The sequence below is a fragment of the Cibotium barometz genome, chromosome 17 (assembly GCF_041138505.1).
Source record: "Cibotium barometz isolate CiBa-2024 chromosome 17, ASM4113850v1, whole genome shotgun sequence".
Classification (NCBI taxonomy): Eukaryota; Viridiplantae; Streptophyta; class Polypodiopsida; order Cyatheales; family Cibotiaceae; genus Cibotium; species Cibotium barometz.
In genome coordinates this window covers 23,169,878-23,314,056 of record NC_141062.1, presented here as the reverse complement: position 1 = coordinate 23,314,056, position 144,179 = coordinate 23,169,878, and the positions used below count along the sequence as shown (strand labels likewise).

The 144,179-nt window shown below is 39.6% G+C and overlaps 1 protein-coding gene and 1 pseudogene across 2 annotated transcripts; both read left to right on the top strand.

Annotated features, from left to right (window-relative positions):
* Positions 1 to 35,314: 35,314 nt before the first annotated feature.
* LOC147629799 (MADS-box transcription factor 23-like) lies at positions 35,315 to 103,201 on the top strand. 2 transcript variants are annotated; one of them, XM_086810850.1, is made up of 5 exons: positions 35,315 to 35,664; positions 57,266 to 57,347; positions 102,598 to 102,659; positions 102,827 to 102,903; positions 102,996 to 103,201. In XM_086810850.1, exons 1-4 carry the CDS (start codon positions 35,327 to 35,329, stop codon positions 102,858 to 102,860), a joined length of 516 nt encoding a protein of 171 aa, XP_086666976.1. In that variant the 5' UTR covers positions 35,315 to 35,326; the 3' UTR covers positions 102,861 to 102,903; positions 102,996 to 103,201. The 2 variants fall into 2 exon arrangements, with proteins under 2 accessions (XP_086666976.1, XP_086666975.1); XM_086810849.1 differs by having other exon boundaries at positions 102,813 to 102,903.
* Positions 67,643 to 68,540, top strand: LOC147629800 (uncharacterized; annotated as a pseudogene).
* Positions 103,202 to 144,179: the final 40,978 nt, after the last annotated feature.

Genomic DNA, 144,179 nt, shown 5'->3' with positions numbered 1-144,179 from the left:
ACAAAGTCGGGGAAATGCATGTCATGCTAAGGCCCAAACTGTATCAATTTATCAACTTTGTAACTAACCACTTTAGATTGGCCATCTTGCCTCAATGATGACACATAATTTAATGCCTCTTGTCATGCTAGTTTTGGGAGAATCTAAGATTGAGGAAATAGAATTGTATTTTGTATATGACCAAAGGCACTGTTGCATTGACCCAGGTGTTTTTCATCCCAACAAACCTGGGGTGCCCTTACTTATGAAGTGCTATGTGGATATCCAACACCCGTATAATCCCACAAATACATTATTAATTAATGATACCCCTGAGAAGGCTATGTATAATCCCATTGGAACATGGATATCACCCCTTCCTTTCGAAGCTAATGCAGATGATGTTTATTTGGAAGAATAATTGATTCCATATTTAGATGGATTGTACAAATCAAAAGAATCTGTACAAGATTGAGGAAACAGAATTGTATTTTGTATATGACCAAAGGCACTGTTGCATTGACCCAGGTGTTTTTCATCCCAACAAACCTGGGGTGCCCTTACTTATGAAGTGCTATGTGGATATCCAACACCCATATAATCCCACAAATACATTATTAATTAATGATATCCCTGAGAAGGCTATGTATAATCCCATTGGAACATGGATATCACCCCTTCCTTTCGAAGCTAATGCAGATGATGTTTATTTGGAAGAATAATTGATTCCATATTTAGATGGATTTTACAAATCAAAAGAATCTGTATAAGATTATGTAGTAAAATGAGAAATCCTTTTTTGTAATGTAATGTCTTCAACTGTTCTATTTTCACTCAAGTAATGTGTCTTGGAAAATAATATACATTGTCTTGTTTTTTGAAAGTACTGCCTCGAACAAAAGGCTCTTGATTAATTATGTTAAAAGAGTACATTCAAATTTGTAATGTCAAGTAGGAGTATGATTAACAAGATAGACTGGATTAATTCTGTTAGAAGAGTACATTGTAGTGGGTATTATCAAGTAGGAATGATCTTTACTGTGTTACCCAATTCTTTACATTATATTAGTTGCTCCCTTCTAAGGAGGACATTTCTTCCATTGTGAATGAAATTAAAGTGTGCAGGCATGTCTTGCAACAAGGATTCAATATCCTTCCTTAGTTGTTGTAAATTGCATTTCTCTCGTATAGAAACAATTGTCACCAGTGTTGAAGCTTGAGTCAATCACTTCAATGTCTCTGACCTTGTCATCCATTGCACTTGCGGCTTCCTGATCTATTGGTACCAACTCTCCATTGATGTAACGGGACCTGCTATACCAGAAGGACAAGATAAAAGTTCGAGTTGCAATCATGTACTTCGCAACTACTGTCTCTAGTGCAATGTTACAATGGATATTGTCAAAAACTTTACTCGGCCATCCCTCATCAAGAAGTCTTGCTAAGAGGAATGTGTCCAAATCTTTGCAGATGAGCATGGTTCTCGCTATCTTCACCTGAAATAAGCTAAAAAGTTCCACGAGCATAGTAATTGGTAGGTAAATAATAATTTTTACTACGCGAGTTGGAATGCTCCCTCGTAGAGAGCGTTGCACATCCTTGAAGAGATTGCTCTTTGCTGACTCCATTATTGAGGGGTCCCGGATAGGCCAATCCATGTAGTTCCACTCAGCTTGCAAAGGTAGCTCTTCCAAGCAGCCACGATTGTGTTTCTTGTTTAGTAGATGGTAGACATGATCATAGAAAAGGATTCTTGCATCTACAAGGTTTTTGTTGCTCCTTCCCTCATACTGTAGCCGACCAATGTGTGTGTGAACCACATTTATAATTCCAATGATGCACTGAACTGGCTCCCACTCCTCATATGATGAGGGGTACACATCTACAACCATAAACGTGGACAGTTTACATAGTTCATTAGACCATTATGAGAAAATGAAAGATTGACAAGCGATAGATTAACTTACAGTTTGGTCTATGCGAGGGAAATTTTGTCATTTGGATTCTCAAGCAGAAGCTCATTATGCATATATATATGCAACACTAGGACTTCCTTGATGGTTGTCCTTCCAGCCTCTATCTTGAAGTCTTTCACTCTTCCTTTCCATGATGCCCTAAATGTATTCTTGTTGCTTGTCTTTCTTCTCTTCCTTGACTGCATAAGGACCCATGTGGCCTTGGTTGTCCTTCCAGCCTCTATCTTGAAGTCTTTCACTCTTCCTTTCCATGATGCCCTAAATGTATTCTTGTTGCTTGTCTTTCTTCTCTTCCTTGACTGCATAAGGACCCATGTGGCCTTGGTGAGGCCTTGGTGAGCACTTCAGCCCACTAATTTTGTGCATTGAGAGAGTTGGATACAAGTATAGCAAACACTGATGCTCTTGGTCTCCTTGCCCTAGGAATTGAATCATGTATGATGGCATTAGTGGGGCAAAATCAGGATGATATAAAACGAGATTTGCTACCCATCTTTTCAAGAAGAAATGGAGTACAAAAGGCTGAAGCTTTAGAAAATGGAGTGCAGCAAAAGGTAGAGGAAATGAAAAGAGCGTGAGATATTGTTTTTAAGCCCAGAGGAAGTTTGAGAAGGAGGGAATTTTCCCTCCTTTGCAAAGATGTGTATTTAATACATGGATACAAATAGAAGTTTCCCTCCCTACAAAAGTGTAAGTGTGTTTAATGCATTCGGGTGTGAAAAGTGACTATCAAGTGTAAGTAGAGTACATTTTGAGGTGAAAAAGAAGAGTTTTTGGATTTGGGAAAAAAAAACCTATTTTTCAACGTAACGTTGCCTTCTCCCTTATTGGATGCGCTCCTTTTTCTCTCTCTACTAAAAGGCCTTACGAATGACCTCCAAAATGTCCTAATGCTTGCAAGCTCTATGCATAGGCTTACATAAATCTTACATTTAATCTCCTAATTACTTTATTTCATCTTTTGTTTTGTAGCTCTTACACTAATTCTCTCCTTGGGCTTTACAAAAAATAGGTAAGCTCTCTTTTTATTCAAATTGATCATGCAAGTTCTACCTTTATTGCACCCTTGGTGCTAGGTATAGGTTTAGCTTAGGTTTATCTCTATGCATAGATTTATGCATGGAGATCTATGTGTAGGCTCTATGAATAGAGTTTCATTAGGAAAATTCTGGACTCAAAAGAGGGCTGTTTCAACAATAATATAATAATAGACACATAGATTGAGTGACGTAATCTACGAACGAGATTCACCGGTGGTGGGACCTCTGTACAAACCCACCCAAAACATGGAGAAACTATTATCTTCATGAAATATTAAAAAAAACCATCACCTTGTCTTAAAATATTTAAAACCGTTTTTTTGTCAGAAACTAACACAATAAAAGAATGTTTTCCACATTCCTGTGTTAGACATGGAGCACTAAAAAATTCTTTCCACCACCCCTAGAAAGCTAAGTAAAAGAAGAGAGCATCAGATCATTTGTAAAGATGTTGCAGCCCCACATGAATTGGAGGCACTAGAAGATATATGATGTGACCATGTATATGGTGACAATGTATTTTCCATATGCAATAAACTTATCTATTCAGAACATTGCTTTTGTAATGCTTTATTGTTTAAAACAATGTAATGAAGGCAAAAATTCCCCAATTGAATTTTTATGTACACAAAAAAGGCTTAAAGTAAGAAAACAAGCAGTGAAGGAACACAGTAGCAAATTTGATCCTCTAATTTTCAAATTAAAAGTGCATTTACAATTGATGTTCTCTCTCCAATAACACTAGATATGTGCAAAAAAATATAAATGTACATGTATAGCTGCATATTTACAAACGTACATTTGTTGGAAGAAGGAAAAAACTATTTATTACTGGAACCCATAGGTATCGGCTTCAGGATGGAGCCATGGCTCTTCTCCCAAGTATGGAGCCCATGTAAGAGGCTCAGGGGGGCCTATCCCCCCTCATGGATTGGGCGGGATGAAGTCCACTGGCCCGTCTGGAGGCATAACTTCAGCGACCTCGATCAATTTTGCAATCGTTTCCTCCCTAAACGTTTGGACGTCTAGGTCCACGTAGCGAGACATTGATGGAAACTGCCATCACAATTCATCAAGGCATAAATAAGATCAACATGACAATATATAAGAAGATAAACAAGAGTACGCATGCGTATGGGAGCTGAAAAATGCTTACATCCTCTGAAGGGAGCTGAAAAATGCTTCGTAGCAGGAACATTGCATTAAGTGCAACCCTCCACCCACAGTTGTAGCCATCTTCTTGTTTGGGGACACTAACCCTTCGGATGGTCGATCGATCCAGGATGTCGATGTCCATGCTGAGGCTCTCGTAAGTTGCCATTAGTTTCCTGACACCACTGTAAACAAAGACCAATCATTATCCTGATCAATCCGGACTTCTAACTCAAACAATAATATGTATCTTAATGATTTTTACTTACAACAAAACATTTCCATGGACACCAGATGTCAAATTTGCAAGGTAAATGACATTTTCTTGCACGTCGACTAGTAGAAGACTCCAATGGGAACTGCACAATAGATTTCTATTAGTTTCAATCCAAAGGAAGCACTATATAACTCGTGTACGGTGATTCCTATAAACATCATGCAAGAGAGATAGAGAGACAAACTCACTTTTTATGATATGCCAAAAAAAATACTCGGGCATCGTCCAGCTGGACCTCCCGAAACCAGTTCAGCACATCGAGGTACGGTACTGACTCTACTAGCAACAGTGTTGAGACCAGTGAATCAATCTGGAACACTCGTTGTGTACATCCTCGGGCAATTGCGAAATAACAAAACTTCACAAGGAAACATATCAAGAGTGAGGCATAAACTTTAAGAGCCAAGAATGAAAAATTGTGGGAGGACAGAGAAAAGAGTATACCTTAAAACACATCTGAGAACTTTGTCGTTGATTTCAGTTTTAGGATCAAACAAAATGTTGATTTCTTCAGCATGAATCGGGAAATAACATCTATGCCCTCTAATATTAAAGGGTACATAGAACTCCGGCAACAAAAATTGCAGCGCCTCCCGATTCATGGCGTGGAGTGCGCGAACATTTTCCCTTTTTGTTTGCAATGCAAGCATTGCAGCTTGATGTTCCCTTTGAGTGCTTGTCATTAAATTTGCCCGAGTCTGATGTTCATGATCTGGACCTCCCTCGATCACCTCTTCAATTCTCACTTTTTGTACAGGATGGACATCCAAAATTTGTAACATTCGTTCATCAGTAAACGTAACTAGTCTAAGTAACTTATCATATCTGAAACGAAGGGCTACTAGGCTGAAAAAATCTTTGTTCATTACTGTCACCCTGTGTGCATGGGTAGCAAGAACGTAACTATCCAAAAAAAATTTGATCATCCAATCTTCTGTGGCCTCCTGCAAGCAAAACAGGGCTGATGCCTTCCACCTAAACAAAATTCCATTCTGCTCACAAATTCTCCTGACAAGCCTCTGGAAAGGCAATCTGGGAGTAGCTTCATAAACTTTGTGATTTCTCGCAGAGCTGCCGAATGCTCTGCGAAACGCCTTAGTCCAGGCTGCGTTTTGGACAATCGGGAAGGACTGTTTGATTTCCTGAATCTTGAGGCTTTCAGAACGCCCATCTTCTTCCCAGTAGATGAGGGAGCTGCATTGTCAATGGGTCTAGCTGTATGCCTTACACGAGCCATCTGAAAACGCAAGAAAAAGCAGAAAACTTAGCTATTCAGTAGTACACGATTAACAATTCACCATAAAGCGAGAGAGGGTGGCCAAGAAAGCAATATGCACTTCCTCGCGTTATGGTGAATCCATTCACCATAACGCGAGATGAAGGCCCACAGAAACACAATAATCCTCCTCACATTATGGTGAATTCATTGACACCAATAAGAGGCGGATTATCGTGCATCCTTTGAGCTTTGATCTTGCGTTATAGTGATTTGATTCACCATAACACGAGACTAAGAGCCACTCAAAGCAAAACAATCCTCCTCGCGTTATAGTGAATCGATTTACTACAACGGGAGGAGGGTTCTCCCGAATCTCTTACCATTCGTCTTGCATTTTGGTGATTCGATTCACCATAACACATAGAGCAGTATTGAGATTCTAATGACTCGTCGTCTACTTTACGGTGAATCGAATCACCATGACAGAGGGCCAACAGTCGAAGAGAAAACAATGGCAGAGGGAAAACAGTCGAAGAGAAAACAATGGCAGAGGGCAAACAGTCGAAGGAAAAACAAAACAATCAAGGATTATACAAGAAACTCACAAAACAATCAAGTAATACACTTTCATCACATTCTATGAGTGGGAATGGATGGAGACTGTCATGTAGGAGGTGAATTAATTGACACCAATAAGAGGTGGATTATCGTGAATCCTTTGCCCTTTGGTCTTGTGTTATGGTGAATCGATTCACCATAACGCGAGACTAAGGGCCACTAAAAGCAAAACAATCCTCCTCGCGTTATAGTGAATCGATTTTCTACAACGGGAGGAGGATTATCGAGAATCTCTTACGTTTGCCTTCTGCCATGGTGATTCGATTCACCATAAGACATGGAGCGTATTAAGATTCTAATGGCCCGTCGTATGCTTTTAGGTGAATCGAATCACCATGGCAGAAGGCAAATAGTCGAAGAAAAAACAATGGCACAGGGCAAACAATCGAAGAAAAAACAAAACAAACAAGCAATATACAAGAAACAAAACAATCAAGTAATATACAAAAACTTACATTTCTTGCGTGAGAATGGATGGAGACTGTCGTGCAGGAGGTGGAATATCGGTTCAGTACAGTGGCGGTAGTCGGAAGTCACCTGGAGGCAAGCAGGAGGACGGACAAGGCAAAATCGATAAGAGGACGAAAAGGTGGCGTGATTAACGGCTTTGATTAGTCTTTAGAGCAAACACACGTGCTGGCGGGCTGCGAGGGCGACTAGGCGGCGCTGACGTGTCGCATAGCATTAAAAGGGCTTTGATTAAACTTTATAGCTTGTACACGTGCTAGGTACACGGCGGGCTGCCACGTGGCATTCATGGAATGGCGGGTGAAAATGCAGCGCTGACGTGTCGCGTAGCATTAAAAACGGATTTTCTAGGATACTCATCTCATTTATTGCCTCTCTTGGAGTTCGTATTCTCATTTATCTCCCCACCAACGGCCTTCATCTCCATCAACGACTGACTATCTCCTCCAACCCTCCTTCATCAATCATCCTCCTTCATCCTCCTGTATCCAATGTCAAAGACAAACCTCCAACCTCCTTCATCTCCATCTCCTGCGTCGTTTGTATACAACTCGTTTTCCTGGTATTTTTATCTCTTTTGTGCTTCCTTCTTCTTTTGTTATTTCGTTCTTTTGGTTTCAGTCGTGGAGAACTCCTTGCTTTGTCTTTTCATCGCGTTAAGGTGAATTGAAAACCTATGACTCCTCGCCTTATGGTGAATTGACTGCGAAGAAGAGTATTTTAATTCGTTTGACACCTCCTCTCTCAGTATGGGTACTTGAGAACTATCTTCATTTGTAATTCACCATAACGTAAGAGGCGTTGCCAAAGGATGATAAAGTCATCATGTTGCGGTGAATCAATTCACCATAACGCGAGCGAAGGTCCCATAGGAAGCACAATATTCCTCCTCACATTATGGTGAATCGATTCACCATAACGCGAGAAGAGGTCCTTGACTAAGCTGCAATTTTATTTGCGTTAGGGAAAATAGATTCACTACAACGCGAGGAGGAATACCTGGATTCCTCTGGCATCTCCTCTCGCGTTATGTTGAATCTTTTCACACCACACAGAGATTTGTTGTTTAAGATCAAGTGTCTCTTGATTCATTGCTTGAACTAATATTTTCCATGTCTTATCTACACCCTTGAATTCAGCCATGGCGCAAGTTCAAGTCGAGTTTGATGTGGACAAAGAGATTAAAGAAACACCTGCTTCCTCTACAAATGTCGACATCATGATTTACACCTTGCAATTTCGTTGATGTTCAATTGCGATTTTTCTCTGGAGGATACATTTTCTAGCCATCATGGATACTTTGAAGAGGCAAAGCAAGAGTTTGACGAGCTCTCAAATGAAGAACCAATGATAATTGATGGGAAAAATCACATTCATTTTAATCTCAAGGTGTTGCCGGAGAAGAAGCAGAGGTTAAATAGGGATTGGCACAAGGTACCATGTGATAAGAAGAGAGCTTTGCTATGCCCTTTTCACAAAAGAAAATGCCGCTTGATGGAATACTCTTATGCCTTCTTATGCTTCTTGCACATGAACGTGCAATTAACAGATGAAGAATGTACAGAGCCGCATGCAACAAATGAAAGCGAAGACACGATTTCTCGTCAGGCTAGTCCCACCATTGAGGATGTTGCTGAAGAGGAGGACACTCCTCATGTGATTGAGGAGTTCAATGTTGAAGAAGAGAGGAAGCTCAGTTCGGCGGTTGATATTGAGGCAGTTAGAGAACAAAACAGTGATATAGCTCAGCTTGTGATTGAATCAGATGACTCCTCCCCCATTCCAACGCCATTACTCCCCTCCTACCAAGTAGGAGATTCAGAGTATATATTACTGACAGACATACAACATGTATTTAACTTAAGGGAGGACCATTGCATAGCTTTCATAGCCCAAAATCTCGAGGTCGATGACAATTTTGTAGATGATGATGGGATAGATAAGTACTTACTAGTGGATAGCCATGTGAAAGACACCGAGTTCCTATCTGCAGCAACACTAAAGATGATATATGTTGATGCCCTTAAATATGAAGGAAAATATGCCACAGAGGAAGAGCTACAAGAAGTAAGGGAAAGACTGAATATGACCAACATGGGAGGGTTTAGGGATGTGCCAAATAAGTCAGCGGAAACCGTTCCTAGTTCGAGCACTAATTTATGGCAAGACGCCTTGCTTGAAGCAGATGAGAACCAAGAAGTTAGTTTTTTTTTGTTGTGGATTTGGCTTTATCAACTTTGTCCTGAAATGTTTGGTGATGTTGTTTCTGGCTAATGCTCCTTTATTTTTTCAGTTGGAAATATATAAAGACACATTCCTCAAACGTGCTTTAGGCAAGCGTATGGCGGGATTGGGCCACGATTCGACACTAGGAACATATATACATCACCTAAAATTCTCTCAAATTGTGATATTTCATGCTAGCTTCTCCAAGGACAATGCAAGTTTTCCTCTGATGGCGATAAAGACTCTATCCAGGTATTTAGGTGGCTATCACTTAAGGCTGAATGCAAACAAGGCAATACTTTTGGAGCGGCAAGCAGCTGTTCGAATTTTTGGAGAGGGACCTAGAGTATATTCGTTGAGATGTAAATATTATTTAACATATGTTGCTTACGGGCTGGCATGTGGAATCACAGATCCTAATCTGTTGAGTGATTGCGGGAAGAAGCATCTTCTTAGAACAGCAAGGCCAAAGGTCCCTGTTGTGCCATTGATAGAGGATGAAGAAGATGATGCAGAAACTTCATCAAAAAAGGCTCGGCTGGGGGAAGTCTCTGCTCCAGATTAACAGATTTAGATTGTTCCAATTGCTAAGAAGTTTCTTCATATTTCTCAATACTCTTCTTGCTTACCATTAAAAACTATGAAATGTATATATATTGGAAACATTTATATGGGACATAGATGAAAGCTCTTGTTTTTTTAAAATCTTTCACAGTTACATCATTGTTTTACAATATGTTTTTCAATGATCAATTTTCTTCCACACTCTGCCCTGTCTTTGTCGTTGTCTTAGCCATTCAGCATGATTCTACTTTCCCTGTGAGGAGACATATATTGAACGTCTCCGTTTAGCCTGAACCTTTCTTATTGCACATGACACAGCTGATTCAGCATGTTTTATCTTCACACAAGCCCTCACTTGAATCCGCCTATACCACCCCACTGACATAGTTGCTTCATGGGATTACTTTTCTTCATTCCTCCTCCATGTTGAGTGGCCCTTTGATAGGCACAACGTGCTTGCCAATGAGATCTTTCCATGCCTTGGGTAGACCAAATCCCAAGGCTTCCAAACTCTTCCGCAAAAAAGGTTCCATGTGCATGCAAAATGTGCTACAAATGCTCAACAACAACAAGACATTTAGTATCGTACAATATTTTTTGAACAACAAAAAAAACTCAAAGCTGTAGGTTTTCAAGTAATAACCATGTATTGTGTCAAGTTTGTCGCACCCCATGCCTTTTCATAGCTAGTGTAGAACTCTGTCACAACTGCCTCAAATTTCTCAACATCCCCATCTTCAAACCTTGCTTTTTGCAACAAAGGTGCTAGGCGATCAAGTGCCAACCACGCTTTGGCCTTTGCCACCCTTGCTTGTCCTGAAGAGTCTCGATCAGGTACAGCTGCATGAAGCTTCCTCCACACCTCAAAATCTGTACCCAGATGACCTCTCTGGGTATGATTAGATAAGAATTTTCTGGCTTTTGCACCTCCAAAACATGGTTTGCTAGGAACATTTCCGGTCTTCCCTGATCTTCTCAAGTCCTTCTTAATCTTCACTTGACCACAATGTAAACCTGCATCTGAAAGTACTTGCTCTATTTTTTTAATAGTTCTTTCACTCTCTACTGCTGGTTTCATATTCCATGAAAATTCGATGTACATGTAGACTAGTTTCTCAATTATTCTAACCAGCGCATGCAAAACACAAATATGAACTCTGATCGAAGGGATAGGAAGAATTGGATCCCAATTAGGATCCACTCCTGGAGCATCACGACTTGGGGGTTCACGCCTATTACTGATTGCATTTAGGCATTTCCATTCTCTCTCTTTTCCTCCTTTGGAGACACCTCGTTCGGTCATGCAATACAGGCAAGGATACTTGGCCATTGCTCCTTGGGAAATACCAAACATGCATTTCAAGGTTTTAAGATTTGCAGCCAGGTGCCATTCAACCTCATATTCACCATATCCTTTTACATAAAGCTTTTCGCCATTCGACTGCTGTGCTGGATAGTTGAAGGAAGCTTAGTCTGGTTGAAGTACCACTTTAGAATTTCATGGGTCTCTGTTGGAACCTGTTAACAACAACAGTTAGATTGTCTACATCATAACAAGAGGATAGCAACATAATATTCTTTTTTTAAAAATGGATAGCACGTCACCTCAAATGCAGCCAGCCACCAAATCTCATTTTCGGATTGTACACTAAAGTGCTTCTCATCAGCATTACTGATACTTGCATCCAAAGCTCTATTCATTAAAGTAATGCTAACCCTTTCGAGCTTTTGTCCTTTGATCACCTCACTCTCATCAAGTTTTAAAACAAATTTCAGCCTTCCATTGCACTCATGTACACTGATGTCATAAAATTTCACCATAGCCATTTGTAATTTTTGAACATCCATGATGAAATTGTTGAACTCTGTAAGCTCTATGATTTTCTGTTCCCCGCTCTTTTTAGTCACTGTCAATGTACTAGACACGTGACAAGGCTCTCCAACAAGTTCGACCATTCCAAAGTTGAGAATATTTCGAGCTTTGTTCACGTGAAATGGTTTTGGAATGGGAATTACTGTTTTTTTTCCAAGCTTACAATTGAAACCCTCTTTAACTTTATTAAACAACATTCTGTAAGACTTTGTGCTTATACCAGCCATGTCACATATACCTTGTGCATCTGCAGGCGTGAATGCTTCACTCACCTCCTACAAGGATTTTTTTGCTATGTCTGATCGAAGTCTTGCAAACTTAGGATGCTGTATTGCTGACTCCACGATGTCTTTTGTCAGAACTTTGCCAAATATATCAGAACCTTGCTCTTTTGGACCCACAACATCTGTGACCATCCTGAAGCAACAATGATAGCTATTTCAGTCCACCATTCATCTAACTATACCACCCCCACACCCAATCCCCCATCTCCAAAAAAGGAACTAAAGATGAAAATGAAAAGTGAGTGCTCAAAGAAATTTAAGCTCAAAGAAATTATAGATCCCATTACCTGCAAGCTTTTACACGACGCTTCCATTGGCCACCTCCAACATTGAGTTCTTCCAATGGTTTGATCTGTCTCTTGCGTAATCGAGCACCCAATGGCGTGTCTTTCAAATATTGTAATTTTTTGTTGAACTTTTCAAGTTGTTTTCGAAGGTGTGCATTCTCACTCTCCAATGTGAAATTGTTGATTTCTCGAACTGCCAAAATTTCATTCTTCTCCTTAATAGTGTCCTGCATCTTACAAATAGTCTGCTGCAAATGATCAAACTCTTTTTGTAACCCAGCACAAACTTTTGCTTTGTCCTCGTTTGAAGCTTGCAAAGCTGTTGTGATCGATGCCAAGTAAAAATTCGCACCTTCAAGAATTTTTATTTTGGCATCTCTATCACTCAAATGTCTTTCAAAGATACTTTGACATTGGCCAAACAGTCTTTTGCAATATCCAAGCAATCCATTTTCACCCTCACACACAAACTTGAAGAAACTTGTCAACCCAAAGAATGATGGAGATTGAGAGGAGGTTGGATCTGGTGGGTAAATACTACCATCCAACCATAGGTCCATATTTTTCTTTCCTTCATTTCGAAGCTCAGTAATGCGGGCTTCGCATGCTGGCCTAGACCAATTTCTCTTACAGCAGGGAGCATAATCGGGTTCTACTTTGGAAGTGGATGTCCACCTTTTTCTTCTTTTGCTGCACAGGTTCCATTGCATTGTTCTGTGCTTTAACAACACCAAAAAGCATCATGAACTCACACTTTAACCAAAAAAAACCAAAGATATTACGCTTATCTCTCGTGAAGAAGATTGCTTCATTAAAACCAAATGACAACATCAATAAATAATACCTCCTTGTCCATCAAACAAACTTGTTGGTATCCTGGATGAACCCAAATGTACAGAGTACTTGTAAGCACAACCCTCACTTGAAAAAGGTAAGAAATGGGATTGTTATTCATGCACAAGCAGGTATGGCGCATGAAGAACAAATACTTTTCCATCCTTTTTCAAAACTTGCCGCCTTGAGAAGAAGAGAAAATCAAAAACCTCCCGCTCAAAACAATTCAGATTTGGAGTGGTTGTGGTTGTGGAGTCGGGAAGACAATGAGGGAGACAATGCAAGATGATGGGTTGCAGAGACGAAGTTCAGTTCAAGTTTGGTTAGCAAAGTTGGCTTCGTTACATTCAAAAGTGTAATGAAGAAAGAGAGTGGTGTCTTTTTTCAATAAAATAAGGCACCATAGTGGGAATAAAAAACTATACTTAAGATGCATTGTTTTGAATTAAAAAACACCCTACATGTCAGTTAATGGAATAAAGAACTCAAAAATGACGCACGTACCCTCCAATATTATATGTGGATTTATTGGCTTGCTTTGTCCACATCACCATCCCAAGGGATCTCTTACAAGGCCCCTTTTTGAGTCCAAAATTTTCCTAATGAATGCACAACTCTCTATGCATAGGCTCTATGCATAGAGCTTTATGCATAAAGCTTTTATGAACAGCTATTTATGAATGTTTTATGCTTCAAGAAATTGACTCTTATGCATGTATTTGAGTTGGGTTATATGTATAGATAATGTCGATTAACCCACATCGCAGGACCCAGCTGTCACATAAATCTACTCAATAGCATGAAACCAATAATATGGGTAGCATGCTTTGACTCAGTTCAATTAGACACAGGTATGGTTTGACAAAACGTTTTCACATACACTGAGTTTACCCTTTATGCATTTTGTAAGTCAATTCATTTAATCTTATATGCAGGCCAACTTACCATTGGGCCAGTCGACTCCATATGGGTAATCTACCCCATATGGCCAGTCGTCTCCATGGGGACAGTCCACTCCTTTGATAGGCATGGGTCTGAGTGGTGCAGGTCTGAGTGGTGTAGGCCCATCATGCTATAGTTGTGATGAGCCTAAACCACCAACGTCTAGACCCACCCCCCGCTCCCTCACATCCATCTTCACCCACTATGACATAGTAAGGATTCGGGGGGGGACCAGAAAGCTTTTGCTTTGGCAAGAAGCACTAGGTCTCCTGAGTTATCTCCCCAATGGTGGGGTTCTTCATCTGGTCATTTTGAGCCACCTTCAAGGAGACCCATCCCACCATTTGATCCACACACCCTACCATGCAATGCGGATGTCGGTGGTGTCCTTGTGGTGGATGCATGAGGGAACCAAGTTATCAACCACATGCATGTACTTGCTAACCTAGAGTTCACAAACTCCTTTAAGAAGTGGAAAGCCCAGGATGAGCTCTCAAGGCAATATGTCATTGATGTGCTCAAGATGAGCTCCCTATTCCACATGTAGGTCTTTGCTTCTTGGAGGACTAGATGAAGACAAGGATAAAGCTTTTACTCTCTAATAGGAGAGAAAACATCAAAAGAGAAATTTGGAAAAGCCTATCGTTTTCTCATCGGAGGAGTGGAGGCACACACGAAGCTTTGTGAGAAAGCACCCAATTTCTTTTCAACAACAAGTGGAGGAGGCAAGTGCTTCCCAACTACAGAAGCAAGGGGCTTCATACTTTGGATCGGGAGACAAAGATGAAGATGATGGTGAGCCAAAGGAATCCGATGCGGTTTTTGAGTAGCCTCCTCTTCCTTGATTTCTTTTTGACTCCTCTTCCTTGATTTCTTTTTTGTATATGGCCAAAGGCCCAACAATTTGAGAAATATAATACATATTTGGCTCACTTGAATTCTTTTCAATTTATGTCTTTTTCAAGTTTATGTTTGTATCAAAAAATTATGACTTTGCTTTAATTTAAAAAAAGAGCTAGGCAGATTGGGGAATCCTGACTCCCCAATCTGTGTCCCGGGTTTTTTTTTCCACATAGTTGTATCGTTGCTCATCCAGTAAAATTAATAGATAATATTACTGTTGAATATCAAAGTATCTCTGCTGAGCAGCGATCCCGTTGAGCAAAAATAGCAGCTTTTTCAGCAGCAAAAATAGCAGCTTTTTCAGCAGCAAAATGGACCCAACATCTCCGTACCCTTCTAATTATAAAAGCGCTGCTATCTCGCTACTACACACTCATTCGGTTGTAGTGGATGTAGCCATTCGTGACTCATCAAGAGTTCTCACAGTAAGCTAACTTTTCTTATGTGAGGTCGGACATGTAGAACATCTTGACATGTGTCTCATTTTGCTGATACAACCCTTATTACTACCACATGTATTGAGGAACCATGTTCTCATTTTGATGCATTGGAGGATGATAATTGGGTTACAACCATGCATTCAACCTTCCCCTGACAATCAAAAAATTTAGCAAAAATTGGCCTTGATAAGTGTCTCATGACAGGTCCTGGTATAAGGGGCAAATTTCAACTTTAATCGTTGAACTACACCATGCATTTGCTGTTGTAGACATGGGGTTTTTGCATTATTATTTGGGTATCCCATTATTAGCACAGGCTATTGGATGCCTTATATATCTATGCACTACTCATCTTGATATTCAGCATCATGCAGTGTCATAGTTGAGAAGATTTGTGCATTGCCCTGGCACTTGACGTTGGCAAGCAGTGAAACATTTCTTTTGTTATCTTCAAGGCACTCATGAATTTGTATTGTTTTACAGCAATGCATCTTCTTTATGATTTCGCCTACACTGACAGTGATTGGGCATGATGTTATGACACTAAGGTGTCTATGAGTGAATATTTCCTTCTTGGAAGTTCATGTATTTTATGGCTCAGTAGAAGAAACTTTGTTGCGCCCAGCAGCTCAGTGTGGCGGCAGAAATAGTCACTCAAGAATTTGTATTGTTTTATAGCAATGCATCTTCTTTATGATTTCGCCTACACTGATAGTGATTGGGCATGATGTTATGACACTAAGGTGTCTATTTCCTTCTTGGAAGTTCATGTATTTTATGGCTCAATAAGAAGTAACTTTGTTGCGCCCAGCAGCTCAGTGGGCGGCAGAAGACACAGTCAACCCACTCCACACGTCGTGAGCACCACCTCCGTAATGCAAGTGTGGAGGTGGCAAACTGTAACCACTAGATAGCTGTTTGCCAAGAACATGAAGTCTAGCTTAAAAGTGCGACTGATCACACTACTGATATATACACATAGAGAGAAACAAACACTCAGATAGAATGAATGTATGAAGGGTGCAGATATTATACGCAGAACTTTGATAGTCTGTGTTGTTATGAAGCAGAGATAGTACTCAGGAAGTGATAGCTTGTATTGCTCTGTAATAGTCTCCAATACTTTTGGAATGTAATCAAGAGCAATTTTTTCATTTCATCATGTTTCTATGTTACCCTTTGCACTTTGTTGATTAAGCATGTTGTGTCTCTGTTTTAATGAACATGTTGTGTTTATGTGAGAAAGTGAGTGAGATATGTACTGGTGGTGAGTTGTGGAGCGTGAATTGAGAGAGTGTGTGTGAAGGTTTGCACAGTAGAGTGGTGTTCTGTGTGTCCCCATGACCACTTAAGAGTTGGTGTTCGTATCTAGGAACTCTGGCACGGGTGATTGCATGTCTCCATGGCATTACCTGACTGGTCTATCACCCGAGATTGCTGTCTTGCCATTCTATTGAGAGGGAAATCAGTGAGAAATACCTGGCAATCCTGCTAGGGAATACAAACATTGTGCTAAGGAAAACAAATTTCTTGCTAGGTCAAACGTCCTACTGAGAACAAATCCTTATCGCAACTCTATTGGACTATTACGACAGTTCCACAAGGAAATCATAACAAAGCAGGAAAAGCTCTGCTCAATAGCATTTTGCACCTTTAGAGGAAAAGGAAAGTCGTGGGTCCACTTAAAACAAGTCTACAGAGAAATCAAAACATCATGGAAGGAACTTTTTGAAAAAGTCAGTATGGAGAACCTTTCACCACACAACCCAACCGAATTCAAGCATGCTTTCTACATGTTTATGAATATGAGGATGGTGAAAAGTAATGCCTTCCAAGAGATCCTCTAAGAAGTTGACAACTGGGAGTGCCTCTCGCACCGTTTACAATCAAGAAGTTAGTGCAAAAACTTTTGCAACCTCTCATGAGCAAGAGGAAGTGTCAGAATTCAGGTAAAATTTAGACCAAGAAAAGGAGTGCCAAGAGCAAGAAGCCATGCATAGTCTAGGTCGTCCGGAAAGCCCAAAAAGGGTGGAGAAACAAAACTAAGAAGAATAACCACAACAAAACCCTCGAAAAAGGTTGAAGGGAGCCATGGCGTCATTAGCATTAGGCAAAATATGGATTCTCAATTTTGCCCCTTAAGGATTTCTACACCTCCTCTCTCTAGAAAAATGGGCTCATGGTGAAATTTTTACAAATCAACTCAGAAGTGAGAAGAGTTTGGAAATTTGGAATCTACTCTCTCCGATAGCTTTCCAATTATATATAACATGATGGGAAATTTTGCATATTAAGGAAGTCGTTACATGCCACATCATCACCAATTTGGGGACTTCCTTAAAATGTAAAATTGGTGATTATGTGGCATGTAACGACTTCCTTAATATGCAAATTTTTTTATCATGCTATATATCATTGGAAAGCTATCGGAGAGTAGATTCCAAATTTCCAAACTCCACACTTCTGAGTTGAGTTGTAAAAATTTCGTCATGAGCCCATTTTTTCTAGAGAGAGGAGGTGTGGAAATCCTTAAGGGGTAAAAATGAGAGTCCAGATTTCACCTAATGCCAAAAATTTCCCAGTGTTCTCAAGAGAAAAAGGGGAAGATGCACATTTGCATGTGAGGAGGTTTGAGCAATACTAGAAAGTGGCCAAATCTCGAGATGTGGAGGAGAAAGAGAGCTGAGCTAAATCCGCAAAGATGCTTTCATGAATACCTTCAAAGATAGAGCCATGGAGTGGGTGTCAAGATATTAAGATAACCATTTCCAGACCTATGAATAGGTCATGACTGCTTTTCTTGGAAGATTCCACAAGATAAAATCTGCAACTCAACTGTGTGATCAAATAAGAGAGCTCCGATAAGAGGACATGGATGTAGAAGCCTATGCAACAAAGATACTAAGCTTAAGGCAAAGAGTGGTAGACGAAACCCGACCCTCTATGAAAATTGTTGCTAATGGCCTTGTCTCCAAGGGATAAAGCCGGACATTCACAACAGTCAGCACAAAGCAAGATTCCACAAGATAAAATCTGCAACTCAACTCTGTGATCAAATGAGAGAGCTCCGATAAGAGGACATGGATGTAGAAGCCTATGCAACAAAGATACTAAGCTTAAGGCAAAGAGTGGTAGACCAAACCCGACCCTTTATGAAAATTGGTACTAATGGCCTTGTCTCCAAGGGATAAAGCCGGACATTCACAACAGTCAACACAAAGCTAGCGAAAACTGAAGAGGAGTTTGAGGAACTAGTTGAGCTAGCCAAAATGGCAGAAAAAAGAAGTCGAAAAAGGAGACATAGAGGAAGCCCAAGAAGAGTTTCACCATTGAAGAGGAAGATTCAAGCAACTCCTCGCAAGAAACTCTAGTGGCAATATAGAAAAAAAAATGAAAAAAAGAAGAAAACTAGGAAGGCACAAGCAAGCCCCAGAGAATTGATGCTGGAGGTAAACTTAGCTGATGCAAGAAATGAAAAAGAGCAAAGGTACAGATTTTCACAAAAATGTGTTTTGTCCCCAATGCAAACAAGAAAGTCACCTCAAGGAGGAATGCACTATGCCACCAACTTATGCCACCAACTTGTACCATTTGTAATAAGTATAATCATAGTACATGGAACTACATGTACAACATGAAAAATAGAGCTCCCATATGGTGAATAGCATGGAAGGAGCAGAAAGAAGACCCCCACAATGGGAAGGTATGAAAATAGAGACAGCAAAAATTACAAGAAAAGAAGAGACCAAAGACATGCTGGAGGTTCTACAACCTTCACATGCTACTATTCTCAACAGCCTCCTGGACACACCAAAGTGGAATGTTCCATGAAGAAAAAGCACAATGAAGAGAGATAAGCAGAATTGATATGTAGCTCAAAGAAAATCTGCCAAGTGCCAACATGATGCTGCAGAGATAGATGACAACAGATGGAGGTTCATGACATCTTGTCAATCACAAGGGCTAAAGTTAATGAATTTGGTGTAGTAATAACTTTGCTAGATAATCAAGACTCACCCAAAGTCCATAAAAAGGTAGTTGTGGATTGGGAATCGTAGGAAAAGGTAAGGATCCAAACTACTAAGGAAATAGAGAGAAGGCAAGGTAAGAAAAAGGAGGATGGCTCACACGAAATCATCACAAATCTTCCAGAAACAAGCGAAAGCAAGTGTGCAGAGAGCACCTTAATGGGGAATGCTTGCAAGAAAGCTAGAGGAATGTCGAGTGGTTGCAAATCAATGTAGTGTCAATGCTACTGGATAGATAGGTTTGGTTGAGACAAGTGCTGCTAGACTTATGTCTGCAATTTAAGCCCAAGATCTTGATGGCAGGCATTGAAGGAATAAGCAAGGAAGTGAAGGCTCACACAATAAAAGAAGAAACCCTGGAATACAACAATATGCAAGCAGAAGAACCCCCAGCATCCAAAGACGACAAAGTGGCCAAAGTCACAATTCAAATGGATAATGTACTTATCAATGATGTAGTGCTAGATGGAGGAAACTACATTGGGATTGGGCCTCAATTGGGAGCCCATTCCATTCATCATAAGAATGGCAGATAAGAGGGTAGTAGTATCTAAAGGAATCATTAAAAATGTCCCAATGAAAATCAAACAAGTTAACTTTAAGGTCAACTTAGTGGTTATTACCACAAAAAACCACACCAGGTCTTACCAGGTGTTATTGGGAAGGCTCTGGTTGAGACATGTTAAGGTAAAGCAGGATTGGGGCAGGAACAAAATCACCATAAAAAAGAGAAAGTGGAAAGTTCATGTTAATCTTTCCGATGCAAGGGGATCAATAAAACTTGCTTGGAGGCCAGTCCATGTTAAAGCATTCAACGTGTTAGAAGGCTTTGATGATGATGTGAGGAGAACATCATACTCTATGAACACCCAAACTTGGTCCCCTTATACATGTTATATGTGGATGAAGTAAGAAGGCATTATGCAGAAGCAAAGGGTGAAAACATAGAAGTAGAGCAGACAATCGAATGAAGAAAAAAGAATTAGATTCTAAAAAACCAGAGGGCTCAAAATTAAGCAAAACCTTGTAGGAGAAAGCCTCCAAAGAAGTTAAATGGGCCCGAAATCTGGAGCAAGAAGAAGAGATCCAAGATATTTGAGACTGGATGCAAAAGCAAAAGGAGAACCAAGAAAACAACGCTGCAAAAGTAAGCTCGAATAAACTACAAGAGGTAAATCTTGGGCATGGAAAAGAAGAAAAGCATGTAAAGATTAGTCTGGAAAACTCGAAGAAGAATTCAAACAAGATTTGGTGTCCTTGATAAAGGAATACCAAGATGTCTTTACTTGGTCATATGAAGATATGGAGGGCATCCACCCTAAATTCTTCCTACACAACATCAACTTAAAAGAGGGAGCGATACCTATCAGACAATTGTAAGATTCCTCCCTCTGGCTTTTGAAGTGTGCAGGTGTAAGAACCTCCCCTTTTGATCTTATAATTATTCCCCTCTCTGAAATAAAAGAAAGATCCTGTTTTGGCCTAGAGAGAGAAAATGTCTAGAGGGAGTTAATTCAAAATTGAGATATTTTTGGATATAAAAATCCTCCTAGTGTCTAAAATGGTTTCCCCTGAAATAGATATTCAAAAATAAATTTCCAATGTGCAATTGGAATAAATTGAAATCAGGTAAAAAAGACCTTAGCCTAAGGGTCCAGATTTTCTGAAATTTTCGAATTAAGGTTCCTATGGACCAATTAGATTAATCCAAATGTAGGGAGAAGATAAATGAAAGAATAGAAAGGTGCATAAAGAAATTATTTTTATTTCAAAAGAGTTATTCTCATCAATTTTGATTTTATGCATAGAAAGACGCATAAAGAATTTTTTTTTTCAAAAGAGTTATTCTCATTAATTTTGATTTTATGCATAGAAAGATGCATAAAGAAATTTATTTTTATTTCAAAAGAGTTATTCTCATTAAAAATTTAATTCATGAATAGAAAGATGCATAAAAGATTTATTTTTATTTTGAAAGTGTTATTCTCCTTAAAATTGAATTTATGCATAAATAGATGCATAAATGGATTTTTATAAAAGTGTTATTTTCCACTGAAGTTGTTTTTATGCATAAATAGATGCGTAAAGAATCTTTATATCAAAAATAAGAATTCTCTTACATTCTATAAAAAGATGTGATAGATGGGAAAGAATGGATGGATGTGATGAGAATAGAAGTGATGAGAATGAGAGGTAAATAGAAGTGATAAGAATGAGAGGTGAATAGATGTGATGAGATGGGATGCGAATGAGATAGATGGGAAAGAATGGATGGATGGATGTGATGAGAATAGAAGTGATGAGAATGAGAGGTAAATAGATGTGATGAGAATGAGAGGTAAATAGATGTGATGAGATGGGATGCGAATCAGATAGATGGGAAAGAATGGATGGATGGATGATGATGAGAATAGAAGTGATAAGAATGAGAGGTAAATAGATGTGATGAGATGGGATGCGAATCAGATAGATGGGAAAGAATGGATGGATGGATGTGATGAGAATAGAAATGATGAGAATCAGAGGTAAATAGATGTGATGATATGTGATGCGAATCAGATAGATGCGAAATGAATGGATGGATGGATGCGATGAGAATAGGAGTGACGAGAATGTGAGGTGAATAGATGTGATGAGATGTAATGCGAATCAAATAGATGGGAATGAATGGATGGATGGATGTGATGAGAATAGAAGTGATGAGAATGAGAGGTAAATAGATGTGATGAGAGGTAAATAGATGTGATGAGATGGGATGCGAATCAGATAGATGGGAAAGAATGGATGGATAGATGTGATGAGAATAGAAGTGATGAGAATGAGAGGTAAATAGATGTGATGTGAATCAGATAAATGTGAATGAAGAGATATTTAGAAGAAATGATGCATTTTTGACACCTCAGTGTGGGGAATTCCCCTCATAAAGGAGGCACCTATTTCACATGTGTGGTTGAGTTTTAAACTCACAAATAATGAGATATTTTCATCTCTCCTCTATCCTGCTTCAACTAGATCCAAAAAGTAAGCTAAACTGACCTAAAAATGATAAAAAATTGACCAAACTGATCTGGAAAATTCTAGAATTAGTTTGCTTGGTTAGAGGCTCTCTTTTTCCTATAAATGAAGCCTCCCCCTTTGTAAATGGTTAATAGTGTGTTATGCATTGTTACTCTACTCCTCCTTAGAGCGAAAAACAGTGAATTCATTGATAATTCATTTGTTTTTGGCCATTTCCTCTTCAAAAGAATTGGTGGCCACTCTTGTTGCAAACAAGAGTAGATCCCTCAACCATCAAGCCAAAGGAAAGCTCACAAAACTCATAGTAAGTTAGAAATTCTACTTTTTCTTATTCTATTTTATGGTTTTCTGATTTTTGCTTTCTTTAAAATGAAAATGGATGTTATGCCTTGCTGGAAAGGCTTTCCTCCTTCTCTTCATTATTGAATTTAGTCTTTCTTTATCCTAGATGTGTAATCAAATAGATGGAATTAAACTTTTCAAATTGTTTACACTTAATAAAGTGAAAATTGATTAGATTAAATAATTTAAATCATCTTGGATAATTTCTAGTAAATTTTAGAGTGAAAATTTTTAAAAATGGTTAGCCATACAAAGGAGGTTATGCGAAAATTTTCTTAAATTTGGTGAAATAAGTTTTTTTATTATTCAAAAAGAGTAATCCCCATCGCTTGTGTATTCTAAAAGTGTTATTTTTATTCTATGCATAGAAAAATGTATATTATAAATATTTTTATTATAAAAGCGTTATTTTTATTAGAATTAATTTCTATGCATAGAAAGATGCATATTGGAAATATTTTGATGATAAAAGTGTTACTTTCATCACAGTTGATTTTTATGCATAAATAGATGCATAAAAGAATTTTTTTTAATTATAAAAGTGTTACTTTCATTAAAACTGAATTTATGCATAAATAGATGCATAAAAGAATTTTCTTTAATTATAAAAGTGTTACTTTCATCAAATTTTGATTTTATGCATAGAAAGATGCATAAAGAAATCTATTTTTATTTCAAAAGAGTTATTCTCATTAATTTCGATTTTATGCATAGAAAGATGCATAAAGAAATTATTTTTATTTCAAAAGAGTTTTTCTCATTAATTTTGATTTTTTGCATAGAAAGATGCATAAAGAATTTTTTTTATTTCAAAAGAGTTATTCTCATCAATTTTGATTTTATGCATAGAAAGATGCATCAAGAAATTATTTTTATTTCAAAAGAGTTATTCTCATCAATTTTGATTTTATGCATAGAAAGATGCATAAAGAAATTTATTTTTATTTCAAAAGAGTTATTCTCATTAATTTTGATTTTATGCATAGAAAGATGCATAAAGAAATTTATCTTTATTTCAAAAGAGTTATTCTCATTAAAAATTTAATTTATGCATAGAAAGATTTATTTTTTTTCGAAAGTGTTATTCTCCTTAAAATTGAAGTTATGCATAAATAGATGCATAAACGGATTTTTATAAAAGTGTTATTTTCCACTAAAGTTTTTCTTATTTATAAATAGATGCGTAAAGAATCTTTATATCAAAAATAAGAATTCTCTTACATTCTATGAAAAGATGTGATAGATGGGAAAGAATGGATGGATGTGATGAGAATAGAAGTGATGAGAACGAGAGGTAAATAGAAGTGATAAGAATGAGAGGTAAATAGATGTGATGAGATGGGATGCGAATCAGATAGATGGGAAAGAATGGATGGATGGATGTGATGAGAATGAGAGGTAAATAGATGTGATGAGATGTGAACCTAGGACCTTAAGGGCCATATTTGGGTCCTTGAATAGAAAGAGGTAGTACCCATTTGGGAGGGCTTGGATGATCTCTACCTCAATACCTATGGAAATCCAATTGTCTTTGACCCAACCCGTAAGGAAATCTACTGGTGGTCTTGGCCCAAACATTAACCCAACTAAACAACGGGCTGTGTAATCAGTTTCCAACGAATGAACCAGCTCAGGTGGAAGACAAACCACAGGATTAATGGAAGAGGGTTTACCTATGTGTCCATTACCTTAGCTGGAGCTTGCTTGTTGATTTGAGTCTCTTCTTCGACTTGTTTCTGCAGCAACATTAGATTTAGCTCTTCCACTCGGGCTCTGGACTCTTCCAGCTGTTTTTTGGTGTCCATGAAGTCTTCTAACACTTGCTCATACTTCAGCATGGTTTCTCTATTGCCATCCATGGCAGGGGGCCATTGTAGGAACTGCTAAAAGGTAGCTTGTGTGTTCTTAGCAGGTTGAGATGACTTATTCCTAGAGCAGGTTCCCTGTTCTCTGAGTAGAGTAGGGGTTCCCCTCCACTCGGTGCCCATGAACCTAAGGGGGGAAAGGTGCTATGGAAAGTAAAGTACACAGAGGGCTTCAAGCCTCTGGGCAGGGCAGCAGCAGTTGTGCAGAGGAGAGAGAGAGAGGCAGTCAGGCGCGCAGCACTCCATCGTTAGGACTTGTTTGGGGTCTTCTTGGGCCCTTTTATTTGGACACTTAGTGAAATGCTTAAAATGCTAATCAAGCTTTGACCAAGCTAGTGGCCTAGGCCTAAAAATGCATTTTTCCTTTTCTACAAAAAAGAAAATAGGCCAAAAGGTGATCTAATCATTAGATCTTCTGTCCTTGGAAAGGAATATGGACCTAACTGCCTTTTTGTCTTGTAGTGAAGTACCTTTCACAAAGAATGTTTGAAAATTTTCATCACTTTGTTCCCTCCCTTTTTGGAGGTGCTGCAGATCCCACTCTCTCTCTACACTCTCTCTCTAAAACGCATTTAGGGTGTTTTACTTGGGTAAGGGCTTCTTTTTCTCTCTCTAGGAGCCATGGCCTACAGATCTGGACCTCCTACTCCATCATCCTCTCCACCAGCTCTCATGGAAGAGCTCACCATCCCCTCCACCAGCTCTCATGGAAGAGCTCACCATCCCCTCTTGTGAAGGTACAGATCTACACATCCTTGCAAGCTAAAGCTCTCCATCTCCATCACTAGCAAGCTCTCCATATCTATCATCCTCTCCACCAGCTCTCATGGAAGAGCTCACCATCCCCTCCTGTGAAGGTACAGATCTACACATCCTTGCAAGCTGAAGCTCTCCATCTCCATCACTAGCAAGCTCTCCATATCTATCTCCTCAAGGCCTCCATTTCCATCTCTGTATCCATCTGCATCTCCTCCACCTCCATCTCCATTTCCATCTCTGTATCCATCTGCATCTCCTCCACCTCCATCTCCATCACCATCTCTGTATCCATCTGCATCTCCTCCACCTCCATCTCCATCACCATCTCCATCTTCATCTCCTCCATCACCATCCACATTTCCATCCTCCACCTCCATCCTCCATCTCCATCATCTCCATCACCATCCACATTTCCATCTCTGTATCCATCTACATCTCCATCTCCATTTGCTAGGTACAATGGCTCTACGGGACATCACCAACAAGCAATCAAAGTTTCGCTTGCACGTGGACTTAGACGAGGAGTATGCCACAATGCGAAGTAATCGAACGAAGGGATGTATTCCTGCTGAGGTGCTACGACTTCAAGGTGCAAAAGCCATTGATCTTTGGACTGATGGAAGCATTTATCCCCTTGATCCACAGACTGGTGCACCTCCCCCTTTTCGTAATATCACGCAGGTCGTACGCTTCTTGGGTGATGGTTATAATGGTTTCTTAGGGTACTGTCAGAGGCTCTATTCTTTGTACTTACAGGAACTCTCAAATCAAAATCACCTCAGGAAGCTTCTAAAATTATGCAAGGCAGAAAAGGAAGAATGTGCGTCAACTTTCATGGCCATGCTGGCTCGAGTCAAGGATCTAGAGAAGGAGGATGCAGAGCAGAAGATGAAGCTTGATGAAGGTGTGGAAAGCAGGGATCGAGCTATAGAGAACTATCTCCGTCTTTGAAACTCAACTCGGAACCTTCGCCGACGTGTCGATCATTTCACTCACATCCCCGTGGGATATAATGTAAGGCAGCGAAAGCGCAAGCCTCTGAGTCTTCTTTCCAAAGATGGGGGGGCTCGCAAGCGACGTGTGCGTCAAACAAGGTAATCACAACTTCAAAACTAGCATTACATTCCTTTTTCATATAGTTATGTCATTGACTCTGAACTATGTGATGTCCAGGGAATGTGCTAAAGCAATATTAGGTTGTTCCAATACTGAGGAGTCTATCCTTGAGCACATTATTCCAGAGCAAAAAGTAATCAATATGATAACCAATCCAGTAAATGGTGCGTTGCGTGACAGGATTCAAAAGTATTTTCTCAAGGAATTCGAGCAGATTGTCAGTCCCGTTGACATGGTCACTGTGTGCGACAGAGCAGGGGGATACAGGGCTTTGTATACTTGCATCACAGCACGTCTACGAGGCAAAGGAATGACACGATCTATACTTCCAACACCATACTGTATAGTTATGGCAAGGAAGTCAGCAAACAACAATATTGCCGACTTGCTAGGCGGCTACAGATGGGTGGATGGTAGCATGCCAATGTCAAATTCAAAAGATTTTGCTTACAACAAGTTTAACAATGTTTACGTCAAGGTGGAGGCGCTTCAACGAGCTATGATTCAATTTTATGATATGACATTAGAGGAGACGGATGGAAAGGCTATATTTGTCCTCAAATTGGATGAATGTCAGGTTGTAAAGGGCCAAAGGGTGGAACGTACAAGTCTGACACTCATGAGCAGGGCATTGAAGCGAAAGAGCTTAGACGGCAAAGATGAAACAGGTGATGCGGAGAATAACTTGAACACAAAGCGACGCAAGCAAGATTACTTTGGAGTGCAGTCTGAGAAGAACATATGGTGGCAGGCGGCATGGACCCTTCCGCATGAGGACCATGACAATCTGAGGTGGTACTTCACCCGTACACGTATTCAAGGAGTGATACACAGGCAATCAAATGGTGAAGTCTTGCATGTGCCTGGCACTGGTCACTTTGAAATAGAGTGGCACCTTGGTGGTGATCTCCAGACCCTCAAATGCATGTTGGGAACTAAAAGCAGTGCTAACACTTTGTTTCCATGCATCTTTTGTTGTCATCCAAGGAAGCCAAGTGTCGCAGTGGGGAAGGCCAAACAAGCAACCAAGGTGAAAGGTCGTAAGCAAGCAAGTGCAAAGGGCTCAAATCAATTACAAAAAGGGAAGGGTATGCACGTCTGGCTCAATGGAATTATGAGCTGCAATCAAAGCAAGGCACCATCTCGCGCAGAGGAGGATGCTACTTGGAACCCTATTCTTTCAATTCCACTGTCGCGAGTACATGTGTGTACCTTGCACGCAAGACTTAGAATTCTGGACAAATTGTTGATGCTCCACATCAATTATGCTTGGAACATGGAGCCAGAGTCACGGCGAGAACAGGGCATCCAAGAGCTTGAAGTTGTTTTATCATCTGTGGGGCTTCACGCAGGTGCTGTCACCCTCTCTAAGGATCACAAAAACCCATCAAGTACCCAAGATAACCCTAATAAGATATGTATGGGTGGTGCAAAAGCAAGACACCTGCTCTCAAACTATGGTGAGGCTCAAAGCCATACACATTTTGAATTATGGAAGCAGATTTGTGATGTAACAACCTATCGAGGCAATGAGGTGACACTAGGATTGAAGCGTGCACATGTGTGGGAAGCTTGTGATGAGATGATGAGGCTTCTTGAGCGCCCGTATCTTGATGAAGCAGAGATAGCTACATTCAAGACTTCGATTTTGACAGATTCACAGAAGAAATGATCGATGCTTGGGGGGAAACTCATATAACACACTACATGCATATTCTCTATGCGCACAGTTCCTTCTTTCTAGATGAATATGGGTCTCTTGCACTCTGGAGCAACCAAGGCATGGAACGATCACATTACCAAGCCAAGGCGGCCTATTTTAAGAACACGGGTCATGGCGGTGGGTGGCAAGGTTCGCAGCAATGCGTTTCAGAAAATATTCAATTGGTTTTACCGTGCACTTACTGGGAGAAAGGCCCAAAAGCGAGCCGGAAATTTATCTTTGAGGCGCAAAATCATGAAGGTGGTAGGTGCAAGGCGAAAGAGAAGGGTTCAATGCGTCAATGGCACGTGAAAGAGCGAGGCAATGGCACAGCGGTCGACTAAGAAATGGCCGCGTGTGGTTACCCACCCAATAATTCTTGTTCACCACTTTTTGGCACGTTCATTGTAAATTGACTTTTTTGTAATTTTGCCCCCCTATAAATATCAGTGAGTTTTATAGTCATTTTTAAAAGTCTTGACTTGTGAGCTCTCTCTCTTCCTCTCCCCTTGACTCTCTCGCGCACACTCTCTCTCTCTCTCTCTCTCTCTCTCTCTCGCTCGTGCACTAATATCTCACGCACATGGAGCCCCCAAATGATCCTCCCTCCAATACGCAGGATGACATTTTCAAAGACCTTGGTGGCACATAGAACTGAAATCCCAAACATTTACCCACAAGCCCAAATGGATCTGGAAGCTGAGCGTGTGAGGCTTGAGCGAGAGGCCCAAGAATCCCAAGAACGCCAAGAAGCGGAGAGATTACAGAAAGAAGCAGAGGACATGGAGGCAGCTGAGAGAGCAAGAAAAGAAGTCGAAGAGACCGTCAGAACACAGGAGGAGGACGAGGCAGCAAAGAAAGCACAGGAGGATGAGGTTGCCAAGAAGGCGGAAGAAGACGAGGCAGTTAGGAAGGCGGAGGCAGATAAGAAGGCTGTAGAAGAAGCTCAGGCCGCCGCAAGCAACGAGAGAAGATTAGCATTCTTTGCTGCGGAGGAGGATTAGCTTAACAGAAAAGCTCGCGGATTTGTTGCTGACCTGCGAATGGCCGGATACGAAGATGACACAATTTTGGAAGCGGCTATACAAAGTCTTCGAGCAGAATATACAAAGAGGAGAAATGAAGACACAGTAGAAAGGGAGCACCTGCCGAGTAATAGGATTCTCAATGCAATGCTAGACAGAGTCTTGGCTCGTGCACTTGGTAAAGGAAAGAGAAAACTCTCAGCTAAGGAAGTAGAAAATAAGAGACAGAAGCTTGAACGAGAAGCTGGGGCAGCAAACACACGGAGGCTTCGTGAGGAAAAAGAAAGGAAAGATGAAGAGGAGCGAGTAAGGAAGGAGGCAGAGCAGAGAGCAGCTCAGAAGACTCCATCTGCAAAGGCAAAGAAAACTCCAACACCTGCAAAGGCTAAGAAGGGGAAAACCATTCCTAAACGCACAGAACCCCCTTCCGATAACTTCCAAGAGCAGCGACAAAAGTTCAAAAATGACACGCCAGCTTGGATTCGCCACGCGCAAGCACCACCGCCCCCAACAATGCAGAAGAAGCAAAGGTGGAGACCAGGGATAGTTGCCCTTAGAGAAATTCGCAAATATCAGAAGACCTGCACACCAATTATTCCGAAGGCACCTTTTGGGCATCTCGTCAAAGAGATTATCCACGACCAGCGTCGGGATGTCGATCGTGTGCAAGCGGCGGCACTAGGCGCTCTGCAACAAGGTGCCGAGGATATTTTGGTTTCGCTTTTCCAAGATGCGGTTTTGTGCATGGTGCATGCAAAACGTGTCACTTTGAAGCCATCTGATCTTCGTCTAGCTAGGCGTATCCGTGGAGAGGACGCTCTCTTTCACTAGATAGGGGAAGCCTTTGTAATGTAACAAATCCGTGTTTTGTAATCTCAATTTGATTAATGAAAAACCATGTCTATTTTCAAAAAAGTTATTTTCTATTGCAAGTGATTTCGTCTTGTCAAGGTAATTGTAGTCTTTTGCATGTAATTGTTATCGCTACGTACATTCAACCTCATGTGAACGCTCGTCTGCCACCACCCGTCCGACTTTGGCCCGACTCGACGGCCCGATTTCTCTTGCGTATGGCCCCAAAAGGGTAGATCAGATGTGCGGGGTGCGTCGGGGCCGACAGGGGGGGCCGGTGGTCGCGCCGTGGAACCTCTGTGCCACGGAGTGACTTTTGCCTGTTTGACCTGGTCAAACAGGCACGACTTTTGCTTGTTTGACCTGGTCAAACAGGCAAAAGTCGCTCCGTGGCACACAGGTTCCACGGCGCGACCAGCGGCCCCCCCCCGTCGGCCCCGGCGCACCCCGCACATCTGATCTACCCTTTTGGGGCCATACGCAGGAGAAATCCGCCCGTCGAGTCGAGCCAAAGTCGGACGGGTGGTGGCAGACAAGCGTTCACAAAAACTGATTGAAACATCATGATAGGACACGACAACAACATATAAACACATCAAGAAGATAAAACTTAAAATCAGCTCGAAAAACATCTTGATGTCATTAATTGTTTGATTTTCACAAAAGGCAAATGAGTACATTGGATCTAGCCAACTCGCTTGATGAGCTTGGTGAAAGCCTCGTGGGTGAGAGTCTTTACTGATGTTTTGTCACCAATGCGTTCGGCTATCTCTTTGGCATCAGTGATGCCTTGTCCAAGGCTAAGGCCACAAAATCCTAGGAAAGACCCTGCACTTTTATCACCAAAGCTATAGATAGCTGCTTCCCTATTTACAAGAATACATTTATGGGCATTTTGGGCTATAGGGGCTTCAGACAGGATGGCGCTTAGGGCTCTGCACTTCAAAAATTCAGCTTGTGCATCATTTGAGAAGTCGTTGTGAATCACGCGAAGCATCTCGGCATTGAAGCTCGGGATGTAGTGCCATAGCGCAGCATCTTTCCCCTCCACCTCCTTTCGTGCTCCACCCTTTCGGCTTGCGAACCAGTCCATTTCTCTTGCGTTCTACAAAGTAGATAGAAGAATGAGTTGACTTCAAAAAATTACAAATTAAGAAGGGAAGAAATTGGGTGTACTACCTCAGTGGCATCATCATGATCCGCAAGGTCTGCATCACTAATATTGATGCTCCCGAGGCTGACGGAATCCGAAATGGCAAGCGGCTTGTGAGGGGCAAAGCTAGTTTCTGGCACACTCTCGTAGAAATCCTTGCACTGGGATATTTGTACAAGAGTCTCTACCACAAGGGACTCTATTGAGGCATGATTTTCCGGGAGCGCAAGCACCTTTGTGACATCTGCGGAACTGAAGTCAATGCGGATGTCATCATCTTTGGACGGCTGTTGTGTGTCTCGCATGCCCGCGTACATAGCAATGACTGAGAGAGTTTCATCCTGGTGCAGCCCAAGGACATGGGCGATGTCATCCAAAAATAAGAACTCTACACCTTCTACTATGATGGGGTGTAGAGTTCGCACTTCGAGCTCTGGAACTTCATCCATGACATCGTCCCCTTCGATGTCCCGTTTCACAGCCTCAGCTTGCGGCTCTTCCGCCAGAGTCACAAGTGCAAGAGATGCTTCTTGCACTGGGGTGACAATCTCCTCCTTTGGGTCAGCTTCCTTGATCATCAAGAGATAAGGTGTGGCTTTCTTTGGAGGAGTGGCCTTCCTCTTTCCCTTGCTTTTCTCTGTTCCCTCCAAGATCAGGAGGGCAAGAGTCATGTCCCACCTCAAAAAACTTGTGCGGATGTTGCCCATTCCAAGACCTACCAGGTTATCTTCTTCCTCCTCCCTTAGATATGTGCTACTAAGGCCTTTGAGGAATCTTGCAAGCCTGAACCTGAAATTTTTGTCCGCTTTGTAGGTATGCTTGATAAGATCCACAGGCACCCAAGTCCCCTCCTCGTCTTCAAAGTTGACACAATATTCAGCCATGTATGTGTCCATGTAGCTAGTGAACGCCCCAAACACGTCATTATGGAGTTCGGCGGTGCCTTCCATGTCAATAGATTTCTGAAAGATGGGTGCAAGCTTCTCGATCAAGTGACCGAGGTCAAGCTTCTGCAATTGATATAGGAGAGCTTGGGCGGGGGTGGCCATGCTTGAGTAGCGAAGAAGGCGAGGGGACCGCAAAGATGCCAAGAGTGAGGAGATGAACTCAAAGTGGCCAAAAGTGACTTATAAAGAGGTCTTTAAAACTTTTTTTATGTTTAAAAATTCACTTAAAACCTCCAAAAAAATAAAAACACGCGACATAACTTAAAAGTGCACAAAATTGAACGCAAATTACGAGTAGCCAAAATTGTTTTGAATTAATCTCTCAAAATCTGTTACATAGCTTGCTTGATATGGATACATCTAGGGAAGGGAATGCTTTTACAAAAGTAAGATGCCTCTTTCCTCTTACGTAGAGGTGTGTTATCAATCACAAATGAAATGTCACCTTTCAGTGCAAACCTAAGGCCTAAGTACTCCCTTAGGTTCGCCATATTCCAATCAGCATTTACTACAATATCCCACACATCAGCTTGCGTGCTAACATGTACATCAAGCTGTTCTGCATCGTTGATGTCCCAATCGAGTGCTTGCCATTCGCCTCCAGTCAGCTTCCAACGTCTGTAAGGAAAGATAATAGAGAGTTGTTGCTTTCCAAGCTGGTACCGAACGACCATCTTCTCCGACACCACCATGCACTTTATCTTGTCACCCTGATGTTGAATAACCTTCAAATCCCACGAAGGTGGCAGAAAGGCACTCATTACTGTGCCTCCCTTTGCAATCCACATTGTAGGAGTCCGCCGGTGAACATTAGCCTCCTTGAACAAAACACAAACAAATGTAAAGGCATGAAGAACGTGAGAGTCGCACGATGTGACCCATAGGTGCACTTCATTGCATTGCACACATCAATCTCAATCCGACTTTTGGTTAGTGCAACCAAAGTATTGTCGGGCTTTGGCCAATCATGGTCCATGAGACTTGGTGTAGGGAGCCTCCGTAGAGTCCCAGAACCATCTCTTGACGTGGGTACAATATACTCTGCATGAAAGAAGAAAACTGAGCGCTCTAAAAGCTCTGATGCCGAACAACCAGTATATAGTAGCTTGCCGATTTCAAAGTGGTGCACCTCAAAGGTTCCAGAAAGGGCCTCTAAAGGCTCCCATTCCACAAATGTCGACGGAAAGATGTCTGCACAGAACATTACAAGAACACACTTGAAAAAATCAAGCTTCCGTAACATGAAATGATATTAGCATGTCTCAGTGCAGCCCATAAAACAAGAAGCACAAATAAAACTTACAATTTGCAGGAAAGCATTTGTGATTGGCATTGTCAACACGGAGTTGCGATGCCTTATAGACGTGTTGGATCATGACCTGCTTGCTTCTGTCAGCCCCCTGCTTGAGATCCACTATGCGACCCTTCCAATGGTGTGACTTTAACCCTATGTATCTGCGAGAGACTTTGTGGGCTCCCCTTGTGCTTGGACGCATCGTCGCCCACATTCCTTTTGCAAAGGTGCTTGTAACCCACAAGCCAGTGTCGTCTTGTTCGTTGCTGCTGCTAAAGGACTCCACCCTTGAACGAGGTCGGTGACTCATTGTGCTTGGCTAACCGATTAAGCTAAATGCTATGAAGTTGTAGGTGTGTGAGAAGATCTCTGCAACCTAATGCTAGCAGAGCATATAAACTGGCAAGAGGAGTCAAGAATGTGTATAAGCTAGCAAGAGGAGAGTGAAGAATGTGTGCAAGCAAGAGAGGATGGACTTGATGGGAAAAAAAGTGGACTATTTTCCAAGCTTTCCATAGCCAAGAAGATCTCTGCAACCTAATGCTAGCAGAGCATATAAGCTGGCAAGAGGAGTCAAGAATGTGTATAAGCTAGCAAGAGGAGAGTGAAGAATGTGTGCAAGCAAGAGAGGATGGACTTGATGGGGGAAAAAGTGGACTGTTTTCCAAGCTTTCCATAGCCAAGAAGGCACAGAAAGATAGATCTAACTTTAGGAGGGAAGGGGAAGGCAGAATGGGGAGGGAGGAGGCCAAAAAAAGACTCTTTTAGTTAGAGAGAGACTCAAAACCGAATTGCTAGTTTTAGAGAGAGGAAGAGGGAGTGGGGAGAGGGAAAAGTAGCTTTAAATGAGGGATAATGATGGGGGGGCGTTTTTGGCCCTAGCCCACTTTTTGAGGTGGGGTCATTTATGCCAGTTTGAGCTGTCTTTATTTAAAAAAGGTGGGAAATTTGATTTTATTGAAAGATTTTGCATTTTTCAGCCCAATTTCTTTAAAAAAATGGTATGATTCAAGTTTGACCCCTACATATTAGGGGCAGGGAAACCCAACATTTTTCTCCACATGGCCTTCTTCCATTGCACCACTCCTTAATGACTGTCATTAGGCTTGGGGCAAATTAAAGGGCCCAAGAAGACCCCAAACAAGTCCTAATGCGATCGCAAAAGGGACTCCAGGGAAAAACCGAGAACGCTGCTCTCCCGACCGTTTGTCAGTTCTTTTGAGTTTATTTGCCCTCCTCTTGAATTCCTTTAGAATACTTACTGCATAGTCTACAGTGGCCACTCGCTTGGAATAGCCTTTACTACACAACGTGGAAGTTTGGCTGTTGGAATAGCTTGGAAGTTTGTCCACTGGCAACATGGTGCCATAACGCTGATATAAATGATCATTGATTATTGATAGGTGATAGCTTAATATTATATATATATATTACCTATAAATTTTTTTTGACGAGTAACCTTCAAAACGACAGATTTTGTACAAAGTGAAAACCCAAAAACGTGCTAAACTCCTTGCAAAAATCAACCCTACTTGTCTCGCTTAACTTTTAATAGGTCATTCCTATGCCGTGGTTTATTGAGAATAAATATGGTAGCTAACTTTAAGAAAACTTTGGCCTTACCGTAGCTCACTTGGAAAAAGGTGTAGGCTAGCAACCCGAGGTTATTGGGTTCAAACACCCGTTCATTGGTGCACCTTGCCCGCTGTGTGTGCTGTATGTAGAAAGGACATGCGGGGTCCTGGTGCCCCTTGCCTGATGTGTGTGTGTTGTATGTAAAAAGAGGGTCTTGTCTAGGTGATTAGTCACCTATTTTTTTAAAAAAAAAAAAGAAAGAAAAGGATTCCTTTGAGGAAACTTGGTGAGCATGGCCATCCTATTTGCGTAGGCTGAAAGAATGGAGTACGGTTGCATGAGGATTGGAATTTGGGATGGTGCCAGCTGGTTGGAGGGAAATTATCGCTGAGTCCTGGTCACACAAAGCAATGTCCAATCATATCATACGGAGTACGTCAGCGAATCTGTGTGCGCCCAATCATATTTTACGGAGTACGTCAGCAGGGAATCTGGTTTCTTTCTAATGTAGGCGGGTGTCCAAAATAAGCCTGGTTTTTTTGTGGGTGGCTTGAAGGTTCACGAAGACATGGCGAGTGCCTCTCAGCTACTGGCCAATGATGCCACATTAGATGCTGGGTCGCAAGAGGTAGAGCATGCTCACGCGGAGACCAACGTCGACGGTGTATGCCGCGACCTTCTGCTGCAGTGCTGCAACAAGCACGTGATGGGCGCCACCAAGGGTGTCCCCCGCGGCAAGATCCAGATCCGACCGATCGAGAATACCGTCAGCCGCCACGTCACCTTCTCCAAGCGCAGAAACGGCCTCCTTAAGAAAGCCTACGAGCTCTCCGTTCTCTGCGACGCCGAGATCGCCCTCATCCTCTTCTCCAGCACGGGCGAGCCCTTCGAGTTTGCCAGCTCCAGGTTCGTTTTCCTCCCGTCCAAAATCTGAAGTTTGAAGGCATATTATTGTAGCTGTGGCCGCACAATATCCAGTCTCTTTTCACCCGAGTTCCAAGGCTAGTTATATTGCTCACCATGGTGACAATGATAGTATATGTGAGGTTAATTCCCGCTTCACGTTTCCAAGATCTGAGGAAGCTGTCTAGTGCAGACGTTCCCTTTAAGTGCCACGCTAGCAAGCTTACTGTTCGCCCCTTACAAATGAAGGGGGTAAATTATTAAGAAATGAGTGAAGGGGGAAATCGCCTGGAGACCGAGCCTCAAACTGAGCTCAAATATGGCTGAAAGCCTGACACTGAGCTCAAATATGGCTAAAAGCCTAAAACTGAGCTCAGATTGCAGATGCATTGCCGGGGAAGCTGGGGGGAGGGGGAGGGGGAGAAGAGGAAGAAGAAGGAGATGCCTTTTATAGAGAACCTAGATGCAGTTCTCTCCGCACATCATAAAAATTGTTTGTTTGTTTGACTCTGGAATTTTGAGACTTTTAAGCTAAAACTTAACTTAATTGTCCTCAATTTTGTAGTTTTACAAAAGCGCACAAGTCAAAGTGTGGGTTCATTGAATATAGATTGTCAGCAATGTCTTTTCTCTATACAACCATAAATTACATTCTATGTTTCGAATGTCTCGCTATTTTTGTTATATGCCCTTATAGATGTTTTTAATGCTTGCATAAATGTTGTTTTTTTTTGGGGCAAAGCTTCTGCATGCATAACTCAGTTTTCATTCTATGATGCACACTCCATAGTAGATTTATAATTGATTCATATGTTACTATCATGAGTAAATTTAGTATAATGGTGAGCATTATAATCTTGAAAATTTTATTATCTTGTCCAAACTCAATATATTCTTAACGTGCATAGATTAAAAATGTTAAATAGTATTTGAGTGAAATGGATCTAGACCAAGATTCAAGAACACATGACCAAGATTCAAGAAAAATGAAAAATTCATGGAATTATCAACAAGAAAGTAGAGTAAATCTATATGCACATGTAGGTATGTGGATAGGCCTAAGTGATTTAACTTCTCACCATGAGGATGACTATCAAGCTTGTTGTAAGGCCTAGACCATAGAAGGCCATCTTCAAGAAAGGAACCAAGGTTAAAGGTTCCTACAATGAACTCAAGACCCTATTTATAGTAGCCTTGCCCATGGCCCATCATTTACATATTTTTGGACCTTAGTCTTGCCACATTATAAACCGTCCCTTCTCAAAGATTTTGTCATCAAAATCATATAAGACATTTATAAGTCATAATAGCCTCAAATGAACTCAATGGGAAGTGGTGAAGGTCCAAATATTCTCTCCAAATGTAAGGAAGTGCATAAGTCTTTATCTTCAATGCATATGTGTGGGACTATTATGGGCAGCCCTTGTTGTAGATGAAATCCCTTGAAAGATTCTTCATGAATGAAAACTCCATGGATAGGCTACAAATGATACATATACTTAGCCTATCATGTCCCGCATCATATCCTTCTATTGTGATAGCTACAGAAGCTTGTTATTTAGGGTAGAGCATCGACCACAACAATGGACTTAACCAAAACTATCCAGAAAAATCAGAACATGCATATAATCCAAAGTACTGCCCATTTTCTCCATGCAAATCATGCCACTTGGTCAAGCAACATCTTCCTCAAAGTAGGTCATGTTGTTGCACATACTCCATATATTTTCAAGTAGCCTCATCTATGGGCAATTGCTTCCACTTGACAAGGAATTCTTCAATGTTCCTATTCTTCAACTCTCTTATTCTGTTGTCCACAATCTTTTCCGGCTCATATATAATCTTCCCTTCTTCGTCCATGGGTGGTAGCTCTTCTTGTGGAAGAGTGCCTGCAAATCTCTTAAGATTGGACACATAAAACATATGGTGAATTCTTGTAGAAGAAGGCAAATCGAGCTTGTAATCTAAGTCACCCACCTTCTTGACTACCATGTATAGACCTTAATATCTATGATCCAATTTTGGATTAGAAGATCCTTTGAGGATGTTATGACGGCTCTTAGGAAGCTTCAATAGTACATAGTCACCTTCTTCAAACTCCATCTTTCATCTATGCATATCCGCACTTGCTCTCATGACATCTTGAGCCTTCTTCATATTGTCCTTGCAAAGTTGAAGAAGTTGTCTTATTCTTTCTAACTCTTTCTTGGCCAAAGGATTAAACATTTTGTCCTCAATCATGAAAGGTAATATATGACACAGAGAGCCTCAAAAGGTGACATGTCTATACTCAAGTGCTTGCTTGAATTGTGTCTGAATTGAGTAAGATAAAGCCACTCATCCCAAGATGTTTGTATATCGTGACAATAATGTCTCAAATACACACTTCAAGCCATTTGTTTGTGCACTCCGTTTGAGGGTGATAGGTTGTAGATGGAGTGATTTTGGTTTCCAAGCTCTCATAAAATGTCTTTAAAAAAATATCCATGAACTTGGTATCCCTATTACAAACTATGTTGAGAGGCAAGCCATGTATCTTGAATACATATTCCATAAATTGATGGGCAATATTGTGAGAAGTCCCATAAGTAATCTTTGAAGCAATTAAATGGGTTGATTTTGTGAGTCTATCCACCACCACAAATATTTGATTCCATCCATGCTTTGTCCTTGGTAGACCCGTAATGAAGTCCATAGAAATGTGAGTCTATTTCCCATCCGGAATTGGCAAAGGATGAAACAATCCACTTGGAAGCTGATGGCTGTCCTTATTCTTTTGGCAAGACACACATTCCAACAAAAACTTTTTGACATCTCTCCACATTCCTTTCCAATAGAAGTTCTTGCTCACTTTGTCAAAAGTTTTAAGCACACTAAGATGGCCCAAAAGTGGTGAAGAATGCATCTTATACATCACCTTGGGAATGTAGGATGAGGTAGGAACCAAGTACACCTTATCCTTGTGTCATAAGAGACCATTACAAAGCTTGTAATCACGGAATTATTCATTATCTCTTCGTTGTAATTTCCTGTAAATATGGGCAGCACCTTCATTGATAAGATATTCCTCTTGAATTCCTTTGATCCATTCACTATATACTTCCATAATTGAAGTCATAGTGCAAGCCCACATTCTTGACAATGCATCCGTAACCACATTGTCCTTCCCGGGGGTGTAGAATATCTCAAAATCATATCCTTGAAGAGTAGCCAATCATCTCTTTTGTTTGGGAGAAAGATTGGGTTGGAAGAGGAAAAATTTCAACTCTATCATCACTTCTCACCTTGAAATGTGCACCATAAAGATAGTGATACCATTTCTTGATTGCATGAAGTATGGCCAACATTTCTTGCTCATAAACATGCAACCCCATTTCTTGCTCATAAACATGCAACCCCATCTCTTTCTCGGATAGCTTCCTACTCTCAAATGTAATGACACCATGCATTTGATATAAAACTGTCCCAAGCTCTCTTCCACTTGCATCCACTCTCACATAAAATGTCTTTGAATAAGAGCTGATGTAAGCAAGGTTTTGAGCTCATTAAAACTCTTATCAGCAATAGCATCCCAAAATAAAACTTCCTTCTTGAGTAAATCGGTTAGAGGTGCTATAATAGTTGCATAATGCTCCATGAGTCTTCTATAAAAAGAAGACAATTCCAAAAATCCTCTTAATTGTGTTGTATTGCTAGGGGTTGTCCATTCCTTGACACATACTACTTTCTTTGGATCAGCCTTAATGCCTTTCTCTTCCACCAAGTGTCCCAAGATATTCAACTTCATTAACCATGAATGCACATTTACTCTCCTTCACATAAATCTTGTACTTCCTCATCTCCTTTCACATGAGATAAGTGCTCTTCCTTGCTCTTGCTATAAATCAAGATGTCGTCAAAGAACACCAACACAAACTTGAATAGGAAGGGAGCCAATATCCTATTCATCAAAGCTTGGAATGTGGCCGGGACATTTGTAAGGCCAAAGGGCATAACCATAAAGTGGAACAATCCCGTTTTGGTTTTAAATGACATCTTCTCCCCGTCCCCCTCCTTCATTCTTACTCGATGGTAACTCGATCTTAAACCAATCATAGTGAAGCACTTTGCACCCTTGAGCTCATCAAGAAGATCATCAATGCCAGTAATTGGGTACCTATTCTTGGTAGTGACTTTGTTTAAGTCACGGTAATCAATGCACATACGAAAGGATCCATTCTTCTTCTTCACCAATAGAATAGGTGATGCAAATGGAGATTGTGAGGGTTGGATAAGACCCATGGTAAGCAATTCTTGTACTTGCTTTGCCACTTCCTCTCTTTCCACCTTGGACAAAAGGTAAGGAGACTTATTTACAACCTTTGCATTTGGTTCAAGCACAATAGCATGGTCAATCTCCCTCTTGGGTGGCAAACTCTTTGGCACTTGAAAAATGTATATCTATGTGGTGTCCATCAATACTATCCATCCCCTCTTAGATATTGCCAAGGGTCTTGACATCCTTCTTGAGCCACTTTGGAGTAATCAAAGAGAGCCCTTTTGATGCATTTACAGCCAATACCACTTGTTGTCCACCATGTGAAAAGCTCATAACACCTTGTGTGGAAGTCACCAAGAGAAGCTAACCAATCACATCCCATAATCACCTTAATGGGGCCCATGTCCAAGACCATTAAATCACCTCTCCAAGTGCCATATGAAGAAGAAAATGTCACTTGTGCTGCAGAAGGGCAAACCAAGGTAGCTTTCTCATTTTTCCCATTTGCCACTTGCACTTGGAAGGTTATGGGTGGCTTCGTTGGAGATAACTTGATAGAGTTGATGGATTTAGAGTTAATGAAGCTATGTGTACTCTCGGAATCCACCAAAATGTTGTGTGCAACTCTCCCATTAATGGTTTCCACTAATCTCAAAGTATTTGGGCTCTTGCAACCCGCAAAAATCTCTTGAGAAATAGAGCATACGCAAGCTGTCTTTTCTGCACTTTTTGGCTCTCCCCCCACCAGGATCAAATGGAAACTCATCCTCTTCTTGGATGAAAGAGTGATTCTCCAAAGTATCATCATGTGCCTCTTCATTGAAATCCTCATATTCCTTTACCTTATGAGATTTCTTTGAATCATCCACTTCATCCTCCATAAGAATCATAGTGGCCGTCAACTTCTTTGACTTGCAAACATGCTCGGGTGACCACTTTTCTTTGCATTTGAAGCACAACCCTTTGCTCCTCAACTCTTAAATCTTAGGATCATCCATCCTTTTGTGTCTTCTTGAAGGGTTGAAAAGTCTTCTCAACAAAACCATTACCTTTCTTAGCATCATTTTGAACTCCACTTTTGGGCTGTCCACCTCCAAACAATGATGAAAACCTAGAGGTAAAATTGGGTGTTGTAGAAGGAAGGCTTTTTCTAACATTTGAAGAAGTATTGGATGGTTTTTGAGAGGGTATAAAATGGGTTGAGATTTTCTGTACTTTGGTTCATAGAGCTTCGTCAACCTCATAGCCTCTTTGATTGTGCTACGTCTTTGTGCCGATACATCTGCCTTGATGTAGGAATCTAGACCATGCACAAACTTCTTCATCTTCATGACTTAATTGAGTCCATTCATAAACATAGAGAGATTCATAAATCTTTTGATGTACTCTCTAACCAATGTGCCCTTTTGTGAGAGTTCATACCATTCTTCATGGTATCGGTCAAGAAATAAGGATGAAACAAATGCTAAATTCATCTCTCTCTTCAATTCTTCCCAAGTATGAGGCATAGTCCCTTCTTTGATCACATGTCTCCACCATTGGTGGGCATAATCTTCCAAGTATAAGGATGCCAAATGCACTTTATCTCACTCATTATTTGGATATAGATGAAAATATGTCTTGATTTTTTTCATCCATTCCTCTAGTTCATATATGTCCTCCCGATCTTGCTCAACCACATCCTTATCCACATACAACTCTTCTTCAAGCATAGAAGGTTGATTTTCCTTAGAATGCAATGTTGCTCTTTTGGGTTCTGCAAAACTTGATTCCAAATGATTTGACCAAGAAGTATTTTGCTTCTCATGTTGTTGAGAGGGACCAGCTTGGAAAAATCAAGGCTTAATTTTCCTCAAGAGGTTTTCTAGCCTCAACCATGAAATCACTTGTGGCATTCCTTGTAAGATCTTCATGGTAAACCTTTGTAAAGGCTTCTTGCATATGTTTCTTGCCCTTGTCTCCTTGGTTACTACCATGCCCATTGTCTTACTCATGGTTGTTTCCGTACATTGTACGACCTCTTTTCGCATGAAATACCGTATGGTACGATGCCGTATGGTATTGTACGGGTTTGTGTGGTCCACAATTTTGATCGTTGGTGCCTGTGCGGAATTTCACCCCGTTAGCCGTTTCTGCCTATTTGATAGCCCGTTGCGATGCCCGTTTAGAGCCGTTTTCTGCGCTCGTTTAGAGAGCAATTTGGATGTCCGATGGAACTTGGCCTTGTGACTTATCTTTAGCCACTCATATGCCATATGGCATATGCTCATGAGTCATTGCCTATAGGCTATAGCCTCTAAGGCTCTACCTATTTAAGGCTCAAGCTCTCTGGCTTCTTCTCCATGCCTTCAAGCTCTCAAGCCTTCAAGCACTTAGCTCTTCAAGCTCTCTAGCCATCAAGCTGTAAGCCTCTAGGCTCTAGGCTTAAGCTCTCTAGCCATCAAGCTATAAGCCTCTAGGCTCTAAGGCTTAAGCTCTAGCCTCTAAGCCTCTAACTTCTAAGGCTTAATCTCTCAAGCCCTTGAGAGCTAGAGTCTAACTCTAAGGCTTGAGCTCTCAAGCTTCAAACCCTCAAGCTCTCTAGACCCTCTCTCTCTCTCTCAAGATCTCCATCTATGATCTCTCAAGCTCTCAAACTCTCAAGCTCTGAAGCTCTGAATCTTGAAGCTCTCTCTCTCTCTCTCTCTCTCTCTCTCTCTCTCTCTCTCTCTCCTTGCCCCCCTCTATCCTTTATTCTTGTATCTTCAAGGTTGCATAATCCATTGCCCAAGGCTCAAGTATCCCTCCTTCCCCTCTTTATACTCCTCTCTCTCAAGCCGCTTCTCTCTTCATCAATCACAATGATGACAGACATGAATGAAGATTTCATATTGCATGCCATCCATGTCTCACAAGCCACGGGAAAATCAAAATGCTATAGGTGGACATGCAAGTATTGTGGCAAGGCTTATGTGAGCGGCCTCACTAGGCTTTGGGAGGAGCACATTTGAAAGGTGGGGGCAAGTGGCACCATGCAAGGAAGTGCCTCAAAACATCGCTAATGAGATGTTTAGAGCCGTTAGGGGTGTCAACCGCCCAAGTAGGAATCAAGCGTCCATGATGAGGTCATTTTCCCACCATGAGATACTTCCTCTCCCGCCATCTCTGCCTCCATTGGTGACGAAGCCTCCGCAAAGAGGCCAAGGTCCGAACAAGGCATGAGGCAATCTTCTTTAGCTGAAGTTATCGGGGGTTCCATGGGTCCCCTATCCCATCTTTGAGAGTGTCAACGTCAAACGGAGAGATAGAGATTGCACACACCGTTATTGAGTGCAATATCTCCTTTAATGTGATCAAGGTGGAGCAATGGAAGACAATGGTGAAAGACATTGCAAATGTGGGCCTGACACAAGATGGATGGACTGGCATCTCATACCACGACATGCGCACAGAATGACTTGATGTGAAGAGAGGGAGAGAATTGATAATTCTCTAGCACCCGTACAAGCAGGATGGGCTAAGTATGGGTGTATCATCCTCTCAGATGGGTAGAGTGATAGACAGAAGAGGGGAATCATCAATATACTTGTGTCTTCCCCTCTAGGCACATACTTTGTACGAGCGGTGGATTCCGGGAAGAAGTGGAGGAAGACAACGGGCCACTTTATATATCGACATATCAAGCAAGCCATCATTGACTTTTTTAAATGTATTGGTATGTATGATGTAGGTTGGCCTAGAAAATGTGGTGGAAGTGATCATCGACAATGCGTCGAATTGCCGACAAATGGGTTGCTTGTTGGAGAGGGATTATCCCTGCATAGTGTGGGCACCATGTGCGTCTCATTGTGTAGACTTGCTCATGGAGGACATGGCCAAGTTGGAGTGGATGAGGACCATCATGCGGCAAGCCACCTCCATCTTCACCTTTTTCACCTCAAAGGTGAAGGTGCTTGCCATGTTCCGTGAGTCATTGCCTATAGGCTATAGCCTCTAAGGCTCTACCTATTTAAGGCTCAAGCTCTCTGGCTTCTTCTCCATGCCTTCAAGCTCTCAAGCCTTCAAGCACTTAGCTCTTCAAGCTCTCTAGCCATCAAGCTGTAAGCCTCTAGGCTCTAGGCTTAAGCTCTCTAGCCATCAAGCTATAAGCCTCTAGGCTCTAAGGCTTAAGCTCTAGCCTCTAAGCCTCTAACTTCTAAGGCTTAATCTCTCAAGCCCTTGAGAGCTAGAGTCTAACTCTAAGGCTTGAGCTCTCAAGCTTCAAACCCTCAAGCTCTCTAGACCCTCTCTCTCTCTCTCAAGATCTCCATCTATGATCTCTCAAGCTCTCAAACTCTCAAGCTCTGAAGCTCTGAATCTTGAAGCTCTCTCTCTCTCTCTCTCTCTCTCTCTCTCTCTCTCTCTCTCTCCTTGCCCCCCTCTATCCTTTATTCTTGTATCTTCAAGGTTGCATAATCCATTGCCCAAGGCTCAAGTATCCCTCCTTCCCCTCTTTATACTCCTCTCTCTCAAGCCGCTTCTCTCTTCATCAATCACAATGATGACAGACATGAATGAAGATTTCATATTGCATGCCATCCATGTCTCACAAGCCACGGGAAAATCAAAATGCTATAGGTGGACATGCAAGTATTGTGGCAAGGCTTATGTGAGCGGCCTCACTAGGCTTTGGGAGGAGCACATTTGAAAGGTGGGGGCAAGTGGCACCATGCAAGGAAGTGCCTCAAAACATCGCTAATGAGATGTTTAGAGCCGTTAGGGGTGTCAACCGCCCAAGTAGGAATCAAGCGTCCATGATGAGGTCATTTTCCCACCATGAGATACTTCCTCTCCCGCCATCTCTGCCTCCATTGGTGACGAAGCCTCCGCAAAGAGGCCAAGGTCCGAACAAGGCATGAGGCAATCTTCTTTAGCTGAAGTTATCGGGGGTTCCATGGGTCCCCTATCCCATCTTTGAGAGTGTCAACGTCAAACGGAGAGATAGAGATTGCACACACCGTTATTGAGTGCAATATCTCCTTTAATGTGATCAAGGTGGAGCAATGGAAGACAATGGTGAAAGACATTGCAAATGTGGGCCTGACACAAGATGGATGGACTGGCATCTCATACCACGACATGCGCACAGAATGACTTGATGTGAAGAGAGGGAGAGAATTGATAATTCTCTAGCACCCGTACAAGCAGGATGGGCTAAGTATGGGTGTATCATCCTCTCAGATGGGTAGAGTGATAGACAGAAGAGGGGAATCATCAATATACTTGTGTCTTCCCCTCTAGGCACATACTTTGTACGAGCGGTGGATTCCGGGAAGAAGTGGAGGAAGACAACGGGCCACTTTATATATCGACATATCAAGCAAGCCATCATTGACTTTTTTAAATGTATTGGTATGTATGATGTAGGTTGGCCTAGAAAATGTGGTGGAAGTGATCATCGACAATGCGTCGAATTGCCGACAAATGGGTTGCTTGTTGGAGAGGGATTATCCCTGCATAGTGTGGGCACCATGTGCGTCTCATTGTGTAGACTTGCTCATGGAGGACATGGCCAAGTTGGAGTGGATGAGGACCATCATGCGGCAAGCCACCTCCATCTTCACCTTTTTCACCTCAAAGGTGAAGGTGCTTGCCATGTTCCGTGCACATGGCACCCTTGAGCTAAAGAAGCCTTCCACCACACGCTTTGCATGCATGTGGCTTCTCTTGGAGAGGCTATATGATGTGAAGACACAGTGGTTAGCCCTGAGTGGATGGAATGGGATGAGAGAGAGACGAATGAGGCAAAAGACATGCAAAAACTGTGCTTGCATGAGGATTTTTGGGCCGAGGTGCGGAGCATTGTCATTGCCATAACCCCCTTCTATAGGGTTTTACGCATGATCGATGTGGAGGGAGCTACCTTGGGCCTCTTGGTCCACTTCATGCGAGATGCCACCTCCGAGTTGCGTGCTTGTTCTTCCCTTAATAAGGACAAGCGTGAAGGTCTTTTGCACATTGTGGATAGGAGATGGAGGTGGATGCGGAGACCTATCCATGGTCTTTCCGCCTTGCTACATCCGACCTACAAATCACCCTTCCTCTTCATCGACATTGAGTTGCTAGAGGACCGTGATGCCTTCTTGCCTAAGGCATTGCCACAGGAGTTCCATGAAGTTCCTGGAAGAGCTCATTAGCTACAATGACTAGAGGGGGGGAGCTGCACTTGCATTACCACCTACTTGGAAAAGGGAGTCTCTTGTGAAACCCCTTTTTGGTGGGAGGCATTTGGCTACACGCTCAGCTGCCTCCAAAAGGTGGCTTTGAGACTCTTGGCTCATGAATGTGCTTCAGGTGGCACGTCAAAAGAGAGAGAGAGAGAGAGAATCGGGCTGGTGAAGGCTCTTACCTCCATGCCTTAACCTTACGTGGCCCCCATCCAGCCTCCCTGCGTGTGCTTATTACGAGTCCAGCATGCCACTGTGTCTGGACCTCCGGGGGTGCAGTACTAAGAAACCATATGTATCATGTGCGTTCAAGGGGTATTTAAAAAACCTCTTACTTGTGAAATTCTCATGAATAAAATGACCCTTTTTCCTTTATAGATTTCAAAGTTTTTTTTTTTTAAATCGATTTAAAAAAAACCCATTCTGTAAATGTATTTCTATAAATTTACCTTAAAATTTTGAATTAAGAAACCCCTTCATTTGAACTCACGTGGTATACTTACATATTTTTAAGTGAACCCCCCAAGGTCCAGACACAGCAACAAGATCACCTCCCATCATAGAAAACCAATGCAAGCTCTAACCACCTTGGCAGGCAAGTTTCCCTCTTAGCCTCTTTATATATATAAAAAATAAAATAAAAAATCCTAACTATTTCCTCAATCGTGCTCTGGTTCATCCGTCAACTTCACCGTTGCTTCGTTCGCCATCCTTGGGTTCTTCCTCCAACCCTTCATCTGCCAACTTTCCTCCCTCTTGGTGGCGGACAATCCTCAACCCCCCGTGTTGACTCACCACCAACCCCCCTCGAGGACGTCCATATCAATCCACCCACTCGTGGACATCCATCTCACCCACTCGTGGACATCCATCTCACCCATTCACTCCTCTCTTGTAGGACGTTCTCTCTATCTCATCCACCCCTCATCTCGTCCTCTAACCTACTCATGCCCTCCCTCACGGATGCCCTCTCATTGTCAACATTCCCCCTTTGGCCCCTCACAGACGTTTCCTCATCCTGTCACCCACTCAACCCCCCCCCTTGGCGGACGTCTCCTCACCCTCCCATCATCTCATCCCCATCTTGGTGGACGTCCTCTAATCCTCTTCCCCCCCTTGGTGGAAGTCCTCTTGCCCTCTCATCATCTCACTCCCATCCTGGTGGACATCCTCTCATCCCCCCCTGGTGAACATCCTCTCATCATCTCATTAATATCCCCTTGCTCGAACGGCCTCTCATCCTATTACCCCCCTTTTGGCAGACGTCCTCTCATCCTCTTCCCACCCTCTTGGTGGAGCTCCTAATCAGCCCTCCTAGTGGGTGTCCTCACCCTTGTGGTAGACATCCTCTCAACCTCCTAACCACCCCTCTTGGTGAACATCCTCACCCTCTCTAGCGGGATATCCTCTCCACCTCATCCCCTCGTGGACATACTCACTCACCTCACCCCCTTCATTCGTCCCGTGGACATCCTCTAACCCTCGCCTCTTGGCGGCCATCCTCTCCATTTCCCCCTCACCCTCTCTTGGACACACTCACTCTCACCCCTCTTGAAAATATCCTCTTACCCCCCTTCACACATCCTAGTGGACATCCTGTAACCTTCACCTCTTGGCCGCCATGCTCTCTGTTCACCCTCACCTCCTAGTAAGCGGACATCCTCTACCCTTACCCTCGTGGTGTCCATCCTCTCCATATCACCCTCACCCCCTCTCGAAAACACACTCACCCCTCCCTCGCGTACATCACCCCACCCCCCTTGCAGACATCATCTTCACCTCACCCCATCGTGGTCAACCCGTTACGTACAACCAATCCAACCCTCCATCGTGACACCCTCCCAACCCCCTACCGCGATTGGCATCTTTATTCCATAACCTTACCACCCCCTGCTCTTTGCCCGCAGCACCCTTACCACCCCCTACTCTTCACCCGCCGCAGCACCCTTACCACCCCCTTCTCTTTGCCCGCAGCACCCTCACCGCCTCCTGCCCTTCATGGCATAACCCCCACCACCCCCTACCCCTTGCCCCTTGCCCCTCGCGGACGTCCTGTCATCCGACCCGCCCACTCACTTGCCCACCTCACCCAACCACCTCGCATGGGAACTCAAGTGTGCTACCATCTGTGCTGGTGAAGCATGCCAGCTCAGGCCATCAACATAGGCCTCTAGATACCACAAAAGCACTCCATGAGGCATGCAAAATTGTGTAGTGATAATGGTGTGAGTGCTCCATGAGCATGGAATGTTCAAAATGTGGGCCATGTTGACCCCATTATAAGGTTGTGTAGGTGATTGGATGTAGCCAACTGCTAACTTCTCCATGAGTTTGGGAAGTCAGCTTATATCCAAGTTCAGGCAGTTCGCTTTCGCTCTGGGTGTCCATAGAGTGATTCCTTCCTTGGTTCCTAAAATTACAACACCCAACAAGCAATTGTATTCTAGAAATCATTACATCATTTTCTAATGCTTTCAACATTTTCATTTTGGTTTACATTCTCTCTTTCCTTGGATAGCTTACTTACATGCGACTCGGTAGGGAACTCGTTGAGATTATCATCCGGACCTCAGGCAATCTTTCTTGCACTTACAGGCATCATAGTAGGGGCCTCATTGAGCCTCTCCCTCCGTCCTCATGCCTATTTCTCTTGGACTTACAGGCAACACAGTAGGGACCTTGCTGAGCCTCTTCTTTGGACCTCATGCCTTCTCTCTAGAACTTACAAGCGTCATAGTAGGGACCTCATTGAGCCTCTCCCTTGGTCCTCATGCCTATTTCCTTCGATAGCTTACATTCTCTCTTTCCTTGGATAGCTTACATGCGACTCGGTAGAGAACTCATAGATTATCGTGTGGACCTCATGCCTTCTCTCTTGCACTTACAGGCATCATAGAAGGGACCTCATTGAGCCTCTCCCTTGGTCCTCATGCCTCTTTCTCTTGGACTTACAGGCGACATAGTAGGGACCTCGCTGAGCCTCTTCTCTGGACCTCACGCCTTCTCTCTAGAACTTATAGGCATCACGGTAGGGATCTCGTTGATCCTCTCCTTTGGCTCTTATGCCTCTTTCTTGGATTTATAAGCAACGCGATAGGGACCTTGTTAGCCCTTTCCTCTAGAACTCATGCCTTCTCTCTCGGACTTACAGGCAGCATCAGGGTAGGGATCTCATTGATCCTCCTCTCTGGCCCTCATGTCTCATTCTTGGACTTGCAGGCGACGTGATAGGGACCTCGCTAGGCCTTTCCTCCAAACCTCATGCCTTCTCTCTCAAACTTACAGGCGTCACGGTAGGGACCTTATTGAGCGTCTCCTTTGGTCCTCATGCATCATTATTTTCAATGTTTTTATATCAAGGCAATGTACAACAATTGCTATATTTCTCAAAATTTATGTCCATTAGGTCGTCCTGAGTTTCCCATGGAGGTGAAGGATACTTTCCATGTATTCCATGCTGTAGTCATAGATGAGTTGGATCATCAAAGCCAACGTGTCATATGACATATGTGATTCTTTTAATGTGCTCATGAAATTATTTAGACTTTTATTTGTCTTCTTAACTTTCTTATGTGATTTAGATTTGTGTAAGGCATGCAAGATAACTCATTCTTCAATTATAGTGCATAATATGACTTTTGGTGACCCCTTGCATTGCAGTGCTTACACAAATAGAATTGACAATATTTAGTGTGGTGATTCTTGTCGTGACACAACTCACACTTTCTCCTCGTTTTTTAGTGTTTGATTTGATCTAAGTCCCCACAACTATGCACCACTCTAGTGCAAGACCAAGTGTGCTCCTAATAACTAGAGCTTGGTGCAATACCAAGGTTCTTGCCGTTCACACACAAGGCTGCTTGATCTTACATTTTAGTGCTCATTTAGTAAAAACAAACCTCTTCCTTATGTGTATTTCCTGTGTATGGAGAGGCATTATAGACCCATCATTCAAAGGTTCCCACCAAGGAATCATAATAACTATATCATCCTCAATGATGTGAGGATCATCATCGAGTAGCCTATGTGCATCATCGGCCACCATGGCTACATTTACATCAAAGAACAAATCATCATTATCCTTAACTATGTGAAGGATAGCATCAAGTACTCCATGTATATCGTTGGCCGTGGCTATATCAAGTAAAAAATCTGTATCCTCAGTAAGGTGAGGGAACCCATCTAGTAGACCATGTGCATCATTGGCCATGGCTACATCGTTACAGAGATTAACATAACAACATTAGCAAGTAAGGTGGTGGAACATTCTTCACCCCTCTCATCAATACATACAATATGAGTTGTAATAGACTCAAGATGGATGTGTGAAGCATGGCCATGGATATGTGAAGCATCCCCATGGATTTTCACAATAGAATCTAGCCACTCTAAGTAGAGTATGTACCATTGGCAAGGCCCTCACCCAAGCCAAGCAAATTTGTGCCTATCTCGCCCAACACAATGCCCATCTCACCGCCGGATTCAAAGCTTGTGGCAACATTCTGGACCTTGGAATGGAAAAGAGGATACATGAGATGTTCACAAGAAAGGCATGGCATCAGATGTCTTTTTTTTTGGCAACAACCGCATGACTATGTATAGCAAGTGTGGGAAAGTTGTAGAATCAGAGGATGTATTTAGTGAAATGTCTAGCGCACCATTATTATATTGAGTGCAATGTGCTGAGCATATGTTGAGCATGTCCAAGGCGAGATGGATTTGAAGTTATATAGAAAGATGGAAGAGGAAAGCATGAGTCCAAACAAGCACACATAGGCATGTGATATGCTTATAGATAAGGAAGAATATCTTGTTTCTTTGATACAATCAACCTACATGATGCCTTTGGAAATTAGATAGGCATTACATGGGCCGTCTGTGTGACCGACCTACTGCCAGAGGGGGTGAGGTTTGATGATGCGATTGGCGATGAGCCATAGTAAGTTGAAGCCGAGGAAGCCTTTGAGATTGGCGATGGAGAGGATGACCCAAGGGGCACTTTGTTGTAGAGGAGGCTAACCAAAATGTCCACATTCTCCCCAAAGTCCTTGTAAAGGGAAAGGTAGTTGAGCTACACCTGGTTCAGCTATAGCACCCGACTTGAGAGTGGCAGTGTGGTTGGCGTAGGTGACTATGTTGTCCACAAATGCTTGCACCCAGATGGTCGTCACAGTCCCATCCACTTGCAAATATCCACCATTGTACCAAGCTATCACCATGAATCCATTGTTAAAAGCCGAGCACTTAAGGGAGTAATAGAAGTTTATGTGTTCAAGGTAGAAGAAAACAAAACCTTGTTGCAGAGATGAAACCCAAAGCATGTGGAAGACAATATTGGGGATACACAATAGGGTGCACAATGAGGTATTGGGCATCATTTCTCCACACAAGATGCAAGAAACACATAAAGATGCATGATGAAAAGATCAAGAATCACCAACAAGCATGCTAACCTCCCTTCTTATGGGGTTTTTGTTGAGGAATGTGGTGCCAAAGAGCACAACGAAGAGATAGGGAATGAGTTGAGTAAGCCAAACAAGAGAAAAGTCTATCATGAAGCCACATGAGCAAAGAGAGTTATCCCACATGCAAGAGAAGGCCAAATTGTACTCTCCTCATATAAAAGGGGGGCATTTCAAGCAATGGAAACAATCACAATATCTCAAGACTTTTTATGAGTACAAGTTTTTATTATGTAATCTCATTGAACTTGAGTATAATCTTTATTTGCACAGACACTCACAAATGAGTCTTGTTCATTTCTATCCACCTTAGACTAGCAATGTTATTAGAGTAGATTAGTGTGTGATTAGGATGTGTAGTTAAGAGAGCTCAATCCATCCTTTCAACATGGTATCAGAGCCTAGGACTAGCTCTCCTAGTTTAGGTTTAGCTATTAGAAAATGATTAGGATTAGGAGGTTTTAGGATTTGAGTGTTCTTTCCTCTTCTTCTCTCTCAAGCCATCTAGGCTCTTAGGAGATTATACTCTTTTTTAGGTGTTTCTATCATCATTCGGAAGTCTATGATTAGGTTCATTTTCTTTGTAAGTTATCACTAGCTACTAGCTTAGCGATGTAAACTTTCACTCTTATAGCCTTGACAAATATAAAAAAGGTGCTTTACTCAGATCTTAGTAAGTAGAACAATAGGTTGCCTCAGAAAATATAAGCATATCCATGCATCCACAAAAGGTGCAGCAAAGATACGAGGCAAATTGTAGCAACTCTATCCTTGAACAGTCTCACATAGTAGAGAGGTTTGAAGCAGTTTATTGCAGGAGAGAAGGTGAAGCAAGAAGAAGAGGCAACTCGAGCAAGAGACCTACACCATAGCCAAGAGAAATAAGAGCATTACGAAAGGATCTAGCCTGCCATAACTAATGTGCCTAGAGTGATAAGAGAAAGAGGTGGTGCCACCAACCAGCACAGAGGAGTAGATAACAACTACCAAATGCTAAAGGAAACCACATTACACATCTTTAATCAGCAAGGTCAGCGTAAGCGAGCAGTAAACAATAGAGTAGATTGGGAGAGAAAGAAAGATAATACAATGAGTGTAACAACAGTAGCCGATCAGCTCCATCCATAGCGTAAGCAACATTTCTTGTCTCTACAGTAACAAGAGAGAGTCTCTGCAAAGCAGACTAGTGGAAAGTAGCCAAGCCATAGCAAAGTAGTCGGGATGGCTAAAGCAACGTAAGGTAAGGTTTTTTTTATGAAGTTGTAAGAACCCTAAGGTCTAAAACCCTTAGTGTGAAGTGTCTTATTGAAGGGACTATTCACATGGCCATTAAAAACATAAATATATGTGCAAAGAACAAGGTGTTAGATCATATGGGATTCACTATCTACAACAAAATCTTCACACCAACTGTGTCATCAAAGGAATTATCATCAGTATGGGTGTCATCAAATATTTTCATAACAGCAATGTCATACTTTCACTAAAAATCTCTAACCTTTTTAAGTAGCCTAATGAGCACACTAACATGTGTTTGTATGAAAGAGAAGAATGCAACTCTTGTAAAAATGCCGCAACCAAATGAGTATGGGAGCATATGTAAGCAAAGCATAATTGGCAAAGAGCAAAAAGATATCAAGCAAGTAGGAGCTACCAACCACTACCCTAAATCATATGCTATAAAGGGCACCAAATGAGTAGGTCAAAAATCATTTGAAATGTTTTAACACTCGACTACCAGAGAGTAGCCAAAGTAGCACCCTAGGAGAGTGAAAATCAATCCAACCATCCTTAAGATAACCTTTTAGCTAGAGAGTAACCAAGCCAAAAGAGTCTGTGAGTTACCGAATCACGTTAGAAATGACGGGGGTTGATGACATGTTGTAAACCTCACATCCGACCACCTTGCATTAGCCGAACAATATGGCACCAAGGGGAGGTGTTGAGAAATGTGGTGCCAAAGAGAACAAGGAAGAGATAGGTAGTGAGTTGAGTAAGCTAAACAAGGGTAAAGTATAGCATGAAGCCACATGAGCAAAGAGAGTTATCCTACATGCAAGAGAAAGGCCAAATTGAACTCTTCTTATATAAAAGAGGGACATTTCAATCAATGGAAACAAGTACAACAACTCGAGTATTTTTATGAGTACAAGTTTCCATCTTGTAACCTAACTCAACTTGAGTCTAATCTTTATTAGCACACACTCACAATGAGCCTGCTTTGTTTCCATCTACCTTACTTTAGCAATGACATTAGAGTAGATTAGTGTGTGATTAGGATGTGTAGTGAGGAGAGCTCGATCTATACTTTCAACAGTTTTGAGGGAGAGCATAATTGAATCAAGAAAATCATGAAAGAAACATGCACGCTACTAATTTTGGTTAGAAATGCTTTAGATTAGGCATTAGATTTCTGATCAAGAGCTTGTGGGAAAGAAGAAGATCAAAGCTTTTCGTCCCATCGTGATGGCCAAAGTGTTAGCATAGCCTTGCTAAGATGGTGGAAAACACATGCTTCTACATACATAGCCATGGAGTACACATTCTCACATGAGCATGGAGTGAAAGACATGGATGAAGAATAAGATGAAGATATAAGAAAAATATCAGTGTATTCCATTTCATGTCTAATTTGCATACAAGACGGGCTTTATATAGACATTCAACCTTGTGACTCTTGGGATACCCATGTGACTATTGGGATCCCATATCCTCCAGAAGATCCTAACTCCCCACCAGCCCTCTTGTAACCACTTCTTGATATGACATTTTTTAAATGACCAAATCCCACAACTCATTAGCCTAAGCTAATGCTAGTACTACTAGGGGGTGTTGACACCTTAGCTAATGGGTAAAACAGAGATTAAGCTTTCAATATTTGGTCAAATCTTGTGTTTCTTGGCTTAATCCTCGACTAGACTCATTGCTATTGATGCCTTTGAAAGCATTTGAGATCATTTGAAGTGGAAGGCACCAGATCTGGACTCCCCGCATACTCTGTTTTTTGCACACAAAACAGAGCATTAATTTACTAATCAGTGATTAATCAGTGCTAATCATTGTATTTTGGTGCAATTGAGGGTTCAAATTAACTATTAGGTATCTGATACAGATCCTTATAACTTCAGATTGCAATTCGAAATTGGTTTGATACTCCAACCATCCCGTACAAATTGGTTACCCTTGATTTAATGTAATTTCTGGGAAAATTGTGCTGATAAAATTGTGAAAATCATAATTTTGCATTTAACCCTTGGTTAATGCCTATAAATCTCACTCAAATTCAAGATTATTCACAGCCAGAGTTGCATTTGGAATGTGCATGAGAATGAATGCTATACGCATTATGTATTGGACACATTACATCAGTGTAAAAATGGGAACAGACACTGCCCTTGTCCGGAATAAGGCAAGAGGTAAGACCTCCCGCATAATTTTGGGTTTGCATTGCATAATGATACAAAATAAACATAAAAAGCCCAAAGGAACTGTCAGCAAAACATTGAAACATGTTGCTCACATGGAGCAAAATGACTTGACGGACGAGCTTATGGCCCCAGCCATGAAAGAAGAAGAATATCTCTTTCCAAGAAGAGGATCCACACCGAGAAGAAGATCTGAAGGAAGACATGGACACGAGAAGAGAAGCTGCCACGAGAAGAGAAGCTGTCCCAAGAAGACTGAAAGAAGAAATGGACGCGTGGAGAGATGCTGCCACGACAAGAAGACTGAAGACAAGAGAAGATGTGAGGCTCCAAAGAATGAGGAGCCATGTGAAAATCTCTGAGAGAGAGAGAGAGAGAGAGACTCCACAACCCAATGTAACCTGCCCCAACAAAGTAAAACCACCTCTGAGCGACCGATGATGTAGGCCACGTGGTAGATGTATATGTGAGCACTTTTAGTCAAGGTCGCGGGCACTTATAGTAGCCTTGGACACATAGAGAGAGAGAGTGTCAAGGACTATGGAGTTTAGGGACTTGAGGCACTGGTCGCGGACTGTCAAGTAAGAAAGAAACTTGATACAGGGTCCAGGTTTGCTGAGATAACTTGAGGGGAGGAGTAGACACTGGTCGCGGACTACCAAGTAAAGGGGAGGCAAACTTGGTATAGGGTCTAGGTGTACTAGGAGTATTCACTTAAGGGGAGGTGTTGAAAAATACAAGTGAATAGGGTGTGTGCGGGAACAAGCTCTTGGATAGAGGCTGTAAAAGAGGAGATGTAATTATGAAAGAACCTGTGAAAAGGTGAGAAGAATCTATTGGGAGAGAATAAAGGGTAGCATGAGAGAATTTAGGAGTGTGGAGATATTCTGGGAGATATTCAGGGAAAAGAGAAGAGGTGGAGAGAATCAGGCAAAAGGTGGAGATATTCTGGGAGTGAATCATGGAGAAATCAACGGGATTAGATGCTTGATGTAAACTCTATAAATTGAGGCATAGCCCTAATGAGAATTTGCTAGTTTTTGAGTATCCATGCCTACATTAATCTATTTATTAATTACCTACTAATTACATCTTAATTATTTGCTAAAATCACTTTGTTAATGATGTTGATTCTAGTGTTTGATCCACCATAGCTCATCATTATGCTCAAATTTCAACAAGTGTGCTCGTTGCTCAAAGCTAAACAATAAAATCATTTACACATATATAAATTTATCTTTCTTGATTGTTGTCGGTCTCGCATCCAAAGCCCACCAGCACCAAGGATCTCATTAAACCCTTGGTAAGATGTCTCTACATGTTAAGGATATGATTCACCACTTGACAGAGACAAAGGATCTCAACAGTAACTCTTCCATTTAATTATTTCTGACCGCCAGTGAGCACACACATGCGTGTCTCTTTGATGTGGTTCTTGCACACACATGATCTCAATACACCAACATTCTCGAGAGTGGAGCTAGCACATAAACAAATAAAAATTTATTGATAATTTAATTATACTCAAAAGATTAAATTATTATAATAATCAACGAATTGATATGTAAATAAAGAAATGCCATTGCCATGCAACAAATAAAAGCAAAGTATAGTCACAACATGGGGTACCCATCGTCAATGAGGCTCAAAAAATTATCCAATAGCAGCCATGAATTTGTAAGTTCACAAGTTGTAATATTGTTTACTCTCTACTTCTTATTAGATGACGTGGAAATCATTTTCATTTCAAATTTAACATTTTCACAATATTACAAGTGCAAAAATGGGCACTCATGGCTCTCACACCCTAAACTCTCTATACTCTATATTGATGGTAAATGATATTTTCAATCTTTTATAGAAATATTGTTGAAAATATGATTCTCATTAGCTTTTGTACATGATTATAGCTTTAATATTTAATTTAGTTGAGAAAATAAATTTAGAATTAGTAAATACAATCTGGAATTTCATTCTAATTTTCAATAAAGTTTGTATTAAAATTTAATTACCTTTTATAAAAGTGTGATGTGATCCCAAAAGAAATTAAATCCCAATTTTGTGTGGATTTTCCACTAGTACTTGAAATATTTTTACAATATATTGTATTGCATATACATCTTCAGCCTTTAAAATAAGTTTCTTTAAATTGGTATAAGGTTTTAGTGTGTGTGTGTGTGTGTGTGTGCGTGCGTGTGCTTGTAGAGAGAGAGAGAGAGAGAGAGAGAGAGAGAGAGAGAGAGAGAGAGATCCAAAATGTTAGTTGTTTATCAGCATGAGGAAAATAATAGAAAGATATCAAATGTGCTCAAGACGCCAGAGGCAAGATGGTGGTGTTTTAGAAGAAGATACTAAGGTGCGCAAGATTACATTTTCTTCCTATTGAAAAGTAATATAATTTACGTCTGTTTAGATATGTATGCTTTACTTTTCATAAAAGAAAGTGTTTAAGTTGGCAAACCACCAAGTATATCACATGAAACCATTAGTCAAAAATAATAGTTTGTTTTCAAAAAGAAATTATTATTTGGATACTTGGCTAAAAGTTTTAGAAATCTTGACCACAAATAAAGTACATACTTGAAAAAAACTCCATCGGAGAATTCATGTCCATAGGGCTTTTTGACCTAGAGAACTATACGTGTCCATAGGGCTCTTTTTAAACTAGAGAAATTTACATGACCATATATTGTAGCTATTAATAATGAACTTTATATTAAGTCTACTATTTACATCCAAGGGCTTAACTATATATAATTTTTTTCAATAAGATTTCAACACTATCAACATGTAAGGTCTTGTCCTCTCAATTAAAAAGATCTCTTATGTGGTATCTCATTTTTAAGGTACTTTTAATATCCCTCTCCATCAATATGTCTCTTAAACCTTATATAAATTTGGCTATCTATTTTGGTCATCCTTGATCAAAACTACTAATTTTCTTGTGACTTATATATAGAACTTATACTACCCTCACATGACTGCCCACATTTTTATTAATGCTATCATGCAATCATAAGAAGGCGAGCTTCACAATGTGAGTTGCCTTTGAGAGAATTATTTACAGATTAGATACTTTTCACCTTTGTGATAATCTAGTAATCATCTACCTTACTCATATATGGTTGAATTTATGTCCTTAACAAATTTCTTATATGAAAGTATATGTGTGTATTTCTAGGTCAATGAGCAGAGAAGCTAAGTTACTCGTAAGTTAAGATCAAGGTAATTTTTGGTTAACTTGCTACACATTAGAGAATTTTCTCTTTTACTAATCTTCTAGATCGTTATGAATATACAACTTGTCTTGATCTTCTAGATCATTATGAATCTACAACTTGTATTATGATATGATAGAAGATCATTATGAATTTTAAAATTTTCATGGGTGCATCACCATGTTTTGAGGGATCTGCCATTCTACTAAAGTTATTATGTATATAAATCATGGTAATGAAATATATTTTTTTCCCATCTATTTGTTATAGGCCAAAATCATTTGAGTGCAAGTCCATAGTCAGTATTAGTTTGGCATTTCTAGAGCTTAATTGCACTTCAAAAATGTTTCAAAAGAGATCCCTCTTAGAACTTCAAGCATCTATTGTGAATTTTCATATGATATGTTTTTCATCCTATTTATTATCCCTTGAAAATTTAGCATGCTTATAGTTTTTTTAAAGTAAGACAGTAATGCAAAACTCTATAATCTATATTCTTGATAACACAAAAACTAGCCCCACAAAAGGGAAAAAACATTCTTAGAGAGTTACATAGCGCCCTATTTTACATTTTCTTAAATACCTTTAATAAAAAGGTATTACATGATTTAAGGGTTTTCATTTTTCCTAAAACTTGGATAGTTTGGTGTTTTGATAAGTCTCATAACCTAAACTTTCTCCCTTGAAGGCATAGTTCTCTTAGGTTGAATGTTGCTAAGTCGGATATTTAGTAAGTCGGATATGTGCTAAGTCGGAATTATAAGGTGGTAGGAATGTATGATGAATTTCTTGGGATCTTAGAAGTCAAGATATGTAACGGTTATTCAAGAATAACGTTTTGGGGAAAGAGTAACGTTTTTTGAGCAAGGTAGAAAAGAAGGGGAAGCAATGTAATGTGGAGAGGAGAGAATGAAGCAGATTTCAAGGTTTTATCTATCTCTTGTGTGAGTTTGCTTTGTCGAATTTCTGTCTGCATATTAAGTTTCTGCTGTGTCTGAATTTCTGTTTTCGCCTATTCAACATGTTTCTTGTGGAGAAATTGTGTCTGCTTGTTGTATTCGTGGTTGTGTTGATTAACCCTAACACAATTGGCGATCCTGTTGTGTTTGTCCTGTTTGGACAAAGGCGATGAATGCCAGAGAGGATGCATGTCAGAGAGGTAGAGAAGAGTAGCTAGAGTTTATTATACAAGGGCACAAGCCCAGGCAGACAATATTGATCCATTTCATTATGATCAAGATGCGTAGGATGGTCAGGAGAGTCCACTCTCTGAAAATCGAGCAGTAGACCAACGGGGGGAGAATTCTGGAGCAGCAGGGGGAAGGCAAGTGAGGCAATTGTTAGGGGCTTTACTCTTGGCAGGAAGATCTGCAAGAGTATGAAGAAGTCTCCAGTTTGACTCACTACAGGCGGTTACCAGGCAAAGACCTAGGAGACCACCACAGCCGAACCTCATGGGTCAACCACCTCTCAACCCCACGGTCAAAGCCGTTAAATTTAGAGGAGGGTCCAAGGAAGATGCAGATTGCCATGTAGCCCAGTTTGAAACTAGATGGCAAGCAAGCGGTTATCAGGCTTTATACAATGATCCAATTAAACTTCAGCAGTTTGCAGCCACATTAGAAGGTAAAGCTATGAGCTGGTTTAGCCAGTATGGTATACCACATTTTGTTAATTATAATGCTTTGAGGACAGCATTTTTGCAGAGGTTCAAGAAGGAAAAGACTCCAACCGATGTTCTAAGAAAACTCAGGGACATTAGGCAGAAGAATATGTTGGTGGAAGGCTATGCTCAAAAATTCAGAAATTTGGTTGAAAGATTGTAGGGCAATGAAAGACCCACTAATGAGATGTTGGCAGGATATTTCTTGAAAGGATTAAGGCGTAGTTTGAAGAATGCTATGGCAAGCATTGACATTGTTGGAGGAATCAATGATCTTGTTGCCGCTCTGCAGCAAGAGTTGAAAAGAGGGTGGGTATGACAAAAGCAAAGAGTAGTAGAGATAACAGTTCTGATTCCGAAAAAGGGTCAGATGCAACATCAGATTCAGACAAGGAGGAGGATTCAGATACATCATCAGAAAGTAATGAAGAGGAGGACAAAAGAAAAAGAAAGGAGAGAAGTAAGAAGAAAAAACAGAAGGATAAGCATCCCAAAGAGGCGGACTTGGTAAGTTGAAAAAGTTTGGGTATTCTGTGGTAGCACCAAAGGAGAAGCAGTATTGTCACATTTGTGAAAGGGATGGTCACAACATAGCTCACTGTTGGTACAATCCTAAAAGCAGAGGACAGCCTACACTTGATGCAGGAAGAGGTAGAGTTGTTGTAGGAGCAAATCAAGTAGCTCCATTTAGGGGCAGAACACCATTTCAGAGGCCTAGACCTCCAATACCACCATGGAGGGAGTAGGAGAATAATGATAGGAGACCACCAGGTGCTATGCCTTGTGTGTACTGTGGTGCACCAGATCATTGGGTAGGCCTGAATTGTGCATTATGGGTTAGGCATAGAGAAGAACGGGGAATGCCTGTGCCGCTAAGGTATAATCAGGGTAACCAGCAAGGAGGACAACAACAGCAACAGCAACAGTAATAGAATCAGCAAACCAGCTCAAGCTAATGTACTTTTGGTTGATCTCTCAGATCAGAAAGAGTATGATGGTGTTAGTCAACCAACTCAGGAGCAGCACAAGCAAGAAGATAAGGAAGAGTGGGTTTGTGATTGTAATGAATGTATGCAAGTTGATGATGTTGAAGTCATGGCTATCACTAGATCCAAAGCAAAGGGACCAATAGATTGGAAGGAGCAGAAAGGAATCAGGGATCAGGTACAGAAGCAGATTCAGAAGGAGCAGAGGAAGCAGGCTGTGCCTGCATCGGAGTCATAAAGTCAATCCGACCAACAACAAAAGGACAACATTAAACTTGAGGTGAATCAGGATAAAGATTGGTTTGAGGTACTCATCAACTCTCCCTTACAATTGTCATTGGATCAGTTATTATGCTTGGTGCCAGCTTTCAAGGAGAGGTTGTTGAGGAAACTTCAGAATCAGGATAATCAATTATTGGTTCATTAAATAGGGTCCCTAGTAGTAAATAACATTGATCCAGCTGATTTTTGGTTGTGCCTGTAATCAAAGTTCAGTTTGAGGGCAGGATTTTTGAAGATGTATTGTTGGATGGAGGATCCGGAGTAAACATTTTATATGAAGTTGTTTATACACAAATGGGCTTGGGAAAGTTGGCCCCAGCACCTTTTCAGGTGAAGATGGCAGATCAAACAAGAGTACAACCGTTAGGAATTCTCAAGCAGCAGCAACATATTGGAATTGCAGGTATGACCTTCCTGGTCAATTTTGTGGTCATTCGAATGTCAGATTCAGCGTCCTCTTATGAAATGCTGTTGGGAAGACCTTGGCTCAGAATGGCCAAAGTGAGACAAGATTGGGGAGAGAATGTGGTTGTTATAAGAAAAGGGAAGAAGAAAGTGACTACACCTATGCAGGGGAGGAAGAATATTTCACTCAAGGAGAAACCATTGTTTACACAAACTATCAATTTGGCAGAAGAAGTTGAAGATGATGAGGAAGAGGAGTTTCTGAAGGCAAATCCAATAGTTGTTCCAGTGTTTGACGTAGATGTGGAACACATATTACAGTCGGATGAAGAACAGGTTCAGGAAAGGTCAGATGTAGTACATGGACAAGAGATTCAGGGAACAGAATTCAGGCAGCTGCTGGAACACACAGCAGAATCTTCTACCAAGGAACAGATTGAGCAGGAGGAGAAGGATGCAAGAATTATGGTTGAAATAATCTATGACAAGAAGTTTGGCACTTCTAGTAGGGTTAAGGAGGATGAATTGAAAGAGATTAATTTGGGTACAGAGGCTGACCCAAAAATGGTAAAGGTGAGTGTCCATGCTGAAGGAGAATTTTTGAACATTACATCAACATCATATTAACTTGCAGAAAGATGCAGTTCCGATTGCGCAGCAAAGGTACAGAATGAACCCTAGTTTTGCAAAGCAGGTTAAGGAGGAGATAGATAAGTTGTTGGCAGTAGGCTTCATCAAGCTAGTGAATGAGGTGTCATGGTTGTCTCCAATTATAGTGGTACCTAAGAAGAATGGGAAGATGAGAGTATGTGTGGACTATAGAAAGCTTAATGCAGCAACTATTACTGATCCTTTTCCAATGCTGTTTTGTGATGGAGTTTTGGATGCAGTTGCAGGTCATGAAATATATAGCTTTCTGGATGGATTTTCTGGGTATAATCAGATTAAAGTTGCTGAAGAGGATCAATACAAAACAGCCTTCATTATTGAGTGGGGTGCATTTGTGTATACAGTAATGAGTTTTGGCTTGAAGAATGGACCACCATCATTCAATTTTGTGGCACATAAGGTATTTGAGCCATATTTGCAGGATTTTATGAGGGTTTTTATAGATGATTTTTTTGTTTTTGGCAAGAAAGACTTGCATTTGCTGCATCTGAAGCTATGTTTGGAGAGATGTAGACAGTTCAGAATGGCACTGAATCCTTACAAGAGTGTCATAGCTGTTAGAAGTGGGGTACTACTTGGTCATGTGGTTTCAAGTGAAGGGATGGCCATTGATGTAAAGAAGATTGAAGCAATCCAATCTGCAAAGGCTCTAGTCAATGTTAAAGAGTTGATGAGATATGTGGGTCAAATTAAGTGGCATTCAAGTATATCAGATATGATCCTCAGGAAAGATCATTCCAACTTTTAAAGAAGATGATCTCTGTTGCGCCAGTTCTACAGTCTCCGGATTGGTCTTTGCCTTTTCATGTTGGGAAATAGGGTAATTTTCCATGTTGACCACCAAGCTTTGTTATACCTAATCAAGAAGCCATTCCTAACAGGAAGGTTGGCTAGGTGGATGTTGTTATTACAGGAGTTTGATTTTGTTGTTCTTCATACTCCAGGAAAAGAACATGCCATTGCTGATTACTTGAGTAGGTTAGAGACAGGTGAAGAACCAGTGGAAGTGAGTGATTATTTACCAGATGCTTTATTATTTGAAGTTCAGGCTGCTGTGACGGATTCTTGGTAGTATGACCAATTATTGACATTTCTTGACTGACGGTGTTAGGTTTTTTTCTGAAAGGCGTTTTAGGCTTGTGTACATATGGGATGCATGACATGTGTGAGAGTTTTGCTCGAGAATGCCTTGGCAGATGTACAGGGTGGACGGTTTGGCTATAAGCTTGTACAAGTTTTTCTGGAATGTGGTTGGCTGGAGGTGGTATCAGCTATTCGGTCGCTTGAAATGTGTACGCATCCAAGTATGAGTGGGCATTGGAAGGTTGCATTTGAAGGTGTGTGGAGCATGGGCAATTAAAGGTGAAAGGGCCAGTGTAGCTTTGAGCATTGGTGTGAAAAGAAATATAATTAGTGGCCATCTTTTAAGTAAAATAAAAAATAATGATATCGATGTGGCCAACAAAGCAAAGGCCACATGGCTGTTTGCCTTGCAGCCAGCGTAGCTGCCAGCGTGCGCAATCTAGGAGCTGGCAAGGAGAGGGAGACAAGAGGGGCCGCCTTGTTTGTTTGGGGCTCTCGGGCGTGTGCAGCCCGCAGCAGGACCACAGTGAGGAGGCTTCTTCGGTGAGCTGCAGCCAGGCAGACAGAGCCGACACGAAGTGGTGTGGCTGCCTAGAGGCTGGACACGGGGGCCTCCCTTGTGAAGTGTAGGGACGTGGAAGCTGCTGCAGCTGCTGGCGTCAAAGGTGACGACGGGGCAAGAGATAGCAAAAAGGGTGACGAGCTGCAGTTGGCTACGCAAGCAAGCAAAAGGGTGAAGCTGTTGGTCGATTGGGCTGACGGGTTGGCGAAGAGGTGGATTGGCGCTGGAGAGACTGAGGCACGAAGAAAGCTAGGAAGCCGCCTTGTAGAGAACTCCTGGCTGGTGATGCTGCAGAGATAGAGGCTAGGCAAAGGAAGGTGTCCTAAGCAGGTTTGAAGGGCTGCAGGCGCTTTGGACGAGTGTGGAGAGCAAACAGAGGCGTAAGGTAGCCGCCTGTGTGAAGCAAAGGGAGCTGAAGCGTTGGATAGCAGAGCCAGAAAGGTTGGCTTGCAGGCAAAGAGACGGGCTGGTGTGGGCCTTCGGTGATGTGGCTTGGGCTGGATGCAAGAGAAGGTGATGCTGCATTGAGCAATTTGTGTTGGTGCTGAAGGGAAGCTGCAGAGGCTCTGTGGTTGGCAAAGCTACTGGTCACGACACACAGAGAGTGAGAGCTGCTGAGTAGAAGGGTTGCTGGTGGGGCGCCCTCTAAAGAGAGAGCCTTGGTTTTTTGTGTGTGTTGGCTGCAGTAGAGGTGGTGATGTGTGGGCTGGAGACAGTGGGGCTCGCCTATGACACTTGGCAGGTAGCAGCTGGATAGAGAGTAGCCGGGCTACAGAGGAAGTGAAGAAGGGTTGCTGGTGGGGTGCCCTCTGAAGAGAAGCAGAGACTGGGAGACAGAGGCTTGGTTGTCAGACGCAAGGGTGAATTCCCTTGGTAATAAATCCTGGCCAGAGTCCTGGTTTTTGGTGTAATTGCTGAGTTTGTTGAAATGTGGATGGTGCTGTGTGTTTTGCTGAATGATCACCTGTTTATCGGGGTTTTGAGTTGTCTTTATGGTGTGGGTGGGTGGTGAACAGTGAGAAGTGTTCCAGCCGGTGGCTGTGGTGCCCCCGTTCGTGTTGTTGTATCCAAGTTTGGGAGGTGAAGGGCTATAGAGGCAGTGGTTCTTTTCTTTTTTTCACCTCACAACGGCACTATCCCAGGTGAGTTTATTGCAGATCAGAGGAGGAAGTTTGCTTTGAAGAGTAGACCTTTTTTGGTAATTGCAGGGGCATTATATAGGAAGGGCATTGATCAAGTCATCAGAAGGTGTGTTCCAGATTGTGAACAGAATGCTGTTATTCAAGAAGCACATTCTGGTGCAGTAGGTGGCCATTTCTCAGGAGATATAACAGGAAAGAAGATTCTCCAAGCTGGATTGTGGTGGCCCACAGTTTTGAAGGATGCACATGAGTATACTAAGAGGTGTGTCATATGTCAAAAGACTGGTCAGCCAGATAATAAGGATAGAATGTTAGATCATCCTATTCTGCCACTAGAGCCTTTCCAGAAGTGGGGGATGGATTTTGTGGGACCTATTAAGCCACAACAAGGAAAGGATGCAGGTATATTTTGGTTGCAATAGACTATTGTACTAATTGGGTAGAAGCTATAGCTTTGAAGGATAATAAAGCTTCAAGTGTTGAAAGGTTCTTGTATCACAACATAATGACTAGGTTTGGGTGTCGTGTGGAGCTTGTGAGTGATAGGGGATCTCATTTCTTAAATGAGGTGATAGCTAAATTAACTAAAACCCATATGATTATGCACAAAAAGTCTACAGCTTACCATCCTCAGGCTAATGGGCAGGCTGAAAGTACTAACAAAACATTGGTTGGAATTTTGAAGAAGATAGTGGCAGACAATCATAAGGATTGGGATGACAAATTGGACTCAGCATTATGGTCTTTTAGAACAGCCTTTAAGGTAACAACAGGGATGACACCATTTAGATTGGTGTATGGATTAGAAGCTGTGGTGCCTATGGAGTTTGTGGTGCCAAGTCTTAGAATCACAGCTGAGAAGATGTTGTCAGTTCAGCACATGAGTAAATATCTGATGCAGTTGGAAGAAGACAGGTTGGTGAGTTCATATATTACCAAGGTGATCCATAAGAGACGACATGCATGGGTGAGTATGAATGTCAAATTTAAAGTGTTTCAGGTTGGTGACTAGGTGATGGTGTACAACTCTAGATTGGGACCTCATCCAGGGAAGTTGACACTTAGATATAAAGGACCTTATCAGATTGTGGAGGATTTGGGTCAAAGAACCTTTATTGTGGCAGATGTCTTTGGAACAAGGGTAGAGAAGCCAATCAATGGTCTAAGGCTGAAGAAGTTTCAAGGGAAAACACCACATCTTGATTGGCCAGTTTCAGCTTTGGTGCATGTTGAGGAAGTCAGAGCCGAATCACTAGAAGTTAACACAGCACAGAGATGGATGTTCTTAAGGCAAAACATAGGTGTTGAGATGATGGCAAGAAGCTTAATTGTTGGCACAGGGTGTTTTGATCAGTTGTTACAAATTTGCTGAAGCTTTTGTCAGGGTTTGTTTGACTGAATTGTGCTGTGTTGGAAGTTAGTGGGACTTTACTGGCTCGGAGTTTTTAAAATTAATATTTTTTCCAAAAGACTCGAGTTGGGGACTGCATGACCAGTAAGAGTGATGATTACTTTATGGAGGTGTGTGTGGATATCTTACGTTGGGAGATTTGTCACAAGTGTGAGCCATCGCGTCTTCTTTTCCCTCATGCATTGCCCTTTACGGTTTTCATCTGTGTTTTCAGAGCACCTTCAGTCTCCCATGCCTAAGGAGAAACCTCTTGCCACCGTGCGACCTCTTCAAGATGATGAATCACCAGAAGTGCTGAAGACGAGGCTGCGCCACAAGGGAGCTAGTGGCAGGTGGATGTGACTACCTCTGAGGAAGACTTGGAGGGTTCGGCGGATGAAGAAGCTAGTATGCCTACAGCTATGTCAGCTGGCAAGATGATGCAGTCCTTTAATGGACCCATTCATGGACTTCAAGGTGGAGATTGATATTCAGGCAGATAGGAATGCCACATGGTTGCACAAAATTGGATTGCACGAGTTTGCTACTTTGCCATGGGATGAATGGAGGAATAATCTCTATGCAAAGTCACAGGTGGAGATTTTGAGGAAGACAAAAGGAAGGATTTCTTCAAAGGTGGTATTAACTCCTGAAATTGTTGCTGAAGTGTTTAAGTTGCCCTGTTTTTCACAAGGTCCTATACCTAAGTGCAGTGAGGACTCTTTGAAAAAGGAGTTTGGTCCTCGCGAGGGTGGAAGATAGTATTATATGCTGAAGAATGTCAGTTATGCAAGAAGGGAGCAGCTTAAGTGGTATTTGGAAAGGCTGTGTTTTCTTCTTAAATTTGATTATATGTCAAAAGAAAACTATGCTGCTCTATGTTGGGCTGAGAAGGGTGAACAAGTCAGTTGGGAACACTGGTTGTATGAGAGGATGTATAGTGAAGTGTTTGTGAAGACTCAGACTAACGGTAGGCTTTGTGCTTACTTGGCAGCTTTGTTTTACTATGCTCAGAAAGTTGATGCAGGGGATGTGATGTTGCCAAACAAGGACAAATATTTGGGGGGTGAGCAATTTCAGCATCATGCAGAGCAACAAGTTTTGCACAAATCAGAGATGTCTGATTTGTCTAAGCTAGATAAGGACAAAATGGAGGTTTTTCAGCACATGAGGAAAGTTGGATACAATGTAAAAGAGTCTTTACCATTAGTTGACTCACTATAGTGTTCACAGTATTTTGGGGAGCTGAAGGTACATTCTCCAATGGAGGTGATGGAAGCACAAACACCAACTAAGTTGGGTAAGACTTTCACTTTGTCCAAGAGAAGAAAAGCTGATAGCAGCATCAAGAAGTTGGTGACTAAGTTTGATTTTGGTGGTGATGAAACTGTTTTTACTCAGTTTGAGTTTCATGTAAAAGATGGAGTCATGGCTAATAAGATGTTGATAGCTGTACAAGATTTTATTGGTAAGCAACAGGTTCAGTTTGAACAACACAAGCAGCAGATGGTAGAGTATGGTGCCATCATCTGATGTGTTGCAAACAAAGGAGTTGCAGATACAGCAATTTCAAAATGAGCTGCAACAACAGGTGAAGGAGAAGCATAGTAAGGAAAAGAAGGATGTGTTGGAGCATCATACACTTGAAATGGTACAGGTGAAGAGGTCTTTGGGAATGTTCAAGGAATGGACACAAAAGCTGGAAGAGAAGGTTGGTTTGGAAATGCAACAGTTGACCCAAAGGAATATAGAGTTACAAGTTCATAATGATGTGATGAACTTGAGGTTGCAACCATTGCAGATTATGGAGAGGCAGCAGATACTAGCTCAAGAGGAGTTGGACATTAATGGAGTTCTGATGATGGCAGAAGGTGATGTGACAGTGCTGAAGCAGCAGTTGACTTCCAATATGCAAAATATGTGGAGGATAATTCAAGAAAGACTGTCTTTTGTGTTAAAGTATCCTTATGATGTGTTGAAGACACGTTTTATTACAGAACATGAAGCAATATTAGTGGAAGAGATTGCTCAATTGAAGAAGGAAAAGGAATTTTGGATGTAGAAAGTGCAAGACCTGGAGAAAAACCAGAGTTTCAAGACACAAGTTGCAGATTTGCTGGCAGAATCAGTTAAGATAGTTGCAGACTAAGTGCCTGATGTAGAGATGCATGGTGCAGAGCAGATACAGGTTGCTGAGCAGTTCAAGGAACCAGTTTCATTACAAATTTTGAGCTGATCAAGGGATATGTGGATCCGAGTCAGATTTCTTTGAAATCTACCACCGGGGCGTGCCATGTGTTGAAGGCATAGTTCTCTTAGGTTGAATGTTGCTAAGTCGGATATGTAGTAAGTCGGATATTTAGTAAGTCGGATATGTGCTAAGTCGGAATTATAAGGTGGTAGGAATGTATGATGAATTTCTTGGGATCTTGGAAGTTAAGATATGTAACGGTTATTCAAGAATAACGTTTTGGGGAAAGAGTAACGTTTTTTGAGCAAGGTAGAAAAGAAGGGGAAGCAATGTAATGTGGAGAGGAGAGAATGAAGTAGATTTCAAGGTTTTATCTATCTCTTGTGTGTGAGTTTGCTCTGTCGAATTTCTGTCTGCATATTAAGTTTCTGCTATGTGTGAATTTGTGTTTTCGCCTATTCAACATGTTTCTTGTGGAGAAATTGTGTTTGCTTGTTGTATTCGTGTTTGTGTTGATTAACCCCAACAATGCCCTTCAACAACTTAGTGACCTCCATTATAGGATTTCTTTCTTAGTAGCAACATCCTCAATCTAAGTTCTATTTATATCAATAAATTGACCTCTTGAATGAGGTTGCAAGAAAGTGTTCAATGTTCTTACAAGCCATGATTTATTACTTCCATTCTCCGTCTCCAATGACCAACTTGTCCATTGGTTTTTTCTCCTCTAGACGTGCTCTCTTGGCCTAAATGTAGTGTTCTTAAACAATCTTTGCATCTTCTTATTTACATTAATGGATTCACCTCTTGAACATGGGAGAAGTTTTTCTAGATCCATAATGGACTAAATTATGGAGGTTCTAGTAGAATTTTTAGGATGTATTTATAGGTGAAATAGGCACATGAAATCTTGTGGGAATTAGGATAGTATAAAGGTACAATTAGGGACTTACATTTATGTTAGGTATAGTTTGTGGCTTAATTTTAGGCAGATGAATGGTTGTGCAAGAAATGTCAGGTAAATTTATAGTCATTATATTGTTATGAAGTATCCATTGTCGTCTCTAATCATTCTTGACTTGGAGATGATTGAATTACAAGATAGTTAGGTTTTGTCTTTTCAATGTATATATATTTTGTGTTTAAACTGTTCAATCATTTTATGCAGGTCATACTTTTATAGTGGGCACTCATAAATTTATGAAAATATAAATTTGGAATTATAGATCTATATCTTTGAGCAAGCTTATTGCATATGCTAAAATGTATGCATTTATTGATTTTCATTGGGACTCATGATTTTTAGGATTTCTAAGTCCACAAAAAAAATGCCAAACACATTGAGGTCCATTATCACCTCATCATAGAGAAAGTCTGCATAGAAGATGTTAATCTCATGTACACAAGCATAGAGGAGTAGATATCCTAACATTTTCACCAAGGCCTTGGAAGTAGAGAAGATTCACAGATTCTGCACTATGCTTGGAGTGTTGGAGCTAGAGTTTAGCTGTAGTGGAAGTGTTGAGATTTTAATCTCAACACGAGCTAACAGTCATGGGTGACTATTTCACATTTACACCACTAGCGTGTTTTCTAGTTGGCATGATAGATCTTCATCCAAGATTCTATAGTTGGACTACACCTCCCTAATTTGCATTATGACATACATATCTTGCGAGCTCACCTATTTAGCATGTTCACATTATGGACACCTTTTATATTACTATGATAGTAATAACTTGAAGTATCCATTGTCGTCTCTAACCACGCTTGACTTGGAGATGATGGAATTGGAAGAAATTTAGGTTTCCTCTTTCTAATTTATATGGATTTTTAGTGTTTACACTATTCAATAATTCTATGTAGGCCATATTTTTATAGAGGGGGCTTTTATAAATTTATGGAAATATAGATTTGGAATTATAGATCTACATCTTTGACCAAGCGTATTTCATACGCTAACTTGTATGCATTTATTGATTTTTATTGGGTCTCAAATGATTTTTAAGATTTTCAAGTCCACCAAAAATTTATTCCAAACACACACATCCATTATCACTTTATTAGAGATAAGTTCTGGTGGCAAGAGATGTCGATGTCGTGTACATCAGCACAGAGCAGCATGTAGCTTACATTTTTACTAAGGCTTTGGGATTAGAGAAGCTTCATTGATTCCACACTATGCTGAGTCTTGGAGATGGAGTTGAGCTTTAGGGGAGTGTTGAGATATCAAGCTCAAAATGAGTTGACAGTCATGACATGAGTGAGTTATTGTTTCACATTATGCTTAGAGTCTTCGAGATGGCGGTGAGCTTTAGGGGAGTGTTGAGATATCAAGCTCAAAATGAGCTGACACTCATGACATGAGTGAGTTATTGTTTCACATTTACACCACTAGCATGTTTGGTAGATGACATTACGAATCTTTGACAATGATTCAATAGTTGGACTACACCTACCTAGTCCAAATATTCTCACCACCTAGCTAATCAAAGTTTTTCCATAGAAAAAGCCATGCACTCATGACAAAATCTAAGAGCAATGTGGATGGGCAAAGAATGGCTGTGTTGCAAATGGCAAGACTATAATATTTCTATATAATGTCTTAGTACCAGTAATGAAAGGGAAAAATACCAACAAAAGTACATAACATTTACTAGATGAAAGTTGTAAGGATATCTTCCTAAACTAAAAAAGAAGCTACATTACTTAGAGAATTAATTTCAGTAAGATTGATTAAGCAAGAAGCTACATTACTATTTATAGCATGCCAAGTGAGCATGAATAAAGAGATCAACATGCTAATCAAGTAGTAATCATAATACCTCAAGACTAGGGTAGGGTTCAAAAGCACCTTTATTGTGATCTTTTTTGCAAACGTGAAGATATAGGTAAGAAATATCAAGCTGCAAGAGGGCAGTTCCTATTAATGTAGGTGCAATATATTAAGTTAAGAAGAAGAAGTCCTTAGAGCTACCGATACTTGCAAAGAAGAGAAGGAGGATACTTAACACTCTAATAATACACTAAAGAGTTAGAAGAAAAAATTCAGAGGAAGAAGTTACAAAGGCAGTGAGGGTTATTAACATTCATCCAGGGTAAATATCTATACTTTTAAAAAAAATCTTGAAATAAGAAAGAATAAAGAAAGGAGACCATACATTTCAAAGCAAAGGAGTCCAAAGCTGAATCCCAAGAGGCTAAGGAAGAAGCAAAAAAAAAAAGCTAATGTAGCTCAATGAGAGAAGAAAATAGAAGAAGTAAAAGAGATGGCTAGAGAAGAGTGTAAAATACAAAGGCAAGGCCAAGTAAGACCATAAAATCAAAGAGCAAGAGGAAATAAAGCAAAAAAGACTATATTAGAGAGTTTGGGAGAATCCCATTATTTAGGAAATTTTCTTCTTAATCTACTTTTTGGTGTATATAGAGTATACCAACTCAAACGTTGTTGGAGAATGTGGATTTAGAACCTACTCTTCAAGAGCTTTCTAATGATATGTCACATGAGGGGGTATTGACAAAATCTTAAAAGGGTTTACCATGCCCCCCATTTTTTAATCTTGCAAAATGGGAATTGGGATTTTCCCAAACTCCCTAATATGGTCTTAAAAGAGTGAAGAGAGAGGCCACATGAGAGTGAAGAGAGGGGACATAAGAGAATTAAAAAAAAAGAAGAAGAAATGGAGCAAAAGAGTAAAGAGAGATGACATATGATTATCAAGAAAACAAGACTATAACACTTCAATAGTAAACATGGTGTAAAATTAACAAATTGGATAATAGAATCTTAACTTAAAAAACCATGCTATAGTGGTCAAGTAAAACCCAAGGACAACATTTACTAAAACCAATAATAAAAGAAAAGAAAGATTAGTTCAAGACAAGACTAGGAAGAAAGAATAGTTAAAGACAATAGTAGGAAGAAAGAATTGTTAAAGACAAGAGTTATAAGAAGAAATGCTAAGAACACAAAAAATTCTTAGAAGGAAGGCTCAAGTAAAGAGCTACTACAAGCTATTCAAATCTTAGGGAATATGCAACCATAGAAAGAAGGTCTAATACCATTTGAGATTTTGAAGGTAATCTATTACATATGGAGGCAAAGTAGAATGCTCCCAGAGTTGCTATGATATTATATTGCCTAAAGCTATAAGGTTATTAGAGGTTTAATTGAAGAAGTAAAAAAACCTAATATGGATTAAAAACCAAGTACATGCATTTGTAACATAGTTTTGCAAAGAAATATTATGGGTATGGGATAAATAAAAATTTAATTGGTAATCAAAGTTTATATATTCATGAAAATACAATGGAGGAGTTGACTGCCACTATGTAATAAATATTGAAGTCTATCAAATAGTTGGCATGACTCCACAAGTAAAATCCAAAGTACTTGTCCAGGTAAATTCTTTCGTAAGGTAAAGATAGCGGATCCATAATTCTAGTTTAGAAGAAGGTCATCAAAAAAAGATAACTCGATGAAGAAGGGGATAAAAAAGAGATAAAGAGAATAGGAGTCCAAGGAAACAAAAGGCCAAAAGGTGGATAAAGGCATAAGCCCATTGGAGAGAAAAGATTACTAAGATCCAACAGGATTGGAAGGAGGACCAGATGGAGCTATAGACTAAATGGAGCATATTGTTAGTCTTAGAAAAAAAGAGAATGTATATTGAAGAGGAAGACATCCTAAAAAGTCACGGGGGATGAACCAAGGCACCTAGCCTATATTCACATCATTGCTTCTTCACATAGTGCCATAAAAAAAAAAGAGAATGTATATTGAAGAAGAAGACATCCTAAAAAGTCACGGGGGATGAACCAAGGCACCTAGCCTATATTCACATCATTGCTTCGTCACATAGTGCCATATTCACATTTTAACCCTCAAGATGGCTTGCCAAGAAGGATTAAAATATTAACTTTGATGTCTTGAAGTTAGTTCTCAAATGAGGGCATCCTATTGGGTAGTGATGATTTTCCACTAATCTTGCAAAAAAAAGAGATCAACTAGGAGCTATGTTGTTAACTTGAGATTAACACGGACCATTGACATGCATCAACAGTGCACACCTTCATGTATGACAAGCTTAGTGGAAGTGTGCATTGGTCACAAGGGAAGATGAGACATCTATAACAAACTAAAGTAGTGTAGAGTTACGAAAGGATGTACACACATAATGGGCATCTTGTTCCAATCATTGCAATCTCCCACATAAATTTGCTTAATGATGTACTCAAGGGATTACGAAAGGATGTACGTACGAAAGAATTAATAACTTGTTCCAATCATTGCATTTCCCACATAATTTTGCTTAATGATGTACTCAAGGGATGACCAAGCTAAGTGAAAGAGTTGGCATCCACTCAAAGTGTGCTTAGACTAGCCTAGAGAAGGTTGGACAATAAGTGGTCGCCCAATGAGTTATTGGGTGTGGACGCCCAAACTTATAACTCCCTTGTATATAAGTGATCCTCTAATGAGAAAGGAATATTCCCTTGAGTGTTTATTGAGAGTGTGCTCTTGCTCCTTGTGCTCTAGCTCTCTACCCTATCATCTTATTCTCTGTAAGAGAGTGAGAGTGAGCTATTGTCTTTGCATCGTGGAGCACGGTCTTACAACAATGGGGAGTGCCAAGCTCTACATAGGCAACTCTTGTGGTGACAATGGAAGGTGGGTCTTCTCAAGTGTTAGCTCGCATTCATGGGATTTCCCCTTCCATGACATGGTGATCAGCCCACAAAGTTCCCTACGACACGCGGAAGGTGAGTACTCTTCACTTGGTTGGCTTAAATTGTGTTAGTGAGTGGTGTATTCGGGCTTTTCATTGGGGAATGGTAGCCTTTCCTTAGCATTTTTTTTAGCTCTTGTGTGGAGTTTGTTTTTCTTTGGCCACACGGTGCAAGAGGATAGATTTTATCGTTTTGAATGGTTTTCATTAAAGATATGATTGACTCTATGGCACCATTGCACGATTAGGAGAGTATTCTAGAAAATTATTATTTTTGAGCATTTTGGTGTTTTTTCTTTATTATTCATGGTAGTTAGTTTTAAAATAGTTAGTACTAGTATTAATTACGATAAATAGGTTAGTGAAGATAATATTTAATGTTAGTAAATATAAGTTTAGATAGCTGTTAGTATTAATATAAGGTTAGCATTGATTAATATAGTTAGTATTATTATTATTATTATTATTATTAGCATTAGTATTAATTAGAGTTAGTATTAAGTTAGTGTTAATCACTAGATAGTTAGATTAACTCTAGGTTAGTCGAGGCTAATTTGCCTAAATCAGCCTAGGGTTAGAATAGCAAGGCGGTCCCAAGCAATAGGCCGCTAAAGATAGCAAGAACGTGGAGACGTGTTTTGGCCGGCACCGCATAGCAGGGTGAAGATGGCATTACAGAGCTCGACGCTTTGGCGTGGTGACGCACAACAAGCCAAGACAAAGTCAACAAGCGCTATAGGGGCTGGCCAAGGAAAGGTGGGATACGGCTCTTGGCACACAAGCTAAGGCACGACGTAGGAAGGAAAGAAACATTGACCAGCCAGGGCCATAAGGCAATCAGCGCACGGCAGCAGCCAGGGCTGCTGGCCGACCAAAGAGAGGAGAGGCGCACCACAACCAGGCCCAAAAGCAAGGAGACAGGTGTCTCTGCGCTGGGCAACAAGTGCAAAGACTGCATCACGGTGCACAACAAATAGCAAAGCAAAGAGGAGAGGCGGCCATCGTAAAGCAGAGAGAAGGCAGGGCTGAGAGTGGAGCCCACACAGCACGTCAAGGTGCAGCCAAAGCAAGGAGCGAAGGCGGGGCCAGCCAATCCCACAGCAAGCAAAAAGAAGAGGTGGGGATGGGACAGGTACATTGGCACACAGTAGCGCTATCCCAAAGCCAAAGACAAAAGCCAAAGACGGGTGGGACTATCCCAAAGCCCCAAAAACGAGGCACATAGCCGCTTGAGAAGGCATAGACGGTGCAAGGAGGTAACAAGCACTTCTGTATTTGGTGAACAAGCCTTGTGCTATCAGACGGATCACCGGATGGTTACTAATTCTCATGGAATTCAATGTTACAGGATCACCCCCGATGGTTACTAATTCTCATGGAACTCAATGTTACAGTGACAGTTAGGAAAGGCTTCGAGCATGTTTTAGCTGATGATTTATCCAGAGTTGCAAATAAAGAACATTCCATACGAGTTGAAGATGCTTTCCCCAATGTATGTCTATTTCACTCAAGCATGATACACGATTGTAGCCATGAAATAGCTCATTTCTTGTCCATTGGCCTACCAATGGATGAAGACATAACTCGTGAAACTGAGCTTGTAAGTTAATCAAGGTAGCATCTTCATACACACTTATAGCCAGCAACTTGTATGGGCGAGGCAAGGATGACATCTTGAGGCTATGCATTCATGAAGACCATTATATTGAAATTTTAGAAGAAGCCCAAGCAGGCATTTGTGGAGGCCACTTTGCTCCAAAAATCACTTCACGCAAAATTTTACAGTGCGGGATGCGGTGGCCTACCCTTTTTAATGATGCAACTGAATTTGTCAAGAGATGTGACGTGTGGTGTTAGAGATTTTTGGTAACTCAAAGCAATGATGGCATTCCCCTAACCTTTATTGTTAGGATGGATTTGAGGTATGAATCATGCAGTTGGATGTGTAATCAGTCGATTTATCATGACAATCAATCAGTCGATTTATCATGACAATCAACCATATCAAAAAAGATGGAGTTGGATCGATAGGTATAATCGAGTGATTGACATGGAGAAGGCGATTAGATGTGCCAAATTGAAGGTGGCATCGAGGGTCAGAGGAGGCACTAGTTAGAGGCAATCGAATGATTAGAGGAGGGCAAATCAGAGAAGGTGGCAATTGGTGATCAAAGCTAGCACGCGATTGGACAATGTTGGTAGCGATTCTGGAATTACATAGCAACCAAAAGACATAGTTTATTGGTAATGATCGAAGGCTGTGATTGGCCGATTGGAGGAGGGCCAATTCGAGAAGGTGGCACGGTCGGTGATTAGAGCTAGTGAAATTATACAATCACACTATAGTGTTTGGAAAATTGCAAAGGCAACAATTCACTACATAGTGCAGGTTTGACAAGATTGATTGTTTTACTTTATAGAATGCTCTTAGATTTGAGCTACGAAAAGCTTAAAGCATGAATTAAAAGATTTAATCACTAACTTTACTAATTGTTGAAGAATCAATGTAGCGTTGCAAGATTATGTGCCGCCTAAATTTGTGAATATGCACCTAGTTTGAGTTAGATCTATTGCTTACTCTTGTTGCTTGGGGTATATAGAAGGTGTGCGAAGCCTTTTCCCTAAGTAGAATGCTCCACAACTATAGATTTGAGTTAATTTGCTAAAAGCGAGAAAATGGTAAAGATAAAATTAGTATTAATCATTGATTAGGTGATTAGGAATGGCTAGAACAGTACATCGAGCTGATTTGAAAGGGAAAAAATGGTAAAGATGGGATTAGTGTTAATCCTTGATTAAGTGATTGGAAAGGTTTTGGCAACCAATTACCCCGTTTGGCCACCACCCAGACTTCCTCCCTTTTCGTAACAAACTTATTTTGGGCTAAGCCTTCTTGTTTTGTAACAAACTTATTTTGGGCTAAGCCTTCTTGTTTTGTAACAAGCTTGTGATAGCCTCTTGTAAATGGGTAGTACCTCACTGGATGTAAGAAGCAAAAGGACGGAACTCTCTAGATAATGTTATGCAAAATAGGAGATCAATAGATGTGAGATTGATGTACTGTTGAGAGTTTGAGAGCTAATATTCAAGAATGTCTTATGGGCTGGCCTTTGTCTTGACTGAATTTGTACTGCATAGTTCTATCTACTGAGTGTCAATTGCATGCATGTCTGTGTGTTAATTGCTTTTCAAAAACATGAAATATCTAGGAACTAACATGTGCATAGTCATGATTAACTCCCCTACGCATGAGAAGGCTGGTAGCTCAACGTTGGGCATTGGCTTGTCACATTCGGCATATTTAAGATATTCATCACTCTCTATGAGCCGGTGTCTGGCTCATAGGAGTGCAATGGACAATGCATGAAGAATGAAGAAAGTTCAAGCAAGGCAATACGATACCACCGAGGCAGTTAGAGGCCTCAAGATGTGAAGGAAAATTGCATTGTCCAAAAATATTTTAGGAAGGTATTTTGTGCTAGCAAGATAAAAAACGATAGAATCAAGAACCTCTAAGAAATTAAGAGGGAGAGGAAGAACACTAGGAGCTTAATAATAGGAGGCAGGGAGATCAAGAAGGATAAGAATCAATAGATTTGGAAAGGATGTCTTTGAAATACCAAAAGTTCAAGAGAAAGAGTACAGAGGATCCATAAGCTCATTTTTTCACCTTTGAGACCACCTTCTTGACGTGCTTTTCAAAGGAAAGTTTCAATCTGGAGCAAAGAATGAAAAGGAGAAGGGATTTAAAAAAAATCCCTAAGAAAATTTGAAAGCTTAAAGGCCTTCGGGAAGGACTCACAAAACGACAACCTCTAGACATGGCAAGAAGAGGCTCTTTGAATTCGGGGAGAAGAAGGTCAGGACCAAGAAAGGAAAAATCTCTCAGGAGGGTTTCAGCAGAGGAGAGGAGGTGCCAAGTGAGCAGTAGATGAAGGAAGATTTGGCTGCACTAGGCTGATTTGTGTTGGTATCCCAGAAGTCATGAGTGTAGTAGGAGGAAACTACCACTAGAACACTACACTTAGAAGTGCAGCCTTCGTAGGCAAAATTCTCGGTGCCCATATTGGCCTTGATGGTGCCAAGCCAATCCAATTTTCTGGAATCTATAGAGATGAAATGGGTGATGGGGTCCTTGAACTACTTGCAAAGCTGCATGAATGATGGGCTCAAGGAGTTGACCAAGCCGTAGACCATCATCAAGGAGAAGGATGTTGCATGTGATCAAAGAACAAAATCACTATAGGACCTTAAAATCGAACAAGATCCATTGCAAGAAGAGTTGCGCAAAAGGATAGAGAAAGCTAGCCAAGTATAATACCTAAGAAGGCAGCCTAAGGAGCTACAATAGGCCAATAAAAGGCTGAAGCAGGAGGTGGATGAGATGAAGAAAAACATGGCCAAAAAGAACCATGAAGCCTCGCAAATGCAGGATGATCCGAACCACGCCATATAAAGGCAAGCAAGATTCAAAGAACAAGTTACCCAGATCCGAGAGGAGCACCTAAGGATCATACGGATGTCCAAAACAAGGCAGACAAGGATAAAGTGGAATTGCTAGAGGTAAGAGCACACCTAACAGTACTGGATACCCATGAGTATCTGGAAGTTTATGAGTTGGGCATGGAGAAGATGGATCAATGGGATAATCGTGTGGTGTAAGACCACAAGGAGATGTGGGGGGATTACTTGGAAAAGCCCAAATTAGTAATGGAAGCACCCACACCTTCCTGCAAACAAATACCTCCTCACTTGCAAAACAAATACCTCCTCACCTGCCAGGAGACAAGAATCCAGATGAAGGCTCAAGAAATCAGTATCCAGCTCCATCCTTAGACTCAAAATCAGGAAAGGCCGCTGCTATGACTGATAAATCTCAATTTTTTCTAAACACGAGAAAGTAGAAGTGGTGCTAGTAGGACTGAAGAATTGTAGAAAGAGGAAAAAGAGTTGCAACAGGAAGTGGAAGCCTAGAAGAAAAAAATTGCTATCCTAAAAGGAGAAGGGAGAAGCCAACAGTTGTAGTAGAGGGAAAAGGAAAAGAAATAGTATTGTTGAATGGCTTTGCATTAGACCATATCCTCGAAAATGAGCTAAAGGAACATGCATGGGCAACCACAAATAATTTTGAAGAAAAAGAAAATGATGTAGTATTTTGTGTCCAAGTGGACGAACTAGAAGCACTCATGGAAGATTACAAGGAACGACAAAAGTAGGATGGCAAGACCATAAAATCATTAATGAAAGAGGTAGAAATAGTCACACTCACAAGGGTGGCAAGGGGGCTAAAGGATAAAAAATTACTACTAACGAGTTGAATGTTACAAATATTGATATTAAGAAAAGAGCACAATAGATGAATGCCAAGAGAAAAGCTCATGTTGAGGAACTGCAAGCCAAAGGCAAAATAGTTCAGAAATTCTAAGGTTGGGCCAAAAGGGAGAAGAAGGCTAAGGAAGTTTTGCTCATCAAGCTACAGGAAGACCTAGGTGCTTCAAAAGAGACACCACTGAGATGTTTGCAACAGTTAGTGCACTCTATACAAATTCATGAATAAGTTGAAGTTCCTACAGTGGTGGCAGGACAAGACTGCAAAGATGCTAGCCCTTTCTTAGGAGCAGAACAAAAGGCCGGATCTAGGGTTATACAGGGAAGCAGTGGAAAGTTATGACTCATTGGTGGACCCATGTGAGGAGGCAACGACTCAATCAAAGAGATATTGTTAGTGCCTGTTGAAACCCTAAGATCTCTCTAGATAATTGTTATGCATAAACATGCATAAATCAGGCATAAACTGGTCCACCACCCGCGACCACCCTCGAGCCCAAGGAATGCACACATGAATAATAATGAAATACATCATACCTTTACCTTGATGTCCATACCATCAAGAGGTATAACTCCAATCCAATAGCATGTAGTTATAGTGTGAAATATTAGGTGAGTAATTATGATCCTCTACACAAGAGAGCATAACATAACCTAGCCTCAAGCTAACATTAAGAGACCATAACCTAAGCTTCAAGATAACATAGCCTTCAAGTCCCCAAGCCTCCTTTGAGTGTGCCCCATGCTCCTATTATATAGGAGGGCCCTCAAGTGACTCTTGACTATCCATTTCCCATGTGTGACCCTTGGATGTGTGATCCTAACCTTAACCCTTAAGGTTAGTCCTAACCCATGCTCCACTAGAGCTTGTTCCCATGCTCCCATGCTCACAAGCCTAATGTGGGTTAGCCTCCTAGTATATGCATACATAATGTGCATATAACATACTTCCCCTCTCTCAAAACATTTCACTCTTGCAATGAAAAGAAGGAGAACTGCAATGAACAATATCAATTGACTCCCAAGTCAAATCCTCTATTTCCCTATCTTTCCACCTAATTTTAACCTCAGGCATTAGTTAACTACAAAGTTTTCTTTCCCTGAATGCAAGTACCTTATCATGTTCATGTGGAACATAGGATAATTCTTTGACTTCAACGAGTGCTTGAGGAGTAACTGTGTTATCCTCACCTCCTAGTTTCCCTTTCAATCTATTGATATGAAAGACTAGATGAGCTCGAACATGTGGAGGTAGTTTAAGTTCAACCGTGCCAATCTGATGTATAAATCGAAATGGACCACAATATCTAGGAGATAAATTCAAGCATTTTTCTTTTGACAAAGTTTAAAAATTTTAAGAACTTTTAGATAAACTAACTCTCCTGGTTCAAAAGACCAAATTGAGCGTCCATAGAACCATGCCCTATCCTGAATACTCCTGCTAAAATCCCGAGCTTGGATCAACATTTCCTGCATCACGCAAGAAATCCCTCAATGCATCAAGCTCGATGTCCTTAAGACCAACATCAATAGGTGCCCTGGGTTGATACCCATACATAAGCATGAACGGACTAAAACGAATAGCCGTATGTTTAAAACTATTATAGGCAAATTCCATATGCACGAAGCATATCCTCTACAATCTGATTCATAGGCTCTGTTTGCCCATCAGACTGCGGATGATCAAAGGAATTCATACTCAAAGTAATTTCCTCGTTGTTAACCATTCGGAATAAAGTAGGAAAACATGGCATTATAACAGCAAAAACCATGGATTCATCGGCGCCCCGACGTACCCACATCTGCACATGGAATACTCGACGTCTCGAGTTATCCATATCAATATAGAGAGTCATCAGCATCTCCATGAGTCACATATGTACATCCGTAAACCATCAGGTGGACTGTATAAATCACCTAAAGTACAGAACTAGAGAAAGAAATGTCAACAAAGGAAAAGTCTAAATTTCCTTAATCCGAACACAACAAGATAAACTTGTTGAACTCTAAAGAAAGAGATTTCAACAAATGAAAATACCAACGAGATTACTCTTATCAAAAGATGCTGGCTTTAGATAAAAGAAATTTATCTAGAGAATGCTCACACTATAATTTCTAGTGAATTTAGAAAATAAGATTGTCTTTGAATGTTGAGGTCAACATGCTAAGTGATGTAAGCAAAGTAATAATCTTGAGCCCAAATTATCCCATAAGATAATATATGTGAAAGATCGCTAGCGTCCCATATACCACCATGATATCGCCCATACATACCTTAACAATTTGAAACTCCCTAGTACGCCGTCTAGGAAATATGAATAAAATCTTGTATAAAAGGAATAAGATGGCCTTATCCCAGACTTTCACATACTAAAACCTGTCTCTTTATTCTTGAGACCACATCAAGGAATAACTCTTTTTGAGTACATCATTAGAAAAGAATTTTGAATTATTGGCACCTTTCTAATGATAACTATCCCAAAACACAATAAAGTTAGGGTAGAAAAATAACTCACCTAGATACATAAGCAACTAGGTATCCGAGTTGGAATATGTACAAGAGTACAAGCAATATACTCCAAAATTAAGTGCAAAAAACGAAGACAAATGCTACCCTCAAAGCACAAGATATTATCCAAAAAATCAAAAGATCCTTATAAAACCATGGATAAAATCATAGAAGCTTCTCAAATCCATGAAAACCATAGTTGATCATAAAAATCAATGCATGTAATCTAATGATTTAAATTGGTGGCCAACTCATCAATCCGGAGTATATGAACATGGTGTCATTTAAGCAAAACTCCAAAGTAAGCAAGTGAAACACATGTGTGTAACACTCAATAAAAGTCCCCTAGATACAAGTGATCTAGGTAAAACCTTGATGAGTCCATATAAAACTTGAAAAATATCCAATAAAATCCACCAAAAGAAACCAGTCAACTAACCCATGATAGAATATATCTTAGGCTTAGGAAATTAAGCATAGACCACACTTAAATAAGTGCAAAATAAATTATCATGGAAAAGTGTCAAAGATGAAACACACTTTGAACGCAAATCCTAGCCATCATTGAAGAAAGTAAGGAACATGTCCAAAAAGAATGGCTAAACAATGGTAAAAAATTATGAAAATGTCGTTTAGAATTAATCTAAACAAAAATATCTACTAATATGAGGTATAATCGTATTAATAATATGCGAATGACTTGCATCTATCTAATGTCAGAACGAGAAAACGTCCTTCAACATTAAATAACCCTTGAAAATATTAAATTCTCAAGAAAAAGAATTATCATGACTTTTTCTTGATTTTCTCTAATTTTATAAGACCTCAAAATTCCATAATTTTGAATTCCACCAAACCTATCTTATGGCATTCCAAAACTATATATTTTTTTTTAAAAAATAGCATTTTAGATTTGCCAAAATACCATTGATATTTTAATGATATCAATTTCTAGGATTTCTAAAAATAATCTCTAGAATATTCCTAATTTCTCTTGAGAATCCCATCGTTCACAAAATTTCCAATTCTGCCCGACAATTCTTAAATCCAATGAAAATTTATAATTTTAATGGATTTTTAAAATTTTTGGGTCCAAAAAAATATTTTTAAAGGTATTTGAATGGTCACGGGTGCCTAAATGGACACACCACATGCCAAACACCAACCCCACATTTTCTCAAAATTTTAAATAACCTTTGTCTAGTTTTTCACTAATTTTCAAGAATTTTTTGAAATTTTTTATTTACCCCGAACGCATTTAGAATACGAACGGTCAAAAAATTTTGGCAATAGTTTTCCCGGAATACGGAAAGCCAAGAGTTTTGGGAAAATGAAAAGACAAAAAAAAAAAATCGGAATGTAAAAAGGTTAAAAGTTTCCGGAATCCGAAAGGTCAAAAGTTTTTTGGGAATTCGGAAAGCCAAAAGGTTTCCGGAGAATGCGAAAAGCCAAAAGAATTTCTATAATTCTTTCTCTGGAAATTTCTAAAATTTCTGAAATTCTTTTTTAGGGGGGGCGATTTTCGCCTCGCGGGGTGCAGCACACCTCCTCCCCCGGTTTTACGTGCGCCTTTTCAAAATGAGGGAGAGGGAGTCCTCTCTCCTCTCCTTCTCCATTCAACTCACTTTCCTCCCTCTCCTTCTCTGTTAATAGAGAGGAGGATTAATCTTTAATTAAAAATTTACTTAATCATAATTAAATATTAATTATGATTAATGTTTAATTTTAAAAAATCCCTTTTACGAGGAGTTCACACGGCAGGGGAGAAAAAAAGAAGGAAAAATCAGAATTAAGAAGCAGAGAGGGTCCCACGCACATAGGAGAGCATTTCATGCATCAACATGGTGCCCCCTACTACATTTTAGTAGAAAATCGGCAGAAATTTGATTTCATATCCACAGAAAAACCCGTAAAAATGTATAAAAAATACCTTTTTAACCATAAAAATGCTCAAAAACTTTCTAAAAAATTAGAAAAAAGTTCATAAAAAATCTAGAAATTTAGGGAATCCATTCTACCAAAAATATCCACAGTAAAATATGTGGTATTTTGGTAGAAATTTCCATTAATGCTTATTTTAAACCACAAAAAAAAGCATTAAACTCACGGAATTCTCCCGCAACATCGATTCGTCCATTGAATAGTAGTAACACGCGTTCCAATTGCCATATCAACAATCCACGTGCAAATCATCAATAAAAATCAACAAAATAACTTTTTTATTAGTAAATATTAAAATTTACTTCAAAAAAATACCAAAAATTACAATAAGAAAGAAAAATCAACAACAATTAACTAGAGATTTCTCTAATAGCACTGTTAAAACCCTAAGATCTCTGTAGATAATTGTTACGCATAAACATGCATAAACTCATCCACCCGAGACCACCCCCGAGCCCAAGTGATGCACACATGAATAATTATGAAATACAACATACCTTTACCTTGATGTCCTATACCATCAAGAGGTATAACTCCAATCCAATAGCATGTAGCTATAGTGTGAAATGGTAGGTGAGTAATTATGACCCTCTACACAATCTAAGATTATAACATAACCTAGCCTCAAGCTAATATCAAGAGACCATAACCTAAGCATCAAGATAACATAGCCTTCAAGCCCCCAAGCCTCCTTTGAGTGTGCTCGATGCCCCTATTATATAGGAGGACCCTCAAGTGACTCTTGACTCTCCATTTCCCATGTGTGACCCTTGGATGCCTGACCCTAACCTTAACCCTTAAGATTAGTCCTATCCCATGCTCCACTAGAGCTTGTTCACATGCTCCCATGCTCACAAGCCTAATGTGGGTTAGCCTCCTAGTATATGCATACATAATGTGCATATAACAGTGTCCCTCACCAATAGATTAAGTTGGCAGACACACAAAAGGTGATTTCTAGGTTGAACTGGTATGGAATACCACCTTATGGGTGGAAGTGGAGCTAAGGCAGAATAAGGGGGTCAAGAGAACCAGAGTAGACAATTTTCAAAGATGATGCCATCTGTGCGGAACAAACAAAACCTCATCCTTTCACAGCTCGACATGGCGGTGGCTTCAATGATGAGATCCACAGTCAAATATCCAGATGCACGGCCTATTGTGCAGTTCAGAAGAGTCGATGGACAGAATAGGGCTAGGCCATGCATCAATAAGTAGTCGGAGAAGATCCTATGAGCCCAAGTGAGTTCGTAACGACCAATCCAATTTGTATCATGGGGCAAAACCACTTAGTTTGAACCAAAGGAAGGAGGATGGAACACGCCATAAGGTGTCTAGATGGCATGGTTCGGAGTTGAAATCATAGTCTGGGTTTGATTTTGAAATTTTTTTAGAACACTAGCAAAAACTGGGCTTCATTTGTTGCTCCTGATGCAGCATCCACCATGATCACCAAGTGTTGGTGTCTAATCAACTCGTTTGAACATCACCAAGACTTCTTTTCTTTTTGTAACAAACTTACTATGGGATAATACTTCTTGTTTTGTAACAACCATGTAATGGCCTCTTGTTTTGTAACAACCATGTAATGGCCTCTTGCAAATAGGTAGTACCCGACTGGATGCAAGAAGCAGAAGGGGCCAACTGTCCACATGATGTTATGTGAGATAGGAGATTAGTAGATATGGGATTGATGTAATGTTGAGAGTCTGAGCTAATATGCAAGAATGCCTTGTGGGTCTGTCTCTTTCTTGACTCTATTGTACTGCATAGTTCTATCTACTTAGTGCCAATTTCATGCATGTATGTGTGTTAATTCCTATTTGGAAACATGAAGGATTTACAAACTAACTTGTGCATAGTCATGATTAACTCCCCTAAGCATGAGAAAACTAGTAGTTTGCCTGTCGCACTGGGCATAGTTGAGCTAGTCGTTTCTCTCTAGGAGGAGCCATGACTAGGTGGTCCAAAACCATTGAAAAGCGGGTCTTGACCGCTTGACCAGGCAGTGACATAATGGCTAGGGCATCAAACTTGCTCTAATGCCATGTTAGCTAAAGGAAATTTGAGAGCTAAATCATGATAAAGAAAAATATAATTATGGTGGATCAAGAAGACAAATAAGCTTGATTAGAGACATAATTAGAACCCATACAATGATGAGAGAAGTGATTAAGAAACTTAATAAAACTCAAGTATCATTAGAGGAGTAAATTAAGTATATTTCTTCATTAGAGATTGCTTTGATATGGGCTCAATACAAGCATCAAAAACTAGAGTAGGAAATTGTCTCCATTTCATATATGCAATGTGATGTGTTTAGTCGTACCTATGCACATTAGGCGATAACACCATGGTGTGTTAAAATTCCTTACGGTTGATATGTGAATACGTGTTGTAGTGTACCTATGAAGGGATGTAGAGAAGGAATCTAGGGCCAATGATGTAGCATCTGGTCCATAGGTTCATGGATTCACGGGAGAGGAACCCCTTTTGAATGGATGTCCCTTGCACATGTTCCTTGACAACGGGTTGTTCCTATTGGCCCCTTGTTACTAGGATGAAAGGTCTTTAGACCTTAATACAACTATTTAGACCTAAATACAACCACTAACTCATATTTTGATGCCAAAGGTTCTAGAAACTCTGCAACCCCTACCACCTTAATTTGCCAAATATGGGTTTGAATGCATTGTGTATCAAGGTGCCATCTAAGCTCCAAACTAGGGTTTTCTTCCATTTGTCAACTTTTGTCAAAGGTGACAAAATGGGATTAATATTTTGGGATTTCACTACATTAAATTTTAGCATTGATCATTTTTTGTCACTATTAAGGCTTTGAGGCCTAACATTATTTGATGTTGTAGTGATTTTAGCTTATTTATTATTGTTAAACCAAGGAATAAAGGTTTTCCATCCCTTAGGCATGCTTTTCTCTCTCTTGATATATTCATGTTTATTGCATCCATTAATATTTACCTTCACATAAAAAGGTAGAGGAGAATTTTTCTTGGAGTGTAGAGATGTGTCATCTTTGTTCATGGTGGTAAGGAGGAATAGAGGTGGCCCTTGTGGTGTTAAAGACAAAAGGCAATTTCTTTGCATGGATTAACTAGGCCCCTTTTATTAATCTTGAGTATTTATTTATTTTTAAATGTGCTAGGTACAATTTTCCCTTTTTAATGCTTTTGAAGGTCACACTTGACCCATCATGTACACCACCTCTATCTACTTCATGTGAAAATGGCCCATCCTACTGTAATACTAGTAGCAATAATCTCCCATGCATTGTCCAACCACCATTGTGCTAGGGGGATGTATCCAAACTCCATCATCATGTCCTTAAGACAACATTGCCTAGCACCTCCTTCATTGATCATAATATCCAAATCTGTGATGCTCCCTCATACTTGAGTTGTGGGCTCAACTCTTTCTGCTTAATAATAGCACCAAAAGAGATGTAAGCTATGGACCTAACTATGTCAGCTAAATGATAGCACCAAAAGAGATGTAAGCATCCTTCCTCATCATTGCAAGTTGTGTAGCCGACTCTGTTAGCCAAATGATAGCACTAAAAGAGATGTAAGAATCATTTGTCATCATTCCAAGTTGTGGACCCGCCTTGTATTAGCAAGGCAAGGATGATATCTTGAGGCTATGCATTCATGAGGACCATTATATTGAAATTCCAGAAGACGCCCATGCATGCATTTATGGAGGCCACTTTGTTGCAAAAATCACTTCATGCAAAATTTTACAGGCTAGGATGTAGTGTCCTACCCTTTTTAGTGAAATAAATCAATTCAACAAGAGATGTGATGTGTGGTGTCAAATATTTTTGGTGACTCAAAGCAAGGATCACATGCCTCTAACCTTTATCATGTCCTTAGAGGCATTTGCTAAGTGGGGCATTAACATTCTAAGACCCATAAGTCTAGTGGATCGCTATACACAAGATCACTACATGATTGTAGCCACTTGTTATTGCATTGAATGGGAAAAAGCAAGAGCAATACTGTGGGCTAATGCTAGGTCGATTGCCAAGCTTTTGTATAAAAATGTTAAAATATAATTTAGGTGTCCCTTAGAAATTATAAGTGATAGAGGAACCTATTTCTTTAATGCGGCAGTGATGTTCTTGTTGGAAGAATTCATGGTGATCTCTATAGGAAATCATCACCTTATTATCCACAAGAAAATGGGCAAGCTAAAAGATCCAATAAATTCCTTTGTTTGATCTTGGCCAAGACTGTAGAGGCATGACATTTGGATTGGGAACTTAAACTTATTGCAACTCTTTGGGATTATTGAACACTTACGAAATAGCTGGTCTTGATGCTATGACTCTAATTGAATTGTCAGTACCCACCTCATGGGCAACAAAAGATGCAAATATTGCATCCTACGAAGCATCAACTTGATGTTGAACATCAAAATAAACCTTCAACTAGATGTTGAACATCAACCTAAAGCTTTAACTTTATGTTAAACACCATGTTGAAACCTCTAATTGATGTTCAATATCAAGCTTTACCTTCAACATGAAGAAGCTTATCATGATGTTTAACATCAAGTTGAAGCTTGTATGGGATCGGATGATCAATGGAGCAATGTGTGCATGTCAAGAATGCCCCTTGGCCTCATAGTGATTTGTCTTCCTTGTTACTTTGTTTTAATGATGTAAAACTTCCATAGCACCTCCACCTTGTTTCACTCTCTAATGTGAAGAGGAATATTAGTGAAAGGGGATTTATGTTGTTCTTTAGGTTTTGGTGTGTGCATGTACAATTTTAGGGTGGGGTGTGTGTATGTATGGATTATGACTCCCTTTTTGGGAAATGGGTGCAGTCTTAATCTTTTTTTTTAACACAATGGAGAAAAGTGTGATCTACATATACGTGTGTTTGTATTTTTTTAATTTTGTGTGTGATTTTCCTCTAAGCCAATGGGTTAAACCTGAAGGTTTAAGGTTTTATCATATAACAATTAATATGTTTTTAATATCAATTTTGAAGGTCTTCTTGCCTAGGGTATGCAAGGCAGTTTCTCCTTCTACACACAATACCCTAATGAAATTAAGGTCTTCCCTAAGTCTTGAAAGGAATTTTCTCCTTCTACGTTCAATAGCTCAATGCATTTATCTCTTTGTTCTGTGTTGGTAAACAACTATGCGGCTCTCGTCGTCTATGTGTTGTAGGCATGGGAGACTATGGTCTGTCTCTTTGTTCTTTATGCTCGTAAACAACTATGGTCTTTGTATGAGGCATAAAAACTCAGAGCAAGGCTTATGTGTTGTGGATGTTAGGTAAAGGGAATTTGAGGGCTAAATCATGAGAAAGAGCAACATAAACATGGTGGATCAAGGGGACAAATAATCTTGATTAGAGACATGATTAACAAATGAAATTTGAGTATCATTAGAGGAGTAAATCAAGTGTATTTCCTGATTAGAGACATGATTAACAAATGAAATTTGAGTATCATTAGAGGAGTAAATCAAGTGTATTTCTTCATTAGAGAGTGTCTCTTCATTATATAGGTTGAATACAAGCATAAAAAATACATCATTGATGAAGTCACACACCTCCTCAATCATCTTCTGCATTCTCTCCCTTGAATCTAGGCCAAAAAGATGAGCTACCATACTCAATCAATGTTCGTGGCTCCCAGTACAACTGGTGGATTTCTTGGGTGAATATATAAACCAGTAAAGATGTAAATTCTCAATGTTATATAGAATTTAGAATATATGAGCCTTAAATGCTTAATGCTTAATGTTACATAAAACTTTTACCTTATACCGCTATATGAGCCTTATATACATAAATGACTAGGAATATTTGATAAATATTACTAACAAAATTTCCTCAATAAATATCATATAACCTAGTCGTAAATTACCTAGGTACCACGCTATGGGTGTTCTTCTTTCTGTAGAATTCCTCATCATGATTATGGATTAAGTTTTGTTTCTCTTGCAACCTTTGTATTCTTCAACTAGTGCTATTTCCACACCATCTAGCTTAGGTTCTGGCAAGTTCTACAAAGGAGACACAAGATGTGAATAATCCTCACTAGGCATGCTTTGGAGAAGTACCACAATGTCCTCTTTGTATTCCATTCGTGCACCTATGGGCTACAAGTTGAGCCCTAAGACTCTTAATGTAGTTTATGTGCTCTAGGAGACTCTCAGATAACTAAATTTTAAGTTCATAGAAATGAATTTTTAGACCTATCTTTGAGTGCTTGCCTTCATACTTATCACGATATGAAAATACTATACCATACGATATGATACCATATGGAAATTTTTGGTACGATATGAAATTTTGGGATACTGTACAATACAAATTTGTTAACACTTACAAACTATGGAACTTCAAGCTTGAATGTGAGGGAAGGTTGGGGGGAGGGAACTTTAAAGGAGTTTGTCAAAAGCTTAAGCCTATAGCAAAAAACAAACGGTCAAAAAATAGTAAGAAAAGCAGATATAATAGAGCAAAAAATGAGCAAAAATGACAATTTTTTAAATGGTGGAAACTGCACCCAATGATCATATCGTATTGTACAATATCGTTTGATACTGTACCATACTGTATGGTATGAATTGGTTCATACCGTTACGTGAAAAAGCCATGCTTCCCTTTTTCTTCAAAGCTTCTATCAAGTGTGTCGTCACAAGCTTCATGTGCATTTTTATCCTTAGTGAAGTATGTTTGTGTCATTTAACCCTAGAGCTATTATGACAAAATCTTTTTCATTTTTAATGAGCCATAATATTTCAATATCCCCCTTGATTGTTGATTTCTTATTTTTCCTATTTACAATGCCCCAAATCCCCTTTTTCATTAGTACAAATTTTACCTTAGTCTACTAAGTGGGAAACCCTTTTCTATCAAATTTACTAGTGTGTCCCTTGGAATCTATAGTAGCAAGATCTCATCTCTTGGCGTAAAGCTCAAGGGCAATGTCTATTGCCTTATAAGAAAAAGGTGAAAAAGTGAATTTGTACAAAAGCAAGCCACTTTGCTTAAGAAGCTTCTATAGGGTACCATCTAGTGAGATACTACCTTTTCTATCATTCAGTGTGGCTATCCTTCTAGCGAGACCATCTCTTATCTTTTATCTAGAGATTATAGAGCATGCCTGCATCCATTGGAGTACTAGATACTATAGTACCATAGTGTCTTGTTGGAGTGTTCCACATGTTATCTCATTGACAACATCCTTGAGTACTTTACAGGTTATCATGATAGCAAGTTATCCCCAAGTAACCACTCCTCCACGCATGGACACATAGGTCATAGGTATCTCTTCACATGTGGCTAGTGTAGATAGCCCATGACTCGAGTTTTGCAGCAGGTACCATGTGAGGCTACTTTAGTTGTGGTCACTTCCTCCCATAGAATCGGCATGCATGCTCAGTTTATAGGCATTGATCTTGAGCTAGTGGAAGTTGAGGAGTTCTTATCCATAACCGTAGTATATATTTTTGTTGAGTCGCAAGGTGGCAAATCATAGTTAGCGAAATCTCTCAGTGTGGGCATCCTCCAATACACTTCCGATGATGGTATAGCTCATGCTCTGAGCACCATCCTCCTCTAGCTATGATGATGTAGGTTCTTTATTACCTTTCGATAGCTCATTTTCTCATTAGTGTAGCCATTGTGGGTGGCCATGTAGTTATTTCTTTCTTACTTATGTGGGTGGCATCCATGTAGTTGTGTTTTGATATGTTTAGTTGCTTCAGTATTTTTCTTGCCATGTGGGTGGCTATGCACTTGTTTTCTTAAATCCTTCCACTATTTTTCATGCAATTGTGGATGATAAACAATATATTTGGTTTAGTAGTGTTTTTTCCATTTATGAATGGATGCCACTTTGGGTGGCCATGCTAATTTTTATTTGTCTTTGGTTTGATGATGGCTTGGATTTTGTACTTTTTAGTAGTTTCTTTATAGTTTACTAGTTGAATCTTCTGTAACTACCCGTTTCTACATTCGGCTGTTTGAATTAAAATATGAAGAGAAACTTGCTTTTGGTCTTAGCCCATAGACATAGATCATGAATGTCTAGCCATTCTTGATGGAGATGATAAGGTCATTACAAAGGGTATTTTGAGGAACAACTTGTATGATATTTTTAGTGTTTGCAGTCTCTAGACTGACTTGAGTAATAGAAAACTTTGGTATATGGAAGATATGGGTATCTCAAAATGTAGACTCTTTTAGAGATTTAAAAAGGTAAGCTAATTGAGTAATTGTCATCGATTTCTAATCGTCTAGATGTATAAGCAGCGTCAAAAACCCTTTCCATCATAAGAAGCTAGTTTTAGGGCCAAGCACTACAACAAAATGAGGATTTTACAGTGAAAATAGCAGCGCTTTTATGACTAGAAGGGTATGGAGATGTCGGGCCTATGTCACCGCTAAACATGGTGTTATTTTCACTATAATGGGATCGTTGCGCAGTAGCAAACGTAGTGCATAATAAAAAAAAGCAGGGGTAGACTGGGGAGTCTGCAGAGGACTCCCCAGTCTACCCCAGCTCTTTTTTTTCTAATGTAGACACAGTAAAACTAACACAACTTCACATCATCATGGGCAAGTGTAATGTAAAACTTGAGAAATACAAAAAAAAATGCAATTCATGGTTTAGGTATGTCAAAATTTAATTACAATATTTAGTGGGATTACATAAGTGTATGATTCCAAAAAACTCATATACAAGATAAAGCGTAATGAAAATCTATGAAGCTAGGGGCTATCTAGATCTCATGCTGTGCGACTATTATTGTTCCTTGCAGCTACATAGATAGCTACTGGCATGCATAGGTAGCTACCGGCATGACTAGGAAGCCACTGGCATGCCTAGGTAGCTACCGACATGCCTACTACGAAGCTACCGGCATGCATACGTAACTATCGGCATGCATGCCTAGGTAGCTACCGGCATGCCTAGGTAGCTACCACCATGCATTGGAAGCTATCGGCATCAATTAGAAGCTACGGTGCACATTGGTAGCTCTATTGGCATGCATTGGAAGCTACCAACATGCATTGGTGGCTACCAGCATGCATTCAAAGCTACCCGTATGCATTGGTAGCTATTGAAAGCTACCGGCATGCATTGGTAGCTACCGGCATCATGCATAGGTTGCTACCGGCATGCATTTGAAGATACTGGCATGCACTGGTTGCTACCGGCATGCACTGGTAGCTATCGGCATGCATAGGAAGCTACTAGCATGCTTTGGAAGCTATCGGCATGCATAGGCAGCTACCAGCATGCATGGAACATGGAGCATGGAGCATGGAAAAATTAAAAAAAACTAATCTTAAAACCCTAAACTCACAAACCCTATAACTGTAAAAGTATAAGAGAATAAATATACAAGAAACAGATCTCTTACCTTGTGAGGCTTGTATGTGTTGAAAACCTACAAAATCAAACTAAAATAAGGAAAAAATGTATTCATAACAAACCTTAATCTTAAAAGCCCTAAAACTTACAAACCCTATAAACATGTAAAAGCATGAAAAAAGAAACATATAATAAAGATATCTCTTATGACGTTGCACAAGAGATATTAAACCAAGTAAAGAAAAACAATATTTAAAAAAAATCAAGATCTCTTACTATATGAAGCTTTCATGGAGAGCTCTTGATTAGGGAAAAAGAAGAAAATAAAAACTTAAAAGAGAGGAGGGAGAAAGGAAATACTCAAAAGAAAACTTTCATGGAAAGCTTGTTTGCATAGGAGATAAATGAAAACAGTAGACATACCTTGCTTGAGCTTGAGGAGAATAGGGTAAGAGAGGTAGACGTGATAGACAAGGCATAAATTTATAAAAACAAACTCAAAGTACAAGTTTATTGTATACAGAAGATAAAACTATGTGGTGGAAAAATAAGTGACAAAAAAGGAAGATATTTTTACAGTATAGCAGCGTTTTTTTGCTACTACGGATGCTGCTATGTAGCGTTATTTTGCTGCTAAGAGCGTTGTAGAGTAGCGATAGATCGATGTTAAGCATCATGAAAACCTCCAATATTTTCCTTCCGAAAACGTTGCAAAAATGCTGCAAAAAAATGTTGTTGTGCTCCCTATGTGTTGTGTTGAAGGCTCCTCTTTATTTCGTATATGCTGATATCTATGGTGGAAAAATGGAGAGTACAATTGCACTTACGAAATGGCTGGCATTGGTTGAAATAGAGATAGAAACAAATTTGAAACAATTTTAAAGTCTATCGATAAGAAGAATTCATGTTTAAATTATTGGGTTTCTATAAAAAAAGAGACATAAAGTCATATCTCAGTACTTCTCACACTTCACATCAAAATTCTATTACAAAGCACAAGAACCGTGCTACAATTAAGTTGTGTTGAGTTGGCAAGAAGTATGCTTATGGCATGAATCTACCTAAATCCTTTTGGCTAAGGCTGTTAACACACAGATATGTATATTTGTAATAGGAGTACAAAAAAGGTTGTAAAGGGATGACTCCATTATAGGCCTATCAAGCAACAAGGAAACCACCAAAGCAACACAACCTCCACATGTAGCAGGGGCTTCCTCACATTCAGATGGAGGCTAGCCCGCTCCATTTCCTATGTTTGTATAGATCTTGAAGATGAAGAAAAGAGAATTATGTGTCACAAAAAGGTAAGCCATTCCTCCTGAAGTGATACATGCAACTTTGGGACAGAGTAGAACCTCCAGTCATCATCACAAATGTAGCTCAAGAAGTTTGCATATCCAAAAGGTTAGAGGAGAAAAATAGGGCTTAGAAGAATGTTGTTAATTTTTCTCTTATGAAAGATGATAGCCATGCAAGTAGAATATGACTCCATCCTGAAAGACCACACTTGGGACATTGTAGATCATCCTCTACAATGCATAGTAAGGTAATTGTCTCTAGTGGTTTTACAAATAAAAATACATATTTGATTGTACTTTGGAAAAGTACAAGGCACAATTGGTCATGCAAAAGGTTTTCCACAAGTTGAAGTTTTTGACTTTCAGAAAACTTTAGTTTCTATAGGTAGGTTAACCACAATCTACACCATTATTGCATTGGTAGTGCAAGGGGGATGTCATGCTCTCCAAACGATTCATTTCCTCTCTCTCTCTCTGTGACTTCTTTGGGCTTTTCTAGCACTCCATCATCTCTCCTTCATCATGAGTCTACTCTACCATGGTGGAATCTACAAGCTCTATGCATGCATACTCTTTATGCATGTGTAAACCTCTCTCTCTTTATGTATGCATAGAGTATGCATGCTCTAAGCATGCATAAAGAGTATGCTTGTGCATGCATAGAGCATGCTCTATTGTCTCTCTCTCTCTCTCTCTCTCTCTCTCTATTCCTAAACCCCAGTACACCCAAGGGAATAAACAAGAAAAGCATAAAAAGCAAAAGAGCTAACCTCTACTTTGTTGAGAAGAGCTAACGGCTCAAAAAAGGTGAGAGATCTAAAGTTGTAAAGCCATTCACTAATTTGAGTCATAAAGCTATAAAACTCAAAAAATACCTCAAAACTATAAAAAAAAACTAACCCTTAATAGATAGGTGTTCTTACCTACTTGTAAGAAAAAGAGACATGAGAGAGAATAAGGGAGAAGAAGGGGAAGAGGAGCTAGTAAAACAAAGAAAACACCAACGCCCAATTTAGTCAAAAAATCTAAAGAAATTTCACAAAATATTAGAAAATATTTACAAATAAAATCATACCGAATCTTAAAATAGTAGATCTAGAATGGAGAGATAAGGGAGGGATGGACAAGAGGTGAGGGAAGGACTCGGGGGGTGCACTATGAAGAAATCCTATGTATCACATGCGTTCAAGGAGTATTTTAAAAATCTCTTACACTTAGATAATTCTATGAATAAAATGGTTCCTTTTTCATCATAAACTTATAATTTAAAAAACAATGGTTAAAAAATCAAACATATATTTTTATAACATTTTAAAATTAATATACTCCTCTTGATGAACTTATGTGCTACACTTACATATTTTTAGGTGAAGCCCCTGGGGGGAAGGATAGACAAGAGACAAAGGAAAATATTAAGGCAGGATTAAGAGGCTCTGTTGTGTTCAAAACCAAAAGTAAAGAGGAAATCGATTTTGTTCGGGTTTTTTTAATTTTTATCACCCATATATACATCAAAATAAGTGTTTGTATCTTCTTACCAAGTGTTGGTACGAGCATGTCGGTAAATGCATCGATATTAGTAATTACTATGATTTAATTGACATGTACATATCCATGACAATACCAACACTCATATTGATGTCTAATCTTTTTAATGTTTTGAATTTAATGGTTAAAAAAAAAGTTATCCTATAATTCATAGTCCTACTTAAAGAAAGCCATATTTTTGTTTCTCCATAACATTTCTCCTTATCTCTTGATCCCCATTACGTTTCTCCATAACATTTATCTTTATATCTATTGATTGTCGTTACATTTCTCTTAATCTCTATTCGTTTTGTCAATGGAGCATGTAAACAATTCAATGTCTTCAGGAGAAGAACCTGAACAAGGGAGCATAGCATGGTTGGAGTAGAGTATCCAATGTCCATGTACACATTGTAAACTTACTCTATCAGAAGATGACGTCAAATTACTATACAATACGTCAAATGATATGGGGAGTCTGACAAGTCCTTACTTGAATTAGCATAGAATTCTGATGAGGTTAGTTGATTGGGTCTTTTGTTACACCCTCTCCCTATCCATATCTCTCTCCAAGATCCCTCTTTAAATTATTTCAATAATCATGTAGAATGTAAATGATACGGAGTACATGCAAATTCAACTCGATGAGGCTATACAATCTTAAAAATTTAGGCGAGGTATAAAGCATGCAAATCTTGGAGAACAACAACAAGAACAACGAGAAGAATTTTTTTTTGATGACATGGAGCCACACATGCAAAAGGATATGCAACCACACGCACAGAAGAGCTAATCAAAATAATGTTTAATAGTAATACACAAGATGGATAAGACATGATGTTTAAGGAAACACATCTTTGAACTCTTGGTTTAACATTGTTGTTTGATGGAGTAAAAACGTCAAAGTTATAAGCTTCCTTGGCGTTTCTCAATCTATATTCACTCTAGGGTCGGTTAGATGCAAGTACCTTAGAATTATTCAAGTAATATTCCTCTATCTCTTTTTAATCTTGTCATCTTAAAAAACTAGCTAATATCATATCGTCAGTCATAATTTTACAAGGTTATTGAAATATACAATATTATCGAGGAAACTCTATGTCGGAGTCACGAGATGATGTAAAGAAGAATATAAGTTCCATTGTTATGGACTATAATTATATACATGCATGCTCGAATGATTGCGTCCTCTTTTGTGGGGATCTTAGGGAACTCTCCACATATCCAAAATGTGGAGCTTTACAAGATGAATCCATTCCTTGTAAAATTCCAAGGAATTTTCCAATCATCCCAAGAATCCAAAACATGTTTAAGTGCAAGTCCATAATAGAGCTAATGACTTGGCACGTTAAACACCAATCCACAAATGGCATCTTATGCATTCTTGTTAATTGTGTTGCGTACAGGCACATTGAGGAGACATGGCATGATTTTAAGGAAGGGCATCAATAAATACATCTTGGTTTAGCAATGGCTGGCATTAATCCACTTGGTTTGTGTTCCATAACATGGAGCACCTAGCCGATGGTATTGGTAAATTATAATATCCCTCCATGGTTAACCAATTAAAAAGGAACATCCCTTACTTAGTTTATTATTATTTGGATAGTACAAAGTTTAAAACATGGATGTGTACATGGTACATTTAGTAGAAGAACTACAAAGTTTAAAACATGGATGTGTACATGGTACACTTAGTAGAAGAACTACAAACCTTATGGATAGGCATTCCTATTCATGAAATGTATAAACAACCTCAAAATCGATCAACGAGTATAATTGGAATACTATTGTGGACTATGCATGACTATCTAAGCCTAGGCGAATGTTCAAGTTATTAGCAATTCAAAATTTCCACAATAATAAAGATAGATTTTCACACGATCATAAAGATAGATTTTCACATGTTCAAGTTATTAGCAATTCAAAATTTTCCACAATAATAAAGATAGATTTTCACATGATCATAATATAACTAAATGGTATTACGTAGGCCCTGATTATAAGTGGATACCATGTATGTCCTATTTGTGGACCTCGATTAGATGCGCCTCATTCTCTAACTCTAAAGAAGATGATATATTGATCAGGGGCATGTAAGATATCTTTTGTTGCATCATTCCCTACGGGATGGAAATCTAGGCCGACCATCTATCAAAGCAAGTGATCGGTTAGATTAGTTATAATTATGGAGAGCTAATCGTAATGAAGAACCTATAGATGGAATAAAGAGGATATCCCTTTTTCATCAGCTCCACAACAACTGGAATGATTTATTAATCAATTATCTCTTGGATCCCATGCATATATTTAAAAATGTCGCGAGCATCATTTGGGAACATTCACATAAAGAAAAAGATAGTAAGGATGCTTGAGATGACTTGAAGGAAGTTAAAAGGATGGAAGCTTTGTGGGCATGAGTAAATCAATTAGGCAAAGTAGTTGGACTACACCCATCACCTTAGATTTTATCCAAGAGAGGAAAAAGAGTAAAGAAGATTATTGCATACTTTTATACACCAAGGAGACAAGTGCATTATAATAAGGGCGTATTTACTTGAAACAATAAGCTTAGTGGCATGAAATTTGCTTGCCAATAGAATCAATGATGATCTCCTAGAAGCATGGAACTTTAAGATCAACATGGTACCTAAGTGGAGTGATGAAATCTCACAACACATTGCTTATGTTTTTTCTTTAGATAAGATACATTTCTTGATTGAGCTAGCTATACCATATCAACTATACAAGTTAGGTAAGGATGATGTTCTACATAGGTTGGTGTGAAAAGATGAATTTGTGAAAGTACTAGAGAAAGCACACTCCAAAATTTCTAGAGGACACTTCATTGGGGATGTGACATCACGAAAGGTTCTCTAAGTAGGCTTATGGTGGGTAACATTGTTTGATGATTTGGATGAATTTGTCAAAGGTTGTGATGAGTGTCGACAATTTGATGTACCATAGAAAAAGTAGAAGATGTTTTGACATAAAAAACTAATATATACTCACAACCATGAGTACTTGACATGAAAAACCAATAGATACTCACAACCACAAGTACTTGACTTTTTCATGATCGTGAAGACCTTAGATTTTGACGTGACTGTGAAAAATGTTTTTCACTAGAGAAAAGCTGACCACTGAGACAGACTGACATGTGTTTCCATCCCCTTTTAATGACTGAGTTGCCTATAATTGGCACTCATGGCTTGTATTTCAACCTAATTTTACTCTCTTTTTGGTGGCTATATTTTTTCAAATCCTCTTGCTCTCCATCTCTTCTCCACTGACAATGGGGCTGCTCTCCATCACATCTCCGTCGCATAGCCTGCATCAAACCTTCTGTCCATAGTAATGTAGGGATTCATCTCGATTCATCTCCTTATTGTTATATTATGTTTGCATTGTTTACAATGTCTTATGGTTTGTGTTTAGTGTTTCCCACCTTTTACGCACACAGCCAGGTTATGTTTTATACAAATCTCCTCTAGTTATAACCTTTGTGCTTTGTTCTAAACATTTTCTATGCTCCCTATTCCTTACATCTTGCCCAAAAAAACTTGGCACCATGTCTTGTATCATACACTAAATCCTTGGGGGGTTCACTATATGTAAACCCTCTAGATATCACGTGCGTTCAAGGTCTATTTTAAAAACTCCTTATCTGTGAATTTTTCATAAATAAATCATATCCTTTTTCTATTCAACGTGTGAATATTCATAAAATTGACATTCCTTAACTGTGATTTTCTTCTAAAATCCACGCATGAAAAACTAGTCTGTTTTTCACACCCTTTTTGCCTTTGTTCTTAATTGCATGATTTAATTAACATGATCATTTAAACTAACATGCACTACTTTTGTAAACGAAAAGAACCATTCTTTCTACGGTGATTATCTCTGATATTCATGACCCGTGAAAAACTAGCCTAGATTTCATGCAAAAAAAATTGTGCTCGATTGCCATGATATCCTCTCCCCCCCCAACAAAACCTCGACCAAAGGAACTCCAAGTTCCTCTCATGGTGGTACCCAGATGATCTTGTTGTGTCATGTATAAGATCACAAACATTAGAAAAGATATGGACTCAAAAAGGGTACTTTAACAAACATTAGAAAAGATATGGACGCAAAAATGGTCCTCTAACAAAAGCCATCGCTTTTCTAGTAAAAACGGGACCGTGGTGAACCTAATGTTTCTTATGTCAAGACCCCCACATGTGACATACTATTGAAAAGCCTTTGAAAAGTAGATTCTAAATCTTTGGATTTGATATGCTTAAGATGTCTTTGACACAAAAAGGTAGACCTCAATGATTATGACATCCACATATCATGGATATCACAATCATTGGAATCTATCTATGGAAGGCGTAACTTGAGCATAGCAATTCTAAAGTTATTGGAGGTGGTAGATATTTGCAGTTAATATGTTCAAGATGACCTCCCCACTAAAAGGTAGACTTGAATGAATGTGACATTCATGTAACATGGATGTCAGTACAATCGTTAGAATTTACCTTTTAGTCAGGAAGGTGTAACTTGATCATAGTAACTCCAAATTTGTCAAATGTGGTAGCTTGAAAATATACTTTTCAAGGGCTTTCCAATGGTATGTCACATGTGGGGGTTTTGACATCAGATACATAAGGTTCACCATAGCCCTCTCTTTTATAGAAAGGTGATGAAATCGCTCCTCTCTTAGAGGGACCTTTTTTAATCTAACACTTTCTTAATGCAAGCAAGAACGGTTGTAGGAAACTTATCTTACTTCCAAGATTAGGTCTTTAAGCCATATAAGCTTAATTGGTAGTTCTTTTTACCATGTCTTCCTCTCTATCACAAAGGAAGTTGCTAACACACCTATCACTACCCACTCTATCTCACACAAGAATAGATAGGAACATGAGCAAAGTAGTAATCTTATCTCTACTCTCAACTCTCTCTCTCTCACACACACAAACATACACAAAGATTCTAAAGAGCAAGTGGAAAACTAGAGAATATGTTTAGCGCGAAGAGGGAATAGTGAGATAGAATCGTCATGAAGGATCGTATTTTTTACCTCCATCTAGGCATAGATGGCAAAGGAGAATTCTTGTGTGACAATAGAATGAGGATGTGACACACCAGCTAGCACACCCACATAGGGAAGTTGGAGTTTGCAGCTCCTTTAATGTAAGTCCCAACAATGACAGATACTTCGGCATGGCTAAGGTAAACTCTTGACTTGAACATATTTTAGGATTTATTATAAGATAATGTGCTATATACAACTAGCCTTTATTCACACTTGGGCATGTAGAACCCCTAAATTAACTGATTGAGTTTGGGTATGGCCACATTTCTCATAAATGCTAACCATGGTGGTTTTTTGTCAGTTGGGACTTAATTATTTTGCCTTGTAACATGATGGTCATAGAGGGCTTGCATGGCATGGGTTTTCTACTCTCTTGTCCTCCGGTTAGCTACTTGATAGTATTTCATTAAGGTCTAATTAGAGCTTTACATTTGTATAATTGATTGAATTTTTCTAATTGCTAGTTTTTTTTTCTTTAGTTATTATTACTTTTATATAAGGAAATCAATTAGTAGAGCTGTGGGAGCCATGAAAAATTAATCCTATGGATTAGGATAGCTTTTATCAACACCCACATTCTTACATTAAAAGGTGTAGGAGAATGGGATTTGAAACACATGGCCTTGGAAACCACATGCTCTACCACACACTTACTTGGTGACCCGAGCTATTTAAAAAATAGTACGTAATTTTAGAAGAAGCAATTGTGTTAAGTGCCATAATAAGATGTGGTTTGTTTAAAATAGGTGCATGTGAACCTTACATTACTTTTTTCATATTCATACCTAGAATATTCCCTCCCTATTAATGGATTAAACCAGCTATTAGATTGTAGATAGTTTATAGTTTTACATAGTAAACAAATATAAAAATTAGTGTGTATTAACATATTAATATATTAATTGTATATATGTATATATATTCATTAGTCAATTTGTAGTATATAAAAATAGGTTAATACTATAATTAGTCAATAAACGAATTTGTGAGGATATAGATTTGCATGAAAGCTGTTTGTGGACATTCAAACTAGATGCAATATGAAGTACTTAATGGGTGTACATATTGTTTGTGGACATTCAAACTAGATACAATATGAAGTGCTTAATGGGTGTACCAATCTGTAGAAATTGATAGATGCAATATGTAGTAGTAAGCAGATGCGGTATGTAGTAGTAGTTAATGGATGTTTGGTTAAGGGGTACCAATACTAATGAGCGATGTTTCCATGTTGTAGGGTTCGAGAGATGAGGCTACTCATACGAACAACCAACTACCTTTCTTGGAAGAAGGCCATCGGTGAGCATATATATTATCCTAACATTTGACAAGGTTTTGCATAAGTATCTTCTTGCTATATTTATCATCAACCTACCACCAATATGTAGCATTAATCAGATCAAAACAAAGGTAAGGTTTTAACCCCGTTTCTGAAAACCTTGATTTTGATAGAAACCTATTGCCAGAGAATCTCACAATGGGAGATTTGCAAACGCTTGAAAGCAAGCTTGAATTGGGCATAAGTCGTGTGAGAGCGAGAAAGGTATTATATAGTTTTCCTTGTTTATCAATAGGTCAATTGGCATTCTTATGCAGCCGGCTGAACATAATCTTCACTTTTTCTTGTGTAAGCAGGCGCAACTACTAATGCAACAACAGGTCCATCATGGTTTGTGAAACAACGTGCAATGAGGCTACAAATCTTTATGATAGGTTTGTGGTCGTGTAGATGCACACATATGAACCCTAAAAAACATAAAGTATGCAGCCTGTGGTGCTAGCGCTAATAATGCGCACCCTTTCATGTTTTGAACTAATCGGGCCTATCGTGTACATAAAAGTACAGCAGCTGTAAAATGCGCATAATATAATATCCTATTATATATATCTTCATGAGGTCTTATTTCATTCCTAGTTTCACAAGGGAATTTTCACCCATCTACACAATACTACTCACCCCACACACACACACAAACAAGTACTACAAGGAGGTACTACCCTTCCACAAATTAGTCACTCGGTCGATTGGAGTGAGCACCCTAGATATCTTTTGGTAGAACTAGTGGGCATCGTAAGTTGATTGATATCCATGGCAATAGAAGTTTTTTTTTATTTATAAAATATTGTGGAGGTGATTCTTAATAGTCTTTGTTTATATTGAGTGAACTCCTTAACATGAGGATTGAGAAAAGCTTGGCTACGAAAAGTTGTACTTGTGTAGGTGCCTTGCATTCTTTTCTGGTTCTTTTTTTCTCTTTTTTGGATATACGAGAGAGATTTTAACCCAGTACCTCTTCTTGCAAAGCATGGGTGCTACTTAAATTGGAGATGAGAGAATCGTATAGTCTAATGTAGATAAAGAGAAAGAGCGCTAGCTTTGAGAGAATATTAAGGTATTAGAGATCACAACCTCAAACTCAAAAGTTGGGTTATATATAGTCTATAAGGTAGATGACTCTTTACGTTGGGCATGCATTAAGTTCTAATTGTGGGTGTACTATTACCTTATGTAGAAGGCTTTTTATCTAATTTGACTTGGGTAATTCAGCTACTACTAGTATATCTACTACTAGTATAGCTAATGCTCCTCTTTTTTTAAATCAATGTGCTTTTCACGTGTTTCTTCATAGGATCTTCTTTTATTATTGGTAAAAGGATTGCTTCATGGTTGCATAAGTTTAGGTTGAGCTGCTTGACTTTCCTTCTCTTTGCTATTTTATGCAATTTTTTTCAAAAAAATCTTTAGGTAGACCTTTGTTTATTACCCCCTAATCCCTCTCTAGGTAAGGCTTCTAATAAAATATGCATTGTTTGAGATACTCTTATCCCAACTCCTCAAGCTATGAAAGAAGATGTTGTCTGGTGGATATGATGAACTTCGGATTCCTCTTGCATTTGGTAATTTTGTTGTTGGGTATCATTCTTAATGTGGTAAATTGAGGCATTTTAAAAAGGATTGTTTTATTAAATCATGTCCCTGAGAGGATAAATCTACATAAGCACTATCTTCTTCAAATAGGAGTAATTATATTGCTACATGTCATCTCATGAAGTAGGGCTCATAAATTCTTCCTCTTCCTCTTGAAGCAGAACTTAGTCCCTGTGTTCAGGTTGGTTCACCTCTTGTTCATGAGCCTTTTCTTATGGATATAAGAATTGTGTGCCCTTTTTCCACCGCCGAGTTAGTCTGCGTACATGATGATGTTGGAGTAAGCTGCTACTTCTAACAATGTCTAAATTAGTTGTGCCACCTTTGAACGAGGTTGTTTCTTCTAAGATAGCTCACTCTTCTAAATAATCTATATGCATGAAGAAATCCAATAAAATTCTTTCAACGATGAAGAGGGTTGTATTCTTGCTAACCAAGGTAATTACATCCTCATTGAAAGACTTGCATGTTCATCTAAGTAGGATCGTAATCTTTTGTTAAACTTTGCAATCTAAAATGTGTGAAAGTGAATCTTGGGCTTGAGTATATGAATGCACCCTAGAGGTGCTAGATATTATCTTGAGTGTGTGGATGGATAAGAATGCCACATAAGATGTGTGAATTGTGAGACTCACATAAAATATTGTGGACAAGGAGTTGCCATATGGCATGATGACATGTAAAGTTGATTGAGTCAAGTTCAAAGTTGGTTGCACTGGCCATGTTGTAGAATACAACTGGCATGTAGCATATTGCGTTGGCTAATTCAATGTAGTTGCAAAAGGGATGGTCGTTGTAGAGATGATGAATTTTGGCATTTAGTAAAATGAAAGCCCTTATGCATTCTCAACATTGTAGGAAAATGGTTGTTAAGTGGAGTTAATATTTTCAATTAAAAAAACAAGCTTAATCCTTATAAAATCTTAAGGATTCATTCACACAGCACACTATAAAAAATGGCATGTATCACACAAACACAAGATAATCTATATCCTTGTTTATATGAAAAAAAGGGGAGTTTTTTGAGGGTATGTTCACATGTAGGTTCCTTGCCCGACTTTGGCCAAAATGGAGTCGTAACATTTTCTTACCCATGGTATGAGGGAACCGTACCCGAGCTCACCGAAGATCAGAATGGTTTTGTAGTAATGTGCATGTGCATGCACATGGGTTGGTTCCCACTCGAACATCTATGTTTAAATTGGACTGAGTGGTTTCATTATGAGCAAGTGGGCTTAAAATAGACTTTGTGTCTAGGTTGGCTAGGCACATGCACACATACTTGTTGAACACTCCAATTTGCATTGAGGGGTAGTGTTGGGATTAGCAATGCCAAATTGACGGGGGTGAGAGGTGAGTCGATCAAATTGATTGGAGAGATTGTATGAACACATCCAGGTTTCCATTGAGGAGGGGTGCTAAAATATGTAATGTAAAATGTATGAAAGTGAATCTAGGGCTTGAGTATGTGAGCGCACCCTAGAGGTGCTAGATATTATCTTGAGTGTGTGGATGGATAATAATGCCACATAAGATGTGAGAATGGTGAGAGCCACATAAAAGAGTGTGGAAAAGGAGTTACCACATGGAATGATGACATGTAAAGTTGATTGGGCCAAGGCTATCTATATTAGAAGCCTCATTGTATAGTTCATTGTGATATGCAATAGAGCTATTAATGAGTGTAATATATATCTCTCTCTCTCTAGTCATGGAGTTTCTTTTGTGGTTTAATCCACCTTAATCTTTATGCTTAATATATATTTATCCACCATGATCAATCCCATAGTAGGATCTTAGCATCTTTGGGATATGGTGGACCTTAAGAAGGAGACTAAGTAGAAGAGAATAATGTACGAGAACTAGATTCAAAATCTCTTCCTCTTAGTAAAATATTTGATGGAGCTCTTCTTTTTGGGGATAAGGAGGACTATCTACAAATTGGTCTTCTTTTTGATGGAGCTCTTCTTTTTGGGGAGAAGGAGGACTATCTACAAATTGGTCTTCTTGAAAATAAGTGATGTTGTTGGACATCTTTATGTACAAAAGTTTATTTATGTGCATAGAGCCTAGAGTGAGCAAGAAGCTAAACATTACTAAGGACATTGTTGGGATGATAGACACATATGCATGTCATCACATGCTAAGGAATTTTTTGGCATAGATATGTATACATGTAAAGAGATAGATCAAGAAGCTGAAATTGATTACAAGGTTTGTATCTCTTTTAATATAAAGAGTGATTTTACTTCTAGTTGGTTTACAGGTGGTTGGGATATAACATAAAAAGAATGTCAGGGAGAGAGAGAACTTTATTTCCTTGCATGAAAACACACACACGCAAGATAAAGTGTCACAAGAGATGGATGGCTGAATTTTCTTCTAATACCTTCTTCTCTTCTCTCTACAACCACTAACATAAAGAGATAATAGTACATACTTATGGGAAAATACTCTCCTAATATAACATCCAATGGTGGTCGGTCAATAGTGTGAGCCCGAATCCATGAGTTTGCTCTATAACATAAAGAGATAATAGTACATACTTACGGAAAAATACTCTCCTAATATAACATCCAATGGTCGGTCAATAGTGTGAGCCCGAATCCATGAGTTGGCTCTATAACTAAGCCATAACTTTAGTACTCTAAAGTGTTTGTGACATAGCATGTTGTCCATTGGTGACATATCAACTATAATTCCACCAACCATGCTAGTGGCATAAGTGTAGAAGCTATCACCTAGGTGGGTCATCAATGTTTGTCGTAGCACTAGTTGAGCTTGATATCTCAACACTCCCTTTTGATCTCAAATCCACACACTATACTCCTAGGGAGGTTTACCTAAAAATATGTAAGTATACCACATGAGTTAAAATGAAGGGTTTTTTTAAGTCAAAATTTTAAGTTAAATTTACAGAAATACATTTACAAAAGGGGATTTTTCAATCGATTTTGAAAAAACACCGTAAGGGCATAAAGAAAAAGGGTTCATTTTATTCATGAGAAATTCAAAAGTAAGGGGTTTTTTAAATACTCCCCCTTTGAATGCACGTGCTACATAGGTTTTATTTTAGTAGTGCCCCCCCACCCCCCTCCCCAACCCCTCCCCAAGCTACACTCCAAGTAAGCTTGTAAACTTGTTGAGCTTCTCTTGCCTAATTCCTTCATGAAGATGTCAACCACCTTATCCTCTCTGTGCTGACATATATCACATCTATATCGCACTAGAGGTTTCTCCCTCAAAAAGTGATAATGCACCTTAATGTGCTTTATTCTAGCATGGTATACTAGATTATAGGCTACTCATGTTGTCATAATAAATGACAACGTTCCTACCCACAAGCTTATCCATATCACCAAAGCTACCTCACAAGGTGCTATACAACACTCTTGTAATCTACCTCTGTACTTGATAAAGAAATTATTGGTTGTTTCTTGCTACTCCAACTCACAAAAGAGCAGTCCTAAATGAAAACATAAATCCACTGGTAGGTCTCTTATATATAACACTACTTGCCCACTCAGTATCTGTGTACCCATGTAGCTTCATATGTGTACCAGTCTGAGAATGGATAAAGGACGATGAGAATACATATGACTGGATGTGGAATAAGCAATGTGAATTGATGTAGAAGAATGTGGAATAACGAGAAATGATGTGGAAAGATGAGAGTTCGTTAGAAACTGTATTTATGAAACCTGTTTTTAAATGATTGTTTTACATCAAGAATGCTGGGAGAGGAATTTTGACCATCTTGTGATAAAGTTGCAATAGCTGACGGAGAGTCAACCGAGGATGTCTCGCATAGCAAGGTTGGCCGAGGTCTTGACCAACCTCGATTCGATTTAAATGGTGAGCTTCCTGTACGGTGGATGAAGGACCAAGGAAACGGCCTATGAGTGAAGCGCTAGGTGACCTGTGAAGGAGCCTAGAGGGTGTTGACCATATGCTGCTCGGGCTCTAGGTCGCCGAAGATACCCACACGTGCGTCGAGGGGAAGAAAAATGGAACAAGGTGTTCGAGTTGTTTTCTGAACTCGGGCATGGATCTAGTTGATTGGCCTTGCTGGTCCTCAAGGGATGAGTCCATGACTCTTTTACATGGATCTGTCGGTTGATCTTGCTGATCTTCAATGGAGAGTCTATATGGATTTTCTTAAGTGAATATATTTCTGGGTACTATGAGCTAGGAACTATTGAAAAAGTCCCTGAGTGGACAGGTGGTGAGCGTTCTGGTTACCAATGATGCCATAGGTACGCCGATGAAGGAATGATTGCAAATTGGAACTCAAGCTAGATATTTTGGAGGATTATGATCAATGATACTATGGTTTCATTAAAGGATTGTTTTAAAGACAACTGAATCTGTGAAACATGCAATTTCATATTGAGTGTGTAAGTGGTGTGACTATCTTGAAGTTTACTTATGCCGGCTCTAGGGGGCCTGGGAACTCTTTTCCCTGGTACCGGGGGTAAAACATAACCAAATTCCTAAATGGATCCTATCACTACAGTGGTTGGACGATTGGCTAACCCATGTGATTGGATGGGTGGGGTTAGGCTGGATTGATGGATCCCTAAATTGAGACTCAATTCTGTTATGTTACGATTAGATGAAGTAAACCCCGGATAGTCCTTGTTTTATGGAAAAGAATTAATGGGGCTGTGCCTCTTAATGACGAGGAAAAAAACATTGGTCTCTATGATCCAAGTGCAAGTCTCTTCCTTGATCTGACCATGAGATTTACGGGTTCCATCGGATCAGTTTGGTTAGTGAAGAACTTGACTATGTTAGAATAAAATATCTTGGAGGAATCGCCCGTGTCTTCTGGGCGAGGGAAGTTTTTTCAGTTTTGGAAGAACCAAGGGATTAGTCTCTTGTCCGGATATCCGTGGGGGCAAGGCCTCGAGTGAGAGGCTCTGCCCTGCACAAGAAGTGCTACTTCCACTCTAGCACCCCCGAATTCGTTGCGCAGAGGGGGCATGGATCTTTCATGGGTGGTGCTAGTCCTAGTGGCACCTTGGGTGATGGTGCTAGCAGCAGCAGTGCTGCTTCACATGAGCAGCATGTCCTTATACAACAAAGGAGCTTACATGCACAGAGTGGCAGGAACGGACCATTGCTAATTACATATTTTGATATTATAGACAGAGACGTCTTGCAAAAGTACAACGTACATAGAGGGAGAGGGCTGTAGTAGTAGCTTATGGGACTCATGAGCTCCCGAGCGATTACACCATCACCAGCTTATGATCCTTCCTTTGAGGTAGACCTCCTCGCAGATATTCGACGGTCCCTGCATGTAGCCGGTACAACATCCACGACGTACACACAGCAGTCTCGACGTGCATGATGTCGACTAGCATGAAGATGATTTTAATTGGGTTCAGTGTTGATAGTGACTAAACTCAAACTAGCTGGGTTAGCTCACTTATATTATACTTAGATTTTTTGGTAGTGACTAACCTTATACTAGTTGGGGCAGCTCATTTTCATTATGTCTTGATCTATTGAGTTAGTGGCTAAAGCCAGAGTATCTAGGTTAGCTCACATTATGATCTACTTAGTTGGTGTTTTTTCATTATTGAGGATGATTGCATTTTAGTTGATGTTCATGATTTTTTTATTTTTTTAACACTTTGGCTATCATATTGTTTCTTGAAAATCCCAATACCATCGTACCCAAACATGTTTCGATGTTGACCAAAATTTGCTAACATGTGGGAGGGACGTGCCCCCACATGCTCGCAAAGTTTGGTCACTATAGGAGTACGCTTGGATTAGTAGCGCCTAGTGCAGATTTTTCAAGTCTCTTGGTACTTAAGAGACCATGGAAAATCCCACTCTTCCACATACCATCATACCCAAACGTGCTCCGATGGTGACCAAAATTTGGAAGCATGTAGGGGGGACCCACCTTCACATGCTCGAAAAGTTTGGTCACCATCGAAATATCTTTGGATTAGCAATTAGCGCCCAGTGTGGGGATTTTTCAAGTTTCTTGGAGCTTGAGAGGCCATGGAAAATCCCGCTCCTCCCCATACCATTGTACCCAAATATGCTCCAATGGTGATGACCAAAATTTGCGAGCATGTGGGGGGGGCCCGCCCCCACATGCTTAAAAATTTTAGTCACCATTGGAGCATGTTTGGATTAGCAATTAGTACCGTGTGCAGATTTTTCAAGTCTCTTAATGCTTGAGGGGCCATGGAAAATCCTGCTCTTCCACATACCATCGTACCCAAACATGCTCCCATGGTGGCAAAACTTTGCGAGCACGTGGGAGGGACCGCTCCTATGTGTTCGCAAAGTTTTGTAACCATCAAATCATGTTTTGATTAGCAATTAGCACCCATTTTTTAAGTCTCTTGGTGCCTGAGAGGCCATGGAAAAGCTCGCTCTTCCCCATACCATTGTAGCCAAACATGCTCTGATGGTGATCAAAATTTGTGAGCATGTGGGGGGGACCTTCTGCCACATGCTCGCAAAGTTTGGTCACCATTGAAGCATGTTTGAATTAGAAACTGTTGAAATATACAAGTGAATAGGGTGTGTGGAGGAAAGGGTAGCATGAGAATATTTAGAAAGTGTGGAGATATTCTGGGAAAAGTGAAGAGGTGGAGAGAATCAAGCAAAAGAGGTGGAGTGAATCAAGGAGAAATCAGTGGGATTTGATGCTTGGATGTAAACTCTATAAATTGAGGCATTGGCCTGATGAGAATTTGCTGGTTTTTGATTATCCATGCCTACACTAAGCTATTTATTAATTACTCACTAATCATGTCTTAATTATTTACTAATCACTTTGTTATTGATGTTGATTCTAGTATTTGATCCACCATAGCTCATCACATTGTTGTAATTTCAACATGGTATCAGAGCCAAGCCTAGAATCCATCAATTTGTGAGCCCATTATCTTACTAATCATTTTACTAATTAGGATTAGTAGCTAATTATAAATTTTCCCTCTTTTTTCAACTCACCTCTGTACCCCTAACTGGTGGAGGAGCTCTAGCTCCTTGCACACTTAACATTAGGCCCATTGCTTCTAGCCATACATAGCCAACCTATAGCTTCTCCAGCCAGTCGAATCAAAACGTCAAACCGCCGCATAGAACTCTGAAAACTCGCTGATTTAGTGGGCACGGTTTTTCTACAGCAAATCAAAGATCTCTACTTCCACAAATCAAATGGCTCTAATTCCTCATAGATCCAAGGGTTTTCAAGCATACTCTACAAGCTGGTGAAGTCAGAATTTAATTTGATTAAGTCTACAGTGAGATCCAAGCTCTTCATCAAATCAGCAGGTGACTTTGGTAGTAAAACAGAGATTAAGCATTCAATATTTAGTCAAATCTTGTGTTTATTGGCTTTATCCTCTACTAGAATCATTGCTATTGATGGCCTTGAAAGCATTTGAGCTCATTTGAAGTCTAAGGCTCCAGATCTGGACTCCCCGCATACTCTGTTTTCTGCACATAAAACAGAGGATTAATTTGCTAATGAGTGATTAATCAATGCTAATCACTATATTTTGGTGCAATTGAGGATTCAAATTAACCATTAGGTATCTGATACAGATTCCTATAGCTTCAGATTTCAATTTGGAGTTGGTTTGATACTCCAACCATTCCGTACAAATTGGTTACCCTTGATTTAATGTAATTTCTGGTAAAATTGTGCTGATAAATTTGTAATAATCATCATTTTGCATTTAACCCTTGGTTAATGCCTGTAAATCTCACTCAAATTCAAAAATTATTCACAGCCAGAGTTGCATTTATGAATGTGCATAAGAATGAATGCTATACGCATTATGTATTGGGCACATTGCATCAGTGTAAAAAATGGGATCAGACACTGCCTTTGTCCAGAATAAGGCAAGAGGTAAGACCTCCCGCATAAATTTGGGTTTGCATTGCATAATGACACAAGATAAACATCAAAAGCCCAAAAGAATTGTCAAACAAACATTTAAACATGTTGCTCACATGGAGCAAGAAGATCTGACAGACAAGCTCGTGGCCCCAGCCATGAAAGAAGAAGAACATCTCTTTCCAAGAGGAAGATCCACACCAAGAAGATCTAAAGGAAGCATTGAAGGAAGACATGGACACGAGAAGAGAAGCTGCCACAAGAAGATTGAAAGAAGAGGAAGACATGGACGCGTGAAGAGAAGCTGCCAACGACAAGAAGACTGAAGACAAGAGAAGATGTGAGGCTGTGAAAATCTCTGAGAGAGAGAGAGAGAGAGAGAGACCCCACAACCCAATGTAACCTGCCCCAACAAAGTAAAACCACCTCTGAGCCACCGATGATGTAGGCCACATGGTAGGGTATGTGTGAGCACTTTAGTCAAGGTCGCAGGCACTTGTAGTAGCCTTGGACACATAGAGAGAGAGCGTGTCAAGGACTATGAGTTTAGGGACTTGAGGCATTGGTCGCGGGCTATCAAGTAAGAGAGAAACTTGGTACAGGGTCCAGGTGTGCTAAGTTAACTTGAGGGGAGGTGTACTAGACACTCGTTGACTATCAAGTAAGAGAGAAACTTGGTACAGGGTCCAGGTGTGCTAAGTTAACTTGAGGGGAGGAGTGCTAGACGATCAAGTAAGAGGGAAACTTGATATAGGGTCTAGGTGTTCTAGGAGTATTCACTTGAGGGGAGGTGTTGAAATATACAAGTGAATAGGGTGTGGGCGGGAACAAGCCCTTGGTTAGAGGCTGTAAAAGAGAATGTGTAAATGTGAAAGAACCTGTGAAAAGGTGAGAAGAATCTACTGGGAGAGAATAAAGGGTAGCATGAGAAGATTTAGGAAGTTTGGAGATATTCTAAGAGATATTCTGGTAAAAGTTAAGAGATGGAGAGAATTAATCAAAAGAGGTGGAGTCAATGAAGGAGAAATCAGTGGGATTTGATGCTTGGATGTAAACTCTATAAATTGAGGCATTGGCCTAATGAGAATTTGCTGGTTTTTGATTATCCATGACTACATTAAGCTATTTGTTAATTACTCACTAATCACGTCTTAATTATTTACTAATCACTTTGTTAATGATGTTGGTTCTAGTATTTGATCCACCATAGCTCATCACATTGCTGTAATTTCAACAGAAACTAGCGCCTAGTGCGGATTTTTCAAGTCTCTTGGTGCTTGAGAGGCCATGGAAAATCCCGCTCTTCCCCATGCCATCATAGCCAAACATGCTCTGATGGTGACCAAACTTTGCAAGCATGTGGGGGAAACCCATCCGCACATGATTGCAAAGTTTGGTCCCCATTCGGAGCATGTTTAGGCTAGCAGTTAGCTCCCAGTGTGGAGTTTTCAAGTATCTTGGTATTTGCTCTTCCCCATGCCATCATACCCAAACATGCTCCGATGGTGAGACCAAATTTTGTGAGAATGTGGAAGGGACCAACCCCCACATGCTTGAAAAGTTTAGTCCCTATTGAAGCATGCTTGGGTTAGCAATGAGCACCCAGTGAGAGGATTTTTCAAGTCTCTTGGTGCTTGAGAGGCCATGAAAAATCCCGCTCTCCCCCATACCATCGTACCCAGACATGCTCCGATGGTGACCAAAATCTGCGAGCATGTGGGGCAGATCCATATGCTTACAATGTTTGGTCACCATCAGAGCATGTTTGGATTAGAAAATTAGCACCCAATACGGATTTTTCAAGTCTCTTGGTGCTTGAGAGGCCATGAAAAATCCTGCTCTTCCCCATACCATCGTATCGAAACATGTTGTGATGGTGACCAAAATTTGTGAGTATGTGCGGGGGACCTGCCCCCACATGCTCGCAAAGTTTGTTCACCATCGGAGCATGTTTGGATTAGAAATTGGTGCCTAGTGAAGATTCTTCAAGTCTCTTGGTGCTTGAGAGGCCATGGAAAATCTTGCTCTTCCCCATGCCATCCATACCCAAACATGCTCCGATGGTGACTAAACTTGATCGGATGGCCTCTCAAGCGCTATGGTATAGGGAACAATGGGATTTTCCATCGTATGGGAAAGAGCAGGCTTTTCTATGGCCTCTCAAGCACTAAGAGACTTGAAAAATCGTACAATTGCATGGGGAAGAGCAAAATTTTCCATGGCCTCCCAAGCACCAAGAGATTTGAAAAATCCACACTGGGCACTAATTGACCCAAACATGCTCCGATGGGAACCGAACTTTGCAAGCTTGTGGGGGTGGGTTCCCTCCACATGCTCGAAAATTTTGGTAACCATAGGAGCATGTTTGGGTACGATGGTATGGGGAAGAGAAGGATTTTCCATGGCCTCTCAAGCACCAAGAGACTTTAAAACTCCACAACACTTGGCCCTAATTGGTAATCCAAACATGCTGTGATGGTCACCAAACTTTGTCAGCATGTGGGAGTGCATCCCCCCCACATGCTCGCAAAGTTTGGTCAGTATGGGAGCATGTTTGTGTACGATGGCATGGGGAAGAGTGGGATTTTCCATGGCCTCTCAAGCACCAAGAGACTTGAAAAATCTGCAGTATGCACTAATTGTTAATTTAAACATGCTCCGATGGTGACCAAACTTTGTGAGCATGTGGGGGCATGTAACGTCCCTCCCAAGCCATGTATGTATGTGTCTCTTTTAATATAGATTTCAATAAGAAAAGAGAGTGTAATTCGAAAGAGTGAGACAATAAGGCTAGAAACATTAGAAAAGTGTTAGAAAAAAAAATATTAGCTCCAAAAATCCTAAAAGAAATAAGAACATAAGAATAGTTCTATTAAGAGATAAGTATCCCCAAAAATAGAATTTCGATTTTGGGTGATAAGAGGTCATATTTAGAGTACTTTTACACATTTAGAGTCCATGCATACTAAAAATGTGAAAAAACAACGCGTTTCTAAAGATGGTGCGTTTGCGGCTATATACAGGCGTTTTTGCCTATTTTTCCCGCGCAGTCTTGTAGACCACATGCCTTCCCGTTCTTTTGACTGGTTACATGACCATATTCTGAGTTTTTATCAGAGAGTTATGGCCGAAACAGTTTGCTGTTTCTGTCAGGGTCTCTACATAGAGAAAACTGTGAGAAGGCAGCAAGTAACCTCAAGGTAATCCTAGAGTTTGAGATGTATATATCTCTTCATTCTTATCTAATATCTCAGAAAAGAAGCTTAGATTGCTATAGTCTTTCGGAGGAAGAGACCAAAACTCCATAGCATTTCTTTTAGAGAAAGAATAGTATGCCGTAGCCCTGTAAGAGAAGGCTATTTTGCCATAGATCTTAGTATGCCGTAGCCCTGTAAGAGAAGGCTATTTTGCCATAGATCTTAGAAAGAGAGAAGAGTCACAGTATAAGTAAGAGGAGATAAAGCTTGGAGATGATTGGATTGCATGGATGAGAAAAAAAGCGTTGTCTCTAGGAATCAAGACTAGTAGTTGCCCAAATTATGATCAATTACCCTATGGGTGATTTGATTTTTAGAAGACCACGCTCCCCCTGCGGGATAGAACTAGGTCTTATCTATAAATCGTATCCTTGAATCTCTGTATGGTCAAGGTGTCGATGAGTAGGAAATTTTCTCTAAGATAAGACTTAGTGGACTATCTTAAGCGTTTCCCCCATTTGTGGAAGGGGGGAACCTTACAAGTGGTATCAGAGCCGATCTTAGTTCCTAGGATTTGTTTTTCAAAGGTTAACTATCAAAGGGATTAAAACAAGTGATTGTTTATCATATGAGGACGAATCAATCATCTCTACTGGCCATAGAAGTGATTTGAATATCCTCACATGTTGAGACGATCATCCTATGAAATTGTGCTTGTATCTTGGGGGTGCACACGCAAGATATTTGTACAATAAATTTGAGAAATGAGATTGGGGAGAAAACCTTTTGTGAGGAAAACATAGGGTGATCAAATTAAGAAACTAGTGAGAGACTGAATAGAAGGATAGACCGAAACTTTGTTTAGAGAAATTTTTAGGATATCTCATTAACTTGCATATTATAAATTATTAAGATTATAACTCCATTAAGATTTGAATAGTTGACGTGTGAATGCCATCCATTGGATGCTTTACACTAGGATGATCATCCAAGATCCAGAACCCATCTCAGACAAACTTCGGATGTGTAATTCCCAGAGGATCATGCTCTTAGATGTGTTAATCCCAAGATACTAGAAAACTAATCATCTCAGATATGTCAATCCTAATAATCTTTGGATGTGTCAATCCCAAGGCACCAGATGTGTAATTCTCAAGAAAAATGAAGATCTCAGATGTATTAATCCTGACTGCCTTCAAATGTGGTGCTATAATAAGTATTTGATAGTTTTGAACTTTTAATGGATATAATGAAAGAAGCAAGCTCACTCTTGCTCGCGTCTAAAAATCGTAAGAAATGCCAAATTAGTTGGAAGCACTGTTGTCAATCTAACCACTGGAGCTAGAATTAGACGCCATGAAATTACACCTTTGTGAAAGGTTTTGTCTTCTAGGATTTCGAGAGGATAAAATGAATGAATTTTTGGAGCTAACCCAAGAAGGGAAGACCCTAAAAGAATATTACCAAACTTTTGTTAAACTTCTCCGATTTGCTCTAGAGATGGATGAGGTAACTCTTCTCCATCGATTCATTTGGAAGCTTAATCTATCTTTGAATAACCTCATCAAGAATGTGAAACCATCCTCTATTTCAGAAGCCATAATTATAGCCAGAGACTGTGAAAGTTTTTTTGTATAAGAAGTGTCGAGAAGGACATGAGTCCTTCCATGATAATCAAGAAGAGGTCTCCTAATTCAAGAGGAACGTCAAGCCCATCCCTGGTTACAAGGAATCATGAGCTAGAGCAAAATTAGGTCAAGAATTTAGGATAGCTGGGTTAAAGATAACCGAATTCAACAAGTATTTCTATGAGTAAATAGAAGAGGATTGGTGCAAGATTCATGTGAAGTAATGTGCATGATGAATAGAGCTATTCTACAAGACGATACTAAGGTTATGAAAATGCTATCATAGGTTAGATTGCATAAAGGATTGATTCTTTCCATGACAATTTGTTAAGTACCATATTACATGGGGGGTATAGAATAAGGAATTCGAAGGTTCATAGCATTTGAGAGGTATATGGATGCATGAATTTAGGATAATAAGGCCAATTAACTTTAGAATAATAAAGACCTTTTGGAGGCACAACAAAATGAGCCAAGCACATGAAATAAATGAATCTTTAAGAACAATCTTTAGATAAAAGAAGATTTTTACCTAGTGGTGGGGATACCAATTTGAAAGAGACAGGAGGATTTATTTAGATACTACCCCAGCTCGCGAGATGAGGACATCTCGAATCTTTTAAGTGGGGGAGATTGTAACGTCCCTCCCAAGCCATGTATGTATGTGTCTCTTTTAATATAGATTTCAATAAGAAAAGAGAGTGTAATTCGAAAGAGTGAGACAATAAGGCTAGAAACATTAGAAAAGTGTTAAAAAAAAATATTAGCTCCAAAAATCCTAAAAGAAATAAGAACATAAGAATAGTTCTATTAAGAGATAAGTATCCCCAAAAATAGAATTTCAATTTTGGGTGATAAGAGGTCATATTTAGAGTACTTTTACACATTTAGAGTCCATGCATACCAAAAATGTGGAAAAACAACGCGTTTCTAAAGATGGTGCGTTTACAGCTATATACAGATGGTTTTGCCTATTCTGCCCGCGCTGTCTTGTAGACCACATGCCTTCCCGTTCTTTTGACTGGTTACATGACCATATTCTGAGTTTTTATCAGAGAGTTATGGCCAAAACAGTTTGCTGTTTCTGTCAGGGTCTCTACATAGAGAAAACTGTGAGAAGGCAGCAAGTAACCTCAAGGTAATCCTAGAGTTTGAGATGTATATATCTCTTCATTCTTATCTAATATCTCAGAAAAGAAGCTTAGATTGCTATAGTCTTTCGGAGGAAGAGACCAAAACTCCATAGCATTTCTTTTAGAGAAAGAATAGTATGCCGTAGCCCTGTAAGAGAAGGCTATTTTGCCATAGATCTTAGTATGCCGTAGCCCTGTAAGAGAAGGCTATTTTGCCATAGATCTTAGAAAGAGAGAAGAGTCACAGTATAAGTAAGAGGAGATAAAGCTTGGAGATGATTGGATGATTTCAATCATAAGAGAAGGTATTAGAATTTCTAAAGCTCTTGTTAATACGAGCAAAGACAACGATAGACGACAAATTTCTATAAGGTATATACATATTTTGTTTTTCATTTATATATCATTCTTAGGGATTGAGGTATGGCCCTGGCTTCTCTATTAATTGTTAATAGTGATTTATTTGATTGATTTACTATTTAAAGTTTGTATTCTTTTAAACAATAGCATATGCCTTAATAAAGAATGTCTTATCGCAATCTCAAGTTGAAATGCTAAAATCTTTGTGAAAAGGATTGTTTTCTTAAAGAAGGTGATATGGATCCTAGTCCTATGGTTTAGTGAGTAAATGGATTGTTATCTTGATTAAATTAAGGTACAGGTACAACTTCTCCCTGCCTTGACGTTGCCCCGTTCTTGTGCTTGTGTAGCCGGACGGCGGAGACGTTAGTAAGGCCCGGAGTTGACCCATGGTATCCCTCATACCATTGGGAGAATGAGGTTTGCCGATTGAGGCAAGTGATTGTGATGATGCTGCCTAGTTCTGAGGGCCCAGGCTAGTGCGGTGAATTAGCCCACCCTAGTGCGCAGACATCCCTCTGAGGGGCGGGAGGATCGAGCAATGGAGCCTGAGAGGGCGACAGGCCGGCTTGAGTCCTCGCCAGCGGCCGACGATGAGGTGTATGGTCCCGTAGGGTTTTGCCCAGCATGTGGAGGCTGGAAGGCCGAATTCTAGATCATCGGCGGTATAAAGGAAAAGAATAAGAGAGCCAGTTTGGCTTGTATGAAATTGATTCATGTTTAAACTTTGTTTTTATAAATCTTATCTTTGGCATTATTGTATTGTGAAAAAAGGCAAAGGCTGTTTTAATAAACCTTGTGAAAGGGCCTTAATTAAGGAACATGTTTGTTTATGTCAAACAGTGTGGTAGGATTAATTAGAAAACAAATTGACGCGTGAGTAGGGTGGAAAGTGGGAGGATGGAATGCCCCGACGGCACCATTCTACGGACGGGTGGACCCGATTAGTCGGGTAGCTTTCCAACATATTAAGTGAAAGCCCTACGTTAGATAAATAGGTTCTCGAGCAATTCTATTCTAGAAGACTAGGCCAACGGCTGTGCCTTACATGGATGAGGAAAAAAGCGTTGTCTCTAGGAATCAAGACTAGTAGTTGTCCAAATTATGATCAATTACCCTATGGGTGATTTGATTTTTAGAAGACCACGCTCCCCCTGCGGGATAGAACTAGGTCTTACCTATGAATCGTATCCTTGAATCTCTGTATGGTCAAGGTATCGATGAGTAGGAAATTTTCTCTAAGATAAGACTTAGTGGACTATCTTAAGCGTTTCCCCCATTTGTGGAAGGGGGGAACCTTATAGGGCAGTCCCCCCCATGTGGGGGTAGTCCCCCCCACATGATCGCAAATTTTGGTCACCATCGAAGCATATTTGGGTACGATGGTGTGGGGAAGAGTGGGTTTTTCCATGGCCTCTCAAGCACCAAGAGACTTGAAAAATCTACACTAGGCGCTAATTGCTAACCTAAACATGCTCTGATGGGGACTAAACTTTTCAAGCATGTGGGAGTGGGTCCCCACCACATTCTTGCAAGTTTTGGTCACCATTGGAGCATGTTTGGGTATGATGGTATGGGAAATAGCAAGATTTTCCTTGGCATCTCAAGCACCAAGAGACTTGAAAAATCCACAGTGGTCGCTAATTGCTAATACAAACATGCTCCGATGTGATGACCAAACTTTGTGAGCATGTGGAGGCGGGTCCCCCCACATGCTTGCAAAGTTTGGTTACCATCTGAGCATGTTTGGGTATGATGGCATGGAGATTTTCAACAAATAATATGATAGCCAAAGTGTTAAAAAAAATCCCAAGACTATGAACATCAACTAAAATACAATGATCCTCAATAATGAAAAAACTCATAATGATAAAAACATCAACTAATTACATCAAAATGTGAGGTAACCCAGCTACTCTGGGTTTAGCAACTAACTCAAAAGATCAAGGCATAATGAAAATGAGCTACCCCAGCTATTTTGAGGTTTATCACTGCCAATAAATATAAGTACAATGTAAGTGAGCTAACCCATATAGTCTGAGTTTATCAAGATAGAGATCTAGTCAGCAACACCCTCTCTAGCTCTCAAATGCTCTCATGGGTCATCCACTCGAAGCCAAAAATGCGGGTGAGAACTCTCTTTTTGGCTCTGTACCTGATTAAGAGTGAGCCTGATGAGAGAATTGAAATGCCTCTAACTCCCATTTCCACTGCTAGTACTCAAGACTCCCCCGACAAAGTCGAATCTGCTGGTAGAACCGGCCTACCACAATCATGCTATGAGAATCAAAAGAAAACCCATGATCATCCACTGTATCCTAGTCAAGGATACACTTTGGCCTAGTGCAATGCCTCGGATAGTAGTCTACTCCCTCGCTATTGCCCTCACCGAAAATAACAACAAATACATCACCCTCCTGTAGCAAATGTTTCAGGTCATCATAGTTGGCCATGAACACAGGACCTATGTGCTCATCAGACAACATTGGATGTGAAGAATGCTCGGGGGAGAGGACTATTTGTATCCATGCATCTGCCCATCCTCTCGAGGCACAATGTGATCAATCGCCATCCGTACATGCTCCACAGAAGCATGCAAACCGTCATGTGTAAATCGTGGGGGCTGCCATGCACGTGCTCCTGATGGAATGTAAGCCCAAGGTGCCAGGTACTATGTCACAATCATGGGACGCTCTACGGTCAATCATGCCACCATCCACATGCCAAAAAAATCTCCTCACAATCTGAGCATCACATTTGGGATGTGATGATGCTGCACTCCCACATAAATATTCGGAGCACCGCTCGACCACGTGACCCCTATCTTTGAACCACTCAGCATCTTAATGCAGAGCAGTTGATGACATCTTAGAGCATGTTCCACACATGTGCCCGCACCATCATGTGCTCCCTTCCCGTGACTAGTCTCAAAGAATGACCAAATCCCTAGGATACTAGACTGCACATGCCACCTATAAACCCATAAAACAAAGTCTTAGTTATTATTTTCTTTAAGATGTTCTAGTGAATTTAGTTAAATATAAGAGAACCATAAGTACTATCTATAGAGCTAGTAGAATTGTCATGACAACTTGAACTGTGCGCCACAGCCATCCGACCAAACCAAGTGATGGCCACGTGTGATCCCACAATCTCGTAAAAAATCGTCATGGAGACAAAAACAGTGTTGCACAAAATGTGTAGCACGTGAATGATCATCTCACTAGTATAGAAATGATACTCTCAAATAATGACATGGACCTCGGGGATACTCGCTATCCCATCTACATGGGCCTCTACATGTCGATAGCTAATGATGACCATAATAGTAACCTGGTGAGGTAAGCACGAGAGACAATTAGGACACAAAAAATCAAATAAGTAATATAGCTCAAACACGAAACAAATATTATGAAATATAACCATTAATTTTCTGAGAAGTAATACTCAGATTGTATCTCTTAAAAGGTGTGAAGGTGTAGTTCTCTGCAAAATGAACCATAGAGATGACCACACCAATAGGAAACTCTGCCAAGCATGCTCAGAACTGACAATTCTACCACTTATGTGATTGCCAAATTGGGATGTCATCTTCCATGTGCATTTTGTTGCATCAATTGTTGCCATTGGATGCATCTTAGCCCAGTAGGTGATTATAAATTAGACTATCCTATTAGTTTCGCAAGCTATCAATTGAATGAGGTTGAAACTAATTATATTACCATAGAGTGACGGGTTAGCAAATGGTTTATGCTATTAAGAAATGTAGGCATTACCTTCACTACAAGAGAATCATTGTTTTTCGACGCTTAGTTTCCACGCCCGGTCACGCGTAAGATAATTTGAAATGTCGGGAATGCACAAGATCTAGAAAGATTTTGAATTTGAATGAAAAGTAGCGACCAATAAGCGTCAAAAAAGCCATCGAAATATATGTTGAAAAGAGCGTGGAAATTTTATTTTTTTGACTCTTATTTCCACGCTTATTTCGATGCTTTTTTCCACTCCTATTTTGATGCTTGTTTCCACGCTTATTTCGACACATATATCGACGGCACAGGTTTTTCTAGTAAAACAAAACCTCTCTTTTTTCTACGTTTTTTTTGTGTGCATGTGTTTTTCTTGATTCTTCACCAGGTATGCCTCCTTTTCCCTCACTCTCATCACCTCTGGGTTACATGTACATGTGATGTTAAATGTCTGTGTGTGTAATCATGAGTAATTTTCTTGTTTTTTTGCTTTCTCATTTGTTTTGCAGGTTCTTTCTCCCTCCCAAGCTCTTCTCCACATCCTTCATTGCCCTCCCTCCCCTCCCCTCCCCTCCCCTCTCCTCTCCTCTCATCTTAGTTGTTAAATTGGTGTGTGTGTGTATTGAAGGATAAACCTCCTTGTGTATCCATGCTATTCACACTTTTAGGGTTTTGTATTACTAATTCTTTTCTCAACTTTTTGTTTTGTTTTGTAGGTCTTCTAATCCTCTCTTTCAACTTTACCAAAAAGAGGTAAATTGTTTTCTCTCTTTCCTCTCTTTTCGATTTCGTATGTATGCACATTAGGTTCTTAGGGCTTTTGTATGTATGCATTAATAATCCTTTCCTCACCCTTTTGTTGGTTTTGTAGGTCTTCTAATCTTCTCTTTCAACATCACCAAAAAGAGGTAAGTGCTTTCCTCTCTTTCCTATCTTTTTATCCTCTCTTTCCTCTATTTTTATCTATCGAAAAGAGGGGTTTTGTTTTGTAGGTCCTCTATGCATAGAGCGTAATGCACATGCATAGAGTTCTAATGTAGAGCTTAATGCACATGCATAGAGTTCTAATCATAGAGCTTAATCTGTGGATTACACTCTATTCATATAGTTTAATGCATAGATTAAGCTCTATGCATGCATTCATAATGCATAGAGATATATGCATAGATTAAGCTCTATGCATAGAGCTCTATGCATGCATTAAGCTCTATCTATGCATGCATTAAGCTTAATGCATGCATAGAGCTTAATCTATGCATGCATTAAGCTCTATGCATGTATTAAGCTCTATGCATAGAGCTTAATGCATGCATAGAGCTTAATCTATGCATGCGTTAAGCTCTATGCATGTATTAAGCTCTATGCATAGAGCTTAATGCATGCATAGAGCTTAATCTATGCATGCGTTATGCATACATGCTTAATGCATAGTGCGGAGGTACGGTTTAGTTTAGGATAGCGCAGCTTGCATAGTGCTTTATGTGTAATCCTTATGCATAATGCTTTATGCATAAGGCTTTATGCATAATGCTTTATGTATAAGTCCTCATGCATAGCTTTATACTTAAAGCTTTATGCATAAGGCCTCATGCATGCTTTATGCATAAGCTTTAGCATAGCTTGCATAAGGCTTGCATAGCGGCATAGTTTGCATAAGGCTTGCATAAGCTTTTGTATGTAAGCATTACTAATCCTTTCCTCACCCTTTTGTTAGTTTTGTAGGTCCTCTAATCCTCTCTTTCAACATCACGAAAAAGAGGTAAGTGCTTGTCTATCTTTCCTCTATTATTATTGCACCCTTGGGTGCTAGGGATTTGTTTTGTAGATTTGCGCATAAGCATTATGCATAATGCTCATTCATGCTTTATGCATAAGCCTCATGCATAGCTTTATGCATAAGACATCATGCATGATTTATGCATAAGGCCTCACGCTTAAAGCCTTATGCATAGTGCTTTATGCATAAGCCTCATGCATAGCTTTATGCATAGGCTTTATGCATAAGGCCTCATGCATAAATGAATGAATGTTGAGGGATAGTTCATGTGTATGCTCTTATTAAAGTGCGCATGTGGGCTTTGTTATGTGTGTGTAGAAACATGTCTCGCACTCCAGATGAGACACCGGCTTACTCTCCATCCTTCTCTCCATAGGTGATGTCGCCTAACCAGTTTATGGGTTTTTTAGTACAAGCCACGCTTGAGCAAAGTGCAATGGCACAATAATATTTTGGCAGAGGGGCGAGCACTTTAGCCGCACCATTGGGCACCACCACCACTAACCCTAGTTCACCTATACAAACCCCACAAAGAGCCACTAGAACCCCTCCCTCAGGTCGCTTGTCCAGAGAGGACAACGTTCGTATAGTGGAGGTGGAAGCAGTTGTTGTCCAAGTGGGGGCCCGGATGGGTCTACACCCACACATGAGCGTTCTTTCTCATCTAGTGCCAGAAGCACTCCATGCTCGCGATTATCCTCGCGAGGTTTCAACACACAGCCCACACCCGCCGATGGAGAAAAACTTTAACACAATTGTCAATGGCAATGTGGTTTTGGATAATGTCGGGAAAGAGATAAAGAGCCGCATCCACAAGCTTTGCCACATTGTCTTTGCAAAAAAGACTTTATGACTTTATGGCCAAAGTTGGATAAAGACAAGAAAGATAGAGTCATAAATCAAATCAAGGATGAGTACAAGCTGGCCGGCGGTAGTGATATCGTCCCCATAAGGTGGATAAAGGACCACATGGTGGACGTCATGAAACATTGGCGGGGAGATGTGACTAGGAGAGTGAAGGCAGGGGTGAGAAGCCTTGGTACATGAGCACCAAGGATTGGAATGAGGAGAAGCAAAGGCATGCTCGAAATCCCCAATGCTACAAAAGCAACAAGAGGATGCGGCCAAAGCCTAAATGGATAGCGTAGGAAGCTCTCACCTTGGAAGCGGTGGTTGGGATGCATTCCATGTCTACTTTGTAAGTATCAACATTTATCTTGTATGTTTCATTTGATGTTATGTCCACTTTGTAAGTATCAACGCTTATCTTGTTGTTTTGGTACTTTTAGAATTAAGTGGTTGGTCGGCCATCAACGGGAGAAGAGGAGGACATTGCTCGCTGCCATAACACATACTTTCTTTTGGAGAAGCTTGAGCGAGAAGGTGCCAACCTCAATTGGGGGCGCATTGTAGATATGGTAAGTGTGGCAAGCCTTAACCTTGTGATTTGTATACTTGCTTTGCCTTGTCATGTTAGATCGTTGTTTTGGTATACCAAAAAAAGCATCTTGTATGATTTTTGCAGGGACCAATGCCTGATCCTGAGTGAGGGCTCTGCATAGAGTGGCCTTGCCCATGTCTTTCCCCTTGTACATACACATTTTGGTCAGCTTACATCTTTGTTTGAGCTTGTATAGATTGTATATGTAAATTTTGGCTTATCTCGTCTCACAGAACTTGATATGTAAATTTAATTTTGGGTTATCTCGTCAAAGCTTGATATGTAAATTTCACATCTTGCAATATAATTTGGCCATTGTTTGCACTTGTGTGAATTGTGTACCTACTTTGTAATGTCAAAAATGTTATGGCACTCTCTCTAATTTTTTCAACAAATTTGCTTCGTTCTTCACATCAGAGTACAGTTGCCTTTGGTACTCTATAACTTTGGCATAATGGTGCATCCAATTTTACAAGACTGGCTGGATGCACCATTATTCAAAAAAAAAAAAACCTCCACAGGCGTCGAAATAGCAATCAAAATAAGTATCGAAATAGTAGTCGAAAAAACAATCAAAATAGCAGTTGAAATAATCGTCAAAATAGTAGTCAGAGCGTTAGTCAAAATAATCGTCAAAAAATGCGTGGTAAAATTACTTTTTTTGACTCTTGTTTAAACGCTTATTTCGGTGTCTATTTCGACCCTTTTTTTTGACACGAGTATTTTGACGTTTAGGGGATTTTAAGCTTAGTTCTACAGCATCAAAAAAAGCGTGGATAATGGCCCCACCTCTTGTAGTGCTTCTTACTAATAAATAACACTGTTTTGCAAGTAAAATAGGTAACTGATGCGGGTTACCTAAAAAGATTCTCTCCCAAAATGTGTGAAATCTCAAAAATGGCTTAAAAACATAGTTTTTTAAAAACACATCTAGAATTCCATGTATAATTTAAAAATACATGAATTTTGTAATTTTCTTAAGATTACGAACACTTGTCACCTTCGTAGATTTATAAATTGCTGTTGTTTTGTGACATAAAAATAAACTTGACTCACAAAATGACAGAGGAGTCTACATAACTTAAAGAAATATCAATCTTTTTTAAATAAAAATTTATTTTATAAATTTCATGAATGTAAGACACTTTTTTTAATGGACTTTCTTCGGACAAATCCTACCACTATGCATAAATATGCACATTATTTGACAAGCACCCAAAAAATATTAGAATACACAACAATATAAGCTCCATAATTTATGAAAAAATCTACAAACATCCTTGAGTCTATTTCTAGACCCAAATAGCAAAGCCTAAGCCTTTCATATTTACTTACCTTGATAGTTTGCATGACATAATTATTTACTCTACTATTTATATCCAGATAGTGGGCATGATACACAACCAATGCTAAGAGTTTAAAGAGGTCAACTTATAGGTGTGCAAAGGTAGGCTTCTATTCATATATATATGTAGAAGATGGAACTACGGAGGCTCTGAGTAAGCCTAAGCATGTTAAAAGAGTAGAAAATTGAAATATTTTTTTGGTAGGATAATTTTAGAGGTAGACATCATATAGCCTATGGGTGTAAATTTCAACCCACATAAGCATTTGTTCTCATGAAGGAAATTATAGCCTATATCATGTACATATGCAGTGGTGGCAAAAATTCATAGTATGCATATGTTGTTTGATCCAAATAGCCATTATCCATGAATGTAGGTGATGGTATATTTAAGAGAAGTATAGGAATGAACTCTAGTTATAATTTTTTAGAGTACATGTGAAAGGATGTTGAGAGATGGTATGTCTAAGGGTAGTGTAGAATGAATTCTAGTTATAAAATTACTTGGAGGACATGTGAAGGATGCTGAGAGATGCAATCTTTGCTCACACAACATTGTTTTTGTGTATAAAGAGAAAAGAAAGGAGCTTAGGGCTTCTGGAATGGTGGTAGAGAAGAGCTTAGAGCTTTCACAATGATAGTAGATTCAAGGTCCCCTATGTTGGAGAGCATACTACTGCACATAGGCATGGCAGAGTCTAGGCTCACATGCACCCCCCTCCTCAACATAGATGGTTCCACCATGTGTATTTGCTTATAGTTCTTTAGCTTTAAAATTGAATTGTAGAACAAAAATCAAGATTGGTGAATCAATCGACTCGTGGTTTTCCAAATCAATGGATCCTTGCATATCTAGATTAAAACCAATGGATTACAGGTCTAGATTAAAACCAATGGATTACAGGTCATCATGGATTATCTCGTCTAACTCTTCTGCTATCATGAATTTTTGGCATCTACTATGTAGCGATATTATTTATGATACAAAGGTTACATGGCTACATAGATAAGCATTTTTTTTAATGACCTCCTCTCAAATTTGTAGTCAAATATTGCGACCATAAATGTTCTTCAAGTCCTTAGTCCTAAACCTATGTTCTACCTCTCACCTTATCCTAGGCATATTTTTTCTTTAATTGTATGATTTATAAGATTTTTTAAAATTTTTAAGATTTTATTGGCTACTATCTACTATTTGGAATGAGATTTTACATATTTATCGGTGATAAAAATTGAAAAATATAAAAATATTTCAAAGTTAAGAAAAATAGCCACCTAAAAGTTGATGTTTTACATCAAAGTTGATGCAAAACAACCACTTTTAGGCTAAAACTTGATGTTTTACATCGAGTTGATGCAAAATATCAACTTTTCCACACATAGCTCGATGTTTTGCATTAAAGTTGATACAAAACATCAACGCCACCACAAAACTTAATGTTTTGCATCAAGTTCCAGATGCTCCGGAGAAGAAAGTTGGAGCATCAGAGGTCGATTTTCACAAACGCCCTGTTTTAGCGATTGTGTCCTTAATGGCATGCTCAAACGACCTATTCCACAAATTTTGAGTACCAACACAACTATGTTGATGCGATGTGCAGACGTCACAAAGTGATTTGCTCATATCGCATCGGAACATAGTTGTGTTGATACTCAAAATTTGTGGAATATGTCGTCTGAGCATGGCAACGTGGACGGAATCGCTAAAATAGGATGTTCGTGAAAATTGACCTCCCATCCTCCAACTTTCTTCTCTGGAGCATCTGAAACCTGATGCAAAAAATCAAGTTTTGTAGTAGAGCTGATGTTTTGAGATGTGTGGAAAAGTTGATGTTTTGCATCGTGGTGATGTAAAACATTAACTTTTCCATAAAACTTGATGTTTTGCATCAAAGTTGATGAAAAACATCAAGTTTTATGAAAAAGTTGATGTTTTACATCGAGTTGATGCAAAACATCAACTTTTCCACAAAACTTGATGTTTTGCATCAAAGTTGATGCTAAAGATCAAGTTTTGTGGGAAGTTCATGTTTTGCATAATGTTGATACAAAACATCAAGTATTGTAAAAAAGTTGATCTTTTGCATAAAAAGTTGATGTTTTGCATATAAAGTTGATGTTTTACATCAACTTAATGCAAAATATCAAATTTTCATAAAAGTTGATGTTTTGTATCAAGTTGATTAAAAACATAAACTCTTAGAGCTGAGAAGTTCTTACTCAGCATTAAGTTGGCCGCCGCAAATGTTGTAGTTAAAACATCCTTACCATGTGTAGTAACCAATAGGATTCGAACCTAAGTCCCTACCTGATTTTTTACAAAAAAGTATTTTAGAAAGTATAAACTTTTTGTTTCTTAAAGCAAGTTTTTTCATGCTTTCTAAACTCATTTAATAACTAAAATTACCATTTAACTCCTTTTTGTCACATCAAGAACACGTCTTCTTTAAAAATGAGTGTGTAATTATTTTTCAAATTACACAACTTTTAAATAGCTTACTCATGATATTTTAAAATTCATCTGTACGTAACGAACTCTTTTAAACAAATTATATATTATCAATTAAGAAATTTTGATACTCAAGAGCTTTAAAATGGATTTTAATACTACTCTTATCAAGAGCCAAAATAGGGCATATTTTAATGCAAAATGGACTAGAATTTTTAAGTAAAAATTAACTCCCAATGAACTCTTATAGTCAGGTTCTGACATTTAGTCACCTCAACAATCCAAACATATGAAATAGATTTGGCATAAAATTTGTAAGAAATTGACACCATTTGTGAAAAGTTTTTCAAGAAATTGACACCAATCGCGTAAATTTTTTTGGCTTTTCATGCCAAATTTTTTTAATCTTTTGGGAACAAAATCACTTTTGATGAGCTTTAACAATTAGTCTAGAACATATAGTCACCTTAACATCCTCAATAGATGAAATTATTTTGGTGTGATTTTCTTAAGAAATTTATAATATGAATATCTAGGAGATAGTACTCATGCGTGAAAAACTCAAGATAGTCACGACCCTCCAAAACTCTGGTTTTTCATGTAGCTTGGTTTTCAAGGTAAGAGGATAAGATTTCAACAATAATAAGAAATTTTATTTTTGGCAAGGTAATCATTCAAATCACGAAGTGATTATCGGGATTTTTTTTCGGGTTGAATTCTATTCGTTTTTCAAGGTGTGAAAAACTCTTAGGCATGAAAAACCAATTTTTAACTTTGATTTGATTTTGGGGATTTTTAAATACTTAAAAAATTTGTGGTTTGAGCGTGGCAATGAAATCTTGTAAGTATGACCCAAACAATGCGATTTTGTAAAAAGAGAAAAAACATATAGTTGGTTTCTCACGTGAAAAAGAATGCTACAAACACAAAAATAAAAGAACAAAATGATTGGTTTGCTTCCCTCTAGGCTTCCCAAGTACTCACAACTCAATCCTTTAACCTGAAAAACAACAAAATAAAATGTTTACCACCATCATAGTAATTTTCACCATTCTACAACAATCTTATCCACTCAAATCTTCACTCAAAATGTGACCAAAGCTTAAAAATGTAGATTTTTAAGCATGCATTCAAGGAAGAAATTAAGTGATTTATAAAGCAGGAAGAAGAAAGATTAGTCTCTGATAGCAATGCTAAAAACATTATGGCTTGTTCTTATCCCTTTACAAATTCTCTCTCACTCAAGAAAGAATGGAAATGGACTATAACCGTCGTGTGTGGATACGTACCTTACTTTTGTTTCTAGGATCTCCATGACCTCTAAGCTTCACCAGCGGTAGAGATAGATCCAAGCTTCCAAGCCTCACTTTCACTATTATTATGAAGGCCACAACCCAATTTATTTCTCGCTAGAAAGCATGGCCAGAAAGTAGCTTGGCTAGGATGGTGAGGGAAACATTGTTGTGGTGGCACCAGGCCTTCTCATGTGTAAGGAAGGTGAACATGCAAAAATGTGCACCAATGTTGGGACTCTTATTTTGAGGTTATCATTTTAATGTGATCAAGTGTCAAACCTTGGCCATGCCTCTCCCTTTGCACTCTGAAATTTGAATGTGTGGGTTGGAAGGTGGGACTGAAAGATGTAGGGATTTTGGACGAGATCCTTGGTGAGAGGCAACCAACAAATTGTCCTAGTTAACATCTCAACCTCCCATGAATTGTTTGTATTATGGTAGGACTCAATGTAGTCCACGCTAAGAGGGAGATTTGAGCTCCATGGCAGTTGGTTAGAGTAGGTCACAAGTACAACCTTGCGGAGGTAACAACAGGCAACTACTTGGGTAAATGGAACACAGTATGACATTTTATCGATGGGTTGGTGGTCCAAAAGATGTTTTGAAGCGAGGATTTAACATGGGCATGAAGGAGGCATCCTCATCCAGGTGGGTTCGTATTTTGGGACCTAGGGTGCAGGAATGATCCCAAATGGTGAGGGACGATTCAACGAAGGATCTAGGACATCTAGAGGTTTCTATCTAATCCAATACTATAAAAGATATATATTTTAATATTTGGGAAGGAAATATTTCCAGGTAGTCCATGTCAAGTACCTATTTAACTTTCAAATGTGTTTAATGCATTCTGTGGTCACTAGACATTGGGTGTTCCTATTTTGCTAGTGCTTTAATTTTTCTAAGCATGTGCACCCTTTTAGGTATACAAATATTTGTGGCATCTTGGTAGTGTCCTTGCACTATTAGCATTACCCTTGGAGATTTGGCTTGGTTTAACTGATTTATTTTTCCTATGTAGTCGCCACCACTAACATTGTTGTCTATTGAGGAAAGAATTGATAGGACTAACTACCCATTAAGGTCCTATATCATGAGACATGTACTGGTTGCTAAAGACCTTTGGAATGTGGTTAGTTGTAGGGAAACTCGTCATGTTTCACAACTACCAGTGCAACTAGGTGCTGCAGGTACATCTGAAGTAGAAGCTGATACAGATGTGGCTCCTCCATATACACCACCAGTACCTCCCATTGCTGCTCAAACGAGATGGGATGGAAGAGATGCACAGGAACATGCATTGCTTGCACTTTCTATGAAGCGAAGCATTATTCCTCATATTCGGTCATGTAAGACTTCAAAATAGGCATGGGATGCACTTGCTACATTATACCAGGTGCACAATGAAGCACGTGTTACATATCTATGCAAACAGTTGGAGTCTGAGTACATGAATAAGGGAGACTCAATGGACAGCTATCAATTGGACATTAGGACTCCATTCTTGAATGGTGAGTTACATGAGGAGGTGTATGTATCGCAGCCTCTTGGTTTTGCTACTATGAAAGAAGAAGAGTCTAAAGTATGTAGGTTGAAAAATGCTCTTTATGGCCTTAAGTAGGCTCCTAGAGCATGGTATGAAAAGATTCATGCATACTTGGTTGCAAATGATTTTTGCAATAATCCAACAGAGAGTACTCTCTATGCGAAGAGGAGTAAGGATACATTTTTGGTCATCATTCTATACATTGATGACATGTTGCTCAGGGGCGTCGACATAGATCAGATTTCAACCTTTAAGGCTGATTTGGAGTCATCATTTGAGATGTCAGATTTGGGGGCCTTGCTTGAGCATGTGGTTGTCTCCTTTGAGGAGGTTTGTCAATGAAGATGCATAGGATCCGAGGCCTTTGCTTTGAGTTCCCTGTTAGAGATAAATGGTTGGGCGCTGGGAACTTCTCCAGGAATAGATACTGATTGCGAGGTTTTGGCATCAAACTTCATAGATGAGGATGGGGTTGAAGGAGTAGATGCTTTATCGGAGTTGGTTGTTGATGCAAATGGTGGGTCATTGTGTAGAGGGGATTTTGTGTAAGAGGCTTGTATCCTTTTGCGTTCAGCATCATAGAAATCCATTAAAGTTGGATCGTCTTCCTCGTAGTATGGTATTGTCAACTTTTTGTCGTTGACCATCATGATGACTCTATCGTTAGCAAAGCACAGTGGTGCTTGGGCAGCAACAGTCCATTTATGTCCCAAGATCAAATCTACTTCCAACACATACTCAACCACAAAAAAATTGCAAGTGAGGGGGTTAGTTTCAATATACATTGTATGTTCAAAGTATCCCAAACATGGCATGTTCAAATCTTGTGTAAAGTTAATCCTTTCAGGGGATGTGTCATGAGTGCTGGTTGACCTAACAAATCCCATAGCTCGAGGGTTATGAGATTGTGTTTTCCTGTGGATAAAGTTGTGCTTGAGCTGTGGTGATTTTATGTGGAATTTCCAATTCAATCAAAATCCTAGGGATCTTTTCAGTATAAGATATGTTGGAAGTTCCAGCTCGTGCAAGGTTTCTTCCTCCCATAATAGCAATTGTACATTGCTTGCAGGAGTGTTCAAGGTGGCTATTTGGATGGATTCATGTAGTGAATACAACGATTCACTTGTCCAAGGTCCACCAAAGATGACATCATAATCAAGGGAATCTAGGGTAACATGGAATGTAAATTTCATATCGCCATGGATTTTCTAAGTAGTGTATCTAAAGTAACCTGGAACTTTAATGTTTTGTCCATTGGCTCCTCATGCAAGACTATTTCTTGCAAGGATGAGTTTAGGTTGTCCCAATGACACCTAAGTGTCTATTGTCATGATGTAATGACTAGCTCGAGGGCTAATCAATGTGTGTTTGCGCTGAACATCATTGCCTGTAGGGAAATCCAACCATACTATATGATGATAGAATCTTCCAAGGGAACCATGGGTGTTTTGGTTATTATTTCAGCTTCAGATCCTATTTCTATTTCATATTCCCATTCACTTTCATCCTCTGTTTGGGTCTCAGCTTTTTCAAGAGTACCCAATGTGTACACTGGCACACTTAGCCCTCTAACAATTCTTAATGAGGGTTGTTTGGAAACTTGCGAATCCTCAAAGTCCTATTTTATGTAGTTCATTATGTCCTTGTATAACTCAGGTTGAGCCATTAAAGGTGCAAGTGCCGATGTGATGCTAGCTTTATGATGAGAGAAGAGCATCCGAATGAGGTTTTGAGAGACTGTTTTAATCTTGTAAGGAAATTATCAAATTCCTCATGTGATTTCTCAAGCCTATAGTTCGTACAGTCTATTTCAAATGACTCTTCTGTAGAGAGTATGTCTTCCTCTTGAAGGGGAAGCAATACTCCTCTAGGCTTTGTATCTTGGTTGCTCTTTTAGGATTGGCATTATGAGGCTTAATCACAACCGGTGACCCTCTAAGACATTCAACCAAGCTAAGCATGCTCTCTTGAGCTTGCTTTTTGCATTCCGCATATATCATGTGATCATTATTGTCCATTTGGGGTGGTTGGGTGGGTTCTAGTTTGTTGATTGTTCTTTGTGGTGCACTGAATGAAGAGTAAGAACTTGTTTCATTGTCACTTAGTGATGTACTAAAACGTTTTTTATTCTCTGACTTTCTTTGGTTTGTCAGTTTTTCATTATTTTTACCCATGCGACGAGATCGAATTTTCTTTCGGGTTTTTGTATTCTATGTCCAACATATGGGTGTCGTTGTTTGTGTGGTGGTTTTTGAGGTGGATGCTTCTGCATCATGTATAGCTTTTGGCTCTTTCGTGTTTATGTCTCTTTTTGGGTTTATGTCCTCTACAGACTTCTTTTCCCTCTCTTTTAATACAGACTCCTTTTCCCTCTCTTTTAATTCAACCTTGGTTGTTTCGATAGTTTTTTGTCCCTTGTCTTTCTTGGGTTTAGAAGGTTTTGTTTTCTCTTTTGGGTTCTATTTTAAAGCATGTTTTTCTACTCATGTTGAGGTGTTATCTTTTACATTCCTCTTGACTGTTTCTGAAGCCTTGGCTTGTAACTGTGTAAACACATTCAAGGGTATCGTGGCAAATTGCCCATTTTGCACACTTAAGATGTTAAGAGTTGTATTTTGTGAGACAAGTTGCATTGAAGCAACTCGTCCTGGGAAATCTTGGAACATGTGATCAATGAAACATCGTTCACACATTGATCGCAAGGTGTCAGTGACTATGGGCATGGAAGTATTCCAAATTGTGCAATCTGCCACCTTGTGAGGTCCACGACAATAGAAACACCGAAGTGTTCGATTAACTTCCTCTTGAGCAGTTTCTACCCTTTGGACTGTTTTTGTTTGGTACACAGAAGGTGGAGGTTTTGAGTCTATTGTGGATGAAGCGGGACACTTTTTAGTATCATGGTCAAAGGTTGTATAGAAGGACAGGTGCCTTGTATGCACAATGAGGATTGGGATGATCGTAGTGATTGCACTCAACACAAGGCATTTCTTTTCTCACTTTTAGAGGCATTAAGGATGTCTGGTTTTGAAGGTTTTCATCCTCTCTTAGAGATGGTTGCTGTAAGGTTTTAAGCAAGCTTTATAAAATTTGGGGAATGTTAATTCCGAGATTGATCTTTCTTTTGTAGTTGCTTCACTTGGTTTAGATGAGGAACACCTCGTAGTAGCATGATCATCTTCTAGCATGTTGTCATCGAAACGTATTGCTTCTTTACAATATTGATTGAATATTTCCGGATTGGATATAATGATCAAGTTGTGTAAAATTTCCCCATGACTCACAACGTGAGTCTAAGAGTTTTACCCTAAGGATAAAATCTCTAATGGATTCATTTGGTTGACGCTCAATTGAATAGAGTTTTGTTACTGCACTCCACCGATCTTCTTGTTTGGAAAAGCCATATATTAAGACTGATTTCAAGGTTTTGAAGTTGGTCTTGATTGCCGGCATCAATGCTATGAACCATCAACTAGCTTTTTCATCTAAGCGTAAGTTCTGTGCATGTACCTTAGTGGGGCAGTTTGGATTTCCAAAGGCTTCACATCTCTGTTCAAACATTTGAATAAATTGAATAGGGTTTGTTGTTTCGTCATATTTGCCCATAATTTTAAAAATTTGTACGGCCGTATTTCTGTATGAGTCACTAACGACGTATGTGAGTACTCTTGTTGGAAGAGACTCAGTGAGTCCTTGGGCCACCCCCCTTCCTAGACTAGTCAGTATGTCCAAGGTGTGGGCATTCAAGAAAGGGTTGGTACTTATAAGACTCGCAGGAATGTTAGGCAAGGGACCAAAGCCCAGTGGGATCAAAGTCATAGAGGGTGTAAAACCTGATGACACGCTAGTTATAGGCATGGCCAATGGCATTGGGAGGTGAATTCGCGGCATAGATCTCAATGGCTCAAAGATGTCAGTTATTGGGTTAAGTCCTTCTGTGATCCCTGCAATCCCTCTATCATGGCCATGTCAGAGTGCCTAAACGCTCCTTAATATGAAATCACAATTTTTTTTCTTCTTCTTCTTTTTATACTTTCCCACAGCCCGTTAACAGCCTCAAGAGACTTGGCGTACTCTCTGTTGGATCAACCAGGTGTCCGTTTGCCCTAATTAGCTTAGGCGCTATACGCACGTGAACGACCTTAGGGATATTTTTCTAGAAAAAAGCATATGCTAGGAGCTTCTCAAATGGAAGATGAGGTCCTAAAACCTATTTTCCATCACTGTCTCAGACAAAAAATAATAATTCGAGAATTGTTTCCCTCTTTCGCAACACTTTTTTGAGGGTGTTCCAAAAGGAATTTTGAAAAAAATTGTATGAGGGAGTTGTAGTAATTCTGGAGTACTATAGCATTTATTTCCCTAAGTAGTCCGTGATTTTGTCATCTAGACCCTCAAAAAGTATCCCGAATATGGCTCGTCGTCGTTTTCATGCTGTTTTTTGGCGATTTTTCGTGGTTTTTGGATTATTTTTTGCCTCGATTTTTGGGTCAAATTTTGAGACTACTGGTTTAAGGCCAAAATGGTCGATTTGGACTTCGGGAGACGACTGAGTCCAAAGTCGAAGAGTTCGATGTCAGCTTTCCGATAAGCCCTAGAGTGCCTTCATCAGATATACAGTTTAGGAGATACAGGCCTCCAAACAAGGGTGTTTTCCAAAGTTTTTTTTTAAATTTTACCAATGGACCCCTTCTCACACCGTGAACTGGAGTCCACGGAATATTAAAATTTTTTTTTTTTGTGTCAAACCTTAGGCTTTCACGCCGTGAAACACCAAGAAAATGATTCACGCCGTGAACCAGACTCCATGAAATATTAAATTTGATATTTTTTTTTGGTTGCAGACCTTTCACGGGCCAAGACTTTCACGTCCCAAGCTATTCACGTGCTAAGCCGTTCACGTCCCAAGCCTTTCACAGCCTGCACTTTCACGCCTCCCTTTTTTTTAGTCTAGTGGGAAATACGAATTTTCCTTTTTGGGGGGGGAATATTTTGAATTTAAAATGAAAAGGGTATGGGTATTTTTCCAAAAAAGGTAAGTGGGAATAAAAAAAGTCAACCTTTTAATGACACATCTTACACCCTTCATAAATGACCCCCAAAATGGACAATTTTGACAATTCATGAGTATCTACTAATTGAATGCTCATTAGCCTTAATGAGTTATGTAAAAAAATGATTATCCAAGATTAATCCTTTCACTAATCGTTCCCTCTTTTACACTAATCAAGGACTCTAATTAACCATTAATTCTTAATTAATTTACGCAATTGAGCACATCATTGGATATAGCAAGGGAATGCTAATCTTTGTGCATCAATAATTATATAAATTAATCTAAATTAGGAGATTAATTAGACTCTTAATTATAGTCTCTTCTTACAAAATTAAGCAAAGAGAGTCAAATTTCTCCAATTGATTAAAAAATTTATGTGATTAAGTGTTTTGATGCATCAAGATGCTCTCAAAACACTCAAAAATCTCAATTTTGACTACTCATATGATCAATTTACCCCCCAATTAATACATTTTCTAATTTTTTGGCCTCTTAAATAAGATTAATCACCCTTAATGACAAAAACCATTCCATTAAAAGAAATTAGTCAAAGTCAAGAGTTTTTTGATGGTTTTAAGATTTTTTTTGAAATATTAAGCTACTCCTAATGGTTTTTTGATGGTTTTAAGATTTTTTTTGAAAGATTAAGCTACTCCTAATGATGCTAACACTCTAATCCAAATAATTTCAACAAAAAACACATAATTAAACTAGAATTAATGATCTTAGATCTATGTTTAAACTAAAGAGAGCTAACATTCACTAAAAATTGCATTCTATTGCATTGTTTGATGAAATGGATGCAAAAGTAAGCCCAATACAAACTATGTGCATGTCCTAAGAACATGAAAAACCACCAAAACAACAACAAAAATAACAAATTAATCTAAAAATTAAGAAAAAAAGCATTCTTTTCACCAAATCTCACACAAATCCACATCTTTTTCATGGAAAACCATTAATCAAGATAATGGGCAATGGGTTATGCATAGATTAGAGGCAAAACGATGGAAAAAGCCAAGGGATGGTTCCCCAGAACGGTGCCAAAAATGTTGTGGATCATCCTAACCCTCCTTGAAACACATCCAAAAAGAGATTACCTGGTGAGAACCGCAACTGTCTCGTGAGGATCTTTCCAATGGCTAAGCTTGTAACCCTTGAGGAGCTCTACAACTCCTTGAGAAGCAATTCCACTGCATCTCCCGCGAGCGTTGTCACAGCGCTGTGTTGCACTATGGATTCTCGTCCCTCCTCTCACCTCACTTCACTCACACACACTCACTAGCATGCATTGGGGAGAGAGATTAGCAAGAGGATTAGCAAGATCAAGACTCAATTGCACAATGGGAGAGTCTGTTGTATTGTGAGAGAACTTCACTTATATACATGGCCATAAGTGTTAACACTCACTTAAACTATGGCCTGCCAGACACTTTAGGCTCATAAGAGGCCTAATGCTATTACAATGACTACTCTCATAATATATCCATGAAGTACATCACTTAGGACTTCATCCTATCTTCCTACCGGATGCTCTTGAGCGGGAATTGCTATAAATACTCCATCACACCATTATAGGCACCCATCCAAGATGTAGCTTTGGACACTATTGCTTCATATCTTGAATGTATGACCCTTTAGTGTATCCACCATGACTCCTTGATGTAAGATAATGGCGGTAGCTCTTGTTAATCCTAGAATTAGATTAACACACCCATCCAACTTGTAGATTTGGACACCATTGCTTTATATCTTGTACGTAGGATGACCTTTTGGTGTATCTACCTTGACTCCTTAATATAAGGTAATGGTAGTAGCTCTTGTTAACCCTAAGAATGGGTTAACATTCCCCTCTTCCTAATCAATCGCGCCCTCGTGGGGAGAATTAGCAAGTTGATGGGTTTTAATGTTGAGTGGCATTCAATGGTCCTTGTTCCTCCGAAAGTAATATAAAAAGCTAGTTATTAAATGAAAAGTTTAGAAATTAGTGAAAATTTATAATGGGATGGGTAGGTGGGGGTTTTTGTGAGCACTACAAGAGCTTGAGGGCATACCGACGCTAAAATACCGATGCAAATGTCGAACGTCGGTATGTCCGTCGTAATGTTGGAGGAGACAAGTCGGGCGGGGTATTTTCAAATTTTTGTTTCCCGACGCCTATACCGACGCGTATACCGACGTAGATTCCGACGCATATACCGATGCACATTCTGTAGCATATACCGACGAATATACCGACGCATATTCCGTAGCATATACCGACGCTCGTAAGTTTTTTACAGCCGAGAGCCTATTTTCTGGTTTTTTCGCAGAGCGGCGCACAACAGTAGAGAAGGTCTCTTTCTCTCCCTCTCCTCTTTTTTCCTCTCTCCTCTTTTCTCCTTCTTTCTTCTTTTCTCCTCTTCTCCTTCTCTTAATATGTTCTTGCAATTGCTTTTACTTTTTAATTTAAGAATTAGAACGGTTAGGGTTTTGTGTTTTTTTGGCTCTCTATACATGTTGAGAGCTCTCTATGTATGCATAGATCTCCTAATGCATGCATAGAGATTTTAGGGTTTTGTATTAGTTCTTATTCTTGTGTTTAATTTATTAATTATTTTGTTTAATATTTTGTGTTGCAGCTCTTTCACCTCACCAATCTTTCACCAATCCTCTCCTTCAGCTTCGCAAAAAAGAGGTAGATCTTCTTTCGATTTTTCTTGTTTATGCTATTTTCTATGAATTATTGCATCCTTGTTTTATGGTTTAGTGTTAGTTTTGGGTTCTTGTAAGCTTATACATAGGATTAATTTAATATCTATGCATAAAACCTATCATAAGCTTACAATCTCTATGCATAGCCTTCTTGCAAGCTTTATGCATAAGCTCTATTCATAGAGCTTGCGAGCTTGTGAAATCTCTATACATAAGCTCTATGCATAGGCTTTATGCATAGAGTTTGCAAGCTTATAAAATCTCTATGCATAGGTTTCTTACAAGCTTATAAAATCTCTATGCATAGGTTTCTTGAAAGCTTGCATGGACATTGTACATAGAGCTTGCGTAGCCTTCTTGTTGAAAGCTCTATGCATAGCCTTCTTGTAAAAGCTCAATGCAGGGTGGTTGCAAGATCAGGGTGCCCAGTTTTGTCCACTCAGGCACCCTGTAAACAGTAAAAAAACAGGCATTTGTTTATCTTTAGTGGCTAATCTCTCCTAGTAAATGAAGGAATTTCGTTTCAAGTTCTTTTGTTAGGACATCATATTCAAAGTTGGAAATATAGTTGCATAATTTGATTAAGTATTAGATAGTCAAAAGTCCTCATTTTCTTAGGTACAAAGTCAATGTATACACCCTGTCCCAAATTTGAACTGATTCCATAAAATGCTAATATCTTTTACATATAAACTCATATGAGATTCCCACTTTGTACCTTAGATCCTCACATAATATGGAGCTTAACTTGATTTTTTGAGAAAATTTTAAGATATTTGTCTATTTTCTTTAAATATTTCAAGGTCTTTAAAGTGTTATAATATATGCCATTTTTTGTACCCACAATAGCTACCACTTAAAATCCTCAATCTTGTAGATTAAAAGAGTGGGTAGATACTAAGACATTAGTAGAATGTGATGGTTAGTAAAAATTGCAAATCCAATGGTTGGATTTTTAATGATCTCTTTTTTAAATTTCTTCCAGACTATCAGAAGGCCTGTAAATATTAATAATCTAATTAGTAAAATTACATTTTTGATGTGAATCATATAAAACCTATAGGGACTAGTGTGCTTGTAGTGGTGCATCTATGGAAAAATAAATTGGATCACTCTAAGTATGGAAAGATCATTTTTTATCATTTCATCATATTTTTCATTAATTTTGATTAATTAGACTAATTTATATTAATTTAAGTTATATTGGGTTAATTTAAGGACAAGCGTATTTTCTATTATTTGCTTGATCTCATTTTAAGTACCTTGCTCCCCAAAAACTTGCTCTCCAAGCATTGTCCCAGTCCAGCATAAACTGGATAAAACTGGACAACCTGATCTTACAACAACCCTGCATATGCTCTATGTATAGGCTTTATACATAGAGGTTGTAAGATTATGAAAGCTCTATACATAGAGCTTGTAAGCTTATGCAACGGCTATACATAGAGTTTATGCATAGAGCTATATGAATCTAGCTGAATGCATGAATTAAGATCTATGTATAAAGCTTAATACATAATGTTTTATGTATAAATCTTATGGATGAGCTCTATGCATAAGGCTTCACATGCGTTATGTTTTTTCGCATAAACCTTTTTTGATGTAGAGTGCCTTGCATGGATGGAAAGCATAAGCTTTTTGAATGTTTATACTCTCTTATACATATAACATATAAGTCTTATGCTCTGTTTTTCTATGCATAAGGTATTCTCTTTATTCATAGAGTTTATATATGTTATTAAGGTAAGATCTATTATCCATGTAAAACAAGATCATGTTTATTACACCATTGGGTGATGGGATGAAGGGTTAGCATAGTGCATAAGTATTATAGCATAGAGCTTATGCATAAGTCTTGCATAGAGCTTATGCATAAGACTTATGCATAGAGCGTATGCATAAGACTTATGCATATGGCTTATGCATAGAGCTTATGCATAGAGCGTATGCATATGGCTTATGCATAGAGCGTATGCATATGGCTTATGCATAGAGCGTGTGCATAAGACATGCATATGGCTTATGCATAGAGCGTATGCATAAGGCTTATGCATAGAGCGTATGCATATGGCTTATGCATAGAGCATATGCATATGGCTTATGCATAAGGCTTATGCATAGAGCGTGTGCATAAGACTTATGCATATGGCTTATGCATAGAGCGTGTGCATATGGCTTATGCATAGAGCGTGTGCATAAGGCTTATGCATATGGCTTATGCATAGAGCGTATGCATAAGGCTTATGCATAGAGCGTGTGCATAAGACTTATGCATATGGCTTATGCATAGAGCGTATGCATAAGGCTTATGCATAGAGCTTATGCATAAGACTTATGCATATGGCTTATGCATAGAGCTTATGCATGATAAGGCTTATGCAGTTGGCTTATGCATAAGGCTTATACATAAGGCTTATGCATAGAGCTTATGCATAAGTCTTGTAGCCTTATTATGCAAGCTTATACTTATACTATGCTTATGCAGTTGGCTTATGCATAAGGCTTATGCATAGAGCTTATGCATAAGTCTTGCAGCCTTATTATGCAAGCTTATACTTTAAAATCTCCCTCAACGGCTGGGGAAAAGAAGCCCGTTTGACGCTTTTTTAAATATTTGTCAAGTCTCCCTCAACGGCTGGGGAAAAGAAGCCCGTTTGCCGCTTTAAATGTTTTTTTTTTAAAATCTCCCTCGCGGGCTGGGGAAAAGAAGCCATGTTTTATGGTTTGCATAGTGCTTTGTGTAATGCATAATGATTTGTGTTTAATGAGCTGCATATACATGTTATCCTGCTAGATGGAGCCTCTCAATCTTGAAGAGAGAATAGCGTGTCCATGCATGCGATGTAAGTACCAAATCTTTTGAAAACGAAGGATTTGCAACCAGCATGTTCATGACGCTGGCATATTTCCAATGGAGTGCTTGCAAAATTTGCGGTTTCAATCGTACAACCAAGCAAGTGTGCAGCCGCATCTTGATAACATTGCGCCTGTGAATTCTCGTCCCCAACAAAGGATGAGGATATCGCAAGAGGGAGTGACAGATGGAGCTCAATTAATAGCACCCGAGGGAATGGAAGAAGGTCCAATGGAAGAAATGTTGGATGCCTTCATCAAGCAACAAGAAGCTCTCTTCGAGGAGCATGAACATGAAGATCATCAACCACGACATTCTCAACGGTCAAATTATGAACCAGAGGAAGAGGCCATGCGTAAACTTGCACGCCTTTCATTATACAATGGTGCCAACATATCTGTATTGCGTGCATCTCTTACGATGCTAAATTTGCAGTCAATTTTTGGATGGTCTAATACAAATGTCACTGAACTATTCAAGTAAGGACTTTTTTTGGAGATTACACCTACTGTTGAAATGATAAATTATCAACTTGTATTTGAGAAAATCTTAATAGTAACGATCAGATATTGCCATACTTGCAGGCTTTTAAAAGATCAGATATTGCCCCCTCGCAACGAGATGCCTCCATCTCGTGCAGATACGAAGAAGTTATTGAAATCCATAGGCATGGATTACAATAATATTCATGCTTGTCGCAATGATTGTTGCCTCTTCCGCCATGAATATGAGCATTTGCAAGAATGTCCCCATTGTGGCTCTAACAGATATAGAGAAGATGTTCAGGGGGAAGCTGTCCCGGTAAAGGTTCTCAGGCACTTTCCAATCATCCCAAGAATAAAAAGCATGTTCAGGTGCAAATCTATAGCAAGCTTGATGACATGGCATGCCACAACTCGATCCACAGATGAAGTGATGCGTGTGCCTGCTGACTCACCCGCATGGAGACACATTGAAGAGAAATGGCCGGCTTTTAAGGAAGAACCTCGAAACCTCCGTCTTGGCCTAGCAATGGATGGTGTAAACCCTTTTGGTTTAAGGAGCTCTTCATGGAGCACATGGCCTGTTTTCCTTGTGAATTATAATCTTCCGCCATGGTTGGCAATAAAGAAAGGTCATTTGTTGCTCTCATTAATAGTTCCAGGAAAGTACAAGGTGCAGAACATGGATGTATATTTGGCACCACTTATTGATGAGTTACGCACCTTGTGGAACGGAATTGAAGTGAAGGACATGTCAAAGCAGCAGAGTGGCCAAAGACTTACAACTGTGCAAGGTATTCTCATGTGGACAATGCATGATTGGCCTGGCTATGGAGAATGCTCAGGTTTGTCTATATCGGGTTACAATGAATGTCCTGTATGTGGTCCTCGACTTGATTCAAGATACTCAAAAGCATTACGAAAGAATGTCTACCAAGGACATGTCAGGTATCTTCCAGAAAATCATGAATTGCGGGATGGTAATCTAGGAAGACCTCCTCCAAGTGC

Excerpts from the sequence above, each read along its gene's own strand:
- LOC147629799 (XM_086810849.1), top strand. The coding sequence starts at position 35,327 with ATGGCGAGTGCCTCTCAGCTACTGGCCAATGATGCCACATTAGATGCT. Across the intron at positions 35,665-57,265 it reads TTCGAGTTTGCCAGCTCCAG|CATGAGGAAAATAATAGAAA; the intron begins GTTCGTTTTCCT and ends GTTGTTTATCAG. Across the intron at positions 57,348-102,597 it reads TTTTAGAAGAAGATACTAAG|GGTTCGAGAGATGAGGCTAC; the intron begins GTGCGCAAGATT and ends TCCATGTTGTAG.